Below are 115,627 nucleotides of genomic sequence, written 5' to 3' on the forward strand. Positions count from 1 at the left end.
CAATTGTTCTGACTGAATTTGGTTTTTGTAGCTAAGTGGTTTAGGAAATATTCGCAACACTTAGGTGAAGAAAACTATTATACTCTATAGCAACATGTTGCAAGAGTATAAATATATATATATACAAGTATACATATGTACAAATATAAAAAGAAATATGTGTAGATAAACAGTTTGCACAATTGTTTTTAATAAATTAAATATTATATAAATTGTCAGAGGCAATTCCAGGCAGATAACGATCGCTAGCAACTGAGAAAATCAAAGCATATATGAAGACGGCAACAACAACTGTCCAACACTGCAGTTAACGTCTTCTACTGATAATGAAAATCACTTTTGAATAGACTGTAGCAATACTAACAAATAGTAGATAGCAAGTAGAGCTACTCATGCTAAGTAAACTGAGCGTGAGCCCCACTAATACATACACGTAGCCAGTGGAGTCGCTTGCTCAGTGGCAGTGGCCTAAGTGAGAGTGCAGCACGTTCTGCTAATACTACTCTCGGCACTTCCACTAGTTATAGTCGCCATTTGATGTGTCTCACCAACTGTGTGACTCAATTTCTCGTGCTCCTAAAGGCAACTCATTTGTATGCGTCGCTCGTTTATAGACAACACATGTCAACAGCGAAAAGCAGCGACAACAACAACAGCATTACAACAAAAAAATTTACTACAACAACAACACATTTTTAACAACAACAATTTTTAACAACCACAATTTTTTACATCAAAAATGTTTACAACAAAAACTTTTACAACAACAAATTTTTAACAGAGCCAATATTTCACTATAACATTTTTTTACAACAACAACTTTTTACGGCATCATGATAGTGTTGCTAAAAAATTTGTTGTTGTTGTTTATCTACCATTGTATACGAAATGCCATGGTCATGACGGTCAGCAGCAGCTGAGTTAGGGAGTGATAAGCGGCGTGTTACCTATGTATGGGTGCTTGGAATTTTTTAGGAGGCCGGCCTACGTTATAGCTAGTTTGCAGCAATCTAGCAGATAAGCAAAACCAAATTTTAAAATACATACACTAGCTGCTAGCATGTACTTTCTTAGAGTCAAATGCGCCGCATGCAGAATTCCGCGCTCTCTTCGCCACTGATAACCACCTGGCCGCTGAGAAATAGGCCAGTTCATAGAAAAGAGCAGATTGCATGCTAGTGTGTGTGTGCATCAGCGAGAGATTGTGTGTGTGTGTGTGTGAAAATGAAAGAAGAGTCATAGCAACAAGTGCGCGCGCACTCATCAGAAGTCAAATGCTGCGCCGGCTTACGCTCACTCGTGCGCGGTTAAGTATTTGAAGTGAGCGCGTGCATTACACTGAGCGCCAATGAGAAATGTCGCCTGTGCGTGCATATGTGCGCGGCGCCTTCGCTTACCGGCAGCGTTGCAGCAGCATGTACAGTAGATCGGCAAGAACTTCACGCAGCGCGCCAGCAATAATCACGCACATATACGCGCCGCGCTCATAGCTGCCTGCTTGTCTGACTTTTTGGCTTTATTTTGGTGAGCGCATACCGCTGTATGTGTGCGCCCGTGTGTGTTTACTACGCTCTGCTGCTGACCGCTGCTTTTACTCACGCTGCGTTGTTGTTGTTATTACTTGCCGAGTGAAACTAGTATCGGTACTAGCGCTCAGTCATGCACTTCTGCATGTGTGTGTGAGCGCCTATGCCGCACGCGTATCTGTGTGTGTCTGTAACGGCGCCTCTACCGCATTGCTGCTGCCAGCAGTTAGAAGCCGATGGCACCTCTTTTATTTTGTTACTTTTGCTCTTTGTTGTTGGCACTGCTGTCAATGCTGAGTTCGCGAGCGTGTGTGTGTGTGTGCGCGCTGTTGTCCGCGCAGCACAGATGTGCCCGCGCGCGCCTTTTCTGTTGCGATCAGTTTTATTTATATAAAAGCATTGCCAACACGTTCACTTCAAGCAGTCGACTTCAGAACGCTTCTCAAACGAGAACGCGTGAAAATTTCATTTCAACGTTCAACACGCATCGTAGAAAACGGTACAGATACACACACACAACTACTCACAAACGCAACAACAACAACAAAAGCGGGAAAATTTTAAAATAGAAATTAAATACGAAATTCTCGTGATCGCGTCAAAATAAATTTTGAGGAAAAAGTGATTTTCGGTTCGATCGTCGAAAAAATCGTCGCCAAGTCGTGTGCGAGTGTGTGCGCTAATCAACGAATGCAAAGGTTGTAGCCAATCGTATTATCAACAACAACATCAACTGCTATCAAAGTCAAATTGGTTGCTTGTCGATTTACGTCATCGGCGCCTGTTGATTTCATAGCTTCGCGGTTTACACACGTTTTATTTGCAGTGCTGCTCAGTCGAACGCAGAAAGCGTAGAAAAACGTGCGCGTGTGCTACGGTATTGAGAAAAGTCGTGGCGAAAAGCTATAGCAAATATATATGCAGTTTCAATTGAGTAGATAAAATTATATAAATATATTTGTGCAACAACAAGAAATACTAAACAAGTGACATTGCGTATAGCAATACTTGAACGCATAATACAACAACAAAGCGTTTTTTCATCAAATTCGTGCAAGTTTCAAAGAAAGAACGGCAGCTGTAGCAGGAAACATGGTGAAAAACAGGCGTTTTGAAAAAGGTAAAGCTTGGAAACTTTTGGTTGAAAGTATTATTAGCAAAAAATTGAAAAATTAAAAAAAAAAATTTTTTTGTTGGAATATGCCAAATACAACAATTGTGAGCGTCAATTATAATTTATAATTTTTTAGTGATATTTTTTTGAATTAGGAGTTCATTTTTTTTAATTGTTTAGAAAAAAACTAACCTTTTTTTTTAATATCGAAATTTTTTGCTTTGTATTTCTTTTTATTTTGAAGTTTTGTTGCTTAAAAATTTTGCAAAAACAAATAAATTTTTTTTGTTTCAAAAATTAGTTTTTAATACTTTTATAGTTAAAACAATTTTTATAATGTTGCTTTTAAAAAGTTTTAAAATCTTTTGTTTAGAAGTTTAGAATATTATTTGTTGACGAAATAATTTTTAAAGTTTTAAAATTATTATAATTTTCAAAGCTTTTGTAAGCAATATTTAAATTTTTTTCTTAAAAACTTATTTTATTATAGTTTCAGTTTTTAAAGTTTTTGTAGAAATATTTTTCTTAAAAAATATTATAATTTTTAATTTAATTTTTGTAAAAAACTTGTTAATTTTTTTCTTAAAAAGTTATTTTTTAATACTTTTGTAGTTTTATAAAAAAATTGTTTCAGGAAATTGCTTAGAAAAGAATTTAGAATATTTTTTTTATATTTTTTAAAAGTAATTTTTGTATAATTTTTGAAGCTTTAGTGGTTTTAAACAAGAAGTCGAAAAACTTAAATTTTTAATATATTTACTACTTTATATAAAAATACCACATCAACAAGTGCTCAACGCACTCTTCTCTGGCATTAGCAAGCTTTTGTTCAAAATATTTCAAACTCACACGTGGTTAGCTTTGCTTATCACAACTTAACTAGAACACAAACAAATGCGTATTTCGCAATTTTTGATGTACAGATTATTTTCTGTGCTATTTTTTTTTTGTAGAAGGATAGCAACTAGGAACTATATTGATAGAATTAATTTTTGTTTTGCGAAAATGCAGAAAACTTATTTATTAGCAAAAAAGTACAAAAGTGAAAAAACATAAAAATTGAAACAAAATACAAATTCTTGTATTTCAAAAAATAATATATAAAATTCTTGTTTTAATTTTACGAAATTTTAAAAATTAAAAAAAAAATATTCGAAAAATAAAAATATTATAGCGGAAACATATTTATTAGCAAAAAAACGAAAATTAAAAAAGAGCTCGAAAAATAAAAATATGAATGCAGAAAATTTGGAAAACTTATTTATTAGTTAAAAATGTGAAAAGAAATCAACAAATACTCGATAAATATATTAACTCTCAAATTTATTTAAAAAAGAAAGTCAAAAGTTGAAAACAATTTTAATTTTCCATTCTATTCCTCGTTCAGTTTTACATAAGAATCAATGTTCAAAAATATGGGTGTCTGACCACATGAACAGCAAAATTAACAAATTTAGAAAATAAGTTGATGGAAAAGCACAAAAAACTGTTTTTTTTTTTTGGAAACAATTTTTTTCGGATTTTGAAAATTTTTTTGGATTTTGAAAATATTTTTATCAGAAAGCTGAGAGTTTTTTACATAAAATTGTATAACTTCAAAATATTTTGCACTCAATGTTCAGGTCGTTAAAAAATTAAACAAATAGTAATTTTTTTGTTTGATCGGAATACGGGTACAAAACCATGTCGCCAATTGATGGAATGGCACATTTATTTTTATTGATATTTGCTCATATTTTGATTTTTGATCTGATCTCACTGCAAAGCGTTTATAAATATTTTGCAACAATTTCGCAAATATTTTAATTAAATACGAGCAACTTTAATTCCTACAAAAATATTTTAAAATCTCAACGCCCAACACAGGCACCATATTTCACTGATAAAGACTTAAACGACACACGTGACCAAGTGCAAAAGTACAATAGCATTTCAAAATTTTATAATCGCAATGTGCAGACAGCCAAATGCTTATAAAGACGTACATATATGGAATTTGGAATAGGAGAAAAATTAAGAATATTCTTATGTATATAAAATCAAGCTGATAAGCTTTTTCTTTATAAACAATTCGCAAATTCTACGGGCTTTTTCTCAAAAGTGACGGAAAAATTTCGCAAATTCAAATATAGACAAGAGGCGAGACTCTAAGCAAATTTATAAAAAGTTGCGCTTTTAAAACAAACTCAAACAAGTAAAGTTTGAAATTAGCAACGCGAACAGTAAACAACAATATTAGTATGTTCGTAATTCGCAAAAGTCCGTTTCAACACGCTTTGCACACTTGGCGCGAGAATTCAAATAATATGGAAAGGAATTGCTGGGAATAAAAACAAAAATTGTGTGAAACAACAATAAAACACGCATTTACGAATAAAATATAAATATATATACATATAAATGTGTGTGTGTGCGTGTGATTAGCGTGAATGTTCTTTGTTTTGGCTTCTAGTTTCTAGAGAACACTTTAACAGCGCTCAGACAGCGCTTTGTTTTTGCTACAGTTGCGGCTAATTACGGCCGGAAGCGAAATGTTACAGGCAACTTATTTGCACAAAAACAAAAAGTTGCAGAGAAAATAGTGTTCAATAAGCGTTTGCACAATGGAAATGGCATAATTGAGTTGTGTAATGGCAATTAGACATGTGGTTTGGAAAATGTGTTCCATAATATTGACTAACTGGTGCGCGAAATAATGAAAAATTCGTTAACTACTGTTACTTCATTACATTGGCTTAGTAAAAGTCCGGTTTAATGTCAATAAAACTATTTGTAAGTGCGCATTTTTGTGAAGTTGCAGCAGTCGCAAATCGATTTCTTTCTTGATATTTTTTTGTTGTTAAGAACCACAATTACACAACACAAAAGTTCATGGTTTTGAAACCTTTTTTCTAAATTTGCAAACTGTGGAGAATTTGTTACAATTTTCTTATATTTGTATTATTTTCACCTTAGACTTTTATGGCGACACTTTTAAAATTTCTGCTGCTCACTTCTCGGAAATGCTCACATTGAACTGCTATAGCATACAGCTGTCATAAAAACTGAATGATCAAAGTCAAGTCCTAGTAAGGAAAACTTTTTCATTTGACGAGGTATCTTTCCGAAATTTGGTTAAAGTTATTACGAAACATACGAGGAAATTGTTCAGATCGGTTTACTATAGCATATAGCTGTCATATAAACTGAATGATCAAAGTCAAGTCCTTGTATGGAAAACTTTTTCATTTGATGAGATATCTTCCCGAAATTTGGTTAAAGTTATTACGAAACATACGAGGAAATTGTTCAGATCGGTTTATTATAGCAAATAGCTGTCATATAAACTGAATGATCAAAGTCAAGTCCTAGTAAGGAAAACTTTTTCATTTGACGAGGTATCTTTCCGAAATTCGGCATGGTTTATTTTCCAAAGTTTTTACGTAACATATGAAGAAATTGTTCAGATCGGTGTACTATAGCATATAGCTGTTATACAAACTAAATCATCGGAATCAAGTTCTTGTAACACATCTTTTGTATTTGTGAAGGGTATTGAAGCATCGTTTTTTCTTGTTTTTAAAATTTGTTTTTGTTGTTTTTTAATAATTTTGTTGATGCATACATCATATATTATATATTTTTTAATTGTTAGATAATAATAAAATTGGTAGTATTATTAGAAGTTAGACTTCTAATAAATTCATTTTATTCACACTTTGGCTCTGATTGATGAAATCAAAAACAAAAATATTTTTTTTAAATCAATTTCGCAAACTAAATTTTTTACAATTAATTTTAATTGATTTATTTATGTTTAATTAAGATGATTATCCACTTTTTTAATTTATTTTAACTTTACTTTATTATTAATTTTATTCTAAAAATTTTTATAAACATACATACATATGTATATACATACATACATGTACATTTTTAATTTTTTTGGTTTTTTATTTAATTTAATTTTAATTTTTTTATTTGAAATTTTATTATTCTTTATTTTGATTTTTACTTCATTATTTTAAGTATTTTCTTTCTTTGTTTTAGGTTTTTTATTTAATTTAATTTTAATTTTTTTATTATTTTTTAAATTTATTTTAACTTTTAATTTTTTTAATTTTTTTGGTTTTTTATTTAATTTAATTTTAATTTTTTTATTATTTTTTAAATTTATTTTAACTTTTATAATTAATTTTAATTCAAAACTTTTTTGGGCAAATATGTATATATGTATATACTTAAAATCTTTATTTTTTATTTTATTAAACTATTTTATTTGAAAAATGTCAATTATAATTTTTTTAGCTTTACTTTATTATTACTCTTTTTGATTTTTTTTGTTTACAAATTTATACATTTAATTTAATTTTTTTTTTACTTTTTTATATGCGAATTTTTAAGTTGTTAATTAATCTTTTTTTTAATATTTTTATTTTTTTTTAACTTCTAGTTTCAAAATATTATAGGAACCGCATGCTAAATTGATAACACACTTGTTTTCTCAAAATTACGCATTTCTATGCCTTTGCATTTATTGCTCAATAAAATTGTGATAGCTAACTATTTTCTACAAGTCATTTTAAAACAAGTATGTACATATGTACATATGTATATTCAAGTAATATGCACGATAATTGCGTTCAATAGTAATCTTACGGCATCGCACACTTTCCAGCGTGATTTCAACCTAGCTTCCTTCCATTTCACAATTACTTATTTGTTGAGCGAATTAGCAAATATTTGTTTTCTGTTTTTAGAAATATGCATTCACTCGTGCATTTTAATTACATATCTGTATAAATACAAGTCATTGCGCTATTTAAGGCTATTACTCATTAATATTTACCATTATCTAATAATATTATTTTGCTCGCTGTTTGTTTCCAACAATATTTTTTTATTATTTTATTATATATGTACATAAGTGCTTTGGTATGAATGAATGATATTCGCGTGAGCGGCTGACTGTACTTCGCTTATCGTTAATTCACATCTAAAACACCTACATAAGTACATAGTATACCGTTATATCAACGGTAACTGATATGGAAACATACAACAATTAAATTTAAAATTGTGCATGACAATTACAATTAGAACCATAAAATACTTGATTGCTTACTTATGCTAAATGCACTAGCATACACCCACACACACACGCGCACCGACAAGCAAATGTCCCACCTGAGTGCACATGGCCTCATCTGTGTATCGCTTTTCCGCCTTAGCGGCCCTTGCGCTGCTCAATTGCCGTTATCCTTCAAGTGTAAATTAAGCATTTTCGAATATTCTCGTATTTATTTCACTCAATGTCTTCGCCGTTGGCCTCAATCACTTTCTCTCTGCTGGCGATAGACACAGCGATGCAGACGATAGTCAAGATGCAGCCAACGGCATCTCGGCGCACGCATACACGCATGGGCATCAAATGCACATTCGAAGCTGTTGAGTGCCTATAAACTCATAAAAATGTCTGCAAACATACACATACAAGCATACATACATGTACATATGTATGCATGTGGTTGTGTGCGCACCAACTCAAAGTCCATTGAAATTCGTGCACCGGCCGACCGGCCGTTTTGTCGGCTTTTCGGCTGCTCGCCTGTTGCTTTGTTATTCTATTGCTCTTACTCGCTGATTAGCGCGCACAAACACTGACACATACATCCATACATACATTCATATATGTGTAGCATATTCAACTGAATGGACAACAACATTCCTCTGCAGCCAGCACGTGCACACATCATGTGCTTATGGAAGTCACCAGAGTATATAATATATGTGTATGTGCGCTTATTCGATTTGAGTAGAGCTACACTAACACATTTTCAATTGCGGCAAGAAACTAGTTTGGGAAACATGTGTTCTACGAATTTCTATGCATACTCGAATAGGAGTGAGCGCTGTGGAAAAAACGTTGATTACGAGTACTAAGCCGACTTTGTCACACACCACACGCACATATTCATACACACATGCATATACATACATATATACAAGTTTACATGGAATTCTTTTTGATGCTAGCTGTTAGTATGCTCATAAATACGAGATAACGCCTTAAATACCGCATTCAGCTGGTATGTATGTATTTCTTGTGTTTATTTTTGTTGTTGCTCTCGCATTGTAATGGTGTATTGCATAGTTCGACTTTCTAGGAAGGCATGACAATTTCTGATAAGGTGTTAACTCGCTGTGTTATCTAATAAATATACTAAGCATTTTTAAGTTCGTGTTGCTGTTGTTAGTTTTTGATGAGGATTATGTAAAATGTTTTGTAATATAATGCATATGAATTGTTTAATATAAAAAGTGGCAAAGTGTATATTGAATTAATCATATTTTTAAATAAAAAAGCTGTGGAAATTATGATGAAATAAACATAAATCATGGAAAAGGGGCGTCATTAAAATAAAAATCAGCAAAAATGTTAATTTAGTTTGCAGAGCAGCTAAAACATCCTTCAGAGCGCAATTCTTTTTAGATAAAAGCATACATATACATAAGTATAAATACTTCATTATGCTCAGTTTGTATGGCAGCTATACGCTAGAGTGGTCCGATCTGAGCAATTATATTGGATATTACAGTATTGCCTTCGAAAATAATCTTAATTTTGTGAAGATATCTCGTCAAATAAAAAAGTTTCCCATACAAGAGTTTGATTTTGATTTGATTTTCTGCTGCTATACTCATTATTCATTACTTGTGTACAATTCTCAACTAATTTATAAAAATCTCGTTACAAATACTTGAGTATAATTTCTGCTATAAGCAAAAACAACATGTAAACAATAATAATTTTGACCACATGACTTCAATTACGAGAAATAGCTAAATTTCTAGCAATTCTGCGTTTATAATTAAAACAAATAAAGTCAGAATATGTAATATTTTTGTTGCTAAATTTAAATCTTATTCAATAATGAAGTGCTAATAATATTGTAGAGTGCTTATACTAACTAGCTAATAAATAAAATCTTATTTAAAACATCTTTATATGTATACATATACCTATGTATATACTTACGTAGGCAATTTCTTCAAAAGTCAACGTGCCATATCGCATGGCTACTGAAAGAACCGACGATCCGAAATACATATTTTTTGTAAATATGTGGCTATACTCTGCTAAAATAATATAAATACTGCAGTATATAAATATGCATAAATATACAAAAAGTATGTATGTATGTCATTATATACGCAACCGAACAAAGCGAAAACACTCTAGAGAAAACAACAACAATATAAATGCATTTATTTACATATTCTCAGGCAATTGTATTTATATGTAAATACTCATGCACACTTATAAGCACAAATTAGTATTTTTAAATATGTAAATACACAATACCGCATCTTTTGTAATACTTGCGCATTTGTGTGTGTGTGTGTGTGCATGAAAACAAATTTAGTAGGTATAACTTTGGAATATTTGCATTACAAGTGGCAATCAACAAGAATTTATTATGTGAAATTATTTATGCCAAAAATACAAAAGTAAATACATACATATACAGTTATGTGCTTAAAGCGGTAGATAATAATAATGAATTTAATATTTACAAACGGATGCGCTTTTTTAGTGAAATGTGTGTTTATTTGAAAAAAAAGAATTATAAATAAAAGAAAAAAATATATAAAAAATATTAAAATAAAAATATGAAACATATTCAATAAAAAACTTAATTTGATTTTTTTTTTACATAATAAAGCTTCAAAATAAAAAAAATTGTGATGAAAATTCAACAAGAGAATTTATTCAAATATGACTGTTAATTTTTTTTTTTTTAAATTTTCTTTTCAAAATATATTAAGGTCAAATTTAATTACAAATTAGCCAAAAATTATTTGAAAAAAATAAAATAAAATTGTAAATAAAAACATTTGGCAATTGCGAGTAATAACAATAGACTAAACACTAGCGGCTATATTGTTTGCGTGATCACACGCCGTTGACCGAAAATTTAAATAAATTTATTTTTAAATTCTAAAAAGGAACACAAGCAAACAAACCGGTGCCAAGTGAAGCAAATACATATTTGCCACGTAAATTTAAAACACATAATAAAAATAGCGACGGTAAGAGAATAGCTAAGTATGTATGTACTATATACAAACACGCTGCTGATCCCACACACGCCTCTGAGCCACAACAATTAAAAAAGAACGAAAGACTAGAGAAAGTAGTGTTAGACAAATTTTATTTTATTTTTAAGTAATTTTGTATTTTCAGTATTTTTATTTTATTTTGACACTCTTCTTCCTTTTCGTTGACTATCATTAAAACCGCGTGCCGCTTGGAGCTTAAAATAAAACAAATATGCAAAAAATTAAAAGCATTTCCATACTCCTTACAATGAGTAAATTCTCTTTATGAGTGCATACATGCAGTGTGTATACAATATATTTTTTTCTGAAAAATACTGCTAATCAAGCGTACTATTTTCAAAGTAATAAATATCAGTACGCAGCGTTGATAACTTAAGAACTCTAATAAATTTACATATTTGGTAGTTTAACATGACACTGGAAAAATATGAAATTTTTAAACTGCAACGTACTAGTTGCAAACTAGTCCGAAAGTAAACACTTTTATGTAAGTTGGTAAAAATACTTTTCGTATAATTATTGAAACAAAATGGATTAAATAAATTAAAAAAATTATAGCATCTAACTAGTTGCAAACTAGTCCCAACGTAACCTTTTTTGGTTGAGTTAATAAAAGTAATTTTTGCTTGAATATTGGCACATGAATTATGCTATTAAATAAAAAAAAATTATACCAACTAACTAGTTACAAACTTGTCCGAAAATAACCGCTTCTGATTGAGTTAATAAAAACACTTTTTGTAGAATTATTGACACAAAAATTATGCTATATATAATTAAAAATTTTATGGCATCTAACTAGTTGCAAACTAGTTCGAGAATAACCACTTTCGGTTGAGTTGATAAAAATACTTTTTGTATAATTATAAGCACAAAAAAATTATATTAAATAAATAAAAAAAATTTTATAGCATCTAACTAGTTACAAACCAGTACCAAAGTAAGCATTTTCGGTTGAATTAAAAAGAATATATATGCATATATACTCATAAAAACTAGAATTATTATTACTAAATATGCAAACCCATTTAATGCCAACATTTTAGGCCTCACTTATTCTCAATAAGTCTAGTAATAAACAGAGCTGAGTTGTTTGTCTGCTGTAAGCAATTATCTATTGATTTATTTATTCACTATCTACTAAATTACTTTAATACTTATCATTGCACAATTTACTAAACTTTAGCAGATAACTAACGTAGCAGTCATGCGCAGAGTAAAATCAAATAAAATAAACGAAAACAAGTCAAGCACTTCATAATGTTATCAATAGCAAAAAGGTAAAAATGAGCAGTTACCTTATCAAAGTTATAGCTACAAGCGTAAAGTCATATATTTCGAGTAAATAACTGTCTGACTCAACTCAATGTCGTGGCAAATATCAAAACAGTTAACTAAAATAAACAAACTAACTATAAAAAAGTTGAAAAGCACAGAAATCTGCCGACGCAAATTTATTAAAACGGAAAATTTTTAGCTATAAAATTCTTTCATAAAAGTGGGGCCGTTAGCTAACTTTGCTTTACTGCGCCGAATTTGGAGCAAATTTATCGACGCAATTGCCAGTTAGATAAGATTGGTTCATTTGCTGTTCTAAATTATCAATAGGTTTATGTTACTAGTTTACACTAGTTCAATATTTTTATTAAAATCCCAATGCACTCAATAAACAGTTATATATTTTTTATCATATTTAATTTATTCGTTTAATTTATATTTGTGAAACGGACTTGTCGTAACTGAAGTTATCGCATGAACCAATCTAGCGTATTTACGTCCACGACCTCTAAAATTTTTTATTGCATCGTATTACATACGATCGGTGTTTTAACCCTACAAAGCTTACAAAGTAACATAGACCGTGATATTTTTTTGGCATACTTGTATATTATTTTTTATGCTTTGGAACTAGGAACTAATGACTCGATGGACCGAAAAGACCAAAAAGCTTTTACAAAATAAAAGAAAAGGTTGTTAAGAGTTCTCTTAGAAAAGAAGGAACAAAAAAAATTTACACAGCTGTTAAAGCTTTCGCTGGATGTCTAAATGAAATTCAAAGTACACCAGCTATGAACAAATATACTAATTAAGAAAGCTTCAAAAGCATAACAAAGTTTTCGATAAATGATCTAACGAAGCCAAAAACTTGATATTTCATTAATAGATACCTCAAGAAAACTACCTAAATATCTATATTAATAACAACAAAACCCAAAAAAATTTGAAAATCACAAAAGCTCAAAAAAAGCTTTAAAAGCTTATAAAAGCTTCAACTTCAAGTTCCCTTCTAAACTAATATCTATATAAATACCATCAAAGTTCAAAAGGCTTTGAAAATTATCAAAGTTAAATGAAAGCCTTAAAAGCTCATAAAAGCTTCAACTTTAAGTTCCCGACCATATCATTTAGAAGGATCAGAAAAGCTTACTCTGAGAACTAGGTTCAACTTTACTGAAAATATTAAAAGCTCATAAAAGCTTCAACTTCTATTTTTTTACTATACATACTAATATCCATATTAATACCATCAAAACCCAAAAATCTTTGAAAATCACAAAAGTTCAAAGAAAGCTTTAAAAGCTCATAAAAGCTTTTACTTCTAATTCCCTACTATACCATTTAGAAAGCTCAGAAAAGCAAACCCTGAGCACAAGATTCAACTTCGCGGTCAACATTCTTTCCCTAACCTTTTCCACTTAAATGCAAAGACTTTCATAAACAAATCAGCACTGACAGCTTCATCAGCGCGCGTTTATGATTGCGTCAATAAATATTTGGAGTTACGTTATTCTAATATGTATGTATGTATGTAGATAAACAACAAATAAATGTCTGCATGCGTCAAATGGCAAGTGAAGTGGGTAATAGAAAGTCATCCTGTGACACAGAAAATCGAGTCAACGCGCAACTTCCACAAGCGTGGCGAGCACCAACTGATAACGATCAGCCAAATTGTGTGATTGGCGCAAAAACATTACGAAATATCGAACAGTTTGGGTGGCAGTAAATTAATTAATTTTTATTTGCGTTACAAAATAAACAGAAAAAATACGGTTTTTTTTGCTTAAAATTTAATTTGTTGCTTTGCTTAAAATTTCATTTTTTTCTGTTTTGCTTAATTTTTTTTTTTGTATTGATTAATTTGTCGTAACGACGACATTGAAGCTATCAATTGCGGCGCGAGTTTATTCGCTTTCATTTGTTTGTTTATAGATTTTATTAATATATTTATGTTTTTTTTTTTTATATATTCAATAATTAATATTTATTGTAATCAATGGTGGCCGCTTGCTGTCTGCGCCTGAGCGCGTTGGGCAATTTGGTTTCGCTGGGGTCACTTGCGCCGCTGATAGGCAATGCGTGGCATTGAACGGTAGCGCGTTTGCGGTTTCTGCATAAACGAGCGGTTAGCAAGTTAGCAAGAAAAGCTGCTCATTACAAATGAGAGTTTATATATAAATATTTTTTGTATTTTTTTTTTGTTGTTTGAAATAATATTTATTATATGCGCTTTAAGCATTAATTGACATTTATTCGCGATTTATTGCAAAAGTTTTATGTTATTTTATTTTTATTTTTATTATTTTTTCATTTTTTTTTTTTATTGTTTAACTTTCTGTGTTACTTAAGGTTATTGATGAATCAGCTTGTGTACTTATCTTACACATTTTTTAAGTGTTTATGGGTGCTGTTGGGGATTTATTACGGCTGCGCGGCTTTTAGTTTGGTCATATTTCAAGTGCAGATCATTATCTGGCGTAATATCCGGCATGAGGAACTTGAACTCACCGGAAGATTGCGTGCAATTTCTTGCAATTTGCGGTAATTTCATGCGGTTTGTTGTTGTTTGATGCGATGTGTTGTTATTTCATTTTATTTTTTCGATTTTTTTTATTTCATGCCGCGCATGCTCCCTTAAATGACATTTGTGCGTTAAATTTAGCAAACAACTGGTTTGATTATCAAACATAAAATGCAATTAAATGCAAAATCCATATTTGGCATATAAAAACGTGGAATATTTTCGCGTTATTTTAGTTAAAAATGTGCGCGCTTCAATTTTCAATACTCGCAAAGCACTAACAAAGCGTTTAGTTGTAATCCACAGCGCTCTAAGTTGCAAAAGTAAATTATTCAATTATTTTGTTAGCCCAAATTCCATGCCTGAGCACATGCCATAATAAAAACGACACGCCCTTAACAACAATTACGAGATTCAACAACGAAAGTGTTAATTATTTGACAACACATGAGCAATGCGTGAAATTCGCATAAAATTATCAAGTCATGCCGCGCGACACGGTCCAAAATGAATTAATTGAGGGGAGGAAAAAACGCAAAAACGAAAAAAAGTAAAAAAAGGGAAAATAAACAAAAAAAAACATAACATATATAAAAAAAACAACTATTGGGAGCTAAAATTCTAAAAATATAATAAAAAAACACAAAAATGTTAACAAAAAATAATAATTATCATAACTGAGCGCGCAAAAGCGCTGAGTAATTTTACAAAAACAAATGTGCGGCGCTTATCTACGAGAAACGAAAATTAATATTTTTTTAACAAAAACACTAAAAAAAAAGCTGAAGTGTTGAAAAATGTCTATATAGTATTCTAAAAATATGCCTGCACATGTGTGCACCTACACGCAAGCGTTCCAAGCGTAGAACACGTTGAGCGCCGTCAATCACGTGAATGAGCGCGCACAGCAGCAAATAAAGAGCATAAAATATTTGCTTTAAAATCTGAGAAAAAAGTCGCACGAGAGCGGTTTTTCTATATTGAAACATTAGTGCGCGCAAAAGCGATATTTTTACTAGAGCGGTGAAGAGTGGGCGCGGCGCAATAGGGGCGAATGAAGTCAGTCGTGCCTCCAACACACGAATAACATGTGAAACTCCACGGCGGCGCGTAAATAGCAAAAATTAACACGTTTGCTGCTTGCTGTTGTTGTTGCTGCTGCTTATCGTGGCACTATCCAAGAATGTGCGATGAAAATCGGAGCAGACACAACAAAAAGCAGCGAAAATGTGTAGCGCTCGCTGCGAAGCCGCCATGTCGAGATACGAACACAAGCACATTTTTATCGTACACATTTTATAGAGCGAGAGATAAAGTGAATAAAGAAATATTGGCATTTTTTGTTGTTCCTCAAATAGGCAAACGTTCGCTTGAGCGCAATGTTATCTAGTAATTGCGTATTCGTGTGCAAAGTTAGTGCATGCAAAATGAAGCGAAAGCAGAAATAACAACAAACATGCACAATTGCTAGCACATCAAGCACACTGGCGAGGCGTGAGTGGCACATGGCTAAAAATACACGCAATGCCAGCCAGCCAGCGAACGGCGGCAGCATAGTTTAGGCCAACAGCAGCAACATTCCAACGACGGCGCGACGAAATTGCACGAGACTTGGCGATCACGTTGGAACTAGACCCACCACAAATACATTAACGCATACATACATGGATATAAGCTTGCTGCATTGCCAATAACTAGATTAGTGTGTATTAATCTGCAGTCGCCTAGCTGCCGGCGTACAAAGCGACACATTGTCGGCGAAAAAAAAACGAACAGGCCGAAGAGGAAGGTGATCAGCTTCAACCACGGCACGATCACATGCGACGTCATCGCATCACTGAGTCATGAAGACGGGGTTCAAAGGCCTATTTGCCAAGCAGTCAGCCAGCTTGTAGGCTAATGCGAATGCAAAAATGCGGGGGTTGGCAGTTGAAGCCGGCTGCGAGCGGCGCAACGCCGGAAAACAGGCCACACAGCTATTTACAAAGTTCAATTACATACATATGTATGTATGTATGTATGTAAGCAAATTTCAAAATAAATCAGAAACCCACTTGTAGAATTCAATGGAAATGCACCTGTAATTGGGCGGCATGCAGTGGTCGTGTTTGCACTTATTTGGTTAGGAACAAACGTGTTTTCCCCATAATAGGCGATGCGATTAATACTACCGATATTTATTGTTGTTTTCGCTTTGGCTTTCGCGTTGAAAGTATTTTCTAAAACTTGTTTTTGCTCTATTCACGTTTTTTTTTTCTTTGCCGCGAGGCCGCAAGTTTTAAGAAGCTGCTCGAAAAAACACATTTCCACGTATTTTAATACAAGTCTTTATTATAGATTGGAGGTTCTTTTTGCGCCAACACAACCATGCCAATGATTAATCCAATTTTCCATACACTTGTACACGGCGTTTTCGGTTTCGTCTAATTTTTGGACAGATTCGACCTCATATTTATAACACTACGTCTCGTCAACAGTTATTTCGTTAAGCATCTCTTTTGCGATCTCTACTCTTCATCGTCATTTTGCAACAGATCCAGACCTTTTGGTATAAGTCTATCATTGGAACGATTCATACTCAAATCATTACTAAAATGTGTTGAATAAATCCTTAAGAAATGATAAGAACTTCATTACATGTGTCTGATGCCAACACGACGATTTTCAACCACTAAGTCTCATTCACTTAAATTACAGTTACAGAAAAGTTTTTAATGGTAATTGGTATCTCTAGTACTAAACTATGATATTAAGATAGCATTGAAGACTCTAAAGTATCTACAAAAAAATACAATCTGAGCAAATTCTTAAAGTTTATATGAATTCTGGCGGCTCCTTCTCTGACCATACACCGACAAGGGAGTTGAGGGTGGGAAGAAGCCGTTGGAGTGAGCTTCTTTAAGGATGAGCCAAAGCTTGGTGGGAAGGGTTGGTGTCAGAAGCTCTTTATCAACTTCAACTTCAGACTTCCGGAATCGCAGGAAATTGCAAAGCTGATGAGCTAGCAGGGAAAAGCACCCTAGAATTGCTATCGTTAGAATGGAAGCAGGTCGGTGCTTCTGTTTCCTCTTATGTTCTACTCCTATATAGCTTAGCTTCGCGGAATCTAGACCAGTGCTGGGCTAATATTGGTACATGCGTAAAAGCCTTTTGCCTTAATATCGATCGATAAGATGATCTCTTTACCCGCAGAGAGGCCAGCCTCTCCCTTGTTTGTGGGGCTTTGAACCTATTGGCGTCCTTGCATAAAAGTTGGGAATCTTACCAGACGCCATCTGCATAAGCTGTATGTAAGGAGGTGAGGTGGAACTCAACACTTCCTTCTTGACTTTTCCGCGTTTGGAACGTCAAGACTTAAACACTTGAGTGCGCATACCTTCAGACATCCTACCGAACTGGCGGGAGTGGAAATTAAACGCCTGTGCAAATTTGTATTGGCTACTAAGCGTTTTACTAATTTATAAATTCGAATACGGGAGTTTTTCTTTTCTATAGCTTTACAAAGCACTACATATAGCAGTTCACGTGCGATTTTCGATCAGCCATCTAACCTAATTTAACCTAAAAGAGTAGTTATGAGCTTTCTAAGACTACAGATATATCCTAACTAAATATAAAAGAATTTTTTTTTTCAAAGTTGAAAATCATTAAAGAGACATATAGATTTTTTTATCCATAAGTGAGCCTCATCTGACGCAAAATACTAAATTTGAATGACACTTGCGTCACAAGAACGCAATTTTTTCAACCGTTTATTACTTTTTTTACATAACCATATTTTTAATGCACTTTAAATTGCTTACAAAAGCACTGCGGTGCTTTTCCTAACGCCATACTGCAAGTCTTTTACTCTTTTCTGAGCCTCTTCGCTGCTTTGTTGCATGTATGCAATACGTAAACAAGTTTCACGCAATTCTTGTAAAAAAATTGCTAAGAAAGCCAACAAAAACAAACAAAAACAAAAAAGCGCAAAGTCAGCGCTTAAAAAGCCGAAACAACAAACAACCATGGAGGATTCCCTTGCGGTGTGGTTAACTAGAAGCCAAGTATAGAATGGTGCTTTTCTGCTTATGGCCTGCAGCTAAAAATAGCCAAACGCCAAAGCGCATACCGACATGCGAGCGACATTGTTACGCTGCCAACTTTGGTATGGTTTTATGGCTTTGTAATGTGTGCCTGTGGCATTGTGCTTGCTGACGCAGTGAGAAATTTGTAATTTAATGGTGTGCGAAGCAGAACAAGAACAGAAGCAACTACAAACGTCAAGTATTGCTAATTATAAACAAAAGCAAAGCATAATTTAACATTATAAATTGATATGGCATACAGAGTACGATCATTACAATAAAATTATGGTCAACTTGTTCGCTTCGTGGTGGCTATTGTTGTCACTGTTGTTGTAATATTGCGTATTCGCGCCATAGGAAAAAATTCCAAATCACTTACGAGTACATTACGCATCGTTAATTGACCGCGCTGGGCCGCGTAAGAAAGCAACAACGCGGGCTGACGCATTTTGTGGAGCACAAGCGGGAGCGCTACGCTGGCGCTAAATATGGAGCAGCGCACCGCGCTTTGCACATTCATTCAGCATTTAATTACCATTTCAATATTAATGCAATTTTGGCAATTTTGAATGAAGCATGCACGGGCGGTGGTTGTGTGTGACTTAGCGCCTGCTGCATGTGCATATGTATGTATGCAAATGTGTGCACTAATTTATATATTTCCGTTGTGTTATTTTTGTCACACTTCAACGCGCGTGTGTGTGTGGGTGTGTGGGTGTGTATCCACCGCTTTAATGCTTAGCTGCTTTAATGCCAAAAAGAATTTCAATGAAATTTCACGCGCAACAAAAAAGTGTTTTATAAAAAGGTTTTCTTAATGTCATCTGGAAACACCCTAAATGCAAATTTGAACTGGTTGCTTCGTGTTATTCTTAAAAGAATCTGCCAATTTACATAAGTAATTGCGTATAAGTGTTGGCGTATGTACTGGTTACCGTTCTCGTGGGTGTGGATGCTTTTGTGAAGCTGTAAACAAAATTTTAATGCGTTTTCTCATGTTTTTGTTGCATATTCTAACACTTAGTATGGAGATCAGCTGATTGCGGCAGGTGTTACAAATACAGGTGTGGCACAGTAAATCTTCAATTGCTCAATTGCGTGCAAGAAAGTAATATGTCATTAAAACGGTTGCGAAGTGGCAAAATTTACCTTGAAATAAAAAAAACAACTACAGTGAATGACCTTGGGGTCAAAGTTCAGAAATTACTGTATCTCTTTTCAAACACAATAAAACAAAAAAGTTTACAAAAACTTGATTTCGATAGGATAACGGATCGGATACTGATAACGTATTCCTTATATGCAGTTTGGGGGATCGGAAGGAATTCAGAGTACAACACACCTCGATAATCGAAGAAAACTTAACCTTGATTTTTGACTGCTTTGTCTTTGTTATTTTAGCCTCGGCTCCTCTTTGCCGCGATATTCGGTCAATTGATCGTCTGTTTCCGGATCATAAACATATATCCAAGACTCATTGCTAGTGATAACAGTTTCATGAATTGCTGGTAGTCGCAAAGCATTGTTTCACAGACGTTAAAGCGACGCTGTTTTTAGAAAAAACGTAGTAATTTTGGAACCAATCGTGCTTTCACTTTTCTCAGACCTTTCAAACGGTTTTCACGAAGCCTTCCAACGCTGCCAGTAAGATCTCTGACTGTTAATCGTCGATTCCCAAGCACCAATTTCTTTATTTAATTAAGATCATGATGATCACATCAGTTGCTGTTCATGGCTGTCCTGAACGTTGTTCGTAGTCAAAGCGTTTTCGACCCTCTTTGAATAATTTGTACCAACCAAAAATACTTGTTCGCGTCAGACAATTATCACCGAAGGCCGTTTCCAATATTGTGAAGGTTTCCGCGCCAGAAATTTGGTTCTTTAAGTACTTCAGAAAGTCAACCTTATACTAAACCATAATGATTATTTTGATGTGTCATTTGGCACAGATCTCACAGACAGTCAACCCAACATACATACAATAATAAATACTTCTACGAATAGGTATCTATTCATTCGAAATTTAAATTCAAAAGTCTTACTATTTTTTGCCCACAGTAGTATTTCAACCTAAAAGTAGGCAACATGAGATAGCACTAAAACAAAAGCAAATAAAACGTTGCCTACAATTAGGCCAATCGTAAAAAAAACATTATTTCCATTTACCTAAATACTGAACCTAAACGAGTAACAAAATATAAATCCATTTAGATTATGCTTCAAATATATCTAAGTATTAAATTAGCTATGAAAATATTTAGTAGTCCCTTTAGACATCATCAGATATAAAATTAGATATTAGCAGCTTAAAAGAGATTCTATATATACCTAAATGGTATTTTTGCTATCAAAAAACCTTTTCTTCTGTTTATGTTTTATCTCCAAAAGCAATGTTTCTTTAGGCGCAACAAACGTTGCCCTCACTGCACTTTGCAAATATTATTATTTTTTTTTTAATATATGTACTTGGCAAACATTTCTAAAGTGACTCACCTAGAGACTAACAGCCACAACTAATAAGCAGAAAATATTAGCTTTCTTAGAAAAATAAACAAGCGAACATAAACATATATATATATATATACATATATCTACTGCATCTTCAGAATTAAGTTAGATTTTTTGTTAGGATGTCAGTCTTGTAGGCAAGCAAATATACTGGAGGCATAATTTTAGATTCCTGTTAATTTTAGATTAGATGCAGACAAATGTTTAGAGGCAGACACAAAATATTTTAAATACTTAAGGAAAATGTGTTCATCGCGGCATAAAGGCAGCTTCCTTTCGTGCTCTCAAAATCAGCTTTAAAATCGACGAAGAGGTGGTGTGCGTCGATCCTCTTTTCACGGGTCTTTTCCAAGACTTGGCGCATGGTGAATATCTGGCCAGTCTGTTGACGGTGGGCTTTAATATTTTACCCAGTACATTGAGTGGGCTTTCTGTGGAGCATACTTAAATTCCAATAGTGGGGCATGTTTTCATTCGACCATATTCTGCAAAGAAGCTGAAGCGTGCTTCTATCACTTCTTCGCCGCCATTTTTGAATGGTTCAGCCAGCAATACAACAGCTTCCGCCGCTTCGTTGTTCTTCAGACGGGTAATTGCTATTCGAACTTCTTCATTGTCGGGCAATGGGACGTCTGTTCCATCATCATCGAATGGCGAATCGGGTTCACCATCTCTTTAACTCTCATTCAGCGGGCAGGAGAAGTGTTCCTTCCATAATTTCAGTATGCTCTGCGCATCGGTCACTACATCACCTCTGGGGGTTCTACAATTGCTTTTATAGTTATATAGTATAACTTAAAACTTAATGAAACTACTTTGACTTAGTCATTCAACAAGCATTATTTTTTAAAAGAAAATCGTTCATAAGAACCTATGGCTTCGAGACAAAATTCTGGGAATCAAAACACAACTTTGTGTGCACGGAAAATAACTCAAAGTGGCAAAATGCCTCTCAAATGCCTTTTTAATCTAAATAATAGCATCACAACATGACAGAAAATACCGCAATGCTCACATTTCCAGCATCTGCAGTGGCAGTTGCAGCCATTTGAGTAACACTTAAGCGAACGCAAATATTTAAAATAAGAATTAAATTTAAATAAAGTCACTAAAATGTAATACCGCATATCAAGACCATAAAACTCTTTCTTGACATTATCATAGCAGACGTGCGATATTTATCAGTTGACGTTCAACTCCGCTCTGTAGCTGTAAGCGTACTGTCACGTAAAGGACATGACGTGCTGTCATGACAAAAATAAAAACGGCGCTAAAATAAGAATAAGTCAAAACAGTCATGTATGGATAATTAATAGAAAGACATGCCTTTGGGAATTTCAAAATATTTGGCTGCGAGAGCAAAATATTTCCGTGACGACATAGAAGTGAGGTGTATAAATTTTCTACGACGACATAATAATTATCTCAGAAAAAGTTTTGTTTTAGTAAATGACTGACAAAAATGCTTAAGTGAATTTTTATGGTAATCTTGACAGCGGAGCGTTAATCGCTCATGCTAAGTTTTCGCCCATACTAACTAGTCACAGTGTAAATAACAGTAGAAGTGACAAGAAAAACGTTCACTTCCGGCACAACAAAACAATAATACCCTTCATTGGTGTTTTTCTTTTAGTACAAAAGGGCATAAAATAACATTTATCTTGTTTTTGTATGACAGCTATATGCTATAGTGTTCCGATATTGGCGGTTCCGACGAATAAGTGACGTCTCAAACCCAGCCAAGACTCCTTCTCACTTTATCTCGCTCGAAAAGTTTTTTGGCTACCCAGTGGATACTTGGTCTAAGACCGGAAGTTGTGAGCTGCTTGAGCCATATGTGACAGAATCGTTTCTGGCCACTCCCAAATAAATGGCGCTTAGAGAACTCTTTTCACTTGCGTGAACCATGTGTCTGTCCACCATAGCTTATCATTAGCGCTAGAATTTTTGTACCACAAATAAACTCATAGGTCAATTGGTTACTTTGTAACTAGTTAAGGACTAGTTAGCGATTATCAGCGTATTAAACAACAAAAAATCTTTCAATGAAGGACTGCACTTGAGTTTCAATGAATTTATCGGCTAGCACTAGATCTGATTTCGCATTCAAGTGATCAGATTGTTATCACAAAAGTTAATAGTGCCTTGAGTTTGAGTCATAATCATAACCGAATGCCAGACTTCTCACGTTCTTGCCCTCAAGCAGTTTATGCAAACATAATTTTAGCGGTTTACACATATATATTTACCAAACTGACTGTTTAACCTGCTCGCTGCGTGCCATTAAGACAGGCTGTCCATCTTAGCCGATCACTTTAGGTACTCAGACACACACACATACACAAGGGTTTATAGATGAGTGTATGTGATTTAACATTAAAAACACTTATCTAACGCAAATATATTTATCGCTGAAAGAAGCTGCTCACTAATCACCCGTAAGTAAGTAGGCTTGAGTGATGGCTGCAACAAGAGGCAGGATACACATTTCTGTATGTATGTATGTGTATATATACTTATGAATTTACAAGTGCACAGACAAACGAATATGTTATATAAATATGTGTCTCAAGTGCGCTCGTAAGTGTCATTTACCAGAGTAAGCGGCACTGGAGTGAGTGCGCGCACTTACACACATACATATGTACTTACGTGCCGACTTGGACATAGATATGTTTGTATAGGTTTTATAGACATTTTGTTTGAATATATATTGATATATATGTATGTATGCTAGATGAAAGTCAAAACTTTCCTTTAAACGCCGGACACCGTTTGGCTGTCTAGTCAGTAGCATTTTGTGCACACAGCCAGCGCGACGATATTTCGGCTATACAAATTACATCCACTCGATCGATCCAGACAAACTATACAAGTGTATTTGGTGGAAGTGCACACTTCACTAGTGTTAAAATGTTTTTCAAAAGTAAGCCAGTGTTGCAGATAGAAAATATTGCATACATGTTTTACAGTGAGAATATTCAACAAAAAAAATCCTGAAAGTGCATTAAGAAACAGGAAAAACTCTAACTTCGGTTGCTTGGTAACTCTTCACAAATAAAAACGATTTCAGTACAAGTACTTTATTTTGATTAATCAGTTTGTATAGCAGCTATATGCTATAGTGATCCGATGTGCACAATTTCTCACAATTTTTTCGGAGATTACAGAATTCTCTTGGCCAATAATCTTTGCTTAATTTCGTGAAGATATCTTGTAATATAAAGGAGTTTTCCATACAAAAACTTGATTTTTATAGATCAGTTTGTATAGTAGTTATATGCTATAGTGATCCGATCTGCACAATTTCTTTGGAGATTATAGAGTTGCCTTGGCAAATAGTCCGTACTAAATTTCGTGAAGATATCGTGCAATTATAGAGTTTTCCATAAAAGAACTTGATTCTGATTAACCAATTTGAATGGCAGCTATATGCTATAGTGGTACGATATCAACGGTTTCGACAAATGAGCAGCATCTTAAAAAGAAAGAGTGTGTGCAAAATTTCAGATCGATATCTTAAAACTTGAGCGACTAGTGCGCGCATGTACCGAAAGATTGACGGACAGAGAGATGTACATGGCTAAATCAACTCATGTCGTCACGCTGGCCATTTATATACTTATGTATTCTATAGTGTCTCCGATGTTTCCTTCAAGGTGTTAAAAACTTCGTGGCAAAATTAATATACCCTATACTGAGTATAAAAAGAATCTAAAGTCAATTTTAGTTCTAACTGTGAGCGAGTGAATGGATCCTATAAGAAAGAGATCTTTACAAATACCACAATAATATCCGCTAATCAGTTTGTAGCTCACACTTTCGCTTATCACCATCCCTTCATCATTGTTATGAGTTTTTAAGGTTCAAGGACCGTAGACTTACGCCCGACTCAGGCCGAGTTCGTGGCCACACATTCAAAGATTTCCTCACTTTATACAATATATGTACATATATATTATTATGATCTTATGCGTTTTAGTGATAAGCCATTGCTTATATACAGTTATTTGTATTTTTGTGCGGAAAACTAACCTTCATCTCCTTCTTCTTGTTTCTATTTACAGCACCGATCATCGGTACGAGACATATACAATGTTTCCTTTGTTTTTGTTGCCTATCGATTTGTTATGCGTTACGCGTCAACCTCAGCGTGGGCATCGTGGCGATGACGGATCGGAATTCCACGAACAGCAATCTTACGGTGAGTGTGGAATGAAATTAATTGTAAGAGTTCGGGTTGGTAAATGAGATTAGTGCGCGATTGTTGATCTTAGGGATCTTCTTAAAGGTATACGGGGCCTTCAAGTTCTATGCTTTCAATTTTCTGTTGAAATCTTTAGGTAAGCAACACTTGTCACTTTCATTTTATTTAATACAGGATCAGGAATGATCTCGACTTTTTAGGGATTTCTTTTCCTTTAAGGAAAAATTTTGTATTCCTTCAAGAAATTTGTATTTCTTAAAAAAACTTCAGCAAACATACATTTTCAAACACTTCGTATGTACATATAATTCCGAAACTCGCGATGCCTAGACAACCCAAAATTGAGAATCACGTTTGCCAAACTTTTCTCATTTGCTCCATATAATTAAAAGCAAAAGACAGCTAAACTTAATGTTCTCTTCTTCCAGGTATACGATTGGAGTGAAGGCACCAAGTCCTATGTCTTGAGCAGCTTTTTCTGGGGTTACATCGTTACCCAAATACCCGGTGGACACATTGCACAGAAATACGGCGCGAAAACATTACTGCTAATTGGCATTACGCTGTGTTCCGTGCTGACGCTACTCACACCATTAGCTGTTGAATTTGGCGGTTGGCAGTTGTTGTTTGCGTTACGTGTCATTCAAGGACTGTTGCAAGGTTCCGTGCATCCAGCTACGCATGCCATGTTGGCGAAATGGTCACCCGTCGAAGAACGTGGCGCGCTTAGTACTTTCTGTTATTCCGGCTCACAATTCGGCACTGTTGTTATACTGGCTATAAGCGGTATCATCGCTGAATCACCACTCGGTTGGCCCGGTATTTTCTACATCTCTGGCGCTTTGGGTATACTTTGGGGTATCTGTTGGTTAATTTTTTCGGCCAGCACACCGGCTGAACATAAAACCATCTCATTGGAGGAGCGTAAATTCATCGAAAATTCATTGGGACAAGTTGACTCGACACCAATCATAGTAGCGCCGACCCCGTGGCGCAAGATCTTCACCTCACCGCCATTTTTATCGCTGATCATCGTACACTGCACGCATATGTGGGGTTTCTGGACGCTGCTTACACAAATTCCCAACTACATGAAGAACATACTAGATGTGGATATGAAAAATAGCGCTCTACTGTCATCTCTACCGTATACGGTCATGCTTTTGCTCAGTTTCTTCTTCATCTACCTATCGAAGGTGTTGGCACGTCGTGAGAATGTATCACTGGCTTTCAGTCGCAAATTCTTCAACTCCATCGGCCATTGGATACCAATGATCTCACTTATTGGACTCGGCTATGTCACGAAGGAACATTCATTACTGGCTGTGATCTTGCTCACACTCACCGTGGGCATCAGTGGCGCTACCTACCTGGGTTTCCAGGTGAACCATATTGATCTGTCGCCAAACTATGCGGGTACGCTGATGGGCATCACCAATGGCTCCGCGAATGTGATGAGCGCATTGGCGCCGCTGGCCGTCGGCCTGGTCGTCACCGATGTGGTAAGTTTAACTTATCAATTATACCGCATTGACATTTTATTAACCAAACTATTTTTATGCCGCTCTCGCAGACTAATGTGGTCGAATGGCGTATTGTGTTTTTCATCGCTGCCGGTTTTTACTTTGTCGGCAACTTACTCTTCGTCATATTTGGCAAGACCGAAGTGCAAAGTTGGAATTCACCCGAAGAGACATTAGCCAAACGGTTGAACGTGGTGGACGCTGAATCGCCAGCGTTACTCCTGAATGGTGATAAGAAAAAGATAACAATCACTGAGAACGGCACGCAATAGACCAACAAAGCCGTGTGGACTAGTTGGTCCTTTATTTGTAGTTGTAGTTCATTAAGCACACAGAAGACCTCCTAGTTGATAGTACGCATATATCTTATGTATATATAGATACTTGTATGTGTATATTAGGGTTTATGTTAAGACTCTTAAGAATGATTCCTGTAGTGCGGATAACGCTGGATATTGTTGTTTTTGTTTGCAATACTTGCGTTGCACTTGCGTCCTGCGATAATGTTATTTATATCGGTAGATTTTTAAGTCATATCTCTAAGTATCATAGACAATAAGTATTTTATCTAACAAAAGGTGTGTGTGTATGTAAGAGCCTGGACAACATAAGGCTCTTACTAACCTGTACATATGTAAGTAAACCAGTCACGAATGTTAAAAAGTGCTTCATTTGCGCTATACAGTTCGGAAAAGCGTGTTAATTTTGTATAATATAAATGTAACTGTACACATAATTAAGTCACAAATGTGCTTCCATTGCCAGCGCAAGGAAATCGGGCAAACTTAAGTCATAAACAAACATGCAACTATTATCGATATTATATTTTTAATGAAAAAAAATAGCAAAACACAAGAAAAAATTTTATAAACTAGTTTAAATTAAATAATGACTTAGAAATTTTTAATTAAATTTTGTTTACAGTATTTGTCCGAACGTATGTAATTTGTAGTAATTCGTTGAACAATTTGAACAATTGGCGATAAGGAGTGCTGGTCGTGATGTGCGAGCGAATGCATCAAGTGCCGTTATTAGTGATAGGAACACTGTACAATGTAGAATTTTACTTTTCTCTAATTAAATGCAAAATAAAGTCGAATTACATCACTTTAGAGCGCCGAGTGCACAGTTACATTATTTTTTGATTAAATCAAATTATTGATTGATTTACTTATTCGCAAAGTGCCAGTTGGTTACAACACCGAAGTGACGTCTTTACTGTCTCCGCGTTGCGTAATCATAAAATATGCGACATCAATGCACTTAAATCACTTGTATATTAATATTTGATCGTCGCTGGGTTTATCTTATCAAATCGCTGCATACAATCATTGTTGTCAGCTCGATTCGCTCGACCATATGTCATGTGTTTTATTACAGTTATGCGGATTACACTTATTGAATGGTGCATTGTTGCTATCGAACTAGATTATCTACTTCAGCGTTTCTTGAGCACTTTGTTTTGACCAAGTTGTTTTATATTCTTTTATTTCTCAATCGGCCAATGTATTTTAGTTGAGTTTTGTAAATTTCGTCTTAGCTTAAGCGCGCACTTATCCTTAAGTTGTTATACTATAAAATGATGTTAATAGTGTAGTTGTTATTTTTTTAGTATGCAATAAATTAATTTTTACGAATTGAGACATAAGAAATATTACATATATATTTAATTTTAAAAAGTGAAAGAATTTGTAAACTATTATATATATATATATAAGAAAAAAATGATTACAAAACTAGAAAATCTGGAATTGAACTCCAAAAATAAACTCAAAATCAATACAATTGGTAAAAAAAAAACGCTTTATCATTATTTTAGGGGTAATTTTTCAAGAACTTTTTCTGGGAACACTTTTAAATTTATTGATCCAAAATTTTGTAGACATATTAATGGTCTCTTTAAACTGTATTTTAAGATTTAGTATTAGTAAAAATATTTATTTTGAAAGGAACTACAGCTGATCTCCGGGAGCTCCTCTCAAAAAAGACCATTTGCGGTGACCACTATAGCTCTGAACTAGATCCTCTGAAATTAAAAAAACTAAACAGATTTCGTTAATTTAGTAAAATCTAGTAATTAATCGAAGGCATAAACAAAATAAAATTTTTTGGCAAAATGGCGGCTTCTAAAAAAGATAGAGTTTTGACCAAAAGTTCAGCCTTAAATTGTTATTATATTACTAAAAAATATATTTAAGAAGCACGTGTTGAAATTTAAGTCTAATCGGCTTAGTCGTTTTCAAGTAAAGCTGTCCACCGACTTTGAAAACACCATTTTGAGTAAAACTCAGAATGTTTGGAAACCTTTAAAATGATACTGGTGCCCGGGGTGGCTGGTAGTTTGCGAGTGTGGCTGTGTTGGCAACTAGTAAATATAATCAGAAAGTGTAAAACATCACTACTTACTACATATATGTATATAAATATTATATACATAGGTATATATTAGGGTGATTCGAAAAAAAAATTTTTTTTTCCAATTGGTACTCGCAAAAATAGGTTCCTAGACACCTCTAAGAAAGCCTCTCCAAATATGAGTTTTTAGTTGTAACGGGAAGGTCCTCCGCCTAACGGTTTTCTATTTTTTCTTATTATCAGATATAAAAATTTATATCTCGCTTCCAACTACTCGAAAAAATATCTTGTTAATTAGGTTTTGTAGGAAATTGAATGCTCTAAAATATGGTCCCTTATGATTTTTCCGTAAACCCAACCGTTTAAAACATATTAACGGTTGAAATTTGACTATTTTTGGAAAAATTCTTTATTTCTTATTAATTTTATAACTCAATGAAAAAAAATTATTATAGAACTAGAAAAGTTCAAAAAATTTATGTTTTATATAACATATTTGTGGATATTTTAATACGATTTCCTAAGATATATTCATATTTTAGTTAAACGGATAATATTTTAGATATTGTTTTAGATTTTTTAAGTCACTCCGGCAAAACATTGTCAAGTTTCAAAATAAGAAAATATTCCTCTTCGCCAAATATTTTTCTCGGAGGTTTTGCTGGACATCGGCTTTGTGATCCACCAAATCCCATATGCTTTCAGCGTACTTAGTCTTACAAATGTGGGACAATTGCACAAGAGATGCTTGTTTCGCTGGTGCTCTAGACATTTCCTACAGCCTTCTCGATCTGTTTCCCAATGTTGATCACGTTTTCGGATGTTAGTCGCACACCATTCTTGGTAATCTCACCCCCTAAAGTTAAAAGTTATACGTTATATCAATTATAAATGACACTTCGCGAAGAAAAGGAAACTATATCCTTTCTGTTTGCATGAAGTTAGTAACATGAAGAAGAAAACATCGCAAGCTCTGTAGAGTTTTTGTATAGTGTGTAACTAATCAGCGTGACGAGATGAGTTGATTTGGCCATGTCAGTGTGTACGGATTCGGAGTACAATAGTGTACAAATAAAGATTAGGATCTTTTCATACCCGCCTAGTTAAAGATATGTACTATGTTTATATAAAACGCATTACTTTATTTGAAATCAGAACAAAGCTGGGAGAAAGGTTTTAATTCGCTTTAACGACGGCTGGCATATAAGACTTAGAAAAAGTTAAATTTAAAAATATAAATATTTTTGATAATTATATATACATATCTATCTTTATAAAACAAATATTTGCGGAGTGTATTTTAGTTAATAAATTTGTCATCAGTCGGCTTTACACAAAAAAAGCACCTGCGAACTATAGTTTTAGAGTCACTGAAGTTTGAAAATTCAGACCTTGTTTGACTGTAAACTACAGTTTACTATGGCTGTCAAAATGTGAGAAAAAATAAGTATGTACATAATAGAAATTGTATATTTCTTAGATATTTCATATATAAAATATTTTTAATCAATTTAGACTTAATATATTTAAAGAACATCAGCCTGCTTCTCTACGCAAGACAGTTTTGGAAATTATGTATTATTTAAGGTTTTTTAAATGGAATTTTATTTGTCGGAAAGCATATTAAGACAAACTTACCTTTTAAGTTGCAGCAACGAAAAACATACCTGAAACTTGCGAATAACGGATGAAAAAGGATACCGAAACATAAGCAGACCACAAAGCTTGTGGCGACCATTTTGGTTGCAATATTTTCACAATTTCATTCACACCTTTTGTAATTTTATAGGCTTACACATCACATAACTACTTTCTTTACTAGGCTACTTAAGCTTTTATACTATTTGGGCCTTTTGCCTTTTTTTGATACCGAGGTAACCAAATTTGCATGCGCCCCTCGCTCACACAAATACTATTCCGCTGCTTCTTTTCTTTTATACACATTACACAAAAGCATTTGACTTCTCTAAAGATACACTTCCTTCATTATATAAATTTTGAAATTCGCTTAAATACCACTTTAACTATAACACACTTTCTTCAAGAATTGGAAATAAATTGAAATTTAGCAACACAAACGCTCACACACGACAATATCCGAATTGACACTTATCAATTTCCGCCATTCGGCTGTGCTGCCACAGTGTTCAATCGTTGCTCGTAAGTAGCGACAGTAATGCCAATCGGATCACATGTGATCATTATAAGTTGGACATTTTTTTTACGAAATTTAAAATATTTTCTAAAAATAACTAATACAAACTTTCGTATTTTATTATAAAATTATATAGAGATTTATAGTTAATTTAAATACACGTTATAGAAAATTTCAAATGTCTGAAAAAATTCCAATTTTTAGTTTTTTTCTTCGTTCTAATTCTAAGTTAAGGTTTTAACTAAAACACGTATGTATTTTTCACTTTAGACGATCCTGTAAGGAGTTATGCTGCCAAATTGGCGCATCTTTTTTCGGAGAGGTCACAGAAAATGGCGTCGCGATGGCCTAGTTTAAAATATTTCTTTCGAAAGATTACAGAATTTCTTTATTAATAGTATATGTTTGTAACGGTTAAAAACTCTAATAAAATATTCCATTATTTATATGAGAAAAAAATTATTGAAGAAAGTCTTTTACTCAAGTAAATCTATGTAACCTCTTAATTCAATCAGCTCTATCCGTTTATCTCTAAATGCGTTTTTCCCAAATTTTCATTTTGGAATTTGCTTGAGTATTTACTCTGAGACAAATGATCCGATCCCTATAATTTTTTTTCTGTTGGGCTGACCGAAAATCGAATTCTGTAGTAATTTTCAACTTATGTTAAAAAACTGACGCAATTTCGTTGATTTTTACTAGTCTTGAACGTTTTTAAGAAGAGACCAACTTTGGTTGAGAAATTTTTCTTTTCAGGTTTCACACACGGAGAAGACCGGAATCGCTGAAGCGATCGAGGACTTTGCTTGCTTTTATTCAAAAATTTACTGTACATACTTACATGATATATATCCTTAATTAAACAAAAAATGTATACGGTTTTTCTCTTGTTATTCAGCATTACTTTTAGGCTGTCATCATAGTAGTTCCTACTAATTCTATGAATAATTAATGGATTCATCTTAATTTACGTTTATTTTTTATTTTTTAGAATCTCATAGATTGAAAAACTTTCGTATGGTACTCATACATATGTATATCCCAACTTTCGTATTCTAATCAACTCCGTTGCTGCTACAAAGTACTTCACCGAAATATCGATTTATCGATAAATTTTAAATGGGTATTTCTATCTTTGACGCGTGTGGTAACGCCAGCACTTGTCAGCTGTTTACCAATTCGCTTTGTTTGTTTGCACTATTCCTTCATTCCATTGATAGAAAAAGATTTCAAATCGTTTATTTTTATATTGTTTTTGTGTGTTCTGTGTTGACGTATTTGGAAACGTATACAAAACTCATCATTTACAAAAGTGATGTAGAGCGTATAGTTGCGATTGGGTGGAAAAGTGCAAACTCGACAAATTCTTTAAAGTGTTATAGAATGGAGTATTGAGTTTCGCTAAGACAACAAAGTAACAAAAGAATTCCAAACGCCATTAATAGCTGCCGAAAATAGTTAATATTGTAAAAATTTTTGTGTGGGCGTATGTATCGTGTACATAAATGCAAGTGTAAGTCGTAGGTAGGTAATAAAATGGTTTTATGGTGTGATTGTTTCAATGGTGGCTATCAGCAAATTGATACTGCACGACAAGGTAAGTGAAATATACACATGTTCGTTGTTAAAGATAGCATTAATTACAAACTGCTCATCAATTTTGTTGATTAGGTCCACGTTTTGGTATACGTCATCTACAATGTTTTCTCGCCTTTTGTGGCTTGGCAGTGGCTTATGCGCTGCGCGTAAATCTATCTGTAGCCATTGTGGCGATGACAGATCAAAATGCCACAAATCCAGCATTTGAGGTAAGTACCTGCCCGCATGTTTAAATTTTTGTTAATGAAATTAGCAGCATATGGTGATCTTAAGTGGGTGTGTTAATTGGCTTATTTATTGCAAATTCGTGAATAAAGTAGCACTTTGATAGCAGAATATTTTGTTTACGCTATTGCTCATCAAATGTATAAGCACTAAAAATTATCAGTAATATGTCAAGTATATATACATATGTACATACATACATATGTGTATGTATGTAAGTATAAATATGTATGTATGTTTATGTAGTAGGCACAGTCTTACATAGTAATAAGTAGTTTAATAAGATAACTTCGAATAATCGTTTCTCATAAAAACAGTATATTGTAATATTTTCATTTATTTGTTCAGCAGTGTACCACATATGTACATAAATATTATTCATAAAAAAATTTGAATTTGTGGCTTTATACTGATAAAAAGCAGAATGTAAACACAGTTGCTTTCTCATACGTCATTTTTTGTCATTTTTTGTCATGCCCATGTTTGCACATATGCATTTAATAAAATAAGCAAAAATTTAGAAAAACCATTAAGACTTGAATGTTTGTACACATACATACATATATACGAATGTATGTATCACCTATCTATAATTTCTGTATAATGGAAAATATACATTTTTAAATTATGTATGCTTAAGCCGTAAACTACCTAGTAAAAAATCCTTATCACTTTTCTCAACTCTTGCAGGAGTACAAATGGGATGAGGGCATTAAGTCCTATCTGCTCAGCAGCTTTTTCTGGGGTTATGTCGTGACACAAGTGCCCGGTGGCTACATGGCGCACCACTATGGTGCCAAGTATACATTCTTTTTTGGTGTGCTTATATGCTCTTCGCTGGCCATTTTGACACCGTTGAGCGCCAAAATCGGAGACTGGCCTTTAGTGTTGGCGCTGCGTGCGGCACAAGGTCTATCGCAAGGCATGATTTTTCCATCGACGCATACATTTCTATCCAAATGGGCACCAGCCGAGGAACGTGCACGTCTCGTCAGCTACTGCTATTCGGGCGCACAATTCGGTACGGTTGTAATGCTGTCGGTTAGCGGTTATATAGCATCCTCATGGCTTGGTTGGCCCAGTATATTTTACCTCTCCGGTGTTGTCGGCATTTTGTGGTCATTCGTTTGGTTATTCTTAAGCGCCAGCACACCTGCGGAGCATCCATCGATTAGTGTAGCCGAGTTGCGTTATATTGAATCGTCCGGACAAACACGTCGGCCTTCCGATGCTGGTCGTCAAAGCAGTGGCACACAAACACAACCACACAAATTACCATGGGCTCAAATATTCACTTCACCATCATTCCTAACGTTGATTTTTGTGCATTTAGCGAATAATTGGGGCTTCTGGACACTGCTCACCGAAATACCGACATACTTGAAGAATATTCTCGGTATGGATATACGTAGTAGTGGTCCACTCTCCGCGTTACCCTACTTTGCTATGTGTCTGCTGTCCTATGCTTTCATCTTTTTGGGCGATTTTCTTAATGCGCGTTATACAACGCGTCTATGGGTATCACGCAAATTCTTCAACACCATCGGTCAATGGGTGCCGATGGTGGCACTGATCGGTTTGGGTTATATAAATGCCGGCGGTAGTGTTAAGTTGGCTATAACATTGTTGACCATAGCAGTGGGTGCAAACGCGGCCACTTATCTGGGTTTTCAAGTCAATCACATTGATATAGCGCCAAATTTCGCCGGCACATTGATGGGCATTACCAACTGCGTGGCGAATGTGATAAGCATAATAGCACCGCTCACAGTTGGACTGATTGTGACAGATGAGGTCAGTGTCTTTTTTTTATTCGATTTCATTGTGCATGTAATTCTTGATATGTTTACTTTGTTTTGCAGGAAAATCCCGCACAATGGCGTATTGTGTTCTATGTGAGTGCATTCTTTTATTTCGTCGGCAATCTGTTCTTCCTTGTCTTTGGTCGTACGAGTCCACAAAAATGGAACTTCCCACAAGGTCAGCCAGCTGCTGCTGCAGGTCGAGGCGATAACAGTACATACAATGGCGATGACATACACGAAATAACCGATGATGAGACTGCGCCTTTGAATCGCAATGCTGCACCATGAGTCCATGGTGCCAATGACATGACATTTCATTTTATTTCTCATTTTCGACTACACAAACATGTGTTTAGCTAAACATTTTAAATCTTTGTGATATAAAATATTTTCATTATTTCCTTATGTCTCTCAACGTGGAAGTAAATGCTTTCATGGCAAAGTAAAGGCATGACGTGCATGTCACGAAAGTTAAGCATAAAGAATTTACAAAACTTAGGTGCATACAAATATATGTATAGTATATGTATATACATAAATATACACACAAATAATATAATTTATATTTTAAAAAAGATCTACATGCATTTGTAAAATTAATTTGGAGCTCGAAATGCTATTATAAGTAATAAGTATTATATATTTATGTTTTGTGAACGAAAGAATCGTTTACTGCGAAAACATTCGTGAAATAACGGCTGATCATTAAATTTGTGCATGCAAATTATATTTACCATGACATTGCCAGACTTCTGTTAAATTATTTTCTTTAAATATTAAACCAATCGATTAAATTAAAATTTTTACATTCGTACGTCAGCAATTTTTCGCAGTTATTGAAATATGTTTTTTAAATAAATTCGAGCAAATTTATTATAATCTAAATAAATACCTTGTGCTACTGTACGCAATTTAGCGTGCATAAGTGAACTTATAAATTATTACCTTCTGTATGTCAATGTAATAAAGTGTCTTTAATAATTAATAAAATGCGCAAATAAATATGAAATATTGCAAAACTATTTAAATTTCATAGAAATGTGCGGTGAGAAACTTACAGAAATGTTTAAGCTTTTCATACATTTGATTAAGTTTTTTAAATACTAAATAATTAAATAATATAAAAAAAGTACAAAAATTAATTTCGGTTACATACAAGAACTTGAAATTTTATCGCCACTATATGCTATAGTGGTCCGATCTAAACAATATAATCAGAGGTTGTAGCGTTGTTTTAGACAAAAATTAATGCCGAATTTCGGGAACATATCTTCTCAAATAACAAAGTTTTCATACAAAAACTTGATTTTGATTAACTCACCGATCCAAACGGGGTTAGATCGCCGAAAAAACAGCCCTTCAAATTAGTGATATTACTTGGGTAGATATATATATACATTATATATCAGCCCGATAGCTGTTGGGGTAAGGTGTTTAGGAAGTTATGCAGCAATGAAAGATTTATAGTCCCAACCGAAAAACTTCGCAAGTTAGCTATCTGTTGTGACATTAAATTTTTTTTTCCAGTTCTTGACCTTATTAACTTCATAGCGCTGTAATGAAACGCTGCGATCCCGAAAACTCTCCAAGTGGATATATAAGATTACCTTAACAATATAGAGTCTAAACGGCCATTATCTCTATTGTAAGTCGAGTCCAGCTTTTTGCCGCATAATTTATGCAAGAGATAAAAGACAGAGCCAATGAGATCTCGTTCAAATTCCAATGGCGCTTCTTGAAAACGAAACAAAGATCTTGAAACCTAGATGCTCCGAATTTGCCTTTTTGTCGTAAAGTTGAGTTTATATCGTCAAGTAATTCTTGTTTTAGTAAGTCATGTACCTACTTGCCCTTAGCAAAGTTCATCTTATCGCAATCGTAAGAATTTTTACAGAACATTGTCCAAAAGGCATTCACGTGGTAAGTCTAAAAATCTCAACGGTCTCAAGTTGTCAATGTGTGTATGGCTGCCAAAGTTGCCACAGACTCAGAGAGTCTGGGTTTGCCAAACTGAACTCTAGCGGCTCCTTATCTACCCACTGTGGGTGGGAAGAAACCGTTGGAGGAGAGGGGCGGCGAGATTCTTCACGGATGGGTTAAAGCTTGGGAGAAGGTTGGTGGAGGGGTCTACAGTCATGAGATCTCTATCAACTCCATTTTCAGATTTTATAACTATTGCAGTGTCTTCCAGGCCAAGGTTGTAGCCATTAAGGTAGCAGTAGATTTACTGCAGATTTCCTGGAATCGCAGGAAACTGTAAAGCTGAAAAGCTTTCAAGAAAAGGCACCCTAGAACCATATCCTCTTTTGTTCTACTACTCGCGGAAGCTCGGCCAGCGCTGGGACACCACCAGTACATGATCTGTCACAAAAGCCTTTTGGCCCAAGATCGATCGCAAGTGATCTCGTGATCACTTTGCCCTTCTCCCTATTAGTGTCCACAAAGTAAGACTGGGAATCTTACCAGACGCCATCTGCAGAAGCCGTATGAAAGAAGGCGAGGTGGAAACAACTCGACACTCCTCCTTGACTGTCCCGTGTTTGGGAAGCCAAGACAAGAACTTAGGAGCGCATACATTCAGACATCCCACCCAGCTGGTGGGAATGGAAATTAAAAGCTTGTGCAAGTTTGTATTAGATACTAAGCGTTTTGCTAATTGATAATTTCGAACACAGGAGTTCTTCTTTTCTATGGTCTAACAAAGCACTACGTATATTAGATCTTTGATTAGCCATCTAACATACCAAGTAGTCAAAGTTGTACGGATGATGTGGAAACATCCAGGCAAATTATCTTCCATTGTCCAGCATTTGCAAGACTGAGCTTAAAACATCTCGACAATCTTACAGTAGCAGCAGTCTTAACGAATTTGTGAAAGGCTCAAAATGCTTTGTCGGTTTGTAAGGGTCTTATGATCTATTATAAAGGAGTTTTACATAGAACAACGACCGGTGTTCTTAGCTGTCCAATGAAATCTTTTGACCTCATAACCCAACCTAATCTAAGTCATGAAGAAAAGCCGGTAGTTTTGCCATTTGAAATGTGAGAGAGCATACACTTTGGAAACACGTGAGAGCGAAACTAATTGAGTGGGAGTATTTCGTCGTTGTAGAAGTTTTTGGAAATACTTTAGTTATCCAGGATTTTTGAACTTTCAAAGGGCGATCATATTTTTTTAATGATGATTTAAAAACTTATGGTTTTAGTTCTATCATTGTTAAGTTTATTGGTCTTTTATTAAATATATTACAGACTTAAGGCTACTTAATTCGCAATCATATAAGACTTACTAAAAATAATACAATACAATAAAAATATAATATATTTTTTTACTCGTTCCTGTGGCTACAAAAATTCATTAGAATTACAGTTAATAATTCGTTTCGTTTAATTACATTAATTATATAAAGTATTTGATTACTGTTGCATAAAAAATATATATGTATATTTATTATTAATTTAGCTTATATTAAGATAATGGAAGGATAAATGTAACAAAAACTCACTGGACGCGTCGCAGGTTTCGGAACTTTTATACTCCCTTATAAATTAAACTAGATTTTCGTAAATTTATATTAAAAGCTAAGTAATTACAATAAAGTCATAGAGACAGCGCGCACTAGAAAAGAGGAAAATTCCAGAAACATCTACAAACTATCATACAAACATAGCTAAACTCATCAACTCGGCGGTGATAAGCCATTATATAGTCATATTAATATACAATTATTAAGCCGGTTATTGTTATGCTCTAAGTAAAGATTGTGTATATTGATTTATCTGTATTGTTTCTTTCTTCATATTATCACAATCTTCTCTCTGAATACGATTTCGCATTAACTACTTTCATGAATACATAGAAAATACCAGTTGATACGAGAAAGAGAGGGTAAATTGAACTCTCTTACTTCGCTGCGGCATATTGCCGCGCTTGCGCTGAGCGCTTCCCGGCTTAATTCAATTTATGATTCGCTGGCAAATCCTCGGAGCGTATGCAACGTCCACGATAGCAAATCTCCGTTTCGGATGTCACTTTCATCGACGTGGACGTGGCGTAGATGACTTTGTCCATCAAGTTCTTTTTAGCTTGGTCGTCCGCTGGCGTTTTCACAGCCGTCGCTGATAATGTGGGCTCTGTAGCTTCCTCCGTTACGGCTTTCATCGCCTGCGTTGTCGTATCGGCTTTGGTGCGTTTAATATTCATGTATTCCTGTCTGCGCTTGCCGACTGCCGCCAAAGCCGCGGTTACCGCATGATCTTCCGATTCGTCGATGGCGAATAGATCGTGCAGTTGTCTCTTGACTTCGGAGAATATGCTTGGTTGCGATTCCAGATCATCGACTGCTTCATCCATGCGTCGTGTAGCACTCTCTTCGGTTGCATTTTCGTCTTCATTTCCTGTTGGCGCGATTGTACTTCTATCCAAATCATCATCCATAGCGAGTGTTGTTGCGAACGACGTGACTTCTAAGGGTTCCGATGTTGTCGGCTCGTTGGTGTTCATTGTACTCAATGGACTGTTTGTTGTTGTTGTTAATGTAGAGGATTCCGGTGTGAGTGGCGTGGTCGTCTTAAGTTCTTTCACTATTTCGTCTGTGGATTTTTCCTTGCCGTAGAGTGAATTGTACAGTTGCGAACCAAGACCTTGCGACTCGGCCGTCTCGAAGCTTTCAGTGTTTTGTGTTGAGGGAAGTCTGAGTTTCTTGAATTTGTTGCGTCTGTTGACGCGGTTGAATATTGTGGTTTTCTGTGACTCAAAGAAGGTTCCATCTGTAGTGCGCTGCGTGGACTCCTCTGCCGATTCGAGTGGTTTCTCTTCAGGTGCCTTGCCCATGACTTCTTCAAGAAGTTCAGCAAAGGATTTCTCGGGCCTGAGAAAAAATTTTGATAATATTGAGTAAAATGCACATTTGGTTAAAATCAATACTAACGGTACATCATACCCGCTTAGTTTTTATCTTATGTGTAATTTCAATATTCCTTAATTTCACCAATCTTTAATTAATTTTTCAGATACTTACTTTAGATTAGGCCCTTTAAGTGTTGGCTTTGTCTCACCAAAGCTTGCTGATACGTTTACTTCAAAGTTATCCGCCTTTTTGCTATCTTCAGGTCCTATGGTCACGATTTCCGGCTCTTCTTCGAACTTATGTTCTTTCTCCTTATTCTGTTCCTTGGGGTTAGTAGGTTTGAAGTGGTGATTGCCGCCGAATTTCAATGCTGGAGACCATTGTGATTCCTGACCATCCAGTTGGAAGTTCGGTCTTTGACGACGTCTTTGTGGTGGTGAGGCCTGTTTGGGAGAATAAAAAGTTGTGAGGTTTTTGAGCTGTAAAAGAAATTGCTTAAAGGCTCACCTCGTTCTCATACAGATCATGATTGAAACGGTTTATTTTGCGGAAATTATTCTTGGGCTCTTCGACTTCAGCTTCCTCCTCTGGAATCGACGTGGTTGATGATAAAATTTGTGGACGACGCGTGCGTGCGCGCACTCTAATCACCTTACGTGGTGGTATGCGTGGACGTAGCTATTTAAGAATGTATTAAAAAATATATTCTACAAACTTTGATTGAGGGTTTTGCCACTTACCGAAGTTTTCGTTTCGGTTTCCGGTGTTGTTGTGGTTGGCGGTTCGGTAGTTGTAGTACGCAAACGTGGATAATTTCGGCGTATAAATGGCGAACGTCTTGTGGTAACTAACGGCTCTTCAGTGGTTGTTGTTGGTGCTGCGGTAGTGGTAGTGGTGCTTGTTGTACTCGGCAATGTGGTAAAGACCGGATTGATCTCATTACGTATGATCGGTTCGGTAGGACTTAAATCCTCTTGGTTGGGGAAATAACCCGGTCCGAAATTATCCTTAGTGTACTGACTGTACTGTTGAGCGATTTGCATTGGCTCTAACATACCGGCTGGGAAGGTCTGCTCATTCGTTTCTACCGTATTGCTCGGCGTAACCGTGTACACTTGTTGAGTTTCAGACGTCGGTGCTTCGGAACCGTAGTTTGTCGCATAAGAACTCGGTATTGCCGTCGGACTAGATGGTTTGCGTGATGACAATGGCTTTATGACTGGATAATTCTGATTCAATACATCGCGTTGGTAGTCCAAATCTTCATCTTTGCCGGATTCGCCATACTTCTTACGGTGTTTTGTGCGTAAGCTTTGGCGTTCCTCTTGTGTGGGTTGGTAGCGTATACGATTGGGATTGCGTATAAGTGGATTACGTGCTGCAGACGAGGGGCGGCGTGTTGTCGGTGTGATTTCGCCCTCGGCATCTGGTGAACTGGTTGTGCTGGCTGTTGCGCGTGAACCAAATGGACGACGTACGCGTTGCGCGGGACGTCTTGTAGATGTTTCCGTTTCAGAGTAGGATACAGAAGAGGTAACTTTAGAAACGAGAGGCTTACGCACACGATTGAGTGGACGTCTCGTTGGACGTGTGGGCTGTTCTGGTTCTGGCTCTGGCTGATTTGGTGTAGTTGTAGCAAGTTCACCTATAGCATTTTGTTTGTCCTTCTCTTGCAAATTATTTACAAGTCCTGGTAGATTTGGTGTGAGTGGTGGCAATTCTGAGGGTACGTGATAAGGATTGGGGTCATATTCAACGGTGCTATCGGGAATCTCGTTTTGATTATATAAAGGACGTTGACTAGATGCTTGCTGGCGATGCGGTTTCAATTCAAGTTGGACATCTTTTTCGCGCTGCAGTTCTAGCACATCCGGCCGTTGTGGCGAGACCACATTGTATGCATCTTCCGGTCCCGAGATCGCTGATTGCGACGGTGAGTAAAACGTAATACGTTGTTTCGTTGTCGATGTAGTCTTATGAGTTGTGGATGGTACATTGGCATCTCGTTCATAGTCTAAATCAACAGGCGTATATTGTACCTGCTCGAAAGGTGGATTCGTGGGATTTACTAATTGTGGGCGATTACGGAAAGCATCTTGTTGGCGGAAATACTGTTTCATACGATACTCCTCCTCCGGTGTGGTGCTTATGGGTGGACGTGTGGTGAAACGTGGTAACTGCTCCTCAACTGGTTCTTTTGGTATGGTACCAAAAGAGTAGAGAGGACCGTTGGCGTTCTGATAATCAACCTGTCCATTGGGATTGTATGTGAAGAAGGTATGTGCGGGTGCAGCAGTCGTTGAAGTTGTGCTGGTTGTGGTGGTAGTGGTGCTTGTGGAAGTGGAAGTGCTAGGCGCTGGACGGTTGGGCTGAACTTTGTAGATATCATCATTGATTATCTGGTTAGGTGCTGGCTGGAATTGAGCATATGGATTGTTAATGGTTTGTGTGAAAGCAGGTTGTTCAATTGGTTGCTGCTGTTGTTGTTGAACTGTGTGCTGTGGACGTTTCTTCTTTGGGCGATCAAGTTTCGTGACCTTCGGTGAGTTGACCTCGCGTATGGCATCCTGATTGTAGAAGTAGTTGAATTTGTTGCCGCGTGTAGGCGCCAGTGTGGAACGTTGAGTCGTGATCTCAAATTGATCGTGTGGTTTCTGCACAGGCTCATTCAACGCTGGATAGTAGTCCTTGGTTGCCGATGGCTGCTTTACACGTTGTGGACGCACGCGCTGTGTGGGCTGCGGTGGCTGATATTGATTAATATCGTTTTGACTATAAACTGCGCTTGGCTTAGCTGGCTGACTCACAATTTCTTGTGTGGCGCTGTTGCTTTTGGCGAGGTTTATGACGATTGAGCCGACATGTGGCTCAGGCAAAAGGATCTTATTGAAACCGCTTGGTGTGCGGTAACTAAGCGGCGCTACAAAGAAAGGTATCTCTCGTAGCTCACGAGTTTGTGCGAGTTGCGACAAATAGGGTAGCTCAAACTTCGCATAACCTTCCGGAGTTGACATACCAGCTGGACCGACGAATATATCTGGTATCTTCTTGGTGGGCGCATCAACAACAGCGATTGTGTTGGAGTGACGTAGTGCTGAAACAACATCCGCTTGTGTGGGACGTGCTGAGTTACGCACCAGGAACATAGCAAGCGGTGGCTGATGAGCCTTCGGTTTCGGACGTGGTGTAGTTAATTGCTGTTGAGGATTAACATAATTCTGGAAAATAGTTGTTGGCTTGAGAGTGGTGGTCTTGGGGCGGCTCGTGCTCGTGCTGGGTGTTGATGTAAAATATTTCTGTTGATCCAGCGAACCAAGCGTGTCTTGCGTATAAAAATTATTGATTTGGAATGGATTAACCGTGGGCAAAGAAGGATTCACATTGTATTTGTTGACTTCGTAAGCTTGCGACTCCGGTTTTTGCTGATTATAGAGCGTGTCATATGGCACATACAGCAATTGTACATCTTGTGGATTGCCAGCATTGCTGTTGGGCGCCAAAGCGGGTGCGGTCGGTGCGCTTTGCTGGAAGGGCGCTGTTGGTAAGCTTTCCGGTTGTTGGTATGAAGGTATTTGTCCGTTGTAGCTGGATTGCGGTTTATTCAAATCGAAGAATTGCTCCACTGGTGGGTCGGCAGGGAATACTTGTGGTGTAACGCTTTGCAAAGATTGTTGCGTTGGATTCGGTTTAGACTCGCGGTAAATATTCTTAGCCGGGAAGCTGTCTTCGATGTAATTCTGTTGTGGTAACGGTTTCTGCAAAGGTTGCTGGATGGGTTTCTGTGGTATTGGGTGGAATTCTGGTGGGAACACCGGTTGCTGGTTGTATAGTGGTGAACTGAAGAGTGTAGCTTGTGCGCCGCCACCACCAAAGGTGTGTTGTATCTGATAGCCGGTCTGCAGTGAGCTTGGTCCGGTGGCACCTACATCACGATTACCACCATCTGGACGGAAAGGCATTTCAAATTTGAAGAAAGACTGTGAAGTGGGTTCGCCGCCTTGTAGTGCGGATGCCTTTAGCGGTGACGCGCCGAAAGGCGAACCGATTTGTGGACGCGTTTGTGGTTGATTTACGAAACGTTGAAATTGGTATGGGAAATCGAATGGCTGCTGTTGTGGCGCTGGTGGATTATGCGGCTTTGGCAAATCACCAAAGCGGCCATTTGGCGGAAAAGCCTGTGAGTAGGTGAGCACACGCGCATTCGCTGAGCGATCTTTGGCAGTCGAGCTGTCCACTGGTTGCGCTAGCGGCACCCAATCGAACGAATCGGAGACGCCGGGTGAGGTCGGTTCCAATTGACGTGACCATTTTTCAGCTGCCTGCGCATGCGCGAACAAGCATACACAGAGGCAAGCGATCAAAGCGCTGGTTGGGGTGTTAAACGTTTGTTGTTGTCGGGTCATTGTTGGGTCTGCAAGCGAAACAGAACGAAAAGTATGTAATTAGATTTAATTGTGGATAATTTCTTATGCATAACTACAAGTTGTGTTGACACGCTCTGCACGTTCTCACGCCGTGTGCATGCAAAGAATTTTATAATTTTATAATAAGCGTGTGTGTGCTTTGGCAAATACTGCCTGTTTTGTTCTTTAATTAAAAGCAATACAAAATAATTGAATTAGTCCACACGCGTCTAAGCAATCTAAATTAGATATAGGAAGTCAAAATTGCCCGCTTTTTCATGCATATTAGCAATCAAACGCGAAATATTCGAATCAAGCACATGATTTCCTAGCGTTTCCAAAGCTGCCGCCCACCAATTCGTCAAGGATCGCTTGCTGCGAAAATGAAACTGAAAAGCTTTTGCTTCAGATATTGTGTATGCAACGCATAACAACTAAATTATTTACTATTATTATTGTTGTTGTAGCCATAATCACTCATTGGCAAGTCGGTGATTTTATAAATTATATGCGTCCGCGCACACAATTGATTGGTTTTAAGCGCAACTGGCGGATCTGGGCTACAATTTCATATTTTCATGCAGAGCGGTACATTGTGGTAATGCCACCTGTTTACATACATGTGATACAAGTATAAATATGTTTATCATATAATTTATATGCAGTCATTTGCAAGCGCGCTGAAGTTTATGATTTTTAACTTTTGTTTTTGCACTTCATATTGACAAAATCGAATTTCCTCATTGTTTTAATACCCGACCCGACACTAATTCTTCATTTCAGCTGCAGCATGCCGCTTTACCCTCAATACCCCGGTTTGCCTTTGATTTTTATGGTCTCTTGATGCATTGGCATTTAATGATCTTAAGTGTTTTGAATTTGAAAATTTTCAAACTCAATTTTTAATATCCGCATTCCGAGATAACTTTAAAATGAAAAGTTTGTGTTGTTGTTGCTACTACTCGCTACCGAAGTACCATTTAAAATGTAATTGCTTTGCTTATGGCACAATTTGCGGTAAAAGTGAGTTTGCGGCTTTCGGAAGTTCAGGTTCATTGCTGACGAGGTATGAAAGCGGGAATTCGAACAACTGTGGCCTGAGAGGTTATTTAAAACCTTACATATACTTGTGAGCTTATGTAATAACCTATGATTTTACTATGACTTGGAGTTATGACAGCTTTTTAATAAATGACAAAGGTGTCTTAAATTTCGATTACTGAATAAATATATCCTGTGATGTGTATGAGAAATATGTTCTGGAAAAAATTTTTTTTTTTTTTTTAATTTCAACATCTATTTAAATAAGCCTTTTGTTTAATAGATTGCTTGATTTATTGGTTGATTGAAGGGATTCCAAGATGATCTGACGGTTTCGAGCCAATTTTTACTTAGCGATGATGCCCATTTCTGATTCAATGGGTATGTAAACAAGCAAAATTGCCGCATTTGGGACGAATCGCAACTTGAAGAGATTCAAGAGTTGCCATTTTATTCAGAAAAACCAACGGTTTGGTGTGGTTTGTTGGCTGGTGGAATCATCGGTCCATATTTCTTAAAAGATGACGCCAATGAGAATGTAACTATCAATGGCAACCGTTATAGCTCCATGATAACCGACTATTTGATGACTGAAATTGCAGCTCGTGATCTCGGTGACATTTGGTTTCAACAATCAACGGATTTGTTGAGAGAATACTTCGGTGAGCAGATAATATCACGTTTTGGGACAGTTAATTGGCCACCAAGATCGAGTGATATCACACTGTTAGACTTTTTCCTGAGGATATATGTAAGGTCTAAAGTACATGAGGACAACCCCGCTTCGATTCAGATCTTGGAGCAAACCGACACACTTGTCATTCACCAGTTACCAGTCGAAATGCTCGAACGAGTCATCGAAATTTGGATTCAACGGATGGACCATCTAAAACGTATCTACGCCCAACATTTGAAAGAGATAATCCTCAAAACATAAATGTCAAGGAATGTTCTTTCGAATGATAATAAGCACTCCCCTTTGAAGTTGAAGTTTCTGTGTTTTTCTTTTTTAAAATATCGAACTTCGAAATGGATCCAGATTAATTGATATATAGCTATATATGTATATCTGTTAGTTAGTTGGATAAATCATTAATTTATTAGTCTATTGATTGATTGATAGTTAGATTCATAGATAGACAGATTGATATATACACTGATTGAATGATATAATGATTAATTGTTTGATTAATTAATTAAACGATTGCTTGACTAATTCTAGTCTAAATAATCGATTGAATCACTAATTGATTATGAAACTGATTAATTAATTTTGACTGACTGAATTTTTAAATGATTATTTGATAATATTGATATATAGATATATTAGCTGATTGATATACTGATTGAATGATAGAATGCCTAATTATTTAATTAGTTGATTGAGCGATTGCTTGCTTAATTTATTCAGAGACTAAGTAATCGATTGAAACACTAAACGATTGTTAAAGTCATAATTTAATTTTGACTGATAGAATTATTAAATGATGATTTCAAATTCTTGGTATATTGATATATTGACTGTTTGATTGATATGAAGATTGATTGGTACATTGATTGATGGATTATTTGATTAATTGAATAAATCAGGATTCTCATTAATTGATTAGTCAACTGATTTATTACTGATTATAAGTTATATGGATTTACTTATAATATTTTCTTCGACATGCAGCAGCAATGACCTCGCCATTGAAAAAGTTTATTAAACCAACCGTTCTGATTATTTTCTGTGCGCGGTGAAAAGTGAATAAACTGTATACTAATTAATCACAGACTTCAGCTTATTTATATTAACCACAATTTTATAAACTTCAACTCGCAGATTTGCATATATTTGCGATAATTTTCCAACTTTAATTTAAATTTAATTAAAAAGAGCTGAAAGACTGCAGCAAAACGCGAACAATAGGCAAATGATTGAAAACGGAAAAGTGCAAAAAACTGTTGAAGTGTTGATGGATTTATGTGCAACCAAGGCTAATAACGTCAGTGCTATCAATACGCCTAGTGGCACATTGATGCTGGTTGTTGTTGTGTTGTTGTTAATAATGTTGTGGCAGATTGTTAGCGTGTCTAATATGCACATGATGATAACTGAATGTCGATTGCAATGGCAGTTAAGCATATACGGACAGACATATATATATATGTACATAGATATAAACACATATACATATATGTACATACATATATGCATATCGCATCTTTATAAGTCGGTGCTGCCTCTTGTTGCTTATGGATGCGCAGCCGAGAAAGGCAGCATGCAATACCCATCGGCGTATCTTAAGCACCGTGATGTCTGTGGTCATTGAATTGTAACAAGACAACAACTTGCAGTCGACAAAAAAATAAAGGCAACAAATAAAGTAACAAAAACAACTGCAATATTAAATTGCTGCAAAGCGCAGCTTGAAAATATACATGTACGCATGTATGGGTGTATGTGTGTATCATGCGCTCGGTTAACTGCCCGCTTGGCTACTTGACTGGTCGGCTGGCTGCCCGGCTAGTTGGTCACTTTCATTTTCACTTTTCCACTGAATTACTCGTGTGCAATTTCATTTCATTTCTTGCCTGTCATGCATGTGAGCGCATACAAAGAACAACAAAAACAATGAGAGCACTATCAGTAATAATTCAAAGCTTTGCAAGCACTGTAAGCGGATACGCTTAGGGGAACAAGAGATGTACTATGCACACATACATGCGCACATACACATATACATACACACATACACGTATACAAGCATATATGTATTTGTATATTCACAAGCACACTGCTAGATTGTGAAGCATGCATTCAAGATATGGGCTAAATGAAAGCAAAAGTTGTTGAATTTCTTGAGGCAGATAATATCATTACAAATATTATTGCTTTTATTGTTGCTGTTTTTGGAAGCAAAATGCATTGTTCGAACGGCGAAAAGTGGAAAAACAGAAATTTGAGTAGAAGAGGTTTTCTAATATTTCAATTATTTCAACAAATTGTTAAGTTTCTGTGTATGAATATTAGGGTGGTGTTGTTATTAAAAAAAAAAAAACGAGAAAAAACTTTAGCTTTGTGTGCACTGAAGCTATAATACCCTACACATGTGCATTTCTTAGAACGTAAAAGTGTATTACAAATTTTATCTTCATTTTGATCGATCGCTTTGTATGGCAGCTATATGTTATAGTCGGCCGATCTGAACAATAAGGCCGAAGATTGTATCGTTGATTTAGTTGTTGTTGTTTTCCAAAATTTCGTAAAGATGCATATATTGTCAAATAAAAAACTTTTCCTTACAAAGCTTAATTTTGACCGATCAGTTTGTATGGCAGATATGTGATATAGTAAACCGATCTGGGCAATATGTTTGGAAAGTATAGTAGTGTATTGGATAACCATCTGTGACAAATTTTGTGAAGTTACTTTGTCAGTTAAAAAATTTTTCTATACAAGAATTTCATTTTGACCGATCAGTTTGTAGGGCAGCTATATCTAATATTGATCCGATATGAACAGTATATTTGGAGATTGTAGCGTTATCAGAAAGAATAATCTATGCCGAATTTTGTTAAGTTATCTTGTCAAATAAAAAAGTTTTCTGTACAAGGTCTGGCTTTTAAATGGTCAGTTTGTATGGCAGCTATAACCAATAATGGTTCGATATAGACGGTTCCATTAAATGAGCAGCATCATCGGAAGCAAAGACATGTGTATAATTTCAGTTCGTTATCTTAAAAACTGGTGGACTATGTGAACAATAAGTCCTGGTATATGCCATACTAGGTTGCTAGTAGCAGAAAGAACAGCTGAATTTCTTATAAGAAATACCAAACTTCAAAAAAAAATTTTTTTTTTTTATTATCTAAAATTTTTTTTACCTTAAATCTAATTTTTCTTGCTAAAATCTAAATTTTTTTCATAAAATCTTAAATTTTTTCCTGAAACTTAAAATTTTTTTCTTAAAATTTTTTTCCCAACAAAAAATGTCTCACCCTAATGCCTTTGCATACTTCAAGCATATTCATATGCGAGGCAATAGATATTATCTTCATTTACCGTTAGTGTCTTCATATCAACTTACTGACCAATAAATGCCATTAAAGCAGCAATTATTATGATTACTACGTTTCTTCATCCAAAGTGGAAAAGAAAGTGCGCTGAAAGTGCGGCGCAGCCCTTTTCGACGTTAATCTTTCATAAATTTGTTGCTTTTGTTGTGCATAAATATTTTACTCATGTCGCCAGTTGCTTTTGATATGAGCTTGTGCAGCGAGTTTAATTTCGATTACTTTTTTTATTTATGCAGTCAAGCAATGAATACAAAAAAAAACAAAAAAAAACGGGGAAGAGGGGAGTGGAGCAGCTGCGAGGGCTTGTTAAGTACACAAAAATATTTAGTAGGTATTATAAGTTTATGAAAAGCATAAACAAATAAGCAAAAAGAAGAGTGCATAGTCATAAGAGCATAAAAAAGTGAGCCACTCGATAATATTTAAGTAAAGTAAAAATACCAATAACAATAACATCAAACAATATACAGCTTACAAAGTAAAATTAACAAAAATAATAAAAAACAAAACCAAAAAAAATTAGACTTTTCTGCTTAATAGAGCATACTTTGGTTGTAGTAAATATTGAAAGCAACAACATTAAATACAATAAATGAAAATTTAAGAAATTCTTAATTTGCTTTTTTGGCTACTTGCCACATATATAATGACACACATACCACATGCTAGTGTAACCATATGGGTGTGGCACACTTTACTCACCACAAAGCATACAGACACATAAGCCTCTGTGCGGCAATAATGACCGTTTTTTCCAAAAATATTTTACAATTACATGCTTTAGACTCATTACTTCGCCGTTATTGTTGTTTGCACTTATTATTTTCCTATTAACCCTGAATAAATTGTTTGGCAATATTGAAGGTGAAACTTTTTGGCAATGACTTTAATATTGCACCCAATTGCTTGCTGTTGTTTGTTGTTTTTGGTAGAAAGTTGGAAAAAATAAAAATAAATGTTAGACAAATGTTTTGTGAATATACACATACTTATATATATTTTTTTGATTTGTTTAAGATTTGTGTCAAATATTCGTGTATTTTCTTTATTCATTCAAATCTGTAATGAAGTCTCTGTGATATATGGTACTGATTTTTACCTAAAATATTGTTTTGCATGCATTGTTGACCGTTAAGAAAGCTGTATTCAGAAAATTACATTTAATCCGCGAATTCTCTTAAAACAAATTGCGTATATAGGTTAGTCGAAAAAGTATTTTCGTATTGTGTCAATAGATGTCGTTGCAGTCGTATATCTCCAGTGCTACCCATTACGTTGTGTCATGCCATATAGTCTTAGAAGATGAGATTTTAAACTTCATTCAAAAAGAATTAAATTCGGGGAAGTCAAAAAAAAGTTACAGCTATTCAAAAATGAATAAAAATAATGAAGAAATTCGCTTTAATTTGAAATTTTTGTATAAAAAAAGGAAGAATGCCACGCAAGCCACCAATGAAATTTGTGAAGTTTACGGAGACGATGCTGTATCAGTTCGCGTAGCACAACAATGGTTCGGTCGCTTTCGTTCTGGAAATTTCGATGTGAAAGATTCACCTCGCTCTGGTCAGCCTATCGTTGAAAAGTTCGATGAAATTGTGGAAACGGTTGACCAGGGCCGTCTCATAAGCAGCCATGACATCGCTAAGGAACTTAGCACTAATCATCAAACTCTTGAACCATTTAAAAAAGGCTGGCTACAAAAAGAAGTTCAATGTTTGAATGAATTATCTGTGAAAAATTTAATGGACCGAATGAACATGGGCGATTCTTTGCTGAAACGAATTGAAATCGAACCATTTCTGAAGCGAATGGTAACAGGAGACCAAAAGTGGATCAAATACGTCAATAATGTGCGAAAAAGATCATAGTCCAAGCGTGGTGAAGCTCAACTAATGGTCGCAAAGCCAGCATTGACGCATCGAAAGGTTATGCTGAGTGTTTGGTGGGATTGGTAAGAAATCATCCACTACGAGCTGCTCCAGCCTGGTCGAACGATTGATTCTACATTTTAATGTCAACAGCTGATCAGATTGAAGCAAGTAATAAAAAAAAAAAAACGGCCGGAACAGATCAACAGACAGGGCTTCGTCTTTCATCAGAACAACCCTAGGCCCACACATTTTTGATGACTCGGCAAAAACTGGGAGAGCTTGGCTGGGAAGTTTTGATGCATCCACAATATAGCTCTGACCTTGCACCATCGGACTACCATTTGTTTTGGTCAATGCAGAACTCCCTTAATGGAGTAAAGTTGGATTCAAGAGAAGCTTGTGAAAATTACTTTTCGCAGTTTTTCGCCGAGAAACCAGAAAAGTTTTTCACTGATGACATAATGTCTTTGGCGGAAAAATGGCAAAAAGTGGTCTACGAAAATGGTACATATTTGGTTCATTAAATTTCATTATAAATATGAAAAAAATAGAAAAACGAATTTTTCGATTACTTAATGTATTATGTAAAGATACTTTAGATTGCAAAAAGCAAATCAAAAATTGCCGAATCATCTAATTTATATTAGTTGCCAGCATCCGCTTTGGTTTTTAACCAAAGTCAAGTCCTTTTACAGATTGTTACCTCAGGTATTATACTACTTAGATAACATTATTTGTAGAAAATCGCCTTAAATTGATATTAATTTCTACAAGAGTTAAACTTTATTTACCAATATTTTGGCTTTTTGTGAAATAAAAAATTGAATTCTAATCCAAACGGGCATAAAAGTAATCTGCTCAGATAGAATTATGATTCCACGCAATTATCAAAAAAACAAAATAAAGAAATATACCGCGATTGGGTTTCAGTTGTTGACACTTCATCAAAGCCTTCATTACTTGCTATTTTTTCTTTGTCTTCACTATTTGCATTTCATGCTTCATTTACTGTATTCGTTACTTATTTATTATGGTGTACTTTAAGCTTATTACGAAGCAAATGTGTGTAAACATCAATTGTCATTGTAATGTAATCCTATTAGCCTTGAACATAAACCTTTGCAAGGTAACCAGTTGGCTTGCCACAATAAAAGAAAAATATGTGGCAAGCAAGTGTGAGACTTTTTTAATATTTTTTCAACGCAAAATCCTATTTAAGTATTGCATAATTTCCACAACCTTGTCGGGTAAGCCGATTACTTTGCGAAAGCGTAGCTCAATCAGCTTAAAAAATGCTCGATTTGACATGGAAATAGAGCCAGCAAAGAGTGAAATTTAAGGTTTTAATGGAATGTAGTTAATTTTGTAGTAAAAATATCAAATAGCACAAGAGCTTTTGCTTAAATCTTCTGTATAGAAATTTCAGCCATAAATGCTTAGGTTACGTAAGATCGCAGAATATATGCAAGATTAGTTCTCTTTTCTTTCGGTCGTAGCAAAATATTTTTTGAAATTTAATTAAAAAGGTAGAGAATTACGTAATTTTCTACGAAAAATGTTTTTTTTCAAATTCCATAAACTCATGTTTAAGATTATGTGTTTATGAATCATCAGATATTGAGGGGTTTAAGAAGATGAAGAAGTTTGGTTTCAAATATCTTATTCGTACGATTAAGAATTGTTTAAATGTTTTTCTCGATAAACATGATATACATTTTTAATATGATAAAATGTGCCAGAGAAGATTATCTTATCTCCGTATCGGTTTCGATAATACGTTATGGTGAAATTTGAAGAACGACTTATAATAAAACCCATACACAATGATATAGGAGTAAATTTCTTCCAAACTTTATGATGCCTATATTTATTGTTTGATGCAGATTTTCCTTACTTATAACTTCTTATATTCTGGGAACAATTCCAAAACTTTTTGATAGAAAATATACTTTATGGCCATTTTCAAGTTTTTTCGTTAACCTTGTTACGTGGAACATGTTTTCAAAGTGAGTTTTTTCATTTCGTCAGTCTGTACAGCTAGCAAATGTTTTTCCTCTTAATTATTTAAAGACTTAATTGGCTATGGTATTAATCGAAAGGGCGATTATTGGAATAAAAAACATAGAAAACAATATTGAAGGAAAAATTAAATATTTTTCGTAATTTTCGATTTTTCAGATCGATTTGATCAGATCAAAATATCAGATCTGTTTAATCAATGTATAGAGAACAATATACAGAAATTTTGATAGTGAGGGAATAATTTGTCTCCGATTAACTACTCACTAAACTTGGCAAAAAATAGTAAGACTTTTTTAATTTAAATTTCGCGCGGAAACCTCTTTGAAACATTTTTTAAATAAAGCGCATTCGGCGACTTTTACGATGAGCGATATTATTCAACCAAGAAGTTCCATTAAATTTTGTGCGCGGAATCAAAAAAAATCTGTTGCTGAAATGTTCAGAATGTTGGAGAGGCCTTCGGTGATAATTTTATGAGCAAGTGTTTTTGATTTGTACAAATTATGCAGAGACGGTCGAGAACGCACTGACGACGAACCACGTCCAGGAAGGCCATCAACATCAACTGATGATCAACACGAGAATGAAGTAAAGAAATTAGTGCTTGAGAACCGACGTTTAACAGTCAGAGATCTTAATGGCATCGTTGGAATATCGGAAGGATCAGTAAAAACCATTTTGAAATATCATTTGGGCTTAAGAAAAATTAATGCACGCTTGGTTCCAAAATCAACAATTTTTTTCGGAAAACAACGTCGCGGCAACGTCTGTGAAACAATGCTTTCCGACTAAAAGAATGTCATGAAACGTATTATTACTGGCGATGAGTCTTGGATCTATGCTAATGATCAGGAAACAAATGATCAATCGGCCGAATATCGTGGCAAAGGTGAAGTGGAAAAAGCCACCCGAAGCAGGTCAGAAATCAAGGTTATGTTGACAGTTTTCTACGATTATCGAGGTGTGGGGCACTCCGAATTCCTTCCGACCGGCCAAACTGTCTGCAAAGAATACTATTAGAGTGTTCTGCGTCGTTTGCGCGAAGATTTTCTTCGTGAGTTTTTCGCCGAAACTTCAATCAATATCTTGCAACAACCACCGTATTCGCTAGATTTAGGTTCGTGTGATTTCTAGCTATTCGGCAAACTCAATCAACCGCTCCGGGGACACCGTTTTGAGTTAATTGGAGTAATGAAATGTGATTAGGCGTGCGCGTTACATTGAAGGCTATACCGCCAATTGACTTTAATAATTGTTTCAAGGATAGGAAAAAACGTTGGCCAAAGTGTATTGTGGCCAAGAGGTATTACTTTGAGGAGAACGACATAGAGTTTGAAATATGAGTTAAGAATTTTGAAATTATGATCAAAGTCTTACTATTCTTTTCTCTCATAGTATCGAAATATTGATTTAAAGTTATAGCATGTTATTTTTAGAGGTATAACCTGCAGATAAACCCCTTTACATACTCAGAAAACTGCTTGATATGAAAAACGTATTACAATAATATATATAACAGTACTCAAACTCGGCGGGTGTTAAGTCATCTATTTATATGCACAAATATTTTTCCTAATTAAAAAGGCCTGTTTAGTACCAAATATGTGTGCGATTTTTCCGCACATACATATGTACATACGCATGACCCAAAACGGCGACTTACCATAAACTCAAGTACGTGCCAAGCGTTCGAAACCAAATTTACGAAATCTGCAAGAAACCAAAAAACGAAAAACAAAATTAAACCAATTGACAAATATATAAATAAACCAAATTAAGTTAATTTCAATTTTGTTAAGACAACATAGTTAAGTGCTGCTTGCAGTAATTGCAATGTGACATGCGCACATGCACGCAAGCGAATGCCATGGAGAGCCATATGTTGCAAGGGCAGTATGAACAAGATAGTATAGAAAAAACATTACTTTAGGCATATATATGTGTGTGTGGTATTATCTTTTTTTGTAGTGGTGCAATGCTCGTGCGAAACTGCAATTAATTTGGAAGTTAATTGTGCGTGTGGCAAGCAAATGACAGCACGAAAAAATACATTTTTCTTATAAATAAAATAGTAAGACAAAATTAGTTTATAACACTAACGCAATTTAATATGATAACACACATATCTACATTTATTTGTGTACAAAAAAGTAAAAAGAGCGCGAAAAATGTGGGTGCAACGTTGCGGTTTTTGTTATTAAAACTCAACAAATATGTCTGATCATATGCTGATATGTGCTAATTAGCGTGCCAATGCGAAGAAATATATACATATGTATGTTAGTCACCACAACAACAACTATTTCGTTGCGCATTTGTGATGTTTCTTCAACATTCCTGCCTACTGACCGCCAACGCAGCTCGCTGCCTAGCCGAGTGTGCTTCCAACACCTACACCTGTGCAATAGCAACCGAAATGGTGGGATACGCTTCGGCTAGCAGCGGAGCAAACGTTAGCACTTGCAGCCAGACATATATACATATCTATACAACAAATGAGTTACGAGTGCGGCATTTTGGTGGTTAACACCCAAGCGTGTGTGTGTGGCAACACAACAAATATCACTTTGCGTAGCTGCTTAACGCTTGGTTTTTGTTGTTGCTGCTGCTTTATAAGTTGCACTTTGCAGGAATTCTTAATTTATTGCAATTTATTAGAGCGGAAAGAAGTGGCTGACTGACTGACTAGCTAGCTGCGTGAGGCATGCACCACAAGGCGCCCATAGGCAGTGCAACAAATTAATCATTTATGTACACATAGTTGTAAATACATGCATATCTATATAAATAAATATATATTAGAGTGATTCAAAAAAAAAAAACATTTTTTTTTCGTTTGGTACTCAGAAAAATAGGTTCCTAGACACCTCTAAGAAAGCCTATAAGTTTTATCGTTCATAATAATTTTTTTTCATTGAGTTATAAAATTCATAAGAAATAAAAAATTTTCCCAAAAATAATCAAACTTTAACTGTTAATATCTTTTAAACGTTTGGATTTACGAAAAAATCATTATGGACCTTTTTTGTATAGCATTCAATTTCCTACAAAATCTAAGGAACAAGATATTTTTTCAAGTAGTTGGAGGCTAGATGTAAATTTTTCTATCTGATAATAAGAAAAAATAGAAAACTGTATGTAGGAGGACCTTCCCGTTACAATTTAAAACTCATGTTTGGAGAGGCTTTCTTAGAGGTGTCTAGGAACCTATTTTTCCGAGTACCAAACGAAAAAAATAAACTTTTTTTTTTTTGAATTACCCTAATATATGTATATATAATATATATCAATATATTACACTTACTATACATATATACATATATACCTACATGTGTTATTATTATATATTTGTGGTTTTATGCAGGCTTTTCGTTCGCTCCAATATTTGTTTTCATCTTTTGGCACTGAAGAAAAGCGCGCTAGGCGTTAAAAGTTTATTGTTGAGTAGCCGTGAGCAGTCAGTGTGAATTGCATTTTTATTCAATCAAACATATTTGTGGCATTATCAATATCAAATTTTTTTAAATGCAGCTGTACACATATTATTAAGAAGGCCACGTGGTTTTTGTAGAATTGCGTGAGAACTTTTCATCAATAAATAGCAGAGAATATGTTTCTTGACACTGATGAAAGCTCAAAATGTGGAACACTATCATTTTTTTCAACAATGTATTTATAAGAAGAACCAACCACAGGTAAAAAAGTTTCCATGCAAAGATATGATTTTGGTCAACCCATTTGTATGGAAGCTAAATGCTATGTAGCGGTTCCATCTGCACAATTTCTTTGGAGATTGTAGCTTGGACTTCAAAAATAATTCAAGCTAAATTTTGTGACGATATCTTGTTAAATAAAACAGTTTTACATATAAGAACTTGGTTTTGATCGGTCAGTTTGTATTGTGGCTAAAGATTCATCGAGAACAAGTAAGGAAGAGCTAAGTTCGGATATAATGTTTTTTACTCTTGTATCTTGCTACAAGCAAAGTTAGAAGAATCTAATCAACTATATATTTATATATATGTATATATAACTGATTTTTCAATACGGACGCTACAAAAATAGACATTTCTCAGTTACAGTTACGAGCCGAAATTATTAAAATTTACTTTTACCGAAATTCGGAGTTAGTGGCCTCAACTTTAAGAATGCTACGTCCAATTTATGGTCGTTATAATCGTCTTATCAGTTCAACAATTAAGCCTCTAGTGGAAAAATTTGCGTCCACAGGCACAGTAAAAAATGTTCCAGTGTCAGTGAGATAAAGAAGTGCCCGTAGTGCCGAGAATATCGCTGCCGCCAGCGCATCAATTGAGGAAGATCTTGGCCTACATCCCTACAAGATCAAATTGACGCAAGAACTGAAACTGCTTGACCACCAGAATCGTCGTGTGTTTGTGAATTGAGCTGAGAAACAACTTGAAAATCATCTGGATTTTGATCGAAAAATCAGTTTCAGCGATTGAGGGCATTTCTGGCTGAATGGTTTCGTCAATAAGCAAAATATGCGTTATTGGTCAGGCAGCAATACACACGTACTCCACGATTTACCATTGCATCGCGACTGGCACATTACTGTGAATGGGTATTGCTATCGCTCTACATAAATACGTGGTTCCATCAGGACGGCACCACAAGCTACACAGCGAATATCACTATCGCTTTATTGAAAACCAAGTTTGGGGAACGTGTTATCTCACGAAATGGCCCAGTCAATTGGCCGTCTCGGTCGTTCGATTTGACGTCGTTAGACTATTTCCTGTGGGGCTACGTCAAGTCGGTGGTCTATGCTAACAAGTCAGTGACGATCGATAAACTTCGTACGAATATCGCTTCCCTAAATCCACCCAGCTCGTCAATACTTTCTATCTCCGACGTTTCTTTCTGTTTGCTACATACTTTGTGGCAAAGTTAAGTTAACCTATTCAGGGTATAAAAATACCAAATTATACTTTGACTTATGAAAGTAGTAATAATTTTCCTTACATTCCGACTAACGTTTCAATTCCACTTTAAGATGTTTCAGGAGTATTCACAGTAACCTCGAAATTAGTCGAAAGACAACTGAAAAGACTCCAAACCAGCAATTTGCTCATATTTAAGTATATACGTAACATAACTTCGCAAAAAATTGTATTTCAGTGACTTTGCCTCGTGAAAAAATGCGCAACACGTTTTGAAAGCGGCAACAAATTCCTATGATTACTCGCGACGCTTGCAATTTGAACGCGAATTTTTTTAAATATATATTAGCTTTTATTTATTTTTATTTTGGGTGCAAATATGTGAGCAAACACGTAAAGAGGCGATAAATAAACTGATCGACAACATTTAAAATCGAAATGATTGCAGAAGTCTGCGTAAGTGCATCATCCAAATAGTACGTGTGATTACTATGTATGTGAAGCAGTTTTTGTTGCTATTTTTAAACAATTTCAATAATTGATTTAATGAAATTAAGTGATCGGGTTCACGTGGCATTTGTTAAAGAGCGAATGTATGGCACAAACCTGCGTGAAGGAAGACATTTGTTGGCATATGTGCATATACATATGAGATATATCGAGCGCTTTGGCTTCGAAAGTTTGGGTTTCTGTGAAAGATAAATGGCCGCATTTGCATTATTTATAGTACAGTTCAGTTGTAATGGATGAAATCAATACAATTTAATATGACTAACCGATCGATAATATGGCTTATGTGAAAATTATTTGTCACCTTTTTTACTACTGACACCAGTACTATTGAATTCGTCGCATGACATGTTTTATTTATTAACTATTTTTTCCGCAATACAACACTCGAAGGCTCTTTGCTGCTTCAATTTATCAATGACACTGTTTTGTAGGCCTCATGTAATATAAATTACCAGGTATACTTATACAAGTGTGTGGTTTACAAAAAATGTGTGGTTCGGTATACATGTACATACTTATGTGTGCTCTTAATTACTTTGTGGTTAAAAAATTTGAGCTCACGCCTATGCGCTTATAAATACGCGCTCCATGGAACTGCGAATGGTGATAATTATTTCATTTAGCTGAACTCGATCTTTCGCTTTTTCCACGAATTTATGAGTTAATGATTTTCAGTTAGACATTTATATATTATATATGGTCAACTAAAATGCAAAATAACGTAACTTCTCATAATTTTACAGGCGAAGGATAAATGATATAATAAAAACCGCTCATATTGAAAAAAATTCGTGTTTTGGTTATAAAATGGTTAAATATTAGTTACATATTGATTACATATCGGTTATATTTGACAGCGGCAGCTGAAAATTTTATGCTACATATATGTAACATGATGTGTTGAATCGTTAGCAATAAAAAAAATAAATTTTATTTTTTTTGATGAGACGTTGTTTTGCATTTTAGGTGACGATATGTAATAAACTGCAACTGACATCGTAAGGAGGGTGCGTATGAGTAACCAAAATCTAATTCGTTTTATTTTAGAAGCTTTTAGCCTACGAAAGGGTTTTATAGAAAGGATTTAGAGAATATTAAGGAACTTATGGGCGTAGGTGGTGTTTACAATATTTTTTAAATAAAATTTCAGGAAATATTTCGTGATTTCGGGGCTGAACCACTGCAAGCCTAAACCTTAAGACTCCAGAAATGTTACATTAAACACAATATAATCAAAATTTGAAAAGAAGGCAACAATTTTGATTGATTGGGAGAGAAGAAAGGGCTCATAGGTATTCAGCTTACTCATTTTAAAATATATATTAGAGGTATATATTGAATTTGTTTACTGTGTATTCTAAGTTTAACATGTTCACGAAATGGTTCCAGATTTTGAGATATCAATTTGAAATTTTGCACACAACATTTTCTCCCCAAGAAGTAATTTATTTTCCAGAACGACCATTATCGAGCCATTTTAGCGTATAGTTGCCATACAAACTGCACAATTAAAACTAAGCTCCTGTATAGAAAGCGCTTTTATTTTACGAGATATCTTCACGTAATTTGGCATTCATTATTAACCACAAAAACTATATAACCTCCGAAGAAATTGTGCAGATCGGACCCCTATAACATATAGCTGCCATACAAACTGAACAATCAAAACTAAGCTCTTGTATAGATTATTTTTATTTGACGAGTTATCTTCTCGTATTGGGGCATGGATTATTGTCCAAGGCATAAAGTTGCCATACAAACTGTCTAAATCAAGTTCTTAAAATTATTTATTGAAATTTTTGCAGACCTCACTGCTTAGTTGACGCAAACTCAAAAATAATATATAGCAGCGGTGGCCTTGATCAAAGGCCTACCTACAGTAAGACGATTAGCCTAATAACTGTTTGAACTTTTATGCTATGCAATTGCTTACTTTTTACTCCCATATGCATGAAATATCTGAAATTTTGCAAACAGCAATGCTTTAATGCAATTTTATTACAAATTTGAGCGCCTTATAATTGTTACAACTGACCACTAAATCCTTTCACTCAGTTCAGTGCCAGCTGCCTTCAATTTTTCTTATAATTCACTTTCATTGCCAAATTTATTTATGGTCAGCAATTAATGGAAGCCATTTCCCTCACAACCTTTTACTTACAAAGCGGTTAAGTGACCAAGGCGTAGTTTTTTTGAAGACAGCAACAGATACAGTCTCCTCTGAAATTTTATAGGTTTCAGTAGATTTGTTTACTGTTTAAGTAAGCCACTCTATAATATTTAGTATAAACACAAGGCTGCGGGCTATTGCATAAAAACTGCAGGTGCATTAGCCTGCCTGACAGGCAAATAAAAAATCCTTAGGCGCCGTAAAAAATCGCGTCTATGAGCAGCACTAAATTGAGTTCGTGCTATCTGCATAGCAAGACAAGCTGGTTCACTCATTATTTATAATAGATTTCTTGCTGGTTTTGGCTTAAGTCTACCTAAAACTGGTGTAACTTTCAAGTTTGTACTGTAAAAAAGTATTTACCGAATATTTTTCGAATTGATGATGGAGTTCAAAGACATCAAATTGCAGCTTGTGTGCAATTTTTCATGTGTTTGAAAGTTAGTTTTGAGTTATTTTTGCTTTTTAGCGCGTCAGGTGCATATAAATGTAAATTTTGTTAACTTAAAACACTTTTTCACACGCAGTTAGACATTTAAATACATTTTGTGGATTATTTTTCTTGTGTCTTATATTTGTTTACATTTTTCGTTGTTTTTATTTTTGTCTACACAAGCAAACAAGTAAATAATTTAGTAATGTGTACGGCCAACTTTAAATAAAATCACTTAGACGCCCATAACTCACTTGATTTGTTGCCCAGCTACCTTTGCTGGCACCGACAGGCTGGTTTATATCCACATTTGAAGTAAATGAGACATAAAATAATAAAAAAAATAATAAAAAATATGAATAAAAGTGACAGCACCTTAAAACCCAAGTATGACCAATAAATCATGCGCTATATATTATATCTGATGTATAAAAACATTAGCTAAATAAGCTAAAGACGCCACTCAAACGAAAGACTTAAGGCACGAACTTTCTTTTCATTTACATGCGCGCTCCGCACCGGTCTCAGACGTTAATGCGTCATTACTTGCATAATTTGCGCAAAAAGAAGAAGCAGAATATTAACGTGCTAAGGCTGATGTGACGCTGCGACGCGCCGCTAATGACGAATGTTGTCACTGAGGCAGCTGGCAGACAAGTCAAGCGTCAAGTGCGACATGAGGCGTTGAAAGCGAAAGTGAAATGCCAAAAAAATATTAAAAATATTTCCTATGCATACACACACATACATATATAAACCACTTTGATTGCGCATGTGTATTAATGCAAATTAGGCAAGAATTGGCGCCGCTAGTGCGCATATTTCACTTTTATTAGCCCATAAACTTGGCGGAGAGATGTGCGCATGCGCATAATTTGCTGCTACACATTGCTAATGTCACATGTTGTTGCTTGCGTCGCTTACTGTTTGCCTGTGCTTACATTAACGTTGCCATGCGTTGTGATTATTGCATATTTTCACGCTCATATATAACTTTTAAATTTGCAACATTTTTTCTTTCCGCTTATGTTGGCATTTTGTGTTAATTTAGTTATCGTTTAGTACGTGTTAAATGAAATTTGGCGTTTAATGATAGATTACTGCCGTTATTTGACTTTCCGTGCATATTTTCATATCTTCATTGGCCGCAAATTGTGTAACATACATATGTCAGTGTCTGAAAAAGCTGTCTAATATCACAAAGACACACACACACTCTTATATTTCCACACACGGGTACAAAAAAAAGTCTGTCTTTAAAAATATATATCGCTTTTGTGTTATGCAACAACGCTCTGTGTTAATTGTTTTCGACGCCGTTTTTCACTTTTTCAGCTAATTTTCAAACGCTGCTGCTGCATACCGTCACCTGCTAACGGTATTTCAGTTACATGCTTTTAGTAATCTAATTTTTCATAATTATCGTTTTGCTGTTCGAATTCATGACGTGTGAATGATTTCTAGCCAATGCTTGGTAATATACAGTTTTTAAGTTTCCGGCTACAACTTTACACCATTGGCAACACTTACTGGCAAATGAATAATTAGTGTATTTAGCTAACTGTAAATGGTTGCTTAATAGAGCTTATGACTATGCAAAGTGTTGGCAAAACAGTAGTTTTTATTTTCGGTGTTTGAAATAATATTTGGTAAAGTGATATCTCATTTCAATATATGCCAACTGTTATTTGTTACTGAAGAGTATGTAATCAACTGTGGAAAAGACTGTTAAGAGGTTTATTACCGTATAAATGTGTCATTTCAATAACTAAACTTGGGTTTCAAAAAATCGAGTTTTTTGTACTATCTTATTAAATTCTACAACACTTCTACGATATTGTCCTAAATATTAAGTTGATCCGAGTAATAATTTCGGTGATACAGCCTTGAGAACTTTTGCGCTCCAGGCTAGCTAGACTAAGTGCGCCGTCTTTAAACGCGTTTTTCTCGAAACTGTGTCTTTGAAGTCGGTTGGCAAGATTTCTCGAGTACTATTCAACCGATCTTCATAAAACTTTACACAGGTCTTTCAGATACAATTGATATTTAAAAAAAAATATCGCGACATTTTCACTGAATTTTTATTTTTTTTTGTATGTAAAAATGTCTGCCAAAACTCCAATTTTCAGTTTTTTTTGCTTCATCCACATTCTATGTTCAAGTTTTAACTAAAAAACGTATTTACGTACTTAAAGTTTTGGATAGGAAAGTTATTAACGCTAGATTCGTACCAAAATACCGGAATATTTTGCAAAACCTACGTCAAGTAGAAGTCGTGATATTTTAAAAATTACTCATAATTGTAAAAATACAAAATTTGATAAAGGGACTGTAGGCCTTTCCTTTTCTTATAGTAGGGTGAAGTATCGAAAGCCGGGTGCGGAAATTTAATCCGCCAAACCTAACCTACTCCCAACTCAAGACTCTTCCATTAAACGACCGGCTAAGTACTACGTCGCGGGAAGGACAGGACATTTAAGTCTCCGCTATTGTGCGAACTGATGGACGCCTAATCTGTTTAAAATTGACTCATCAGCTTATTTTAAAGGCAATAAAACAGATTTGTATTAAATAGTCCAAAAATGTTTTTTTTTTTTTAGTTTGTCAGTCCGGGTCAATTTTGATCTGATGCTATTAAGGGGTTAGGCGAGTCTATGATTTTCCAAAGATCAATTTTTTTTACTAAACGTATACTGTAGGGTTCTGAAAAGATAATAAGCGTAAACACTCACTTCAATAAAGTGATTTGAAATATGGAGTTATTACCCACAATTCCTTTCTCCAAAATGTCAATATAAAAGTTTTTCTACTCTCAAATACATGTTAGACGAATATTTGGAAAAAACTCCATTACCTTTTCCTTAGACCTAGAATAAAGTGTCAAAGTTGAACCTCTTAATAGACCCTAGAAGAACGCTCAAAAAACTGGTTCAAAGACAGGCGGTAAAGTAAAGTGTTTTGATCTTTCCCGAAAATATTTTTAAGAACAATCTATTGCATATTATTAATTAACGGTGATATATTATACGTAAATATTTTCCTTTAGATATTGAATTTGTTAGAAGCGTTACTTTCGAAACAGCTGTCTACTAATAAATTTATTTTTAAAACGTTGTAATCATGGAAAAGTTGGCTCCAATAAAGAGGGATTGGAACCAACTTTTAGTAGATGAATCATATCAATAAATGCGTCAGGCATTTGACAGCCTAAGTTATGTTATTAGACCCGTTATACCATTTCAGGTAAAGAAGAAGCTAAGTTGGTCTTTCAAAGACGCAGTCGCAATGACCAAATGTCAAAAATTCAACCCAATGTTTTCATGTTAGTTGAAAGTTGCATAAGATATATATACCAGAGTAAGTATATATATACTTAGTATCTAAAAAGTATTCAACTTAGTTAAAAATAAAATTCTAGTATATACCAGCTTATAGTTTTCTAGAGGTTTTACCTTATTAACTTTCTTTAGCGCTTGATCTAACAAAATCAAGACTTGCTTTTGATTTATTTACTATTACAGACGTTAACTTGTAAAAACTTCTCCAGATTGCAGCTGTTGATAGCGCCGGCGCTGTGGCTTTCCTACAATGACCTAATTCACAAATACTTCGTAGCATTTTTTGCGCTTTGTTGTGCTGCTAGATATACTAATGCTTGCCGGCTGCCACTTTTTCAAAACGCCGGCAAATATCGCACTTTCAATTAATGTTTAACCCACTTTGCATGCGTGTTTTTCCAACATTTTACAACAACTTCCTTCGCGGCGTTCGGCGCTTTGTTTACATTTTCCCGCTGCTTGCTGCCTGCTAGCTTAAGCTGGGCTCACATGAGCGCCTCTGCAGACAACACCTGCTTGTGACGGATGTGATTTACTTTTTCACTACACTACTGTTCTACTAGCGACCGATAAACTTTGTTGGTTAATGCCGCGCTTGCCTCGCTTTTCGATTAAAATGTCTGTTTTGCTAACTTGTCTGCTGCGTTTACAAATTTTGTGCCTTGTCATACTGAAATGTGTTTTAAGATTTATTGTCACGGCTTGCTTGTGGACTTGCCGCAATCGTGTCGTTAATTTTCGTGCGCAGACAGTGCAACGTGTTGTTGTAGTTGTGTGTATGTGTCACGCACGCGTGCTCTCTGTCTTTGAAGGCAAGTGTTTGTAAACCCTAATTTACAACAGTGCTGCTCTAAATTTTAGTGTGTAACATATATGTGTATATGTGTATATATATATGTGTTATATGTGTGCACATATGTGCATGTGTGTATGTGCATCAGCCTGTTTTTTGTAAAAATGTTGAAACTCTAATTGTTGCTGAACAATTTGTTAATACTTAAAATTGCAATTAAATTCTTACTAACTTTTTATAGTTTACTGTTATACATTCTTTGTTGAGTAATATTTTAATTATGAATAGATTTTTCCAAACAGAGTTGCCAACTAGCAAAGTATTTCAAAAATTTAAAAATATGCTTAGAATTTCCGGTATTTCTCAGCAAAAAGCTAAACATATTAAAAAGCAAGAAAAAGTATTAACTTCAGCTGCAGCGAACCATTATACCCTTCTTAGATGGATTTCTCATAACTTAAGAGAATATGATAGCTATACATATGCCATTGTTGTTCGATATGCATGGTTCCGACAAATTTTAGTTCCAGTTCCAGCACGCACTAATGTAAATATAGCAGTCGAAGAGTCGACAGAGAGTGGATTCGGCGCCGTTCGCAGCCACTTGGACTGACGTATATAGCTTGTACAAGAACTGAAGCCACTCGATCTTCCCAAGCGACATCCCTTCGTTTTGAAGGCTCTTGAAAATTTTCAAGAAGATCCGACGTTGTCGAAGCAAAGTTTGTTTGGCGGTGATACACATTTCTAGCTCAATGGGTATGTAAACAAACAAAATTGCCACATTTCGGACGAAGAGCAACCTGAAGAGATTCAAAAGCTGCCATTTAACCAGAAAAAAAACGGTGTGGTGAACAGATAATTTCATGTTTTGGGCCAGTCGTTGGCCCACCAACATCGTTTGATGTCATATCTTTTGACTTTTTTCTGTAGGGATATGTAAAATCTACATTTTATGCGTTGAATCCCGCTTCGCTTTAAGATTCGGAGCAAAACATTACGCGAATCTTTCGCCAGTTACCATACGAAATGCACGAACGAGTCATCGATAATTGGACTCAACGGATGGGTCATATGAGACGCATTCGCCGCCAACAATTTAAAGAGATAATTTTCAAAAAATAAATGCCAAAGAATGTTCTTTCGAATGATAATAAATGTTCACCATTAAATTTGAAGTTTCTGTGTTTTTTCTTTAAAAAAGTATGGAACCTCGAAACGGATATTGAAGAAAGGGAACTGCGGTGGAAAGCGTGAGCGCCATATTTCTATTATAATTTCTTCTAACAAGATTAAAGGTGAATAAAGAGGTTTGCATATGCAAATGGCAGCACCTGATTTTCTTGTATATTATAATATATGCCAGCTGAGCTAACATGACTACTGTAGACAATTCACTATGAACATTAGCCAATTGAATTATATTTTGTTTGAAGTATGCAAATCATTTATATATATAAATCTATCTGCATATGTAATAGTTAGTGTCTAGGAATGTCATTTACTTAGACATTAGCTAATAATACCAGTCACTTAGTTTAGTAATGCAGCAACCGGTAATTGAAAGTAATAGCTACTTTTACAATATTTCAACATTTCGATACTTAAAATGCCATAATTTAGTCATAATACTATTATTTTTTACAAAATTATGGTGCAAGCAGCAATTTTCTCTTCAAAATACATATAAACAAATGCTGAAGTATAAATGCATGTATGAAAAAAATTATGTGTATTTCTGCGCACTTTATTATTATGCATATTGTCACCAGCTGCCACCGACTGACTGCAAACGGAGTGTGGGAAAAAATTGACGCAACAAAGTGGTGCGCAAAAAGAAATGTCTAAGTGACATATCCGTCTGCTGGCTGCGAGAATGAGTGCGATAACATGCCAAAGTGATTGCAAATTCAGTTTGCAACAGCGCAATTGCAACGAATTAGTACGATGGATGATTAGCTGTTGGAGATTGCATAATTTTGAGTGGAATATTTTTGAAATATGTTTTTAATGTTAAATATATATGTATGAGTACATATTATTTGCATTATTCGAATTTTCAGTGAAATATTTAATTTTATTAAATTTGGTTTTGCAAAATAAAAAAAAACATTAACACTTACATATTTTAGGATTATATTGAAATTCGAAGTGACGGTCGAAGAAATTTTCTGCTTGCAACGAAATTGTGTTACGCAACGAAAATTCGTCACGTGCATCATCTAAGAACGGAAAATATTAATAAATCCTATAGCTGGAAATTTTAATTTTTTGGCAGCATTTGGCAGCACTGTGGGATATACATAGCTACCATACAAACAGGTCGACTAAAATCCAGTACTTATATGGAAAACTTTTTGTTTGACGAGATATCTTTATGAAACTCGGCGGAAATTATTATCCAAGACAACACTATAATCTCTGAATAAATTATTGAAATCAAACCATTATACGATATACATATGTAGCTGCCATACCAACTAATCGATTAAAATCAAGTCCTTGTATGAAAAACTTTTCTATTTGAAAATATATCTTCATGAAATTTGGCATGAACGAGTATTTATAACAATCCTACAATATTCAAACGAATTGTTCAAATGGGATCACCATAGCATATAGCTGTCACACAAAGTGATCGATCAAAATAAAGTGTTTTGTAAGAAAACTTTTTTATTCAAAAATTATTCCATGTAAACTCGGTCTTGACTTCGAGGTTAAAATGTTTGCTTTAAAAAAATATTTTTGAAAATCGAAAACAAAAAAAAATAGAAAAATTTTATTGCAATCTATTTTAAATCAATATTAAGAAGTTTTGGACAAATTACCAAAATAATTGATTCTTAAAAAATTGTCCCACATACCAATTTATAAAAGATAAAAATCACACATGTATTCAATTTCATTTGTGTTTGTTTTGTTGTTTTTTTTTTTGCTTTGTAATTCTAGCAAATATAAACTAAGTATACAACCATACATATGTATGTGTAAGCCAACTTATCTGCGTGAGACTTCGCCAATGGCTAACTGACGATTTTATGAGTGCACACACACACATACATACATCCATTACGAGCGCTGTGACTGCCGCTCGTTGTGTGTATTTGGCAGTCTTGCTGCAATTATGCATTGCAAAAAACTAACCACGAGCAGCCGGTGACGCTCGTCCGTGCCGCTAACAGCTGCACCAACAACAAACATGCCGACTAAAGAATCGTCTATTTCAATTGGAGCTGCTGACTATGCGCATGCACTGTATACCATATATACATATATTATATATACTCACGTTGCAAAACTTGCACTAAAACGTCCAGTTATTCGAGTGCTATTGCGCACTGTTTTGTTGCAATTCATTTATTAAAATATTTGTTTGGTGTTTTTTTTTTGAAATATCTGCACAAATGGCATTGCTTGTGTGTTGAAATAATCGAGCGACTAAGCCACTTGCATATAAGTGCATTAAATCTTGGCGAGACCAGCTGAGTAATGCTGCCAAACGGCATTGAAGTGTAACTATAGTATTGAATTAATTTGCAAAATAATATGCTTTGGTATTACTCATGGCCTGAGCTGAGGTGACTAGACTGAGTTGCAGCGCCAACTTGTTCCAGATGTCTCATGCATAGCTCAAGGTATCTGTATATATGGAATATATTAGTTGTTGTAATAACTTGGTTGTCTTAAATAAGCACTTGTAGGCGTTGGATATACATACATATATTTACAGCACTTCGAGATTTTTCTGTAAGTAATTTTAAATAAAGTCACACTTTACTGCTCTCGACTAGTGAAGTAACCTTGACAAAGCTTCTAGCATATTTATGTGGTTTGTGGCAATTGCTGCTGGTGGGAAATGTACTTTTATGCTGCATCATCGCCCACGCTGAGAAGAAGAATTTTTTACTATACTCTGTACCATGAGTTTGTCTGTTTGATCGTTAACTATAGGTTGTAGCTGCCATACAAGTTGAAGCATCGAGCTTAAGTTCTTGTGTGGAAAACTTTTTTAGTTGACAAGATAATTACGAAATTTGATATAGATTGTTCTCCTAGACAGCGCACCAATCTGTGAAGAAATTGTTCAGATCGGTCAAATATAGCTGATAGCTGCCATACAAACTGATCAATCAAGTTAAGGTTCATGTAAAGAAATCTTTCTTATTTGACAAGATATTATCGCGATTAATGACTAGTAATAATAAATAAAGCAGCGACACAATCTCTCAAAACAATTTTTGTGATCGGTCAACTAAAGCTGATAGCTGCCATACAAACTGATCGATCAAAATGAAGAGACAAATATTTTTTAACCTTTTTGTGCTGTGAAAAATGCATATGTGAAAGGTATTAAAGCTTCGACGATTTTGCTTACTTTTCTTCGAAATCGAACGGCTGTTGATAAGCAAGAACGCTCGTAAACTTCTCAGTGGCTTAAACAATTTAAATACTTAATGACTTTTGTAGAGCTCATTCCAAACATTGAGGAACCCAGAAAAGCTTTAAATGCATCAGAAAAGCTTTCGACTGCGAGAAGAGCTCATATGCTTTTTTAAGGAGAAAAGCTCCGGAATATTTAGATTTTCTGTTGAATAAAACTTGAACACTAGAAACAGGTAGTACTAAATCTTATTATATTCGTCATGAATATAACTCTAAAACAACTTCAAAAGAGTTCAATAATATTTTGATTAATTTTTTAAGACCTTTCTGAGGTTTTCCTTGAGCTCATAACTTCCTAATTTAAATTTTAGCGAAGGAACTGTGCATAAAAAAGCCTCTGCTGTCATCTAGTAACAAAAATATTGAGATAATATATTCTATAAACTCTATTTTTTAATTAAATTATGTTCTACCTGTCCAATTTAACCTTAAAAGCTTCACAGATATGCCAGAAGTGCGAAAATTAAGTATCACTTCGTAAATTACTTTATTGCTTTAATAACTGCAGAACGGAAGTGCTATATGAGCTGCTAAGACGGAAGTGGTCATAGACACGCATATACAAATAATAACATTTTTTTTTAATAATTTAGTTCTGGTAACAATTTTGCCCTGCTTAAGCAATTTTACAAACTCGCTGTATAAGATTCTAACACCATAAATAATTCATAAAAGCTGCCGCGCAGTGTTCATGACTCTGATTTTTATGCTACATCAGAGCGTCACCTTGCCACTCACTGTATTGTTGTTGCATAAATTAGTTTGTTATTTGGCGTTTTTGTAATTTTTATATGCGCGTCTGCACACCCACACTGTGTCTGTAAAAACAGCCTTGCAGGCATGCCAAGTGCTGTCAACGCGTACGAGTTCGTGGCTTAAGTCTTTTGTTTGCCGATACGATAGATTTCGGTAACAATCAAATTAACGTAAATATTGAACAAAATGACACTGCAAAAACACAAACTAATGTTTTCCACCAAAAACAAGAACAAAAAACGTAACAAAAATGTTAGCGGAAAAGTCTTAGACTGAACCGGATGTTGGTGTGGCAGCGCAAATAAATGTAATTAACACTAATGGACCAATGCACGACTGACCAGGTAAACCTGTGGGCAAATGTCAGGTATGAAGTCGAAAAAAGGTAGACAAGCAAAAGGCAAAGATAAACACTTCAAATCAAACAGAAACGATAGCGAAGCTGCAATTGATGAAATGTGCAAGCTCACGCACTTGCCACTTTCAGTGTTTGCTCATACTTGTTGTTGTTGTTTGTGTTTTTTCGTACGCTTAATAAAAAACGTATTTGCACTTACGTTTAACTTTACGTTAGTTTTGTTGTTGTTATTTTTGTTTGTTTCGTTTTTGTAGAAGTTCAGTTAGTTTTCACTTTCATTGAAAATCACGTTGGCACGTCCGCGCAGAGTAAATAACGGCGCATTTTACTTAACGTTTTATTGGCATTTCATGATATATGCGCGCTCAGCATACATTTAAGTCAATAGTTGGGTACTCTTAGCATTTTATGAGCATTGGAAGGCAGCTCATAAGCACGTGCCTACGCAAGGAAGCAGGAAAATTATGGAATTAGTGTGTTAAGTTGGCAAGGGTTTGCAATATTTTTATATTCAAGTAAGGAGTTTACGAATTTTATGACACTTTTGGCTTAGTGCGCGTTGAATTTTAATTTTCATTTCAAAAATAGCAGATTTGGGAAATATTTTTCAAAATATTAAAGTTAGGTTTTTCTTTATAACAAAGATCCAATTTAGTTTTATATGCAAATAGGGATATGTTTAGGATAAATAATTTCCCGAATTTGCTTGACGAGGCCATAAAGGCACTTTTTTATTTATTTAGAGTTATGAAATATATATAAAATTTATCAAATTAAAACGATAGCATATAAAATAAAAATAAATGGGGTAGGGAGTTTTTGTCTTCATATTCAAATCTTTTTATCGATTTTTTTAAGGCACTTATTTGTTATTATTTAGTCAACTTTATAATACTCTCTCTTGCATATATGTAAGTCAAAAGTAGTTAAACATACCTAATAAAACAGATGATACCTGGAGGAGAGCTGAGTGCATTTTCTTTTAAGTATCCGTTGATAATAGAATATCGAGGTCATTAATTTAGTTAATTTTTCTAATACATAAATTTATATATCTATGCTTCCATTTTTCAGCCCATATACCATCTGATCAAATTTGACCCGGACTGCTTCCTCATTCGTGAAGTCATCTACAGCTTGCTTCATGTTAGTCGTCCAACCACCTCCATCAATGACAATGAAATCGAAAGAGGTATATATGTATATATATAGATAGATACTATCCGATCAAATTTGACCCGGACTTGTTTTTCATACACTAAATGTCGTTAATTCATCGAAAGCTTGCTTTAGTCGTCCATCCATCTCTGTCAATGACAATGAACTCGAATAAGGTAAAGAAACAGTGCTTGAAAATCATCATATTGGCATCAGAGAGATAGCATAGTTTCTCAACATCTTTTAAGGAGCAGCTCAACACATTATAGTTATGGCTTGATTTTGAAACATATTAAACGCATATCAAATCGGAATCTTTTACAAAAGCGTTGTAGAGTAGAGGTCGCAAAAGAGATGCTTGACAACTTAGATGAGAACCCGCAATCATCAAATGCACTATTATTGGAGGCGAGAGGTGGGTTTATAAATATTACGTTGAAACCATTCAACAATCCAGCGAGTAGCGCAGGAAAAAGAGCCGAAATCGAAAAAAAATTTTTTTTGAAGGCTCTAAAAGCCATCTCAGTCCAAGCTCATGACAAGTGTTTGAAAAGTTATATTATGCTTTGGCATAGTTGTATTGACTTAGGAGCTTATTGTGAAGGCGATAATAAAGATTTTTATAAAAATTCATGAAAAATTCATTTATTTTATAAGTCCGTGTCAAATGTAATGAGTTGAAATGTAGGTAATCGGCTCTATAGTTATGTTTTTCTGAAAAATTCTTTACCAAACAAAATGTAATTTCATGAAGGAAGTTCCAAAATTGGTTTCTCCCAAGATTTCTCTTAGTATATATCAAAAAAATCATCATCATCCTTAATGTGGTATAAGGTATAATAGTTAGAAAGTTTATATAAGCTAAGGCAAATGGTGCTACTCAGCTTTGGGTATGACAAACTGAGCCATTGGAAGAAGGAAAAAGTGCACCAAGTCAATGTCTAGTTCTATAAATCAATGAAACCGATTGCAAAATAGCGTGAATTTAGCTTCAAATTGCTCTCATATTGACTGGTTTTTAAATACTAGCGAATATTTTTCGTTTTTACATATCAATAGAATGTTTCATGGAAAAAACTTAGTGAACAGTAAAAGCAAATTTATCAAAAAAAAAAAACTTAAAATAGTAAGTATCGAACTACCAGAATATCAAAAACTTGAAATAACTTTAAAATTGTCATACTGTCTCAAAGGCCAAACAGGTTGCATAATAAAAATTATCTAGCAAAAAAAAAGTGTTTTTCTTTAAAAATATTCGTACTTTGCAGACTGCCTGACATAGCTCTAAGGATTTTCCACCACAAAAAATTCATAAATATCGAACTACATATTTCTATATTAGTTGTAATCGTCACCGGTAGCCACTAAATTGCACTGAAATGCAGCATTACTTCCTTGATAACTTCGCTATATATATTTCACTAGAAATCAAAGCCTTTTTTGGAGCTTTCCGTTTAATTTTCAAAAATTTCAAAGCGCAGTAATTTCAATTAAAATTTTTATAAATAGTTAACAAACTTGCACATGCCTTGAAAGACACTGGGTTTTTAATATTTTTTGTACAATTTTTTTTTACATTTTTGCAACCACTATGACCAACCAGCTGTATGTGTGTACGTCTATGTATCGCGATTGGCTGCACTTCACTTGTCCAACGCACTGTGATTGCCAGCATTTTTGTTGTAATTAGAAAGTATTTAACTTAAATGTTGGCACACAATTGTACATAAGCGTTGCAGACACCACACAAAGCAAAAAAACAACTAAAAATGCAAACACATGCACAGACACAGAGAGCGAGCGACATACAAGAAAGCATAAAATTTGTGCGTGCCGGTGACATTTCGCCGCCATAAATACGTAAATACACGCACACTCATGCAGACAAACATGTGACAGCGCAGTTATTTCACTTTTATCTTCAACTGCTCTTCAGTGCGGCGTTGTTTTCATTATCGATCGCTGTGTGGCCAATTGCGCCGTTTGACGGTTGTCCAACCATTGTGGTAATGGTAATTGCGCGATTTAGAGCTTTTATGCGCTGCTCATACATTTGTTCAAATATATATAAATGCATGTGTGTGTGCGTAGCATATTTTTATACGCTTTTAATTTTGCCTTCAATAAAATGAAATTAAATTGTTTACAGCATTTTCATTTATTAGGCAAATAATTATACGAAATGGTCAATTGAAATGAAAGCAGTTAATAATGCTAAATAATAGTGGAAAGAGTACTAAAGACCAAAGCAATGTCGGGGTAAAAGTGGCATTGTGCATTGCTTTTGTTGCTATTGTTGCTACTGGCTTGCACCGTGTCAAAAATGTGTCAGATTCTTGCCTGATTTTTCACTGTACAACCACAATAGATGATACTCATGCCTTTAGTAAATTTCCCTAACAAGTAAAGTGAAGTTTTGGCTGCTAAAAAATTAAAAATTGATGTTAGAAATATTTTTTTTTTTTCAAATAATGCTTTTTTTTCTTTGGCAGCTCAAATTCTGTACAAAAACTTTCATGTGTAAACTTTTTCCATTGCATTTTTCACGTTTAGTTTCATAATTTCTTCTTTTTCAATTAATTATTTTCAGTCAGTTATTGGAAATGCCTGCTACTAGCTTTCAAAGCTTTGCTCTGCCATTTACATATGTAAATGTCTGCTTATTGGTCGCAAACTCAGCGGCCGCTTTGGTAAACCTTGGCATTCACGCTTTACTTCTTTAAGTGGCTTACGTTAATTTTATGCATTTTACATATTAATGTAATATTTAAATAATTCAACTATGCTTATGGTAGCATATTAATCGCATTTAATGTTTGTACGCGTTAATTCCTTTTAAGTAAGCGCATTAGTTACCACTTTCGCTTTTCAAATACCAAATAATATTAATTACAAATATTTTTATTGTAAAGAAAGCAAGCAGGTAATACGTGGAATATGGCTAACTTTTGACATTAGTTTCTTTGTCATGTAATATACCAAAAAGTATATATGAATATAAATAATATGGAGAGAGGGTTGTAAATAATGTATTAAAAAACAATGAATTATATTAAGTTTTAATAAAACTTTTTATTTTGTAAGTTTTTAACTCAAATATCGCATTAGAAAAAAATTAATATCAAATTTATAATTAAAAATCGAAAGAAATTTAGTGAAAAGGACGACCTGATGGTTAATATTGTAAACTATTTCAAAGAAATAAAATATCACTACCAAATATAATCAAAGAGTTAATGGAACGCTAAAATTTGTATACATCTTGCAACAACAAATTTTTATGTTGAATAATATTGGATATTTAATATCCAGTTTAGAATGAAAAATTATAACAAAATTATTTTTTTGTCAATGTAAATTATGTATGTATGATTATCAATTATTTTGGTATTAAAAATTCGAATTACAAATTTGAATTCAACATTTTTTAGTTTAAAAAATCCCCAGGCCTAAATATATATATCTATTTTCTATATTAATTATTGAATTTTATGTCGTATTTTTTAGAGACTTTGAAGGTTTACTAATCAAGACACCTAGAACTACATTTCATACGAAGCCAAAATTCCTATTGGCAATCGATAGAAGAAACTGTAGCGACATGATGGGAATACTAACTGGCCACTGTTTGGTGTCGACACACCCCCGCAGGATGGGGCTGACAAATCGAGGATACTGCCGGAAATATCTAGAGCAGGACACCAGGCAAACAATGGAGCATCTCTTGTGCACTTGTCACGCTTTGGCAAGACTATGCTGTAAGCATCTGGTTTCTCCACGGTATGATACATTGGAGGAGGTATCGGCACCGAAGCCGCAGAATTTGTTAAAATTCACGTCAAGCGCAGGCATCCTGAAGGATCACTACTCCTCTTGGGCCTAGCAACTGAACTTCAACTGCTATATGGTAATCAAAGAATTATTGCACTTTTCAGAATAAATTTACTAATGTGACGTTAATATATAAAATCAAACAAAAGACTTTTGCAACGAACTCATAATTTGTGTGAAAAAATTATACCGAATTGCGGCAAAAGTGATAACCTTTCGGTTTTACTAACAGAAAATTCTTAATTAATATACTTCGGGTTGCTTAATATGGCATAATTAAACTAAAATTTACTTACATTCTGTCAAATAAACAGTTCATTGCCACATTTTAAATGTTTTTGCAATTGTTTTCAAAACAAATAAGAAGGAAAAGCAGTGATTTCTTTTTCTACGGTCTTTCTATGCAAACTAGCTTATGGCATTGTTGGGAAAACATTCTGTTAGTAAAGATTTAGAGAAGTTGATTTTTTTAAAGCTTAGACTTTTCTTCAATATTTTTGCGTTTTTGAAGTTGTCAACAAATCAATTTTACCAATCAATCAATTGAATTGTTGCTCGCAATGAATAACCTTAGATTGTTTCATTAATTTGCATTTCAAGAACTTTTCCCAAAGACCTTCGGCCACACAAAATTTTTTCTCTTATTTACAATTACACAATTTTTGAGTTCAATCAAATTTTGTTGCAAGTTCTTTACCTTTTTCTTGCTTTAACATATTGAGAAAAGTATTGACGAGCTTAGCTTATAATAATATTTAATAGCAGATATTTATTTAATTTTTGTTATTTTTATTTTATTTATATATATATTTATTTAATTTTTTTAAATTAAAAAAAAAAAAAATAAAAATAACTTTTTCCAATTTTTGCAGTTTTCTGTTTCGTGTTTTTTTTTATTATATTATATTATAATTTTTTATTTACATTTTTTCTGGTATTATTTTATTTTTTTATTTTTTTTCATTAATATTTATTTATGTATATGTCATATATTTCGTTCTGTTACTGCTACCAGTACCATATTAATTATTATAATACTTTTTATATATTTCAGAAATATTTTTTTTTATTTTTAATTTCTTATTTATGTTTCCGAATTTATGTAATATTTTTAAGATCTATTTTTATATATACAATTTCTAAAAATTTCACATAATCTTTATTGTTAATATTTTGTTATTTGTAATTATTATTTTTTTCAAATTAATTAATGTTATACTGTTACATATTTCAGAAATAGTTTTTAATTTTAATTTTTTTTTCATATTATTAATGATTATAATATGTTTTTCATATTTCAGAAATATTTTTTTTTATTTTTAATATCATATTTATTTTTTCGAATTTATGTAATGTTTTTAAGTTAATTTTTTATATCCTTAATTTTTTAAAATATTACATTTGCTTTATTGTTAATACTTTTTTTATTTCAAAAAAAATTTTTTTTTTGATTTCGTATTTATCTTTTTTGGATTTATGCAATATTTTTAAGATCAATTTTATTTTATTTTACAATTTATATACTTGATTTTTAAAAATTTCGCATTTTCTTTATTCTTAAAATTTTGTTATTTTAATTATTATTTTGTTTTTGTATTTTCAGTAATTGTTTTAATATCTTTTATTTTTACACTTTGAAATGTTTTGTAATTTTAAAATTCTCATTTAGACCTTTGTACTCACCACTGTAAATATATCGCCTGCGTGTTCTTGACTTTCTAATAGCCTCAAAATCTATTCAATTGTCAGCTACTCACAAATAATGCAGAACGTACAGATAAATATTTTCAGTTACTAGAATCAATGCTTTGCCGTTAGCTGTAGAGCTTTTCACTTGCGCACAACGCACACAGACACACACGTGCAGAATTTGCGTTTTTGTTTTTGCTTTTGCTAATAAATCTAATTTTTGCAATTTCCGCTTGAGTTTCACCTACTTTTTACAGTAATTTGTTCTTTTGGTTTTTTGTTATTATAACTTTACTTTGGCAGCTACTGTTTTGCGCTTTTTCTTTCTTTTTCGCGCATTAATTATTTACAGAGTTCTGCACAGCTTCGGATTTCTTGCACACTTTTTCGAAAATAGTTTGCGGTTTCGTTGTTTATTTTCATTTGCGCTTGCAACTAATTAAGCCATCAAACGCAAAGTAACACTTTGTCTGCAAATTAGTAGAGTTAAAGAAAATTCGCTCGCTGCGCGCTTTAAGTGTACGAACGTTGCCAGGAAAAACGAAAACGATTTTCACCGCGTTGCACTTTGTTTGGCTTTTCGCGTATCGTGCATTCACTGCAAGTGGCGAAAATTTCGAGCGAGAGCAAAAAAAAAAATGGCTAGGCGTCAATGGCTTCCAAGCATGCGCGCCAACTGCGGTGGGTGGCGGCTGGTGGCGTTTGGTGAAATACTGGCTCCGTTGCGCAGATTTCTAATCCGCTTGCAGCCACTGGTTGGACACACACCACTGGCTTTGCCTACAACGCAGTATCGAAAGCAATTTTGCTCGCTTATTTTTGCTACGATTTACTCGAATAATTGTTTTATGCGCAAATCGCAAACACTTCGAATCGAAAGGCGCACGAGGAAGTCACTTTTACTAGTGGTTGCCACAAAACAACAAGAAAGCAACGAAAATATACACACACTTTAAAATCCAGTAAGGTAGTTCTTCAATCGAGTTACAATTTTTTGTACGCAAAATAGTTAGTTAGTTGCTTGTTCGCCGCAGCTACCGTAGATGCGCGTCTGCATCGTTTGCGTTTCGTTAACAAACTGAAGAAATGGAAAGCCTTGCGCCGCTACGTAAGTACCCCTGCGCTACGATGGCAACTGTTGGCTTGGTTGTGGCTGCTGCAGCTGTTTGCTCAACTCTTTGACTGACTTGTTGATGGTTGTGTGGCTTGTTGCTTGCTACTAGTTGCTGGCTTTTCGTTTGATTGCCTGCCTGCTCGCTAGCCTAGCCGGTTGTTCGGTGTTTGTTTTGGTGTCGCTGCTGTGCTAACCGCAGGCACGTCTACCTATTTGGGCTGTCGCTACCCCAAAATGTTGCTGGCAACATGCACACATGTATATACCATACATGTTGCTGCGTATTATGTTGCTATGCAATGTTTACACAAATGTGGTTTATAAAGCATACGCGGAAAATGTAACAAGTCTGTTGTGAAATGAATGAGTGAAATTGTGCGCTGTCTTTGAGTGAATTGGAGTCATGAATGAATGAGTGGGTGTGTTGTGCATAGTGTAGCATATTTGTATAAAATTGAATTTGTTTTAATGATAGGCTTATTTTATAAAGTAAGTTTTATTAAGATAACAGTCTGCGTAGAATTTTTTTTTTATAAAAAAAAATCGCTTTATTTTGCTTTGAAAAGAGTGAAGACCCACAAAACACAGAAAATCAAATTTTTTAACTTTCCATATCTGACGACGCCTCAAAAGTGTATAGCAACTATATGTAAAACTTTATTTGAAAACAGATATGTTACAAATCTGATCTGAACAATATGTTCGGAGAATTTTGCATTGCATCGAATAATAATCCATACCAAATTTTATAAAGATATATTTTCAAGTACAAAAGTTTTCCATACAAGTGGTTTATTTGGATCGATTAGTTTGTATGGCAGCATATATCCATGGAATCTGAACAATATGTTCGGAGATTGTAGCGTTGCCTTTCAAAATATTCTTTGGCAAATTTCGTCAAGATATCTTGCGAAACCAAAAATTTTTCCATAGAAGAACTTAATTTTGATCGATCGTCTGTGTGGCAGCTATATATGTATTATAATGGTGAAATATCAGGCGATTTCGACAAATGACCAGCATCTTGGAAGAAAAATAATGCTTGTAACCGGTTTTCTTCATAAGCATAGAATTTATAAGTGTTTTGATATATTCTTCCGAAGTAAAATCCTGGCAGACCTTCATAAACTTGTATTTTTACTGTCTCTTGGGCTAAGCGACTCAGATTTGTTATGGACAATCTCATCATAAGTGGATTCTGGGACCTGCTTAAATTAAATTTTAATCCAAAATTAGAATATCTCTAATCGAAAAATCTCTTATATACTTAAAAGAAAATGCACTGAGGACAGTGAAATTCAAACTTTTGCTAGCACTTACTCATCGTCTAAATTATAACAAATACCGCCTCGGTTAATTTATAAAACCCTCCTTGTATTGGTCACCTTACAATGGCCAAACACGTGTGCTCACTAAACAAAAGACTGAAGCAACAAACTCGCTTCTGTTTACGGACAATGCTGAAGAACATACAAACCACAGAGTGAACTAATTTTTTAACCAAATTTGTGGTTGGTGGTAAGCAACAAAACCGAAATGAGACTGAAAACATTTTAAGTTGAAAAAAAAAATTTTAAATTTAAAAAAATGTAAAAAACTTTAAAAAAAAATTTAGACTTTAAAAAAATTTTAAAATTTAAAAAAATTAAAAGAAAAAATTTGGAAAAATCCACTTGTTTTTGTTACTGCTACCTCAGTCGCAGCAAGTACTCGCAGCCTGTAACTTTTTGCGTAAGCTTGTCACATAATATGCACTCATTTACAGTAATTCAATTAAATAATTTGAAGTTGTTAGTGTTTTTGTTGCAGTCTACTTCAAACTTTTGTCCAACAAATTGCGCGGCATTATATTTTTTGTGTGGCAGCAGCGCTCCCCGAGTGCAACGGATACAAGTGTGTGGTATAAAATCGCAGCGCCAGTTTGTGGCCTTAAATATTTCAGCACAACAACAACAAATTCAAAAACAACTCTAATTTAAGACCGTTGCAGCGGAATTTTCTTTATTTATTTTTGTTGCAGACTTACAATTTAGGCGCATTTGATTGAAAAAATGCTGGTAATTTAAGGCTTTAAGTGGCTTTGGTTACATGACGCCACATTATGGCGCTGCAGTGGATACCACAGCTATTTTGGCTGGTGATGCGATGACGCCCAAATTATTGGTGAACTAGATATTACGTTTATGATAGCTATGTTATTTTTTTGATTTTCTAATTTTTTTTTATGCTGCACTAGATATCGGCTTACCACAATTTCGTTCAAGCATGTGGTCTGTGTTGCAATAACCAATTTATGTGTTAGCGATTCGCTGCATCTTTGTAATAATTCATCGTTAAATGGGGGTGCGCTGCAGCTAATTGCTCACTTGAGAGATTGTCTTAATTAATTGCGGCTAAGAGTTAGTATGGTGATTGGTAAATGCTAATCTAAAATTCTATTTATCATCGTAGAACACTAAACTATTTTAATGCTAATGTTTATTGCCTATCATTATGGCAAATAAAATATGAATTACTGTAGCTAAGTTGTTTTTTGATTAAAAGTAGAAAATTCTTTTAATTATTTGCTTTTTTCGAAGTTGCATTTGGCAGGAAAATTTGAAGCTTGTGAATTGAAATTTAGCTACGAGGTCAAACAATTTATGATCTTATAATTTTGGTATTTAGTTCTGCATTTACTATTTTGTGAGTCACTCGAGAAGGCTCGAAACTGTTGGATTTTATAAATAGTTACATGAATGTCTTGTAGAGCAAAATAAATATTGTGAATGAAAACTCTGTTTTTTAAATACAGTTAATTTTTACACCGATGATCTTTTATTTAAAAGACTTCTCTGACGACTTTTGTCACATTAACGAAAGTAGACACCCAGAAATTGACTGTTTTATGAGAAGATTGTCAGGTATGTACACCTGTGGCCACGCACAATTTACCTCTCTACTTTCGTTAACCTACCTCTACCTAAGACCTAACTAACCTCTTTTATATCTAGTTTTGGATCAATGGTGTCCTAACTATACGTATTAATAAATAAAATAAAAAAATTTCGGACTTCGACAAAACTAGATTTGTTTCTCTAAGAGCTCTCTCAAGTATTTTAGATAGTAAGGAATTAATGTAATAATCTTCATAAGTATGCGAAAATTATAATTAATTCATTATCTTAATTTCAGATTAAGGTTCATTCAAAATGTTGCCACGCACTTTTTGTAGTAGGAGGAAGCATCCAAAGCCGGAGTGCGGAACTTTAATCGGCTAAACCTAACCTACTCCCAACTCATATCTCTCCCACGGAGACTGCAAATTGCTCAGCCAACTCTAAACTCACGATAGCAAGCCATTGCCGAAGAGTGTTCATGCTATCATTGCATTTGAGCCGGAGCTCATCCGGATGTTTTGCCTCTGATACCACTATGAAGTTTTCCGCATATGCGATTCTTTTCACGTTTTTTGGTTGATGTATTTTTATTTTACGAGGGGGTGGTACATAAGGTTCCAAAGTAGAGGGCCTATGGCCAAGCTTTGCGGCGCTCCATTCGAGATAGTGTAGCTCTGAGTGCCCTCGATCGTGTCGAAATAACAATGTGTTATTTTCAAAATGATTTGTTTTAAAGTATTTCTAATGCAGTAGCATTTTTCAGTCTGAATAAAATTTGCTCAGATGGTATAATGTATTACCTACAAGCAACTGTTCATTTTTAAAAGTATCAGACCGATTTTTTATTCCGATATCATCATAATAAACATTGGACCTCCAGCCATCTTTCTAAAGATGCGTGGATCTGATATTTTGATCTAAATAGGCTCTGTCTTTGACGCAGCTGTTACACTTAATACTAAGCCAAAAGACCTAACCTAATTTTCAGTATTCGATTTAAGCGTTACTTGGGTTTCAGATCTTTGTATGACTATGAATGTACTATATAGTTTAGCTCACCTACAACCCTCATTTGACCAGATGTGTAATACAATTTTTTTTATGAAGAAAGGTGGCCGATCTATAAAAGGAAAAGTGAAAAGAAATTAGTCGAAATTCGGGGAATAATACCCAACAAAGTTCTATATTCTAGCGTTCTCCAAACTAAGCCATACATATAAGACCTGAATTAGTCTTGAAGGCCTCAGCCGCATCTGATTGTCCGTCAGTAAAAAAACGTTCCTTCACTTATATTTATTAACCAAAATTACTAATTAACTGAGGCGAGTGTCTGAAAAAAGATAACAATCCTTCTTAACATTATGCTATCTTCATTGCACCAATTTAAAATATAATAATTTTAGGTAGCCAAACAACTGCTCAATCAGAAGACATTTTTTATTCATAATTGATGTATTGAGGTTAATAAAGTACAGTTATTATAACTGCAGGCTTAAGACGAGGCGGCACGCGCAACTGTCGCACTTTAATGAGCTTTGCAAATTGCTGCTGTGCGCCAATTGGCAATGTGACAAAAGAAAAATCAATAATTAAAAAAAAAAAAACAAAAATGAATAACTGCAAAAATTCCAGCGTATAACAAATAATATTGAAGGTGAATTATTATTTATAAAATCAGAGCCAAATTCAAGCATTTTCAAGGAAATTCGGCAAACCAAACAATTAAGTTTGACTGGAAATTGGCATTTATCGGCAACAAAGGCCGCAAAAAAATGAAAGAAAAATGCAGGCATTTGAAAAATTTGCAGTAAAAATCCATTGTGGGCTAAACAAATTGTTTTTTTTTTGTACCAGGTCATCGCGATTATGGCAGTTTTAATGTCATAACTGGAAGCCTATATTTTTATAGCTCCACAAAAGTGCAGTTAACATTCCAATGTTTTCTTTAAAAATGTGTACTTAAAATTAGATGAGAAAAAAGTTAAGTTTTATATGTTAATTAAGTGCAGTATTTGATTACTTAACTTCAGTTAGCTGATTTTCATGGAAATTAAGTTAATTAATTTAAATACTTGCTACAATTCTCAGCACAGACAAGCGGCCTTGCTATTCCACACAAACACATACACACAATATAATTCCATATCAAAGTACTACTTAACATCTGGAGATTTACCAAATTAATTATTTGTACAGCTGCCCCCAAAACTTAAGCTTTTCACAGCTCACTCCCAGCGTGGTTTTGTTTTGTGCCTGTGAATTGCATAACTTTCAAGAATTTTCGGCATTGTTTGTGGCGCTTTGTTATGTATTATGTACATATGTACGTACGTATCTAGTACATAATGTGGGTATATACTCGTATTAATGATTTTTACTTGTTTTTTGTATGCATGCGGGGGCTTAGTTTATTGCTTCATTTCGAATGCAGTTTGAATTTCGGTTTGAAAATGTTTAGCTGAATTACCACGCTTGAAACTGCATAGCTAAACGCTTGAAAATTGTTATGCGGTACTCATAGATACATTAAAGTTTTTTCACTTCTGGGTTTCCAATGGAATTATAAAGAGCAAAATAGCAATTAATATAGTTTTATGATGCAAACTAAAAATGTGCAGAAAATCTATCAAAACCTAACTAGAAGGAAATAACTGTCATTGAGAATGAGGACTATACAAGAACACAAAAACTAAGTTTTAGTGAATCTTAACCGAATTCATACCATTTTTTAATTTGCTGATAGTTGACCCGCTAACAGCCGAATGAATACAACCAGTATTTTCAAGATTAAGGGAATCGTGAACAGTAAAAATTTATGGATGGTTCCTATCATAATCCCTTTCGATGCTCTTTGAGAGGATATATACCAAATTTACTATAGGTCTATATATTTATTTGTGGGTCTATATACATGATATGTATTATTCATGCAAGTATTATATTTTGTAAAATAGTATTATTTAAAGCTTTGCCCATCTAAAGTTAGAACATTTCCTATCATTCCTGCAATTTGTGGATTCCATCTCTAAAGAACTGCGCGACCTCGGCGGCCAAGAATGTATCAATCCAATTTTTGGTATCTTGTTTTGATGTGAATCGTTTTGCAATGAGGGCATTCTGCACCGATGGGAACAGAAGGAAAAGTTCCTTGCCCCTGTTTTCGAAACTGGTCTTTTATAAGACCGAGCGTTGTCTGGATGTTGAAAAAGTGTTGCCTCGTGTTTAGTCGCTAATTCCGGAAATTTTATACAATAATACAGCACAGCCTTCTGATATCATCAAATACTGAGCACACCTTTCCGTCATCATTATTTGGCGTTGCCTATGATTTGGCTGATTGGCCAGGTTTCACATATAATCTTTAATAAGGATCATCAATGAATCCTTTCTTCTTTACCAGTCCAATCTCATGCAAAAACAACTTCTTTTCACAGCGTTCAAGAGGCATTTATGATAGGCAAAATAGTGCAATTTTTCTGCTTTTGAATGTATGCTGCTACTTTTAAAAGTTTTGAAATAGCTCCCAAAAGAGTGACTGCTTGTGGGTGACAGGTACTTTCGTCGAGTAACGCTTTCAGTTTCTCATTTTCGTACATTTTTGGTAGTTCTTCGTTTTTCAAGCGGAAATTATTAGTCTTAAATAATAAATGGTTTATTTATAGCAAACTCCCTCAACTGGAGCATGTTCACCATAAACTTGTGCCAAAATACGATGACGGAAAACTCCGAAACCTTTTATTTTGGTACAACTAAGTGTGTGTGTGTAAAATTTAATATTATAAATAGTAATGTATTTGCTCTCCCCTTAACCTTGAGTTATTAGAAAATTGAAATAAAAGTCAAGAATTTAAAACAATTTTATCAAAGAAGTGCCATCTAATAAATTATACCCACTTTGACAATACTGAGCCGCTTATTACTTGCATTTTTTATTTTTATTTTTTTATTACAGAAAAAGCTTTTATTAAATATCAGCATGCTAACCATTTTCCTCTCAAAAAATGCTTAAAAAATATACCAGTTTCTGAAACAACTGATTGCCTAACAGTTTGTATAACAAGTGCCGCACATGTCGACACTTGCAACCAGTGTGAGATTGATATCTGTGGCATGTGCCGTCATAAACTAAACACTTGACAAATTAGGAAGATTTTCTCTTCAACCTGTTTCCAAGTCGTAAACAACAATAATAGTAAACGAAGTGTGTGAAAGAAATTTAATGTAAGCAAACAAATACAAAAAACAACGATAATTTTTCAGATATCAGCAAAAATTTTTCAGAAAAGAGAGAGAGTACTAGTGTATCGAATATCAATTTGACTTTTAATATATAATCAATTTTTAACAAATTTAAAATATATGGGTTATTAGGTTAGCAACAATGTTTGTATCACTTAAAAGGAAATGTCGGAGAACCTATAAAGCATATATGTATATAAATGATCAGCGTAGTGAGCTTATTATGTTATACGTAGGTTGCTGTATATATTTCTGGCCTAATAATGCATATTTATCAACGAAAATGTTTTTTTTTTTTTTATTACACCTGTTTGAATTATAAAATCAAACTGTTTGATTTGTAAGATCAAACTTTAAAAACTCAATGAAGATTTTATCAAACCTTACCACTGGTGGGGGGAAATGAAAAGACCTTCACTGAGCTGAGAAATATTTCATTCTCCTCTCCTTTGTAACATGTCCGCAGTGTTCGACATTTCAACTATTTTTTTAATGAACTGTTTTTATTCTTTAAAAAAATCGTTGGAGGTAATTGTTTTGGTCGCCTGGTTGACCTTGCTGTGCCTCGATTCACAGCCGCAGAATATTATTTTAAATAACAGTTTATACACAGCGTTTAGTTTCGTACTAAAACGGCTTATGTGATTTTATAAATACGCGGGAATATGGACCCGTCTTACAATTTCTTTATTTATTTGCCTGTGTAAATAGCAGGGCTTTTATATTGCCTATACATACATATATAATAGGACTTTTACATATAATATATTGCCTGTATTTCATTTATACAGGTCTTACAATTTTGGCTCGAGCTACAATCCGGCTCGAAGGACCAAATGTTTGAACTCAACAAAGATTTTTTATTCCTTACCTCTGGTGGGGGGGAAATAAAACCGTCTTTCGTCGAGTGAGAAATTGTGTATCGTACCTTCTTGTCTTCATATTTTTTTTTTGTTGTATCCACACGTCTTTTGGCGACACTTCGACTGGCATCCGATGATGATGACATTGTTACGTAGCTATAACAACGTGTACCCGGAGTTCGGGTGTTGGTGACCACCTTGGCTCCGATAACTTTTCCATATTTAGAAAATATACCTTTCAGATCACTGGCTCTCGTTAATGAAGATAACCCGGATACCCAAAGATTACGTGAAGATGTTGTCAGCTTTCCAGTGGACGACGATTTACCTTTGTGTGTCGCTCCTTTTTTTGTACCTTGGTATTCTCCTCTTCACTGCATTTCTCTTTCGGTAATTGTTCTATGTGTTTGATTGGTAGACATGCCATCGGTTTCTTCTTCTTGGCCTTTGGATTTAGTACTGCATCTTCCACTGTCATACTTCTATCGTCAGCGTCTTTAATTGCCATTTCTACATTTTGCCTTTCATCAGGCGGTTCCAGATCCATTTTTTTTAAGTTGATTTCCAAGTTCATTTCCTTTTGTTTTTTTAATACCCGCAAAGTATCGGTGACTTCAAAAGAAAGATCTTCTAATTCTAAAATATTACATGGCTTGTTGTACTTCATCGTCAATTCGTCGATATTTTTCTCCATGTAGCTCCATAAAACCTTGAGACGGTTTTCGTAAAATTCGATGTCAGTTTCGTCTCCAGAATTTATATTTGTTTTTGCCTCTGCAATTGTAGATCGAATTCTTTCCGATCTTTTTTCAATTGCCTGCTCTATGAGGTCTATCATTTTATCAGTTGGGCTATTTCTTCCAGCCTTTATGGCCATCTCTTTGGAAATTATTTCCTTTTCGAGCTCCTGGATTTGCTTCCTATTATCTTCAGCTCTCCTCCATATATAATCTAGATTTATTTTCTCAAATCTAATATCTTCTACGCACAGCTTCTCAAAAGTGATACCTTCTACGCGTAGAACGCCTTTCCTTTGTAACATTTGTGTTATTGTCTGTTGAATGCTATTGTTTTGCATGACAATGCATTTTTAGTATGTGTTTATGTTTATGTGCATGTATGTTCAATATATTTGAACATAGATATCTAATAATAGTGGACTGTATCAATAGTAAGATTTAATAATATATAAACGTTTTTAAATATAATGTTGTTGTCCGTCCTTTGGCAGCAACGAACATGTTCAATTTTGAACAACACCAATCCACACGAGCCTGTTTTTGAGCGATTGTCAAATTGTGCGGGATCCAACGAGAACAAACCTTTTTTACGGCCAGGTGTTCAAGCAATATCGAATGTATGCTGGCGGGAGAAATTCATAGGCATGCCTCTATCTGAAGGTATGTTACATGACGGTGACAATGCAAGACCGTTACGTACGGCATCGATGTTTTCTGGCACAACGGCTGTTTTTGGACGACCTTCACGGAATTCGTCTTTGAGCAAGCGTCGGCCACGATTGAATTCGTTATACCAGTTTTTCACAGTGCTATAAGATGGTGCTTCATACAAAGATTTTAGTTCATCTATGCACTCTTGTCATGATAATCCACGTCGCAAGTTGTGAAAAATGATCACACGAAAATGTTCACGAGTTAATTCCATTTTTTGGCCGAGATGAATTTTTTAATTCCCTGTAAATAAAACAATTCACGATTAAATGACAAAACGTTCTGAGTGATGTTATGCCAAAAAATGTCAAACTTTCCAATGGAAATGTCAGATTGCACCTGGCAACACTTAGTGTTGCCCTAGGCCAGAATATATATATCAGCCCTCGTATGTATATGCGAACTCTGACTTTTTGAGATATCGTTTCTGAAATGCCATACAAACTCAACGATCAAACTAAAATCTTTGTATAGAGAATTTGTTTATTTATCAAGGCGTAGTCATGAAATCTGATATAGATATTTTCCAAGTTATCGCCACAATCTCTGAAGATATTGAAGAAAAGAATTGAGAAATTTTTGCATTTTTTATGCCATCAAAAATGCTCCCGTGAAGGGAATTTAGCCTTGGTGCATTCAAAATTAAAATTTTTTCTTGTTTTTGAATATTTTGGACATGAAAAGATGATAACATCTTACTATGAATTTGGCATTAAATACAATAAAGAGCAGAGATTGTCGACATGCAAAAATATTTAGTAAGGTAATTTGAAAAATAGTCATCCAAAAGCCTTGAAGTGGTGGGGTACTATTCAAATTTACGTACTATAAATAGTTTCTAACCCATTCAGACATTATTCAAGAATCATATTAACTAAGCTTAGTTGCAAGTCCATTAATTAAAACAAAAACCTGCCAGTTCACGCTCAAGCAAAAAAATCTCTAGAAAAGCTCATTCATAAGCCGTTAAGTATTGTGGGAAATCAGCGCTTAAGTTTAAAAAGCCATTCATGTTGTTTTTTCAAAGCAGCTGCGTTCAATTCTTTTCCTCAGCAATTGAATGAGTGGCGCAGATTCTTTCTCAAAGCAGCGTTTTGTTATTTAAATGTGTGAGATAAGGGAAAAATGCAGAGCAAAGTGTAACATTTTCCGCATTTGCGGCATAAACGTTGGACTTGTATATTTTTAGATTTCAGATTTGAAATTTTTTCTTTAAGCTGTCTTTAACCGGCGCAGGCGTTGTGTGAAAATCGCGAGCGTTGTGAGAAAATAGCAAAGTTCATAAAAAAGCAAACAACAGCAGCTAGTGGCGGGTGGCATTTTATGTATACAAGTATATGTATGTATGTGTGTGTTTGTAAGTGCATAAGTTTGTTGGTAAAACAAGCGACGCCCCAACAGCCACTTTACACTGAAGGTCATTCATTCCAACGTTGGAGCTTACAAGCCGTCGACAACGCCACCTTTTGGCGAACTCACGGCTCCTGCGTTGTTGCTGTTATTTTTTCTTCACCAAATTGTTGTTGCTACAACGTAATTGCATTGCTAGCGCATGCATATAAAGCATAAAGCATTTGGGTTCATTGCTGCCAATGCGAGAGCATTGACTTAGTTTCGAAGTTGCCACAAAACTTAATCAAGCTCTAAGAAGAGGCTCAAATGGCGGAAAAAAGTCGGCGTTTTCTCTGAACACCGATAATGCCATAATTTTATTAGCCACACTTCACTTGTTAGCGCTAGGCGGTGCTGTGCGGCTGCAATGTCACTTCTGCTCATTTCTTCCGCCGAAAAGCGTTTTTCTTCAGACAACCGCAGCAAATCGATTTGCTTTCTTTTCTTACAGCTTATTTGAGCTTTTGTTTTTATGACAGTTTTTCGCTTTGTTTTTATTTTTGTATTTGCATTTCTTTTTGTTTTTGCGTTTTCGAGTTTCTGCTTCATACCGTGTAACCTGTTACATTCTTTGAATACAATACACGTAATACCACATTCCGGTATTTACTTTCTACTCAACCCTGTTGCCTGCTGCCTGCGGTGTGTAGGTGAAAGTGTTTGTATGTAAGCGGGTTGGTGTGTAGGCTTACATATTTGCAGCTGGTTTCGGTTTTATTTAATTGCTTTTTTTCTTTCTTTTCTGCATTATCTTACGCAATGTTTTACGAGCGCATGAGGTAATGAAGAAGCGTAACCAGAATGTCAAGATGAAAGGTGAAAACAGGTGTGTAAGTGATTGTTGTTGTAATTGCTTTTTGGTATTTGCGATCTTTTGTTTATTGATATTTTGTAATCATAAAAAAATGCCATGTTTTTGTTGTGGGAGTTAATAGTATTCGGTAATATATCATATGGACATATTACTACATACTATGTATACCTATGTATATGTATAGTTGATTCGAAGCCTTTGCTCTTCTCTTTCTTTCTTTCTTCGACGAAGTTCTTCGAAAAGGCAACAAGTTTCGTGTTCTCGGCTCCGACCGACCCGTCTGTCAACGCCAAGTTTTTTGTGGAAGTCCTCAAGAGCCAAGCATTTGTTGTGTCAAAAAAGAAAATTAAGGATACCACATATAAGGCTGTCTTGAAGCTATCACTAACGGCGAGTATAGATTAATAGGAAAAGAAATGATGTTTTATTTCAAATACATCAAGGCTTGAAGTCTTCCCCTTCTGTAAGCAAACTACTGTTTCGCGAATTTAGAATAGTAGATTTATATGTAGTATGTGTGCAGTAACATACAGGATTTTTTTCGGAAAGTAATACTCGTAGGACTAGTTTCCTTCCGCCGCGACTGTACTTCGGAGCCTGCGCGCACCCACTGGAATCGTTAGAGGGCGTTTCTAGCTAACGAACGAACGGCAGGTCAGTTGTCTCCGAGCTTTGAAGGGTCAGAACAAACATTTTCGCGATGTGTTTCTGTGAGTGCTGCAAGCCGAAAATGCAGCGTTCGTTAGAGCAGAGGTACACGATTAAATTGTGTGCGAAACTCGGTAAATCTGCAACAGAGACGTCTGATATGAGAGTCAAGTCTGTTCGGGAAAATACCTTCCGTAACGCCTTCTATGCTTGGAAATCGCGCTAGTAGCGCTGCATCGACACAGATGTAGCCTATTTTGAAAGTTTTTAAAGAATTGTAACGATTGGTTCAATAATTTTTTTAAATCGACTGAGTTCTATTACTTTCCGCACTAACCCTGTATGTAAATTTACATACTACTTCAGAACTTTCCAAATAGAAAATAACATTAGGTCAAAAGTCGCTTTCTGTCGATCTTACATCTTTTAATAGCTTCGTGAAGCTGGGATGAGTATAAGGGGCCCGTACTACCATGGGTGTGTGTACAGGGTGTGCCATATTGCACATATATTTTGTGTGAGTATTATATCGGTATTCTGCTTGAGACGATTGTCTCATGTCTCTAATTGTCACAATAGTAATTTAGTGACTCTGTTAGTCATGAGCCTAATTTTGGTATTCTGGCAGATACAGCATAGTAGTAAACTGTATAGTAGTATATAATTAGAGACATGAGAAGGGTGGGCTCTTAAAAATTGTGAAAACAAAGAATTCTTGGTGAAGTAACCTTCCGTATTCGGAAGATGGGTTCCGAAAATGGTTATGGTAAAATCAAGGAAATCTTAACTCAGTGATGATGGATGTGGCCGTTATAATTCTCCTCATTAGTGTCAATTTTTAGGCATTTCTGATATTGTTCTCCCACAAAGAGCCACCACTAACCTCCACTTATGCCTCCACCTGCATACGCATACATGTGAACAATTGTTAGGTCATAAGTTCACTTCAACAAAAGACGCGCTCGTTTTTTAAGCCGATTGCAGTCTAATTTGTAAATCACTGAAGTGAAGTGCTTGATCAGTGAGATTTTCTCAAAGTACATAAAAACATCAGACACATGAATGGATTAGTTCAATTCGGCATGTCTGCACGTTAGTTGGACATACGCATGCGCACATGCGTACGTGTAATTATGGGAAATCGAAATCGAAAGTAAAATGAAACTTGAAATTTAGTCGATTGTTAGGCTGCATTTGTTTTCACAAATCGCTCGTTGCTTTAAGGTCTCAGCAATTTCCATTTTCATATATGTCTATGCAGTATTTTCCATTTCAACGAAGTGGTGTTTATTGTAAGCGGCTAAGTACGGCGGTTTGTTAGGTCTACTGCAAATGCGTGTAACTCATTAGCATGCACGCTTTGTGGCGCAGCAAACGAATGCGCGTCTGCCGAGCAGCACGACATGAAGTACATCGCGCATGCGTAAAGTTCAATAGAAATCGAATGAATCAAAGTCGAAAAAAGTGGTTAGCAATTGAAATGGAGGTGTAGGCAAACATGCATACATGCATGTATATATGTGTATGTTTGCTTGCGTTAAGACAATTTAAGGCACGGCTGCGTGCCAAAGTCTATAGTGAAATTAATAAATTGAAAAATTAGCAAGCAATAAAAACAATTAACAAAAAATCGAAAGTGAAGAGGGAAAGCATTAGCATTATGAACTCAGAAGTGTATACTTGTGTAGAAATTACCCGTACAAGTGCTACAATGCAATATCCGGCTTAAAGCGCTGTTACTACTATAAATACTGAAATACTTTTTTCTACTTTCAAAATGGACATAATTTTATGCAATCGCTCATGTAAGAATTTCCTAAGCGCTTCCAGTACGTGTCTTAGGCAATCGCTTTTATATCTTTCAAAAAGTAAATAATTAAGTATGACATCATTTCCTTCTTATAGGCATGCGGCTTTCCCGAGCGTGTGACAGCTTGAATGGCTCGTATACTAAATACATATGTATATGTGTATAAAATTACGGCAGCCTCAGTGTATTTGGCGTTTACTCTCGCATGAGAATTTCTCAATTTTTCAAGCTTTTCGTTTTTTGCTGCAATTGAAAACTTGACATCATAAAAACTGCATCTCGATTTGATCCACTTTTGAACAAGGAAGGAAGCCAGTAGTGCTCTGTTATGAACGTGGCTAGAAGAAACCTGTTGTAACTTCATTTGTAGTTGTTGTTATGCCATTAAATGCACTGCTTATTGTATTTGGGTATTGCTTCGGTTATTTAGTTACGCGCAGAGTTGCATTTGTATTCAGAAGTAAACAGAAAACAAAAAAAAACGTAAACTCTGGTTGCACCGAAGCTATGATACCCTTAATAAGTGTATTTCTTATGGCTTAAAAGGGTATAAAAATATCTCTATCCTGATGTTGATCGGTTGTTTGTGTACTAGCTGTATCCAGTAGCGGTTTGATCTGAACAATTTGTTAGGAGACTATGCCTTTACGTAAGACAATAATCCATCTGAAAAGATAACTTCTCAACTAAAATGGATTTCCACACAAGAAAGTCGATTTTGAACGATTTTGTATGGCAGTTGTATGCTGTAATGAGCTGAACTGAATAATATTGGGTAGTCGAAAAAGTCTTTTCGTATTTCTAATCAAATTTTAACTTATTTTTTTTTATATTTATAATGAAATTTAACGAGTCAAATATATTTCATTTTAGCGGACCACCCTTTGCCACTTTTTCCTCTAGAGACATTATTTTATCAGTGCAAAACTTTTCTGGTTTCTCGGCGAAAAACTGCGACAAGTAAATTTCTCTTGAAGCTAATTTTACTCCATTGAGGGAGTTCTGCATTGACCGAAACAAATGATAGTTCGATGGTGCAAGGTTTCTCTCTCAACTCTCCCAGTTTTTAGCGAGTCATCAAATATGTGTATAGTCTAGCGTTCTCGTAATGAAAGACGAAGCCCTTTCTGTTGATCAGTTCTTGAAGTTTTTATCGATTGCTTGCTTCAATCTCATCAGTTGTTGACAGTAAAATTTTGTAGAATCAATCGTTCGAGCATGCTGGAACAGCTCATAGTGGATGATTCCTTTCAAATCTCACCAAACACTCAGCACAACCTTTCGAGGCGTGATTCATGGCTTTGCGACGATTTGTTGAGCTTCACCACGCTTGGACAATGATCTTTTTCGCACATTATTGACGTATTTGATACACTTTTGGTCTCCTGTTACCATTCGCTTCAGAAATGGTTCGATTGCATCCGTTTTAACAAAGAATCGCAGATGTAAATTTGGTCCATTTAATTTTTCACAGACAATTCATGTGGTACCCAAACATCGATCTTCCTTTTGTAGCCAGCCTTTTTTAAATGGTTAACAAACATTTGATGATGTGTGTTAAGTTCTTTGGCGATGTTATGGTTGCTTATCCTGGTCAATCTTTTCCAAAATTTCATCGACTTTTTCAACGATAAGTCGACTAGAGTGAAAATACATCACATTTGGTTAAATTAAGCTTAAGATCTAACTTTTCCAACACTTTATGGGAGTAGCTCATTTTATATTTGTTAGATTCTTCTCATAAAAACAACTATACAAATAATTTCAAGTGATAATGTTACTAAGGCCCCCACAGTCGCGAAAAAAACAGTCAAAAACAGAAAACACATTTTTAACCGAAAAATGGTTCCCCCACAACAGCAGCCACTGTTGATCCTTATTTTCACACAATTCCTAAAACTAGTCAAGCTTTCGACTCGCATTTTTGTATTTTCGTTTTTTTTTTTACTATTTATTCATTACTGCCAGCCAGCCAGCCTGCCGAGCTGGTCACCAGGAAGTGTTAAGTGCTGCCGGCCACACCGCTTTCCTGCTATGTCGATTCGTTACAAATTTAATTACGGGTACGTTGCATGGTTGGATTTAGCCGTGCGGCTTGTGAAACAAAGAGCGCACAGGCTCCTGAGTGCTTCAAAGCAACTACAACAACAACTATTTATATTTGTATTATTTTTACTTAATGTTTACTCACGCGCCGCTGGCTAAATGTTATATGCATTTCTATAAAGTCCCACAGCATGCACTCGCACCAGTCTTAAAGTCGAGGTTTATTGTTCCATTAGTTGTTTGCTTGTGTGTACATAAAGCTCGTACTTATTGCGCAGATACAAATTTTAGCAGCTGTTTTTGGAGATCTCGCTGGCAGTCGCATTGCGTTGACTAGTTACGCAATTTTATGCTTGGTCCAAATTGGTTTGACGTAAAAATATGGCCGGCTTATGTATGGCGTTACGACTTATGCGCCAGTTCAAATTGTTTTACGGCGAGGATTAAGTGCAAATGCATTTAATGTCTTCATTTCGGAAATTTTATTATGTAAACAGTATTCTTTGACATGAGTGGGAAATCACAAGTAATTAAAATTGGATTTATGTTTTGGAGAAGAGCAGTAGAAAACTAAAATTTTATATGTGGAAGTGTTATTGGCTTCTTCATGGAAATATGTATTCTTAATTTGAGTTTTCACGCTAGGAAGACTGATGTTGTTACATATCTGCATTATGTATTCAATTTTATAAAAAAATTTTTAGAATATATATTTAATTGCTACAGTATTTTTTATATTCGTGTGAAGTTTGATCCATATCTGAATTATGTTCTCTTTGGCAGTTGTGTGTTTACGACGTGATAAGTTTTTCTGGCTTTGCTTGAAATTTTGTGTTTTTAATAGAATCTCAGCTCACTGAAAACGCTATACTTGTTGAAGTATTCTGCGGAGTCTGCTTTATCAAAACCACAATTATTAGATTGGCACAAGCATTCAGAGACAGTTTATGAAGATAACATCGAAAAAGTAAAAGAAACTGTGCTTAAAAATCATTGTGTTGACATCAGAGAGATAGTCGGGGATCTAAACATCTCATTGATCGACTCAACACAGTGAAGTGTTTCAATGCAAGACTCGTACTAAAAGACCTGAGCGATTTGTAAAAGCAACGTCCAGTAGAGGTAGCCTTTCCCTTATCAAACTCATAATTACTGGTGATACACGTGAGTTTATGAATAGGCGCCGAAATTGTCATCAAAAATGAGCCGAAATCGAAAAACACAAAAAACTTAAAACAAATGTATTGGATTTAGCGTGAGGATACTTGTATTGGCGTCCTATTTTTAAAGCGATGTATCAAGGAACGTAAAAATTATTTATTTGTCAATCCGGGTCGTTTTTGATTTAATGTATGGTGGATAACATATTTATATGAGTGTTTGAAACATTCGAGTTAGAGCGTGAGACATTAATTGCCTTCCACCTCGAAGGAAAAGATGGAACGCGAGGAATATTTCTGAAAAGTTGGAGTATGACGACTCATGTACTAAGACTTAGCGATCTAAACGGGGTTAGATCTCCGAAATATGGTCGCAGATTTGCTAGAACACTGCACTCCGAATTACGACAGGATGCCTCTTGATGTCTCCTATTGAACACCTGCATAATGAGGCCCGTATGTTCCCAGCTAAGGAGCATAATGAACTCCACTTCAAGCAGTTCCTGCTGGGGTCTTTCGCAGAAATCATCCCTGCAGTTACCTGCTTGAGCGGAACCGCCTCCTAAGAGTATCAAACGATCATTCCTCAACTACGTCGACGACATGAAACAATACGCCGACCTGACTTCGGACGCAACTAACTTGTGACAAGCACTTACCGATATTTACATTGGAGCCATTAACTTCTTCACCGACTCCCTCCAGGTGCATGGCGTACTTGGAGTCAACCACCACTCATTGGAGACGAAGAGCTCGCTTTGCCGTGGGAAACGGGTTTGTTCTTAATAATGTAGCAGATTAAACTCCTACTTATCTAGATTAGATCCTGACATATCAAACATATGTATGTCCAGCGGAAAATGAGACTCCGCATGATACAGCCACCTCGATGACAACTTGTGTAATCCTTTCTATCTTAACGGGGATAGTTATCTGTTACAGCAACAACAACAACAACACCCCATGTACTAACAAGAGCAGACGATTTTGTATCTAAGAGTCTCAGTATGTTTTCTTTTTCAGTACCCCAATTTAAATTTTTGAACGAAAATATCAATTGAATAGATATGGACATAGAAAACAAGGAGTTGAAACCTTAGTCCAATAACAACGAAAACTGTATGAACTTGTTTGTACTGGATAATTATTCCCTATCAACTCTCATGCCCCTTATAATTCAGTGTCATGATTGCAGATCGCCATATAAGTTTTTGTGTAAAGCAGTAGCTTAATCGCCGCCAAATATCGTCAAATTAGTCTACTGAATGTCAAGTAGTTAGTTTAAATATGAAATTTTTTTCAAATCAGCAATGTGATTTATCGCATTTTAAATTAATTTCACATAAATTATTTGCACATCATTTCACCGCCAAAATAAATGGAAAAGGAGTGTGTTTGAAAGCTAACAAGGAAATAAAATTTGACACGCATGACAAGTGGAAATAAATGCAGTCGACGCAATGGCACACAAACACACAGACACACATTTTGCATGTGATTTAAAGTGGATAACGGGCGATTGGACGTTTGGTAAAAAAAGCCAAGCTATGACAAGCATATGAGTCAAGTGTATGTGACAGAGTAAAAGAGAGGACGGTAGAAAACGAAAGCAATAAAAACTGGACTGGACTAGACTGGACTGCGTGCAGCTGTCGCAGAAATTGCTACGCAGAAATATGTAAGTCAAATTGGCTGATAGATTTGAAGACAAGACAAAAAAGCAAAATCGATTACGTTCATTAAAAAGTGTTAAGTGGTGGCAAGTGAGGAGAAAACAAAATAGCAGAAAGCGAAATTTCGGATTTTTTATAATATTTTTTTAATTTTTTTATTTCACTGCTATTTTAAAATAAGGAAAAACGACAAAAAAAGTTGAACTGTGTGTAAATTAGTGTGTTTATGCGATATTAACGTAGGTCAGCAACCCTTTTACTTCAGCAAATATACATACGTATTTATATGTGTGCGATTGTTTGCTTTAAGTAATAAAAATGCTAATAAGTAATGCCAAAAAACAAAAGTAGATACAACAACAAAATTAGTATAGCTGTGTATTTTAAATAGTTTAACGATTTTTGCCTTTGTGAAAGCAAGCGAAAATCCAATAGAAATCAATTTCACAGCGCGTGCTTAGTGCCTTTAAATTAACCACTTGCTTTTGTTGCTGCCTTAGCCAAGTGCGTTGTGTTGTTGTACTCTACATCATTGATTAGATTTATAGTGTCAGTGTTTTACATGCGGTTTAATTATCATTTAAATTAAATTCGTTGAGAAGCGCTTCCCTCAACGTAAAGTTCGCTGTTTAAGTCTTTTGTTTCGCCGCAGCGCTGCTTTGTATTGTCTGCTGCTGCTGACATTTGAATTAAAGTGTGTGAAGCGCGTACTTCCGTCTATGCTTCACAAGTCTTTCATTATTTGGCTTTGAATCGTTTTACATTTCACCGAAAATTTATTGACAAACTGCAACGGTTTGCCAATGACTGCTTGACAATATTAAAAACCCATTAACGCTTGATTTATGTGTGAAGTTTGAAGTCTGAGTAAAAGACTCAGAGTTCGAGTATAGAAATCGTTTTTGCATACAATTTTCTCAGCGCTGGCTTTGCTTTTAGTGAATCTTTTCCTATTTATTATTCGCTCAACTTCTCCGCTCTTCTTTTGAAAGTGACTGATAATTTCTTTTCCCTGCCAATCATTTGGTGTAAGCGATTCATATATGCCTTCAATGCATTATTTAGTAATTGTGTGTGCTTTGTGAGACAAGAAGTGATTGATTATCTGACTTTTGTGGGAAATTTAAAATTTTATTATTTAATGTGAGAAAGAATTTTTAATTTTCTTTCTCGCTTTTTAAAATTTTTCTTATTTCTTCTTTTGGATAAACTATGGAACTGGAATTTAATACGTATTCTAAATATTCAAATTTCAATTTATATTTATAGTTTTTGAAATGTTTTCGTTAGTTTGAAATATGGTTAACGAATTTAATCTCAAAAAAGAAGAAAATTCAATGCAATATTGCTTTATGCAATACCATGTCATAGATCCCTCTTCTTCCATCCATTGCAGGCTATTTAACTGTAGATTTACATATCTTTTTACAATATTTGAATTTAGCATGCTGTGTCCTGGATTCGATGAAGCTTGAAAGCTTAAAGCTTGGATCCCATCATAAAACAAAGGATATTGCTTATATTCTCATAGAAATTATATAACCCAGTATCTACATTTCAAACAGAGAAATCAAATAAAATTTTAATAAAGTTACATATTTTCGATTGCAAAATGTACTACCCAAATACTTCTCGTACATACCAAAAGCTTGATTCTATAGCAAATTTTTCCTTTCCAAATTATTTCTTATACAAAGGCTTGGACGATGACAACAACTGATGAGTTGACGTTGAGAGTTTTCGAGAGAAAGGTTCTGTGAAAGATTTATGGTCCTTTGCGTGTTGGCCACGGCGAATATTGCCGCCGGGGGAAGCAGAGGAAGAGGAAGACCTCCACTCCTTTGGAAGGAACGGGTGGAGAAGGACCTGGCTTCACTTGGAATATCCAATTTGCGCCACGTAGCGAAAAAAATAAACGACTGGCGCGCTGCGGTGTTTAGGCCAGTAAAGAAGAAGATATGGGTATACGGGCTTAAAAGGATCAATTTTTTATTGTCTTTCTAAATTTGAAATACCTCTAGAATTTTGTCTTAAATGTTCTAGTTTGTGCACCTGTGTCCCACTCAAATCTTAAAATAATCTAATTTTCAGTTCTTTTTTTCGTCCAAGTTCTAAGTTAAGGTTTTAGCTAAAACATGCGATCTTTTCCCGATTGACCACAATTTCCATCGGTTAAAGCTTTCTTATCTTATTTCTTATCTTCAAACTTGTTTTTAGCGTTCAGGACGTTCTTCGTTTTCCAAGCCAAAATCACCAGGAATTTTGTTTTTTCGCTCAGCTAGAGTATGTTCACATTAAACTTCTACCAAAATGCGATGGCTTTCGGTTGAGATTTCCTTAATATTTAATTAGTGGAGTAAAAGAACTCGTGTCTTTTCCAACGCACGTTGAAACAATTAAGAACTAGTAATTAAGTTCCGCCTTCTCTTGGCAAACCGCACGAATATAAATAATGCTAGCGCATAGATAGTAAAAATTTAATTTTTTTTTCCAGTTTTAAAATAAGGCTCGCAAATGTAAAGAACTTTTTTATCGTCTCTGAAAAAATTTGTTTTAGCTTGCCAAGGTTATTGAATAAGTTTTTTGGTATTTCAAGGGCTCTTTAATCCAAAACATTGCGTTTCTATTTGAAGCCTAGTTTTCTGAAAAATTGGTTAGAATAGCTGGTTCCTCTTGTCCTTCAAAAGAAATACAGTTTTCTAGTCAGAGTTTCAAACTTTGCTTTAACATACCTTTTCAGATGAAATCATGCCTTTTTAAGCTGTTTGGAAGAGAAAAATATTTAAATAATTTTTTTTGTTTCGGAGTTTTTATGCAAAGACTATTTATTTGTTCACCTGAAAATAAAGAAATAGTCTCAAAAGATCAGAGCCAATAGTTTGTTTCTAAATAATATTTTGCGCTTTTTTCGATCCTAGTTTTAGATTTTTGTTTTGGTTTTAATTAAAACTCTTTTGATAATTTATAATTTCCTAACAAAATAACATTTCGAAATCTTTCAATGCTTTCTTATGTGGCCTATAAGCAATTTAGCTTTTTTGATTTTTCCAAAGACATTTCATGCTCACCGAATGCGCAACACGACTCACTGTTGCAATATTCAGTACAAATAAGTAAGGCGAAAATATTGCATTATTTCACCGTTATTATTATTATCTGTGTCATCTCAGCTTGTTGTTGCTTTTCGTGTCAAAAACATTGCGAATGCTGCGCTGGCTGCCTCGTCAGCGGCTGACCGGTGTGTCAACATGTTGACTTCGTTCGAAATACGCTCCAGTTTAGTTGAATGAATTGATTCCAAGTTTACTCTTGTGTTTATAAACATATTTATTTTTGTCTCTTTTCTTATTTGGTTGTATGTATTTGTGCTTGTTTTGATTTAGTTGCACTCCTTATGTAAAGAGGATCGGTGAGAAAAGCTCGTAAATAAACATTGATTCGTCTCAGCTGTCATTGCAAATTTTACTTTTAATAAGTGAAATAGTTTCGAGAAATGGGTTGACCTAAAGATTATGTAAGCTTGTTAATTAAAACGGGTGCAGATTTTTGTTTTTTTTTCTCGACCAAAGCCAATTTAAATTAAAAAGTTCAAAGGTGCGGCACAATCAGGGTGGAACAATGAACTTGTGGGGCGGTTGTGTAACAACCTTTGGTGTTGAAGGGATTATGAAAAGTTATTTAAATATAACTAAAGCCATTAATAGTGTTTTAAAGAGATAAAAAATAGTACGATTGTTTTTAGAATAAACAATATATTGTTAAATAAAAAGGTTGTCCATACAAGGACTTGAATTTGATCGTTATTTTCTTTGGCAGCAGCGACGTTCTGTATTAGTCCTACTATGTATCGGCGGTTCTGACAAATGAGCTCAGATCGATATATCAAAATCTGGGAACTAATTATTATTAAATTATTAAGTAACGGGGTTTTCAATAAGGACACTATAAACAAACAATACCATATTTTTTCATCGAAATTCTTAAAATTTACTACCGAAATTCTGTGCCAACGGACTGAACTTTAGGAGGGCTACGTCCAATTTATGGTCGTCCTAATCGTCCTGTCAGATCAAAAATGGAGCGTCTAGTAGAAAAATCTACAGACACAGTGTTCCCGTCCGACTAAGGCAAAGAAGTGTCAGTAGTGTCGAGAATATTGCTGCCGTTAGCGGAACAATTGAGGAAGACCCAAATCAGTCTCTCACACGTCATTCTCAAGCGTTGGACATCTCTGCGACGTCGTTGTGGTGAATTTTGCGAAAAGATTTTGGCTTACATCTTAACAAGATCAAATTGACGCAAGAATTGAAGCCGCTTGACCACCAGAATCGTCGTGTGTACGTGAATGGGGTTGAGCAACAACTTGAAAATGATCCTGATTTTCATCGAAAAATTATGTTCAGCGATGAGGCTCATTTCTCACTGAATAGCTCACCAAATAAATTATGGTTAGGTGCGGTTTATGGGCCGGCGGCGTCATTGGGCCGTACTTCTTACGTGATGATCAAGACCGGAACATTACTGTGAATGGGAATCGCTACCGCTCAATGTTAACCGAATATTTTTGACCCGAATTGAACTTTTGACTTGGAGAATATGTGGTTCCAACAGGACGGTGCTACAAGCCACACAGCGAATGTCATAATCGATTTATTGCAAACCAAGTTTGGTGAACGTGTTATCTCACGAAATGGCCCGGTCAATTTACTGCGTCGGTCGTCCGATTTGACGCTGTTAGACTATTGTCTGTAGTCCAGCGTCGATTCCTACGTATATCGAATGTTAAATTGAAGCAGTATCGTCTGATTTATGCTTGAAAACCGCGGAAAATTGTATTCAGCGACTGCAGTTCAATACATAATGGCCTCGAATGTACTTCTTCAGAAATAAAAAATTTCATTGATATCCCAAGCCGTTTTTGCTTTATTTTAAAAATCTTTTGTAGCGCTTCCGGTAAATATCTATTATGCTCCTATTAACAGACTTTGTAGTTGCTTCTTGTATTGTTAGTATATCAGCAAATATCTAACCAGACTATGCATTAGATGAGAAAGGAAAGGAATATGTTTTTTTCGCTTAATACTCCAAAAAATAGATTAGACATCTATAAGAAAATATCTCCTAATATGAAGACTTAATTGTGACGGGAAGGTTCTCCGCCTTTTCTGTGTTCTCTAATTAAAAACTTAGAAAAATTTATATCCCGCTCACAACTACTTAAAAAAATATTTCATTTCATATGTAAGTTTTGTAGGAAATTGAATGCTCTACAAAAAAGTCAAATACGATTTTTTTTTAAACAAAACGTATAAAAGATAATATCGATTAAAATTTTATTATATTGAAGCAATTTTACATTTTATAGTTCATTTAAAAAAAAATCCTTATTAATCTGAAAATCTAATCTTTGGCTTTGTCAGAAAATAGCTATTTTTCACTGCTCTGTTTCTTTCTGCGTTTTTATGTTTTAACACTGGTTCATGTTCATTTTTTGCTCGTATAAAATTGCAGTGTATTTATATGTTGTTGTACTAATTAAATAGAATATTTTTTTATAATTTTTCCTGTATATATTTTTGGTACACATATGACCAAGCCTCCGTTATGCAATGTTGAATTCAGCATATGCAATTCCCACACAGCAACACATGGGCACACATGCCGTGGTATACTGCAAGTGCGGCTCGTATTTACAAATTACGCACGTCGTCGAGTGTCAAAGTATTTTTTATATTATTACGGTGTTTTCATTCATTTTTATTCCAATTTTTTAACGCAGTTACTCGTTATTTTGGTGCGTGAAAATTGCGCTCGTTATAATTACTGTTCTGGTTTATGCCTTTGGCATTTCGTGCAATCAAAAAATAGCTGACCGACTGACTGTGATGAGAAGAGAGCGGCTTAGTAGCGAAAATTCATTCACAAATTTATGTTAAGTAATATGTAATTCATATTTTATATGAGATACATACAAATATCTGACCATACGTGAGTAAGTAAGATTGACTAGCTGCTATACTTACTACGCTGCTTCGTCTAGTAACTTGTTGTTGTTATCAATTTAAACACTACACTAAATTATTAGATGATATCAAAATAAACTGTCGCTTCTACTTAATGTTAGGTTAATAAGTGGGGCTACATGGCTTGTTTTCATTAAATTGGAAGCAATCAGCTCTAATGCCAGGGATGCTTTGGTTGGAGTGATTAACGCTAATTTTACCAAATCTCATAGTTTCATAAGTTTGATAACTGCTGATACTTGAATTCAGATCGATGCGCATTGTACCTTTGAAAAGGCATATAAGGCATAAAATAATGATAATAACTTAAAAATAAAGAAACAAATATTCTAATTTTCTTAGAATATTTTGGTTACTAAAGACCGAGCAGATGGGATTTTTCCAAAATAGGAATACCTTCTGACCAATTTGTCTGATTGAAAAAAAATATACATTTTCACTTAATTCAATACACATATTTTTTACCGCCTTTAAAATATGCTTCTTTTGAGCCAATACAAGTAGTCAATTCAACAGTTTATCCAACTTTCCTGACAATGTTTTTTTTTTTAGTATTTATTAAATCGCAGAAAAAACAGCTCTTGGTCGGATAAAATCCGTGTCAATTCCGGTGTCGTCCATACACTGTTATAAGCCTCGGCTGAAATGGCCTTCAGTGCCTTCAGAGAATAGCTTCAATGGATGTATAGCGCATTTCCCGGAGCTGATTTTTCAGAAAACAAAAAAAATTGCATGGAGCCAGATCTACGGTGGTTCAATGATGATTCTCGTTTCGTGTTTGACCAAAACGTTAGTCATAATCAGGGGCGTATTATTGAGATGAAAAATGTTCGATATTTCTGGCCACAAATCTGGTCGCTTCCGATGAGCTGCTTCACGCAGATGCGTCAGAATATCTAAATACTATTCCTTATTGAGAATTTGATGTGTTGGAACGAATTCATGGCGACACACACCGCAGTAATCAAACAAAACGAAGAGCATCTCCTTGATTTTTGACCAACTTTGACCGGTTTTTCTTTGCCTTCACTTAATTTTGGGAACGTCAATCGCCAAATTGTATGCCAGTTTGAACGTCATATTCATTAAGCCTAGTCTCTTGAACAGTGATGATGTGTTTGATGAATTCTAGTTCTTAGCTATCTCTTTTGCGACCTCTAATTGACGTCGCTTTCTGCAAAAGATTCACGTTTTGGTATGAGTCTAACATTGGAAGGCTACATCAGGATCATCTAAAGTGAAAATATACGTGTTTTAGTTAAAACCTTAACATAGAACTTGGACGAAGGAAAAAATCTGACAGTTGGATTATTGACATCCATTTTAACAAAGAAATAAATATTTCAGTGAAGAATTCGCGAATTTTTTTTTCGAATAGTTGCAATCGAAAAAAAATTCTTTGTCCAAGTCTTTAAAAATTGTATCTTAAACACCTGTGTAAAATTTCACGCAGATCGATTGAGTTGTTCTCGAGAAATCTTACCCACCGAAAAATGTGTTTAAAGACCGCGCAATAGTTCTCGAGGCTGTATCTCCGAAATTATTAGTCAGATCAATTTGAAAATATGGGACAATTTTCAAGAGGTGGTGTAGAATAAGGCAACAAAAAATTCGATTTTAAAACCCGTAAACCCATGTAACCCCTTATGCCGATATGAATCCAATAATTTTCTTCGATTGGATAAAAACAATTTTGTACACATAACATCCTATGATTTAGACAAATTTTCTATTAAAATGGGTTTGAAGTCGATATATGTGTTTGTATAGAGTCCGCATATCAGAAAAACTAACCTAAAGTCAAAGAAATAGCACGCTAATCTATAATATACACATTCAGGCCATAAACTTCTCTATTTATTTCAAAATGCCAGTACACTGTTGTGAGAGACCGATCAGCTGCCTGGTTTCGAGACACTGTGTCTTAGGCGTTTACGTATACGTAGGTTATATGGCGAAATGAAATTACCAAAATATTTTAAATCGAACTTTATTTTTATTTGTTTTTTCTTTTGTTTTTTATTTCATTGCTCTTAATTAAAGTATGTATGTATGTATAAAGAATTATTTCGTGTTACAAATTCAATATTTCAATGGTTTACAAAAGTTAATGTTAATTTGTTTTTGTAAAAATGTCTTATGTATACCAGAATTATGTAATTGTAAATGTAAATAGTATCAATGTACACAAGTAGCCGTGCAATAATAGAATTTCGCGTGATGTGACTTAATAAATAAATATTTGAAGATTGTTGGCAATTGCTTGTTATATTATTTAATTAAGTAAAGTGGGAATATAAACATGTTGAAATACATATTTGAAGAAATGTCAGTAAATTTTATGTAACAGTAGTAATAGCAGCTTTACAGAGAACTTTATATACATACGGCTAGTTACGTGCGCGCTGTTCCTTTGAACCCTTCGTTATAATAACAATTAGGTACTAAGTTGTTTGAGTTCAAAGCATTTGCTTGAAGTTTTGCTATTTAGTTTTGAATAAAGTGCATATTTTGACGGGATCTTGACATTATCTTTAATATATTAATAGCTTTAATTCGATTTGGAGTTTCGCTCAGCAAATAAAGATTGCCGTATTATTTTATTTTATTTTATTTTTTTTTTTATAATTTTTTAATAAAAATTTTAATATACTTTAAGGAAGGAAGTTTGAAGGCAATACATTTTTTGTGTTTTATACAGTATTATATTAATAGCTTTTTACGTCTTTTCAGTAAACACGGGCATAATAGAAATTTAATCTTAAGAAAAAAAGTTAAGGATTATAAATATTCTGCAATAATTCAAAATATTTTTTTTAGCTTGGAAATTAGATTTTATTTGTAGACTTATGCTCCATCAAGTGGGTTTCAGTATATATGTACATATGTATGCCAGGCTGTCATATTACTTTTTTTCAGTATTGTTTGATATTTTATCATGGAAAGATTTACGCCTGAACAACGTTTACAAATCATTTAATTTTTTTATTAAAATGTAAAGAATGAGTTTCGCGCGCTTCGCTCAACTTATGATGAATAAAATCAGCCTACTAAGCGTGCTCGCAACACCATCACCCATCTTGAGACCCAACATTCATTATTGGATAATATTGTGATCGAATAGCCTACGTCGAGTGCCAAAATATAGCAGCCGCAGCTTAGACTAGCTCCACGAAGACCGTGGATAGTCGTTTCAGCGCCGTTCGCAGCCACTCGGACTGACAAATGACCTTGTGCATTTTACGTTGAGATCTTAAACTGAAAGCGAACAAATTACAGCTTGTGCAAGAACTGAATCCATCCGATATTCCCAAACGTCACCGCTTTGCTCTATGGCTTCTTGAAAAGTCCAAGAAAATCCGACGGTTTCGAGCCTAATTTTTTTCATCGATGAGGCCTATTTCTGGCTCAATGGGTTTGTAAACGCAAGATTACCGCTTTTGACACGAAGAGCAACCTAAAGACTTGAATCAAGAGCTGCCGTTTCATCCAGAAAAAACAACGGTTTGGTGTGGTTTGTGTATTCATCGAACCATATCTCCTAAGAAATAATGCCGGTGAGAAGGTAACCATCAATGATGACCGTTATCACGCCATAATAGTCGACTATTTGATGCCAGAAATTGAAGCTCGTGATCTCGGCGATTTTTGATTTCAACAAGGCAGCACTTCCCATATTGAGAGAATACTTCGATGAGCATATAATATCACGTTTTGAGCCGGTGGATTTGCCACCAAGGCCGTGTGATATCACACCGTTAGACGTTATGTAAACTCTAAGGTCTATGCGGACAATCCCGCTTCGATTCAGTGCTTTGGAGCAAAAAATTACGCGTATCGTTCGTCAGTTACCAATCGAAATGCTCAAACTAGTCATCGAAAATTTAATTTTACCGATGAACCATTTGAGACGTATCCGCGGTCAATATGTGAAACCGATAATCTTTAAAAAATAAAAACCAAAGAATGTTCTGTCGAATGCTAATAAACATTCCAAGTTAAGTTTGAAGTTTCTGTGTTTCATTAAAGAATCTCGAATGGATCATCATTTATGTACAGCCATGAACTGAGGCGATGTCTTTCAAGACGCAGTCGGACGTAGACTCGAAACTGGATATTCATTTTCCTACTAATATAAAAATATTGGTCATTTATTTCATTTCACTTTCAAAAGAAGAAAGGAGCAAAACTAAATTGAAATTTTAAATATTTTGTGGGGTATATAATTGCTAGCAGAGGAAATAAATTATAAAAAAAAATGTTAAAACCATAGCCAAGCAAATTAGTATGTTTACCCACCCTAAGCAATTACTTACAGTTATCAATATTTTTAATCAGTGCGCGCTGATCTACTCTAGATAATAACAAAAACAACTGCACGCGCGTTAAGTTCTAACAACAACATAAACAAATATTGAATATACGAAGAAAATTAATATGTACATGAGTACCTAAGTATGTAAATAAAGCGTTAAAGGGTATCACAAACTATGGCGAGCTTTTCAGCAAATATGATGATTCGATAGAGAAACGCTTCTAATTTAATTAAATGAAAGGCAAATAAATGTGTTTACAAATAAACAGTAAATTGATAACACATAAGAGAGACAAAGAGCGCGTTTTACTCATGCGTTACTCTCAGAAAAAATTGACTAGTTGGCTGTTCTATATACATATATTTATATGTGGTGAAAAAACACGCTGCGAATTCGAGAACAAGTTTGGCATCAAAATGTCAATGTCATGGGCCCGATAACACATTGCTCCACGTATATAAATGTATGTGTGTGCAAAAAGAGCGTTTACACATTTACTTTCTCTCCCTTCTCATTTTTTGTCTATTGTACTTCGAATATAGTGTTTTAATAAATAATAAATATGTATATAGTTGATGATATTTACCAAGCACAAAACAAAAAATTTAATAATAGAATAAATAAAAATTGTACACAATATTTTTGCATAATATCTTAGTTGTATATGGGGTATTCCATACCAAATCGACCACTTTTGAACCCGACCCCTTTAGATTTTGCTGAAACTTATCCATCCTTTTCTACCATTTGAAAAATATTTTTGAGAATTTTTTCAAAATTTTTTGTCCAACTTCAAAAAAAGTTATGCATTTTTCAAAAAAAGGCTTTTTTATTTTCAAATAGCCATAACTTTTGTAGAAATTGACTTTTGGGGACCTTTTTTTTAAATTTTTGTTTTGGAATTAAATTTTCGAAAAAATAAACGAAAAAAGTTTAACACGATCAATTATATAAAATAATCGGTTTTTTTTAAGTAAAATCGTCATTTCTTGGAAGTTCGCCATTTTTTGAAAGTTAGCCAAAACTTCAATTAATTTCACAACTATCCCTGCTATTCCAGGAGTGGGCCGAGTTTTTTATATTTTTTTTTATTTATTTAAAAAAAATTGTCAAATTTTCAAAAATGAGTGGTCGATTTGGTATGGAATACCCCATATGTACATATATCTGTAGAAACTTAATTCTTTCCAAATTAATATGAAAACCAGAAAAACAGTTTATCACAATAACAATAATGTTAGTATTAATAATGATATTAATATAAAAATATATTTAATTTAATTTAATTATTATTCATATGTTTTTTTTTGAATAATTTTAAAAATTTTGACAAATAGTATTACTTTAAACTTTGTTTTTTTAAATTAATATTTAAAAATTTTTTTCTGAGCTCAATTTGTACGAAATTAATTTAATATCATACCAATAATTCACTCCACTTGAAAAAATATTAGTCCCAATATATCTATTTTAAACACCCAAACCCCACAATCACATCCCATTTTATAACAAGTTGGCTATCCTACACATGAAGATGTGTATGCTCATATAATACAATTGGCGCTCTCCCATTATTTGTGTTCTCTAGGTGAGAGTAGCCGGCAAAGCATGTGTAACTAGTGGCTGCTTATAAACGCATATACTTGTAAACACATAAACTCATATATGTACATATATCGTCACCTAAAATGCAAAATAACATAACATCACTTTTCATAAGTTTACAGGCGAAGGAAAAAGGATATAATGGAAACCACTCGTATTGAAACAAAATTTGGGTTTTGGTTATAAAATGGTTATATATTGGTTATATCTGAGAGCGGTAGCTGAAACTTTTATGCTATGTATACATATGTAATATGATGTAGTGAATCGTAAGCCATAAAAAACTTAACTTCGATGTTTTTGATGATACATTGTTTTACATTTTAGGTGACGATATACATATATTATATGCACATACGATGAATTAGCAAAGTAGCCTCATGTACCAATACATTCGTATGAATATATAATATGGAAATTGTATAGAAGTATGTACATTGTGACAGAATTTGTTTCTCGTTATCTTGTTTACGATATCGTTGCCAATCGTGCCCCCACACAACTGAGCTTATACATACATATTTATTTTGTAGGAGAGGTGGTGAACTAGAGGTGTGCGTATTGGGTTTACTTAAACACGCGCTGGCTTTTTTCTTTATGTCTATTTATATTTATTCTTTCCAGTACATATATACTTAGGATGGAAAAATTTCAAAATTACAGCGAAGTAGTTTACTGGGCAACAAAAGTGGTCTTAGGGGTCTTATACCCTTAAAGCATGAATGAGTTAATAAAAAAGTAGTTCCTGATTTGTTTTAAAAATGAATAATGAAATAAATCCTACTAAATGCCAAGTTTTATGTTATAACTTTTAGAATTTTTAAAGTAATAGGTTCACATTAAATACTTGGTGCTTCCAAAATTGGCTTAATTTTAGCAATTGAGATAAGTAAACAGAGATCGTGCCTTAAAATCAAATATTTTACTTATTCATAAAATGTTTGAAAGCCCTCGGTGATATTTCACGCAAGATTAGAAGTCAACGAACTGAAACAACTAAAGATCATTCGAAAACTATTGATACTTCATGAATTCATCCAATATAAATTAACGCCAAAATACGTTTGGGAACTAAAGTTTGAACAAGTCAGAAAAATATATTATAAGGCCTTAAAACATCACAACAAGTTCAAAGGTTTACTCCAAACTGTCGTTTGAGGTTACTGTAGCTTTTCGGCAATCAATTGCGATTTTTCAAAACCTCAGATGAAGAGGGTTTGCTTGGATACCGAAGCCAAAATATAATGCAAAATAAAAGGTTAAACTCGATTACACAAATCTAAGATCCACTTCATAGGTGTAAAATTTCTCGAAAATATCTTGTCAAATAAAAAAGGTTCCGATAGAGGAACTTGAGTTTGATGAATTAGTTTTTATGACGACCATATCAAATACTTTGTAGGGTATACGACGATCCTGTCTGGGTGTTACCAACTGACAAATTTAATATTCCCTATGAAAGTTGTAAGCATTTTTTTGAACACACGTAGTCCAGACTTCGTCCCCCATAAACAAAGCTCTTCGATCCGCCAGTGCAAAACACGTTTTTATACATACATTGTGACAAAAAAACACCCGGGAATTGTAAAAAAATGTATCTTCAATACGTTCGGGAGATCGTTGAAGACATGCCTCACTCTGAACGACCTTCGACCTTTTCAACTGATGAAAATATTAAAAGAGTGAAAGATGTGGTGGTAACACTAATCTTCAGACAAGTGTTACAGAGTTGGCAAGAGAGCTCGACATCTCTCGCGAGTCCGTTCGAGTTATTTTGGTGGATATTATGGTTATGAAACGCATTCCTGTTCGACTAGTACCGATAAAGCTGATTTTTTTTCCATAAAGGGTACGATTGTGACCGAATTTAATGCCAAAAACGCAATGAATTCCATTGATCAACCACCGTATTCATCAGATTTGTCTCCGTGTCATTTTTTATTGTTCCCCAAACCAGAAGTTCTGCTTTGTGGAACCCGTTTTCTGTCGATCGAAGAGATATAATTCATAGAAGGAGCTGAAGTCCATCTTAAAAAATTTTTATGAACAGTGTTTCGATGATTGAAAAAGTCGTTGACGTAAGTATATAAAATAAATATTGACGAATAAATATATGTTTTGTCTTTTATTTACAATTTAGGGGCACTTTTTTGACGCAATGTATGTATTTGCTGCTTTAATTTTCCAAACAAATAAGTTCTTTTAGCATTCTAGGAGGTTAGGCAGTAATACGAAAGCTGAAGATAGTTCAGTGTGCTGCTCAGCGTTGAACGACGTGGATTGCTTTTGTGGAACTTTTGCAGAACTGGTATGTAGAAATATAGTGAGCACTACATAAATAAATATGTGCGAGTGTTTGGAGAATATTTACGCCTTGGTGATACGTATTTACATACCTATATGCATATCTTTTTATTTATGTGGCTGCGTGGAATATTTGAAGTATCAATTGCGTAACACACAGTTGATCAATTGTTATTGTTTTTCGATTGTAGGTAATTGAATCGTACGGAAAATGGCGCTACGTATCGTCTTCACAATGCCCGTGACCAAAGCTATGAGCCAAACTTTGGTGCGTGCCATGTCGTCACAGGCCGTTGCCTCCAAGAATGTTGGCTTTATCGGACTCGGCAATATGGGCGGTCATATGGCTAGCAATCTGATCAAGCAGGGTCACAAATTGCATGTCTTCGATATCTCGAAGCAGGCTTGCGACAATTTGAAAGCCAAGGGCGCAACTGTCTATGATAAGACCACCGACTTAGCGAAGAACTCTGACTACGTGATCACAATGCTGCCCAATAATGATATCGTGTGGAAGGCTTATAACGATATGACAGCCGATGGCGTTAACAAGAACACTGTCTTCATCGATTCATCCACCATCGATCCAAATTTGGTGCGAGACTTGCAGAAGTTTATTAGCGAAAAGGGTGCGCGTTTTATTGATGCACCCGTTTCGGGTGGTGTACCCGGTGCTGAGCAGGCCACACTGACCTTCATGGTTGGCGGTACGAAAGATGAATACAACACAGTTAAACCGATTCTGGAGGGTATGGGAAAACGTATAACTTACTGTGGCAGCTATGGCATGGGTCAGGCGGCGAAATTGTGCAACAACATGATGTTGGCCATTTCCATGATTGGCACATCGGAGGCCATGAATTTGGCCATACGCCAAGGTTTGGATCCAAATGTATTTGCCGAAATCATTAACTCGTCCACTGGTCGCTGCTGGTCGTCGGAGTTGTACAACCCAGTGCCCGGCGTCACACCCACAGCACCGAGTAACAGAGACTATGCTGGCGGTTTCTCCACCGATTTGATTACTAAGGATTTGGGTTTGGCTGCCGGTGTGGCCACCGCGACAAACACGCCCATTCCATTGGGCGCCCTGTCACATCAGATATACCGTACACTAAAGGCTCACGGTTTGGGCAATAAGGATTTTTCGGTTGTCTATGAATTCATGAAGAATGAGGCCAACAACTAAGGAGGCGTTTAGCTTTAAACTGCAAGTATTCATAACTGTACTTGTGGCATTTAGAATTCTTACCAGAATTGCATTTATTGAAATATTTTTATTTTAAATCTTATATACTTGTACACCTGATTGTATATAAACTTAAGTGTTGAGCATTTTTTTATTAAAAATTAAATATAATTAAAAATTATATGTTTCAAATACAAGCTAATGTCTTTATATTAATTTTATATTAATGCCAAATTTATATAATCTATTTAAGCAAATCATAAGAAACTCTTACGATGCGTGGGTTGGCACTTAGAATTGTTGGTATCTTCAAGAACTCAGCTTATCGGCATGGCTTTTCTTATCAGTTGGACTGCAGATATTAAGATTTTTAAATTTTTATAGACCAGCATTTGCCAACTACACATGTGTACGCAACTGTTTGTATAAATGAAATATACATGTACATATATACATATATACTAAATACATAAAACATTCACAAGAAAAGGTGAGGACTTAGCAACTCTTTCTCCACATTTAACTCAACAAAAAATTTTACTAAATACCACATACATAACGTAGCGAGAGAGTGTAATATCTCATGCTCAGTGAGAACTTTCGGAATAAGTATTTCAATATAACGCCAAATTTTAAATTCGAAAAGCTCTTTCATAAATTTTATTTTATATTTTTTAGGTTTTTAAAATGTGATGTTGAAAATAACTTTACATTTTCTTAATATTTTCTCGGAAAGCTCAGAAATGCGAAAGCTTTTTTCAAATAGACAGCTTTCCACAAATTCCTACCGTCAGTGCTGCGTACAACAAAACTTATTTGATAAGCGATCACGCCATTTAGTGTGCATATAATTTAGTTTAAAAGTTTTGGAAGCAACAAAAAGTTTTATTGTGAAAAGCTTTACTTCGGTCGTATGCTGGTGTTGATCATTCCTAATAACTGTATAAAAAGTTAATTTTAAGCATAACAATTAATACTATTATACTCGTATTATAGCGCAAACCAAGGAGATGGAGTGCTTAATATTCCGTTTACCATGTAATGGCTAGAAGATATACATATGTACATAATATGTATATATACATGTATATATGGAGATTCTTATTTAGGAGTTATGTATATCCACTTGCAAGTGGAATTTGGGGAATTTTCTTTTCGAAGAGAGATTATACATTGTGACAAAACACGACTCGTCCTGGTAAAACTCAATTTTTTCAAAGAGAGTAGCGTCTCTTTGGACATTCTTAATCGTGCGAATTCCGATCCCATATTCATGAAGAGCATTATAACTACCGATGAGACATGGGTTTATAATGGTAAATATATTACACCTGGTGGGGACTACTTTGAAAATGGCAAAGTAAATATTGATGGATTAAAAAATTTTCATTTTATTTACAATTTCCGGGTACTTTTCTTACACAAAGAATATATGTTTAATATAAATAAATAAATATAAAGTACACACATAGAATTTAACATTCTTTAATAATCACCGATTCAATTTTTTGTATTCTCCTGGCCTTGTAGCCGATCTGCAATAGAATCTCTGTAAAAAAGTGACTGACGAGAAGGAAGATGATTCCACTTAAAATTATCTCAAGCCAAGAAAAGTTTAGAAGTAAAGACCAAAGAAATTGTAAAAATTTTTGTTTTGGACTAAATTGTGGCTTACCGAAAAAAAATCGTTTTTTCGTGAACAAATTTACAATCGAAAAAAAATCGAAATTGTTAATAAAAATATTATTTTTTCAATAATTACCTGACAAAAAATGTATCTAAGAAAATCGAGTGAAAATTTCAGGTCGAGGGATTCAGACGTCTCGAAGAAATGTTTCTCACCGACTCCAAAAACAACAGTTAAAGTAAAACGCGTCTAATTAAATATTTTTTTACCAATATCTCTCAAACTATTTTCGGTTTAAATATTTTTGATTTTTCGCACAATTTTAAAAATATATGCACATTCAATATACAATTTGCTAAAAAATAGTTGTTTTGAAATTAACAAGCGAATATAATTCCTAAGCAAGAGTGCTAGTCATTTTAAAGCTTCTTGTGTGATTATTGTTATTGACTCGTGATCAGCGACGGCACTCTGCTCAAAATTCAAAGCTTTCATAAAAGGTGCAAGTTTTATTGGTAGAATCCGGAAGCAGAAGAAATTTTTCATGTTAATTTTTTTTCATTGGGAATTAATCAACTAAAGCGTCTACCAATAGAGACGACGTGAATATGACAACGTGTGGCGGCAATATTTGCTTACGGTTCAAGTTCCTCAGTGGCTAAAGGCTTCATCAACAAACAAAATTGCCGCCATTGGGGTGAGTAAAATTCTCGTCTGGCTCAGGAAACGCAATTGCATCCCCAAAATAAACCGTTTAGTGTGGATTGCGGTAAATTGGTATCATCGAGCTTTATTTCTTTCGAAATGAGACAGGAAATGCCATTATCATCTTTACTGAGTGTTATAACAT

At 34.7% G+C, this 115,627-nt stretch overlaps 4 protein-coding genes across 5 annotated transcripts; 3 read left to right on the forward strand and 1 right to left on the reverse strand.

Moving 5' to 3' along the window:
• The first annotated feature begins 1,960 nt into the window (after window positions 1-1,960).
• Window positions 1,961-27,982, forward strand: LOC120771237 (putative inorganic phosphate cotransporter). 2 transcript variants are annotated; one of them, XM_040099151.1, is made up of 4 exons: window positions 1,961-2,646; window positions 25,188-25,324; window positions 25,756-26,829; window positions 26,901-27,982. In XM_040099151.1, the coding sequence occupies exons 1-4, from the start codon at window positions 2,619-2,621 to the stop codon at window positions 27,120-27,122; spliced, it is 1,461 nt and encodes a 486-aa protein (XP_039955085.1). In that variant the 5' UTR covers window positions 1,961-2,618; the 3' UTR covers window positions 27,123-27,982. The 2 variants fall into 2 exon arrangements, with proteins under 2 accessions (XP_039955085.1, XP_039955086.1); XM_040099152.1 differs by lacking the exon at window positions 1,961-2,646 and adding an exon at window positions 23,927-24,046.
• A 4,614-nt stretch (window positions 27,983-32,596) lies between these two features.
• On the forward strand, window positions 32,597-35,998 carry LOC120771716 (putative inorganic phosphate cotransporter). The gene is made up of 4 exons (XM_040099870.1): window positions 32,597-32,957; window positions 33,032-33,168; window positions 33,875-34,978; window positions 35,047-35,998. The coding sequence occupies exons 1-4, from the start codon at window positions 32,897-32,899 to the stop codon at window positions 35,275-35,277; spliced, it is 1,533 nt and encodes a 510-aa protein (XP_039955804.1). The 5' UTR covers window positions 32,597-32,896; the 3' UTR covers window positions 35,278-35,998.
• A 2,396-nt stretch (window positions 35,999-38,394) lies between these two features.
• On the reverse strand, window positions 38,395-77,644 carry LOC120772933 (proteoglycan 4). The gene is made up of 6 exons (XM_040101832.1): window positions 77,619-77,644; window positions 54,902-54,948; window positions 40,580-44,250; window positions 40,347-40,517; window positions 40,011-40,282; window positions 38,395-39,860 (listed from the first exon to the last, which is right to left on the reverse strand). The coding sequence occupies exons 3-6, from the start codon at window positions 44,240-44,242 to the stop codon at window positions 38,942-38,944; spliced, it is 5,025 nt and encodes a 1,674-aa protein (XP_039957766.1). The 5' UTR covers window positions 44,243-44,250; window positions 54,902-54,948; window positions 77,619-77,644; the 3' UTR covers window positions 38,395-38,941.
• Window positions 77,645-111,868: 34,224 nt separating this feature from the next.
• On the forward strand, window positions 111,869-113,347 carry LOC120771460 (probable 3-hydroxyisobutyrate dehydrogenase, mitochondrial). The gene is made up of 2 exons (XM_040099472.1): window positions 111,869-111,965; window positions 112,153-113,347. Exon 2 carries the CDS (start codon window positions 112,173-112,175, stop codon window positions 113,148-113,150), a length of 978 nt encoding a protein of 325 aa, XP_039955406.1. The 5' UTR covers window positions 111,869-111,965; window positions 112,153-112,172; the 3' UTR covers window positions 113,151-113,347.
• Window positions 113,348-115,627: the final 2,280 nt, after the last annotated feature.

This window comes from Bactrocera tryoni, chromosome 3 (assembly GCF_016617805.1).
Source record: "Bactrocera tryoni isolate S06 chromosome 3, CSIRO_BtryS06_freeze2, whole genome shotgun sequence".
NCBI classification, from domain to species: Eukaryota; Metazoa; Arthropoda; class Insecta; order Diptera; family Tephritidae; genus Bactrocera; species Bactrocera tryoni.

Coding starts and splice junctions, on each gene's coding strand:
- LOC120771460 (XM_040099472.1), top strand. CDS start 112,173: ATGGCGCTACGTATCGTCTTCACAATGCCCGTGACCAAAGCTATGAGC.
- LOC120772933 (XM_040101832.1), bottom strand. CDS start 44,242: ATGACCCGACAACAACAAACGTTTAACACCCCAACCAGCGCTTTGATC. Junction 40,518..40,579: donor AAACCGAAACGAAAACTTCG/GTAAGTGGCAAA, acceptor ATTCTTAAATAG/CTACGTCCACGCATACCACC. Junction 40,283..40,346: donor ATGATCTGTATGAGAACGAG/GTGAGCCTTTAA, acceptor TCTCCCAAACAG/GCCTCACCACCACAAAGACG.
- LOC120771716 (XM_040099870.1), top strand. CDS start 32,897: ATGGTTTTATGGTGTGATTGTTTCAATGGTGGCTATCAGCAAATTGAT. Junction 32,958..33,031: donor AATTGATACTGCACGACAAG/GTAAGTGAAATA, acceptor TTTGTTGATTAG/GTCCACGTTTTGGTATACGT. Junction 33,169..33,874: donor CCACAAATCCAGCATTTGAG/GTAAGTACCTGC, acceptor CAACTCTTGCAG/GAGTACAAATGGGATGAGGG.
- LOC120771237 (XM_040099151.1), top strand. CDS start 2,619: ATGGTGAAAAACAGGCGTTTTGAAAAAG. Junction 25,325..25,755: donor CCACGAACAGCAATCTTACG/GTGAGTGTGGAA, acceptor CTCTTCTTCCAG/GTATACGATTGGAGTGAAGG. Junction 26,830..26,900: donor GCCTGGTCGTCACCGATGTG/GTAAGTTTAACT, acceptor CCGCTCTCGCAG/ACTAATGTGGTCGAATGGCG.